The 144179-nt window shown below is 34.2% G+C and overlaps 3 protein-coding genes across 3 annotated transcripts in view; 1 reads left to right on the top strand and 2 right to left on the bottom strand.

Annotated features, from left to right (window-relative positions):
* The first annotated feature begins 38786 nt into the window (after positions 1–38786).
* Positions 38787–40199, top strand: LOC136026130 (uncharacterized). The gene has a single exon (XM_065702458.1). The coding sequence runs from the start codon at positions 38787–38789 to the stop codon at positions 40197–40199; it is 1413 nt and encodes a 470-aa protein (XP_065558530.1).
* Positions 40200–59504: 19305 nt separating this feature from the next.
* On the bottom strand, positions 59505–139401 carry LOC136027275 (chondroitin sulfate synthase 1-like). Its single transcript, XM_065704359.1, has 7 exons — positions 139257–139401; positions 134420–135035; positions 122969–123172; positions 107937–108077; positions 83920–84061; positions 70249–70406; positions 59505–65400 (listed from the first exon to the last, which is right to left on the bottom strand). Exons 2-7 carry the CDS (start codon positions 135017–135019, stop codon positions 63991–63993), a joined length of 2655 nt encoding a protein of 884 aa, XP_065560431.1. The 5' UTR covers positions 135020–135035; positions 139257–139401; the 3' UTR covers positions 59505–63990.
* Positions 139402–143174: 3773 nt separating this feature from the next.
* LOC136027268 (chondroitin sulfate synthase 1-like) overlaps positions 143175–144179 on the bottom strand; it is a 42936-nt gene continuing 41931 nt past the window's right edge. The window contains exon 7 of the mRNA XM_065704347.1: positions 143175–144179. This exon is cut by the window's right edge and continues 440 nt beyond it. Within this exon, the coding sequence (XP_065560419.1) occupies positions 143312–144179 (868 nt within the window). The 3' untranslated portion in view covers positions 143175–143311.

Below are 144179 nucleotides of genomic sequence, written 5' to 3'. Positions count from 1 at the left end.
CTACAGTTCGTTTCCACAAACTGTTTGAACAAGACACGATATTAGAATAGTCATAAATCAGCTCTCAATTATGTTCCAGAGCCTCAATAGCTAAGAAGAGAAATAAGATGACATGTTACTGCTGCCGATGTAAAAGAGAGATTTCCTTTTTCATATTGTTCAATTTTCGTGTATAAGATTTCAATAACGGCAATTTAGAGGGTGTATTTTTGATTTAGTAAGACCTTATTTTCAAATCTCATGCAATTAAATGCCACGGTGCGTGGGGCTGTTGGAATAGTACAGAGTTCAACTGCAAGATATAGTCTCCTAAGATTGGAGCGGGAGTGGGAAGGAAAGGGAAGGGATTACATTTTAATATTAAGGGTAAGGCTGTCAAAAACTGAGCTTATTCAATTCACCACCAGCCACACGAAAGTTTGTTTACATTCCGCAACTTTTACTGTCGTCTGCAGCAGCTCGTTGCTAACAGCCTTAGTAAAAGGTAAGCCTACTGCTTCATTTATATTTATTTGATGCATATTTGTTGTTTATTTATGTATTCCTTAATGCTTTTGAATTTAACAGAGTAACGTATTTACTAAATCGTAACTTTTCTTCGTTATCACTTGAAGTCTTATTGTAAACTTGAAGTCTTTTTCCTTTTAACCACTTGGCAACCACTTGTCAAGGTAAAATTTAAGACAAATTAAATACAGAGTCGCCATTTGGGCCAAATCCTGGGGTGGGCATGAACTCCATCTGCCCCCCCCCCCCCCGATTCACTTCGTGTCGCGTAAGAAAGATGCGGGTTTTGGCAGCACATCGATTGAATATTCTAAGTAAAAACGCATTTTCAGCACCCGTGTGTTGCTTGAAAATGTACTGTAACCGAATGAGGAACTCAGCCACACTGACCTCTAAGATTAATTGCAACAACGAAGAATACATGCAACGAGGTTAAGTGATTAGTGGAAAATTCAACCAGACTACAGGCTGGCATACCTCAGCGAGAAACTTTCTTATTTAAGTAAACAATACATCGGTGAAAGTAATCTTCATTTACATGCTGAAGGTTGTAACCAAAATCTCGGTTTTCCTTCAGCAGAAATCTTCCAGATCAAATGTATTTATAAAAAGGAAAAACATAGCAAGATTATAAAATATTACAACACTCAAGGTAACAAGGGGAACCGCCGAGGTTTCATCTTTGCAAAATCGTCAACAAGCTAGTCGTAGACCAAATTTTTTATTAAATCCTTCTCTGCAAATATCAAAAGGAGGGGACTGGGACGATCATCTCCTGCTGTAGACCGCAGGTAGTTTTTCACTATTTCTAGGCTAGAAAACAAACGCTCATTGCTCCCTGTTGTCACACGAAGCTTGGCAGCCATACGAAGTAGTTTAATTACTTCTGAGTAAGCCACTGGTAATACCTGAAGATGGTCGACATTGTCTAGGAAGTTTTCCGGCTTTTTCTCCTCATCGAGCAAGAAACGTTTAGCAATGCCAGCTTGAGATTCGAGAGGAATGTCGTCGATATCCAGCTCGCCATAAAGAGCAGTGAAATGCTTGAGCAGCTCTGTGTCCATAAACTTGGTTGAGCTTGGATCCAAGGCTTCAAGTGTACTCAGCACTGGCAAGTTATCTGTGAACCTTCTGTAAAATTCTAATTCGCTTCATTTCATCTGCCACAGTAGTAGTCCGATTTCCATATTCGATGAAATTCTTTCCTAGCGTCAAAGTTGTCACAAATTATTTCATATGCTGGGAGATCTTTTGAGTTCTTCGAGGTCGTCCTTTCTGACCAACAGAGGAGGGTCTAGCCGCAGATTCATTCACAGCAGGTGCTTCGATTTCGTGTTCTGTCGCAAACTCTTTAGCCTTCTCGAAAAGCGATACGAATGAAGCGTCTGAACGCAGGTCGGTGAGCTCGCTTCTTGTGGCCTGAATCATGGTGCGCGATCGAGAAATAACCAAGTCGACAGCCTGGAGCTGCTGAGACAGCGAGTTCGTCGCTCACATAATTGCTTCTATGTAGTGCGATTGTAAGATAACAAGGAACGATTCCATCTTTTTCAGGGGCCCAGCTGCCTCTGCCCATACTTTGCCGTCAGCTCCATCGCTTACAGCCGACAGTACAGCTAAAATGCATTCATATCAGAGTTTAGCCTTTGATATAGATCAATACCAGTAAGACAATCATGTGGCAGCACTTCTTTCCAGCTCCAGAATTTTCAGTTCGGCAGCTTTCTGGACCTCAAGAAACAACTGATGCCGAGTGTTGCTGTTGGAAATGGATGTGTATAGAGTCTGGACCAGTGAGAAAAAAGAACCAACAGTGCCGACAGATTCAACGCAGCTCGCAATGACCAAATTTAGCTTATGTGCGTGGCAATGAATATAGAATGCCTGTGGTGATTTCGGTCTCAAAAGAGCTTGAACACCGGAGAATGGTCCGCTCATTACGCTTGCTCCGTCGTAGCACTGCGCGACACAGTAATTCCAATCGACTCAAATTCTTGTCACTGTGTCATGAATGAAATTTGCTAAACTTTCAGCATCCAGGCTCTTCATGTGATAGCATCCGATCGGTCTTTCTTTTACTTTTCATTCGTCGAAGTACCTAAGAAGAATGGTGAGCTGCTCTTTCTTCGAGTTGTCCTTTGTTTCGTCGACCAGAACGACAAAGTATTTGGCGCTTTTTAATTCTTACACTATCGTACGCTGAAGCCAACACATGATATTCCTCAAAACATCAAATTTCATTAAGATCCGGTCACTCCTTCGTAAGTTAAAAATACCTCATTTTTAATTTTTCAAAATTAACCCCCCCAACTCCCCCAAAGAGAGTGAATCCGTTCCGGTTACGTCAATCACATATCTATCCTGATATCTATAATCGGGTGTGGTTCCTCTGCCAAATTTTATCGTCCTAGCTGACCTAGAAGTACCTAAAGTAGCAAAACCAGGATAGACAGACAAACCGACAGACTGACAGAATTTGCGATTGCTATATTTCACTTGGTAGATATCAAGTGCCATAAAAACACGGAAAACCCTTTTCCGCCCAAATTCAGTTCTTTTAGTCCGCAAAACTGTGAGTGGCACAGAAAATTGAAACTTGCACTTACTCGCTGAACCAGTTCACATGGTGACAGTTTCTGTTTCTTAATCCATCTACTCAGAGAAGACTGCCTCTTTCTCCTTCTCCAGGGCTTCCAATTTCCGCTTTTGAGCTCCTGACAAACTCATGATAACAAACAAATAAGATATTGAATCAACAAGATCACAAATAATTCTGTCGCTCCAATCCCAATCCTTTGGATGACTTTATACTAACTAATGCTAATTTCTATTAATACCTTAGGTCAATAGGCTTAATGGTGTAAAGTCTTCTACTCCTCTCCGTAAAGTGTGACTTTCTCTGTGATGTTCTTTAGAGTCTTATGGTAGCGCTGGCCTTATGGTAGCGCTGGTAGAGGATATCAAGCGTCTCTAAATTTCATAAGGTTTATGTGTCGAGTATAAAAATGTTTATTTACACATGATACAGTAAATGTACATAAAACGAGGACAGAAACAGAATAAGAACTGACTCGAGTAATCTAAAACGGTGGCTCATATTCACTAAAACATGGAAATCAACATTGAAATATTTGCCAGGAACTGACCTAGTTTAATCTGTCAACTTACAGGAATTACTGCAAATATTCAGAATTTATAATATTAATATAATCATCTAGAAAATGGGCATTTGACAGAACTTGAGAATTTAATTATGTATCTAACCTACTTTCAAAGTTTACAATGGTTAATAGCAAATAGCGTAATTATTATGGCCGGCAAAGGGCCCTTTGTGGTGGACGCTTGGGCCCCCTGGAAAATCTGGGGTGGGCATTGGCCCCCCCCTGCCCCCCCCCAAATGGCGCCTCTGATTAAATAATAAAAAACGACTTTTTCGACTGAAAGTAAGGACAGCATTAAAACCTAAAGTAAAGAGAAACTATCCTGTATATGAGGGGGCTTCCCTTCGTCACCCCTTGCTCTGTACGCAAAGGTTTTATAGTTCTTTAAAAATGCTTCTTGTTCAAATTCAATAGACCTTGTGTTTCCGCAATCTTTTTTTAAAAAATGGTGAAAAAAAGCAAAACTTCAGCGTAAAGAGCAAGGAAAGAGTAGCTTCCCTCATAGGAAGAGTTTCTACTAGTTTCAAGTTTTAATCTTCCTCCTTATTCCTAGTTGCAAAAATTTATTTTCTTATTTAATTTCTAACCTTTTTTAAGCCATAGCAGGAAATGCTCCCCTCCCCCCATGTAAAAGCTCTGTTGGAAAAATACTCCCAGAAACTTTGCACACCAGGGAAATTTATATGCGAGGAAAATCCCCACACTGCAAAAATCCCGCCTCTCTTCAATAAAAAACCAAATATTTCCCAATAACAAAGGCTCCTATACTTAAACAATGTGCAAATTGCGTAACTTAAAGCACTTTCCCCGGGGATTATGAGGATCATGTCATCCCAAAGGCAAAGTTCTTTGACTTATTAAATAAAAAAAACTAGTTTTTTTAACTGAGAGTAAGGAGCGACATTAAAACTTAAAACGAACAGAAATTACTCCGTATATGAAAGGGGTTGTCCCCTCCTCAACGCCCCGCTCTTTATGCTAAAGCTTTTAATTGTTTTAAAAAGTAGAATTGTGGCAAAGAGTCAAACTTTAGCGTAAAGAGCGAGGGATTGCGGAGGGGACAACCCATTTCATATACGGAGTAATTTCTGTTCGTTTTAAGTTTTAATGTCACTCCTTACTTTCAGTTAAAAAAAACTAGTTTTTTTTATTTAATTTCTGAACGTTTTTTAATTAATGCATGTTTGATTTTGGCTCTCCGCACATAAATTATTTAAGTGACATCTGTATGATAATTTTTTTTTGGCTAAATGGCTTTCTCTTAGTTTTGATCAGACGATTTTGAGAAATAAGGGGTGGGGAAGAAGGCCTAGCTGCCCTACAATTTTTCGGTTACTTAAAAAGGCTACTAGAACTTTTAATTTATAACGAACGATTTTATTAGTAAAAAATATGCGTAGCTTAAGAATTAACTTACGTAACAAAGTTTTATATTCTTATATTTTTATTATGTGTACGAGGAGGTTTGTACCCTCGTTAATACCTCGCTCTTTACACTAAATCGTAAGTTTTGTCCCAATTCTTTAAGAATGACCCCTGAATCAAAAAGGCCGTAGAATAAATAGTTGAAATAACTAAAAACACTTTAGCATAAAGAGCGAGGTATTCATCTCCTCCTAAATACCTCGCTCTTTATACTTAAGTATTTTTAGAACCCCTCATATGCGTAATAATCTCTGTTCGTTTTAAATTTCAATGCTATTCCTTACTTTCAATTGAAAAAAACATTTTCATGTTTATATTTTCATTGTTTTTTTTATAGTAATGCTAGAATATCCTGCGCCCTTTTCATTGAATTTTTCTTCCCCCATGACAAATTCATCTAAGGAAAGATCCTCCCACAATGCCCCTTCCCATCAACCTCACCCCCCAAACCAAAAAAATCCCCCTGAAAACGTCTGTACACTTCCCAATAACCATTACTATATGTAAACACTGGTCAAAGTTTGTAACTTGCAGCCCCTCCCCCAAGGATTGTGGGGGAGTAAGTCATTCCCAAAGACATAGTTATTATGGCTTTCGACTATGCGGAATAAAATGGCTATCTTAATATTTTAATCCGTTGACTTTTGGAAAAAAAATGAGCGTGGGAGGGGGCTTAGGTGCCCTCCAATTTTTTTTTTCACTTAAAAAGGGCACTAGAACTTTTCATTTACGTAAGAATGGGCCCTCTTGTGACACTCTAGGACCACTTGGTCGATACGATGACCCCTGGGGAAAAAAACAAAAAAAAACAAACAAATAAACACGCACTCGTGATTTGTCTTCTGGCAAAAAATACGAAATTCCACATTTTTTTAGATAGGAGCTTGAAATTTTTGCTACAGGGTTCTCTGATACGCCGAATGCGATGGTGTGATTTTCGTTAAGATTCTATGACTTTTAGGGGATGTTTCCCCCTATTTTCCAAAATAAGGCAAATTTTCTCAGGCTCGTAACTTTTGATGACAAAGACTAAATTCATTGAAACTTACATATTTAGAATCAGCGTGAAAATTTGATTCTTTTGATATATCTTTTAGCATCAAAATTCCGTTTTTTAGAGTTTCGTTTACTATTGAGCCGGGTCGCTCCTTACTACAGTTCGTTACCACGAACTGTTTGATACCTGATCATACTATCTCGTAGGATCAATTGTTTGATTCAACCGCCCCTTGAGAAAACAAAAAGCTAGCAATCAAACAAAAACCAAATAAACAACTTATCCGTGATCTGCAAAAACTACAGAATCCCAAATTGTTGTAGATAGGAGCTTGACACCTATACAGGGGGGGGGGGTTATCTGATATGTTGACTGATTTTTACATGAATCGTATGACTTTTAAGGATTACCCCCTTTTAAAAAGAAATTAGAAATTGAAAATTAGCCATCCTTATTTTATTGGGCATGATTCATTTCCTGCCTCATGCAGGTTTTTACACTCTGTTTTAAAGATTAACTGCTCACCGAAAGAAAAGACAATACTTTTGGGTATAAACGTATTTTGAATTGTAACTGAACACGTAGTCAAAATTTTGGTGAAAATAAATTTTCTTATCAGTTTCAGACCTTATTGTAAGCAAAAAAATGAGAATAATACAAAAAATTAATTTTACTGATCTAACAAATAAATATTGATATGAACGATCTGAATAATGAATCAAATATTTATTTAAATTGATATACATTAACAATTCAGATAATATCCAAAAACTTTGGCTATGCAGATGTATCTGTCATAAGAAAGTGTTTCCGGAATAAAAGAATGTAGCCAACATTTTGATTGTGGAGGGTTTCATTGTGCTGATTTCCTAGGAAAATGTCTTTTTCAATCAGTTATATAAAAAGCAGTAAGCATTTATAAGTAATTTACAGGTTTCTAACATGGGGTGGTTAAAAACCTCCCCCTCAACCGGAACCCTTTTCAAAGTCACTGACTGTTCAATCGAAACTTTTCAAGTGCTATATTTTAAGTCATCTGAGCTATTAGTTAATGATAAACTTTTTTCCAAGGATAAACTTTTTCATTTGAATTACTCTTTATCGCAAGTTTTTTCTCTTTTTTATAGTTTAAAACGGACCCGTTTGCGAACGTAATCAAACCGTTCACGGCGATGAACGGTAGATAAAGGGGAAAAGCTAATGGTTTTTGTAGAAAAAACTCTGATAAAACTAGTGACGTCGTTTAGGGTTGTTCTGTTGCTTTGTTTAGGTTCGTTTGGGGTTTTCTATTGCTTGTAAGACTGGTGCCTGCTTAAGTTATTTACTTTGAACTTTGGTTTTAATTTATTCAGCCTCGTTTTTAATATAAAAAACGCAAAAATGGAGGTCCATTACACTTCCTAATATGCCCCGCATTAATATTTATAAAAATATACCGCTTTCAAAACCTTTTTCATTATGAAAATAGGTGACCCTAGTTAATGGTAAAATTGGGAAAATGTACTATACTTTCTGTTTCGCCACGTTTGCTCAGGGCAAATTATTTTCCTCCATAATTAAGAGTATTTTACTTTCTAAAATCTAACACTTCAAGATGAGTATTTCTTGTGTTATAACTTTCAAAATGGATATGACTACGGTTTCCAAATCTGCAAATAGGACAGAAATGGAATCACTGAAGTACAAGAAATCATTGCAAACAATTTTTTTTTTTCATTGAAAAAAATGAAAAAGAAATCATCAAAATAGAATAAGACAGTCTTTTTTATAATAATGTTGATACTGTAGCTGGACAGGACAAATCTGTTGTAGTTTAGTAATAGAAGTAAACAGTGGAGGGATTAGCTCCATGAATGATTTAATTATCTTCATTTTTACCTCCAGCATTAAGATCAAAACTCCAGTATAGCTCCAAATTCTCTTATTTGTAATTGAAACGCCTAATAAATACTGATAACGTCCTATTCTGTGCGTTTCGGATTCACATTCTAAGACATAAATGTAGAACTACCTCTATATACCACACTGACTTCTTGCTATTTTAGCTTTCCTAAAAATTTCTTATAGTCAGCTCCAAAACAAAAAATTGGCATAAATCTACTGAGGGTTATTACAGTTATTGGTCGCATTTCACGTAACGCCAGCGCTGCTTGTGTGACCTTTACCCCTACATCAGCATGCTTTACCAAATATCTGCTGCAAGTAGGATAAAGTGAATCCGAATATATATATATATATATATATATATATATATATATATATATATATATATATATATATATATATATATATATATATATATATATATATATATATATATATATATATTACTTATGAATATATATAAATAAGGCATATATAAATATATAATCGATATTTTCTTGATTAGAGCCGTGGTTAAATTATAAAATAATAGTTCCAGATTTAGTTAGTTTTGTCTTTTAATCGTTCTTGTTGAAAAGACCCATTAGTTGTTGTTGGTAAATAGCTTTTCGATGGGCTTTTGACAATAGTTGCACTACCCTTTTTCTTTTTCATTCGAATACTAAAAAATCTTCAACATACGGTATGAATATACCTGAGCTGTTCGAAGATTTCGTAATAAATTTCAGACTTGAAACTGATCGATTACTGGGTTGAAGTCCATAATGTTCCTTTTAGCCTTTTGCCTGACGGTTTCTTTAAGCTTATCTGGGCTTTCGTGTTTCTTGACTGTAGGAATTATCATGACACATAATGAATGGAATTTGTTATATTTAGGTCCTCTAGGGGGGAATCTTCTCCTTCTTCTTGTTTGATCGTCTGGAGACTATAATACACAATCCTCTGTAATTCCAGGCCCTATGACAGCTAGGATCAAACCCTGGGTACCGCTATGTCAAGTAGGGATCAGTCTAAGGCGCCACCACAAGATTCAAGTTGAAACATTTAAACATGATTTCAAAATGGACTAAAAAGTGGAATATAACTTTTTTCTCGAGAATCTATGAATATAAGGGAAAATGTGGGGGGGGGGCAAACGGATTAGACTTTACACAACATATATATCAAATTGATGTAAGACATAAATGCCTGAATTAAAAAATTCGGTGAGTTGGGGAAAACGAGTTAAAGAGGTCAAGTTATGTAGAGCCCAATCTGTTTTGTCCCTCAGTTTCACTTACATTCATAAATTTGAGAGGTATAACAATTTAACTCGTTAGACCTATGCTATTCTCGTCCACCCTAAAAGTTGTATCTGAGCCAAAGCCGTTTGTAGGATTTTTGTTCGAGAGGGTTAATTTTGCTTGGGGGGGGGGGGGGTACAAAACACTTCAGAGAACGTATCAAAATAATTTATATACATTTTCATTATTTATTTACGATTATGAAAAAGATTTCGGGGGGTGTTAAATGTAGTTAACCCTCCCCCGTATCGGATGTGGCCTTGATCTCAGCTATGTATACTTTTTTTTAATCTAGGATATATCGAAGTACTAGTCAGCCTTATTCATGATAGGCCACACCGCACTGAGAGATGATAAAAGTAATTAACTGCTGAAATCTTGTTTTCCTCCCACCTCCAAAGCAAACATCTGATAAAACAATCCATTTTTTGTTTGGTACCCAATTTGAAGATCCTGCGAGGACCCATGGGTAAATCAAAAGACGTTATACATATCCAGCTAATCAAAGTAGTATATTTTCCTTTTTCCAAGATTTGCATTATTGGCCTATTTTATGAATCTTATATTTTATGAATGAAAATAGCCCCAACAAAGCAACAAAATCGCCGTTAGTTTTATTCATTTTTATTTTGTAGTCCAAACTGGGCTGTTAAATAATTTCAACAAAACTTTTTTTTGCCAAATGCTAAAGATTTTAAAGGCTGCTCAGAGGCGTAAAAGAGTAGATGAAGTTCGAATCGCCCTAGTCAGTATTGCTCCAAAAGAAGAAATTTGTACTTGGATCTGATCAAAAATTACTACATAACATCCAATAAATTTAAAAACAGAATAGCCCAGCCTTTTTTGGGGGATGGGGGGGTTTATTAGCTATTTCTTATTTTTGCAAACACAATGCATGCAAAAAGTCTCTGGAATCTAAAACAAGCCTTAATAAAACCCCTTAATCTCTTATACCCCTCGCCCCCCCCCCAAAAAAGAACTTAAGGCCTCGTCGTGACACGTTTATGTGGCTTAAAAGTAGAAAATTGTAGTTAGCCAGCATAGAATATCTTGTCCCCGCTAATGTATATCAATTAAAAAAAAAGTTTTTGTTACGGAAGTAGGCCTAAAGAGCGGAGTTGGAACTTAAAATGAACAAAAATTATTGCGTTGATGATTACGCAAGATATGTCTACAATACTAGATCCTATAAACTAACTCGCAATATTTTTTTTTATCCGTAGAATTATAAAAAAATAATACTTAACCAAAAACATGAAAGACCATTAAGATCAGGATGTTCTCTTAGGAGCAGAAAATTTAATGACTAGACTGCACAAACAAAGACTAATTTGTGAGTTTGTCAGTACCCTTTCAGCAACCATGATATAAAGTGAGCTGGGTTTTCAGTAAAGCGCTAGGTTTAGTATTCCACAGATATTGAAAAATGTCATGAGTCAGTTTATTTGATATAGTTTTGTAGATATATCTTGCGTAATTGGCCGAATAACTGCTTTTGTTTTTTTAAGTTTCAACGCCGTTCTTTCCTTTCGTGCGAAAAAAGATTATATAAAAAATATAATTTTTACTTTTTTCAAATATACAAAATAGATTTTGCCAAAAAGTTTTTTAAGTTGGGTGATCAAATACTTCGTGGTAACGAACTGTAAGTAAAGAGCGACCCAGCTCAATAGTAACCGAAACTCTAAAAAATGAAAATTTTGATACAGATAGATACATCAAAAGAATGAGATTTTTATCCTGATTTCAAATGAAGAAGCTGCATCAAGTTTAATTTTACTCATCAAAAGTTATGAGCCTCGTAAGACTTGCCTTATTTTCGAAAAACGGTGGAAACACCCCCTAAAAGTCATAGAATCTTAATGAACACCAAATGTATTATGGTGTTAAAAAACATCATCAGATTTAGCGTATAAAATATCCCTACTGTTGAGGTTTCAAGCTCCTATCTGCAATTAAATAAAAAAAAACTAGTTTTTTTTTAACTGTAAGTAAGGAGCGACATTAAAACTTAAAACGAACAGAAATTACTCTGTAAATGAAATGGGTTGTCCCCTCCTCAACGCCTCGCTCTTTACGCTAAAGTTTGACGCTTTGCCACAATTCTACTTTTTAAAACAATTAAAAGCTTTAGCGTAAAGAGCGAGGCGTTGAGGAGGGGACAACCCATTTCATTTAGAGAGTAATTTCTGTTCGTTTTAAGTTTTAATGTCGCTCCTTACTTACAGTTAAAAAAACTAGTTTTTTATTTAATTTCTGAACATTTTTGAATTAATGCATGTTTGATTTTGGCTCTCCAAACATAAATTATTAAAATGAAATTTGCATATTAATTCCTTTTTTGGCTAAATGGCTTTCTCTTAGTTTTGATCAGACGATTTTGAGAAATAAGGGGTGGGGAAGGAGGCCTAGTTGCCCTCCAATTTTTCGGTTACATAAAAAGGCAACTATAGCTTTTAATTTTTAACGAACGTTTCTATAAGTAAAAAATGTACGTAACTTAAGAATTAACTTACGTAATAAACTTTTATATTCTTATATTTTTATTATGTATATAAGGGGGTTTGTACCCTCGTTACTGACTCGCTCTTTACACTAAATCGTAAGTTCTGTCTCAATTCTTTAAGAATGACCCCTGAATCAGAAAGGCCGTAGAGTAGATGTTAAAATTACTAAAAATATTTTAGCATAAAAAGCGAGGTATTTATCTCCTCATAAATACCTCGCTCTTTATGCTAAAGTATTTTTGTTACCCCTCATATGCGTAATAATCTCTGTTCGTTTTAAGTTTCAATGCTACTCCTTACATTCAATTGAAAAAAACTTTTTCATGTTTATTTTTTCATTGTTTTTTTTTATAGTAGTTTTAGAAAATCCTGCGCCCTTTTGATTGAATTTGTCTTCCTCCATGATATATTTCTCCAAGGAAAGATCCTCCCACATAGCCCCCTCCCGTCAGCCCCACCCCCAAAACCAAAAAAAATCCCCCTGAAAACGTCTGTACACTTCCCAATAACCATTATTATATGTAAACACTGGTCAAAGTTTGTAACTTGCAGCCCCTCCCGCAGGGACTGTGGGGGAGTAAGTCATTCCCAAAGACATAGTTATTATGGTTTTTGACTATGCGGAACAAAATGGCTGTCTCAAAATTTTGATCCGTCGTATTTGGAGAAAAAATGAGTGTGGGAGGGGGCCTAGGTGCCCTCCAATTTTTTTGGTCACTTAAAAAGGGCACTAGAACTTTTCATTTCCGTTAGAATGGGCCCTCTTGCGACATTCTAGGACCACTTGGTCGATACGACGACCCCTGGAAAAAAAAACAAAAACAAATAAACACGCACCCGTGATTTGTCTTCTGGCAAAAAATACGAAATTCCACATTTTGGTAGATAGGAGCTTGAAACTTTTTCTACAGGGTTCTATGATACGCCGAATGCGAAGGTGTGATTTTCGTTAAGATTCTATGACTTTTATCGGGTGTTTCCCCCTATTTTCCAAAATAAGGCAAATTTTCTCAGGCTCGTTACTTTTGATGACAAAGACTAAATTTGATGAAACTTATATATATAAAATCAGCATGAAAATCTGATTCCTCTGATGTATATTTTAGCATCAAAATTCCGTTTTTTAGAGTTTCGTTTACTATTGAGCCGGGTCGCTCCTTACTACAGTTCGTTACCACGAACTGTTTGAAAAATATACGTAACTTAAGAATTAACTTACGTAACAAACTTTCATAATCTTATATTTTTATTATGTATACGAGGGGGTTTGTACCCTCGTTAATACCTCGCTCTTTACACTAAATCGTATGTTTTGTCCCAATTCTTTAAGAATGACACCTGAATCAGAAAGGCCGTAGAATAAATAGTTAAAATTACTAAAAATACTTTAGCATAAAGAGCGAGGTATTTATCTCCTCCTAAATGCCTCGCTCTTTATGTTAAAGTATTTTTAGAACCCCTCATATGCGTAATAATCTCCGTTCGTTTTAAGTTTCAATGCTACTCCTTCCTTCCAATTGAAAAAACGTTTTCATGTTTATTTTTCATTGTTTTCTTATAGTAATGCTAGAAAATCCTGCGCCCTTTTTCTTTGAATTTTTCTTCCCCCATGACAGATTTCTCCAAGGAAAGATCCTCCAACATAGCCCCCTCCCCTCAGCCCCACCCCCAAACAAAATAAAATCCCTCTAAAAACGTCTGTACACTTGCCAATAACCATTACTATATGTAAACACTGGTCAAAGTTTGCAACTTGCAGCCCCTCCCCCAGGGATTGTGGGGGAGTAAGTCATCCCCAAAGACATAGCTATTATGGTTTTTGACTATGCAAAACAAAATGGCCATCTCAAAATTTTGATCCGTTGACTTTGGGGAAAAAATGAGCGTGGGAGGGGGCCTACATGCCCTCCAATTTTTTGGTCACTTAAAAAGGGCACTAGAACTTTTCATTTCCGTTAGAATGAGCCCTCTGGCGACATTCTAGGACCACTTAGTAGATACGATGACCCCTGGGGAAAAAAATAAATAAAAATAAAATAAAATAAAAAAATAAACACGCACCCGTGATTTGTCTTCTGGCAAAAAATACAAAATTCCACATTTTTGTAGATAGGAGATTGAAACTTCTACAGTAGGGTTCTCTGATACGCTGAATCTGATAGTGTCATTTTCGTTAAGATTCTACGGCTTTTAGGGGGTGTTTCTACCTATTTTCTTAAATGATGCAAATTTTCTCAGGCTCGTAGCTTTTGATTGGTAAGACTAAACTTGATGAAACTTTTATATTTAAAATCAGCATTGAAATGCAATTCTTTTGATGTAGCTATTGATATCAAAGTTTAATTTTTTAGAGTTTTGGTTTCTATAGAGCCGGGTCGCTCCTTACTACAGTTCGTTACCACGAACTGTTTGAAAATTTGGAATTCTGTATTTTTTCCCAGAAGAGAGATCACAGATGCGTGTTTATTTGTTGTTAGTTTTTTCCCAGGGGTGATTGCATTGACCCAGTGGTCCTAGAATATAGAGAGAGGGCTCATTCAAATGCAAATTAAAAGTTTTAGCGCTACTTATAAGTAACATAAAATTAGAAGGCAGTTAGGCCCCCTCCCAAGCTAATTTTTCCCAAAGTCATCCGATCAAAATTTTGAAATAACAATTTTATTCAACATAGTCGAAAAATTTAATGACTATGTCTTCGAGACTTAATCTCTCACAGTCCCTGGGGGAAGGGCGGCAAATTGTGAACTTTGCCCGTTGTTTACAGATAGTATTGGTTAATAGGAAGCCTACAGACGTTTCCAGGGGGATTTTTTTCTGGTGGGGAAGGGTATGGAAGAGGGGGTTACTTGGTAGGATTTTTCCATGGATGAATGTTTCATGGCGGAAGTGACTTTTCTATGAAGGGGGCGCCAGATTTCACAGTATTATTTTAAAAAAAACGATCAGAAATTAAAGTAGAAAACAAGTTTTTCGATTGAAAGTGAGGAGCAACATTAAAGCTTGAAACAAACAGAAATAATTACGTATATTAGAGGGTTTGCCCCCTTGTCAATACCTCGCTTTTTACGCTATAGTTCTTTAGTACTTTCAAAAGAGCTATCTATCCCAATTAAATGAACTTTGTGATTTAGAGGTCGTTCTTAAGGGATTGGAACAAAATTTGAACTTTAGCGTAAAGAGCGAAGTGTTGACAAGGGGACGAACCCCCTCATATGCGTAATAGTTTCTGTTCGTTTTAAGTTTTAATGTCGCTCCTTACTTTCAGCTGTAAAAACTTTGATTTTGTTTATTTAATGAAATTAAAGCAGTGAGCATGATTTTTTGTAAAGGGATTACATGTATATTTTAGTTCTGACAGTCCTTAAATTTTCGTATACAAGATCTTTGCCACGTGTCATCCATGTCACATCTTACGCGACTTTGTCTCGTGAAGAATAAGTCTGAGGGTTTGTCATTATTGTATTGTTTAAGAAAATTGCACAGTAAATATTAAACTGTTTCATGAAAATTGGAAATAAATATCGGCATTGTCACTATCATATTGAAGTTAATTATCCCTTGGTTTGTCATTATTTGGAAAGATTTTTGCCAATAAATAGAATGGCTCTCAACTGAAAACCGAAATTCGGCATTAGGGTTTGCTGTTATGTTTATTTGGTCGATGTTTCAGCATTTAGATCTCTGAAAATTCTCAAAAAAATGTTCGGTAAGTCTAGTTATTTTCCATGGGTTCAAGTTTCCATCATTGCAGCCTTCATGAGAGTAATTTTTCTAACTGTAATTGTCTGGGTAGTATTCTGCGGGCAACGCAAAAACCATATTCAATAGTCAGGTTTTTCGTGGGTGAAATTTTTTTTCTAATACTGCTGGTATTATCTCCCTCCTTTACCCCCTCTCTGTTTGAATCTATATTTATCACCTCCAATAAAGTGTTTCTAAATTATAAGTCATTTTATAAAATGTCATTCCAGTGTAGTCCCCTGTCTTTTTCTGATGTGATACTATTCAACGATTATCTACACACTGAAGCAAGTATTTCTCCATTATATTAAATTAAATTAAGATTTAATAATTAATTAAGATTAATAAATTAGTTAAGATTAATTAATAAATTAAGATTAATTAAGATTAGTTAAATTAAGTAAATTTTACTAAAAGCACGACAAATATTATACACTGTATAGGTAAATCAGCCTGTTCTGCCTCAGGGATGGAGGAGGCAACTTGAAACTTTCAGAGAATTTAATTTCGATTTTATTTTGGATCGAATTGTGTTGGGAAAAACAGGGTAAATTATTTTTTCTTCAGTTCTCACAAAACTATAAAAGAGTATAGGTTACTGTGTTTACTATTTGACAGTTTCTTTTGCTAGCTGGTTCAATATTTCAACCTATTTAAAATTGCAATAACTGATTTGCATTTGCAAGTAATTAGATAGGTTTAGATCTAGATTAAATAAAAAAAACAAGTTTTTTTAACTGAAAGTAAGGAGCGACATTAAAACTTAAAACGCACAGAAATTACTTCGTATATGAAAGAGGCTGCTTCCTCATCAACGCCCCGCTCTTTACGCTAAAGTTTGACTCTTTCTCTCCATTCTTCTTTTTAAAACAGTAAAAAACTTTAGCGTAAAGAGCGGGGCGTTGATGAGGAAGCAGCCTCTTTCATATACGAAGTAATTTCTGTGCGTTTTAAGTTTTAATGTCGCTCCTTACTTTCAGTTAAAAAAACTTGTTTTTTTTATTTAATTTCTGAACGTTTTTGAATCAATGCATGTTTTGATTTTGGCTCTCCGCAGAGGAATAATCAAAACGAAATTTACATATTTTTTTTTTTTTTGGCTTAATGGCTTTCTCATAATTTTGATCGAATGATTTTGAGAAAAAAAGAGCGGGGGACGAAACCTAGTTGCCCCCCGATTTTTTGGTTAATTAAAAAGGCAACTAGAACTTTTAATTTTTTACGAATCTTTTTATTGGTAAAAGATTTACGTAACTTATAAATTAGCTTACGTAAAGAACTTTTGTATTCTCATGTTTTTATTACATATATGAGGGGATTCGCCCCATCGTCAGTACCTCGCTCTTTACACTAAAGCTTAAATTTTATCCCAATTCATTAAGAATGACCCCCTGAATCACAAAAGCCGTAGAATAAGTAGTTGAAATTACTGAAAATACTTTAGCGTAAAGAGTGAGGTATTAGAAGGAGGTGAGCCCCTCATATGGGTAATAATTTCTGTTTGTTTTAAGTTTTATTGCTGTTCCTTACTTCCAGCTGAAAAAGCTTTTTCACTTTTATTTTTTAATTGTTTTTTTTTTTTTTAATAATGCTAGTAGCCTATATCCTGCTCTCCCTTCATGGAAATTTTCTTCTCCCATTACAAATTCTCTAAGGAAAGTTCCCCCAGCATATCCCCCTCTTCTCAACCCCTCCCCCAAACCAAAAAAATCCTCCTGAAAACGCCTGTATACTTCCCAATAACCATTACTATATGTAAGCACAGGTCAAAGTTTGTAACTTGTTGCCCCTCCCACGGGGACTGTGGGGGAGTAAGTCGTCCCCAAAGACATAGTTATAAGGTTTTTTGACTACGTTGAATAAAATGGCTATCTCAGAATTTTGATCCGTTGACTTTGGGAAAATAATTAGCGTGGGAGGGGGCCTAGTTGCCCTCCAATTTTTTGTTCACTTAAAAAGGGCACTAGAACTTTTCATTTCCGTTAGAATGAGCCCTCTTGCAACATTCTAGGACAACTGGGTCGATACGATCACCCCTGGGAAAAAGAAAAAAAAAAAACAAAAAAACAAATAAACACGCATCCGTGATCTGCCTTCTGGCAAAAAATGCAAAATTCCACATTTTTGTAGATAGGAGCTTGAAACTTCTACAGTAGGGTTCTCTGATACGCTGAATCTGATGGTGTGATTTTCGTTAAGATTCTATGACTTTTAGGGGGCGTTTCCCCCTATTTTCTAAAATAACGCAAATTTTCTCAGGCTCGTAACTTTTGATGGGTAAAACTAAACTTGATGAAACTTATATATTTAAAACCAGCATTAAAATGCGATTCTTTTGATGTAGGTATTGGTATCAAAATTCCATTTTTTAGAGTTTTGGTTACTATTGAGCCGGGTCGCTCCTTACTACAGTTCATTACCACGAACTGTTTGATTTAGATCTGCAAACGTTTTGCTGTCTTTTTATGTCTTTGAGCTTCTATTTTCCTAACCGGACTTAAGCAAGGTTTTCTAGAGGGCTTTATCAACTTTAAAGAATATGAAAAATAAAATAATACAATTTGCTCTAAACAAGGGCAGATCCAAAATTTTGTTGTGGTGGGGGAGGGGGGAAAAAAACTTTCAAAAACACGTCAAAATATGTTTATTTGCATTTTGGTTACGGTTTTACAATCTGGAGAAACATTCCTGATGGAGGGGGGTCAAACCCGGTACCCTAACTCCTAGATACAACCTTAGTGTATCTAGGAGTTAAAATATAATTCTTCTTTCTACAGGTAAAAAATCATTTTTATATTTTTGTTTTATTTATAATTTGGAAAATATCTATAAATATAAAAATAAGTTGTCTGTCTGTGGATGTGTGGATGGATGTGTGGATGGATGTGTCAGGTGACGTCACCTGAAAAAACTGGATTAGGTGACGTCAAAACTGAAAAAACTAAAAAAAGGCAAAAACTACAAAAAAAAACTAAAAACTAATAAAAAAAATAAAAAAGCTAAAAAACTAAAAAAACTATAAAGGTAAAAACCAATAAAAAACTAAAAAAAAAACTGAAAAAACTAAAAAAAGGCAAAAACTACAAAAAAAAACTAAAAACTAATAAAAAAAGTAAAAAAGCTAAAAAACTAAAAAAACTAAAAAAACTAAAAAAAGGTAAAAAAATAAAAAAAATAAAAAATAAAAAAAAACTAAAAAAAAGGAAAAAACTGAAAAATAAGCTAAAATAAAGGTAAAAACCAATAAAAAACTAAAAAAAAAAAAGGAAAAAACTAATAAATGACGACACTCAAAGAGAAAGCGACCAGGACAAAAGGAATGTTCGATTAGCAATCAACAAAGCACCGGGACACAGGGAGTATAAATGACGACCAGGACATAAGTAAAAAAAAAAAAACTATCTATATATATAAAAATAAGTTGTCTGTGGATCTGTGGATCGTGGATCAGGTGACGTCACCTGAAAAAACTGGATCAGGTGACGTCAAAACTGAAAAAACTAAAAAAAGGCAAAAACTACAAAAAAAACTAAAAACTAATAAAAAAAATAAAAAAGCTAAAAAACTAAAAAAACTAAAAAAAGGCAAAAACTACAAAAAAAACTAAAAACTAATAAAAAAGCTAAAAAACTAAAAAAACTAAAAAAAAGGCAAAAACTACAAAAAAACTAAAAACTAATAAAAAAAATAAAAAAGCTAAAAAACTAAAAAAACTAAAAAAAGGTAAAAAACTAAAAAATAAATAACGACCGGGACACAGGGACACAACTACAACGGGGACACCGGGGGAAACAGGGGGATATAAATGACGACCGGGACAAAAAAACTAAAAAGAAATAAAAACTAAAAACTAATAAAAAAAACTAAAAAATCTAAAAATCTAAATAAGCTAAAAAAGAAAAAAAAGGAAAAAAATAAAGGAGAAAAACAAAACTAAAAAACGAATGTATATACAGACCGGGACACCGGGATACAAATGATGACCGGGACCCGGGACACAGGGAATATAAATGACGACCGGGACACAGGGACACAACTACAACGGGGACACCGGGGGAAACAGGGGGATAACCTGACAATCTATTTATATGCAAAGACAATGGGACAGCAAAGAATGTTGTATATTCGCAAGTTTATATAACATAGGGACACAACTACAATGGCGCGTAACTATTATGGCGCGTAACGACTTACGCGCGCGGGGGGGCTTGGGGGGGGCGCGAAGCGCCCCCACCAACTAGGTGTTGGGGTGGCGCGAAGCGCCACCCCAACAGCTAGTATAAATATAAAAATATAATTTAAACTTTAAAAATAGAAACAATAGAATAAGAGACCTAAATAATAGTAAATATTTTGGTCGATGTTCAAGATCGTACTCACTGCTTAAAAATATAAATTAAAAAAAAGGCTGAAAACAGAGACCAAAAATCCAACAATCTAGAAGATGAAGAAATAGATCTTACAAAAAAAACGAAGACACGAAAACATTCATCCACAACTGGGCTCTGAAACTAACGTTAGAAGGACGTGGGCCATATGTTGAATTTAACAAAATCTAAAATGCGTTTGAGTCATCCACCAAATCTCTTACCTTTGGAGGGTGACTCGTTTGTGCATACCCCGACATAAGCCTGCAAATTCTCCTTCTAATGCTTAACTTACGCCTTACATGAATTTAATTTTTTTTTCAATTCGTAACAGAATTAAATATTTGAATAGCCCCGCTTTGAATAATAATTTCAATACTTGTGTTATAAAATAATCTTGTAAACAATTTGAAAGAAAATTCTCATTAAGAAGAAGCTTTTTGTGAGAATAATATTTTTGCAGATAAAAAAAAAGTGATTTAGTTAAAAAAATATGTGTAAAGTTAAAGGCACTAAAAATTTTAGGCGTATTTTAACAACTGAAAATGAGCGTATAACCTTCAATGTTTTATTTTACATTCGAGTTTTGGATATTCAGAGTGTGAAATAGAATATTCTTTGACACAATGTGTGGCTCTTGGAAGTAATGAGTTCCGTTTCCAACACCAATTAATCATTGATAGATCACTTGTGGTCACAACCCACCAGCAAAATATGAGGAAGCATGGGGGGAAGTAGACAATGATTGCCATCTTAAAGCATATGTTGTTTAATTAGGATCATCGAGTGACAGATTGACTTGTCGCATTCAGCCCAATACAGAAAGAGGGTATTTAAATGGCTCTTGGACTTCTGGAGAAGCCAAGGTTCCAGTAACATTGATTTTAATTTGCTTTTTTAATGAAATTAAAAAAAAATATTATGTATTATTTGGCTTCCGACTCCAGCTTCGAAATGACTTGGTAACGAGTTGAAAAAAAATTTTGGATTTTTTCCTGTTTTGATTTTTCTCTAGAAAACGCATAAATGAAATAAAGAAAATACATGGGAAATGCCCTTGTAAACAAAATCCTTCACGTGGAAATTTCTGTGCTGCTGTGAAAGTTTAATACAAGCGAGGCTGTATCCAGGGCGGTTAGGGGGCTTGACCCCCCCCCCGATATTTTTGTTTGAGTCTAAAAACGTAAAAAATGAAGATAAATAAATTTTTTATTCATTTTGTTAAGTTTTTTCTTCTAAGCATCCCCCCACCAAAAAAAAGTCCCGTATACGACCCTGATCACAAGGCTGCGTAAATATAAAATACAACGGAGATAATTGGAATACAGATACACAGTGGTCAAACCCTTTAAGGGAATGACCAGAAATTTTTAAGTGGGGGGGGTGAAACACGAAAAGAATAATTAAGAAAAGTATTTTCTATTTTTCTGGGAGGGGGTTCTTTACACCAATTTAGGATGAAACCACCAGGATCAAGGTTACGCCACGATATTCAACATGTGTGAGATATGACCGAACGCACGTTTCAAATTTCTATGTATACTATTAGAAAATTTAGTATTCTTTCTAAGAAGGATTTGCCCCATCCCCAATTTTACCTGGGAAATTTACAGTGGCACTCTCAGATAGTCCCTATTTCTGTCTATTTTTAGTCTTTATCGTCGCTCTTCATTTTCAAAAGCTTTGCTTTTTTATTTACTATCATGAAAGTTATGTCCAGAGGCACCAGTTCACGAAAATATAGGGGGGGGGGCAATATATTTTTTCATCAGCCCCCCCCCCCCACCTTCCAGGTATGTGCCATACGTTGAGGTACACCAATAAATTACATATGAAGTAAGTACAAATCTTTGTGTATATTTAAGTTGTTTCCAAACCCCAGTTTTATGATAAAATTGTAACTTGATCAGAAACTAAGATGGTTTGGCACGGGGTAATTAAAAATAAATAAAGTTAGCTATAAAAGTTAAAAATATCCGAGTATAAAGAAATCTATATAGAATATTAATTTTTAAGCACATGTTAATAATTGAAATATACCTTCTATGGTAAGAGAAGGCAACGGGGAGCCGATACTGTGTTCTATGGGCAGGGCTATTCTAAATATACTACCCAAATTCATCTTGTCTCTTCCAGTTTTTTCCTCTTTTTACTCTGTAAATTATGAGATTCAACGCTTAAAACACCACAAAAAAGTGTAACTTATAGATTATTTGAAGTCTAGGATCAAATTTCAGTCTTTGACCACTCACCTCCCACCATATCTTATAGAATATGTAAGGTCAGATGTGCACATACTGGGCCTTTAAGCCACTAACTCTTCCCCAATTCTGTCCGCAAAGTCGAAATTTTTGCAATTTATCCTTTAATTTCCATGATATTTGTTAATATTTGGCTATATTTTTCTCAAAATATCCTCCCTTTCTCCCAGAGATTTAAAATAATATATAGGTACCTGTAGGAGCGCACTTCTATTATGCTTTTTAGGTCAATATCATTCTTTCTTAATTTGTTGAAGCAATAATATTTTCATTTCTAAAGTCTTTCTGTTTTCTTAGAACAAAAAGGATTCATTTATAACACTCGAAAATCCATAAAATAGTATTTTCAAAAATCAACATTTAGCCTCGATCGGACCCTATTTTGTCCAGGTAATCGCTTTTTCACTCTTTCCCTCCCCTGTCTTTTCTGAACTGTGCACTACGTCTTAGACAGTATCAGTCTGTAGCTGAGGATTTCTTCTTTTTACGGATGATTTTGATTTTGAAGTGATTAGTTTCCCATTCCCTGAAAGTAATATACACTCAAATATCACATATTCAGCGTTTTTCTCACAGTTACTTCGTTATGCAAGGATTTGTAGTAATTATATTGATTTTAAAAATAGATGTAAAATCTTAAGCCAAAAATTGATATCAAGAGGTTTTTCTGCAAATAGATTAACTTGGCAATTTAAAAAATTTAGTTTTCATTATAACGAACTTTTAAATAAATATCAAAAGAATTATCTAGAAATACTTAAAGAAATTTTCAGCTAATTTCGGAGGTTCGAGAATTGTTGTTGCAGCGCCATTTATTTTGAATTGTGTTTCTAATTGAGCGGATTTTTTTTAAAATTAGCCACATGGTAAAGATTAATTCTATAATTGTTTAGTTCATTCAGGTTTTTCTGCAATGTTTTAATATTTGTGATTTGGTAAAATTTATTATATTTAGTTTATCTATTGTTGCTAAAAAGAGGGATATATTAACAGGATAAGTTTGTCTTGGTGTTACTTGGTTGTTTTACATTTGCTGTTTTTTTTTCTTTCATAGGCATGTATTTTGGGGGTGATACCTGACACGGGGATGCCTTGGATATTCTGTGGTAGCCACAACACATGGCTGGGTAGAGAATTTAAAGTGGCGAAACCCTATATAGGCCAGTGTATTCTCCTGATGAGCCCTTGTGTTGGGTTGTTGCATCTGAATTATTTGTCTTTATTATTTTTTCTATTTTTTGGTAAATGACGACTTATACTTATTGACGACATGACTGCCTGTCCATGGATTATTCTTTATGGTTGATTGCGTATGGCTATGCTGTTTGACCTATGTGATTGTATGGATGAGTAGGGTTAAGGCCTCATTCAACTGCTGGTCTATATTAATCACTAATTTAGGAAAACAGTCTTCCTTTTCTCCTTCTGTCTCTCTCTTTTTTTTCTTTTTTTTGTGCTGTTGCATTGGTGATTTCTCTTTTCATGATATATATATATATATATATATATATATATATATATATATATATATATATATATATATATATATATATATATATATAAGACTAAACGGCAATCTGCTTGACAATTGCTTTCCTTTTCTTTTACAAAACATTTCCTCCTGTTGGCACCCTGTTGCCCCCTGACGATCTTGCATAAGCAACATGTCCACAATCGACAGTTGACTTGGCGTCACATTCATTGTCTGCTCTCAAAAATTACTGGCTCAACAGTCGCTCACGATTTCAATATCATTATTAGTTAAGACTCATTTTTCAGTGATGAAAGGAATTCATGGACCCCCCAAACGCGTTTTCTTATGCTATCCCCTGGATTTGTCTCATTCATGTTTTGTAAAATAGAGCCCTCTTTTTTATTGAGTGAAAGCTCTAGCACCTTGCTGACAAGATTTCTCAGCACCTGGACATTAATGGGAGCGCTAGACGAGTTTCAAAAGTGGCAGGCATGCACAAACGAAAGGGGGGGGCAAGGGCTGTTTTCCTTCAAATTTAGAGATTCTTACAATATTTTCACAATTTCAGGTAATTTTCAAATACCAGTCTCTTTGTTTTGTATAATCCACTTCAAAACACTTTCCTGGTCCCCCTTATTGGAATAAACACCTGCGTACATGCTTATAAGCGGCCTTATATTTAGCTTATATCTTGATTTGATTATAAGAGGCTTTTTGTCACATCTTTTTATAGTTAACTTTGGAGCAACATTGACCTGTGTTCTGACTTTTAGCTACTATTTCAGATTAGTACCCACTTCACGTTATATTCCAATTCAAACCAAGATTTATAATTTTGGAGATTGCCAAAATTTTAGATATTCCATTCGCCATGAAACGAGATTCCATTAAACAAATTACTCCATATATGAAAGGGGCTTTTCCTCCTCAACGCCCCGCTCTTTACGCTAAAGTTTGACTCTTTCTCTTAACTCTACTTTTTAAAACAGTAAAAACTGATACGCTGATTCTGATGGTGCTGGCACGTACGCAGGGGGGGGAAGGGCTTCGGGCCCGGACCCTTCCCCGGGGAATTTTGCGAAATGTTTAATTTCCCCATGGTTTCTTGGATTTTTGGCAAAATTAGGACATTTATTTAAGAATCTAGATACATGTGCGAACCTTTTTTGGGATTTTACAGCGTGCAATTATCCAGTCAAGTCACTGCCCAATTATTAACCCACTTTCTGTCCAACTTTTTACCCTCTTTGAAGTAATTAGTGATTGTACTGTTATTTTTTTTTTTTAAAGAGAGTCTGCTTTCCACATCGAAACAGAATTATCTTGATATTAAGGCGTTTATCCCCCCCCCTTTTTTCAGGATAAAGTACAGCTTTTAATGGATTAATTTTGGAAACTATCATTTTTCATTAAAATCAATGTTTTTGCAATAGAAGAACTACCCCCCCCCCACCACCCATATTTCACTGTTAACGCTAAAATTTTCCTTTCAGTGGGATATAATAGATTAATCATTGGTTCTAAATCGCTATGAACACAACCTGAGCCTAAAACGTACTTTTGAGGCTTCAGTCTTCTTCCCCCCCTCCTTCCGCTACAATGCTGCAGATTAAAGTTAATCTGTATTTTCCGATATACGTGCTTTTTGTATTTATTTAGTTACTAAATAAAAAAAATTGCTACTTCATATCTGCTGTTTCGAAGGTTTTGTCCCCCCCCCTCCCAAAAAAATTCATGTGTACGTGCCTGTGATGGTATGATTTTGTTAAGATTGTATGACTTTTAGGGGGTGTTTCCCCCTATTTTCTAAAATGAGGCGAATTTTCTCAGGCTCATAACTTTTGATGGGTATGACTAATCTTGATGAAACTTATATATTTAAAATCTTTATATATTTAAGTTACATCTTTTGATGTAACTGTAGGTATGAAAATATCAATTTTTTAGATTTTCGGTTACTATTGAGCTGGGTCGCTTCTTACTACAGTTCGTTACCACGAACTGTTTGATTCTAAAAACAGAGCTTAAGAAGCCATTCAAAATTTAATTATAGCAAAAACGTTGAATACGACCATATTTATAAAGTCGGATCCAAATCCTTCACCAAAAACTACTCTCAAAATTATGTTAGATGAAAATATTTTTTTTTTCTTCCTTAAACTTAAGAGAAAAAAATTCTCTAAAAATATTTATATATTTTACAATTTCATTTTTATTTTATAGCCGTTCGCCTTGAAACGAGATTCCAAAAACAGTGCTTAAGAAGCCATACAAAATTTTGTTATAGAAAAAAGTATTGAATGGAACTATATTTATTAAGTCGGATTCAAATTTTTCACCAAAAACTAGTCTCATAATTATGTTAGATAAAAATGAAAAATGTTAGATAATATATGTTAGATAAATAAAAATGGAAAAATTCCAAATGGAAAAACTCAAGAAAAAAATTATTTCTATATAGATTTTACATATTTTAAATTCCATTTTTATTTATTTGCCTGCCGTTTTCCATGAAACGAGATTCCAAAAAAAAAGCTTAAGAAGTGCATTAATGGTTTAGTTATGAAAAAAAAACGTGAATGGAACTATATTTATAAAGTCGGATTCAAATTCTTCACCCAAAATTATCCTCAAAACTTTTCTAGATCCAAATCATTTTTTCTTCCTCGAACGAAAATATATCAGTTCAAAATATGGATGAACTGTTTTAATTGACAGTGAAACAAATATAATTTTTTTTAACTGAATATTTCGCACACATATACAGTGTTTACTGCTGATGATGGACACTGTATATGCGTTCGAAATATTCAGTTTGAAAATATATATTTGTTTCACTGTCAATTAAAAGGTTTCATCCCTATTTTGAACTGTTATATTTTCGTCATGAAAATGCAGTGTGGTCTTCGAAGTTATCTACTTCCTGAAACTTGAAGAACTGTTTTTGTAATAACTGAACATATTTTTGTGCTATTTTAATCCAAAGACGCAAACTTATTATGATTAAATTAGCAGATTTAACAGAACCAGAAACGAAATTTAAAGTATTCATAGTCCCTATTATTGGTTTTTGCTAAACAGTAACTTTCTGAATTTCAAACTAAACTTCGAAAAATAATAAGATCCCATGGACGAGAACTATTTTAGATAGGCATAGAAGTTTTTTTCTGTCGAAATAAAACCTTGATTATACATTTTAGACTTTTGAAAAACTTCAAAACATAGAGGAAATGAATGATTAAGAAGTTTTAAAATACATATACCATCAAATGCATGCTTAATAAACTCATTTTTCCGACCAAAATAAGCAATATACTTGAGCTATGTGAGTGCATTTTTGCTATGTTCCATTTTTTTTAGATGAAAATTTTAGATTTTGATAATATCAAGTTACATTAAAAAAAAAATATTTTTTTTAGGTTCTTAAGCATAAAAAAAAATCTTTTCAAGTTCAACTAAACCCATCCGGGCCCAAATCCTGAGTATATGCACTGCCTATATCCGGTGTCATTAAACCCAGTGAGAACCATATACCACAGCCATATTCCATTTTCAGACTAGAATCTTACCAATATATCATGATATCGAATCCATAAATTTAAAACTCTATCATCTTTGAAAATTAATCTAAACCTGCCCCTTTGTCCTCACTTTCCGCCTTGCTACTTGTGAACCTGTCTCAGTTTGAAGTTGGGGAGGATGCTTTACGACTTCAAGGATCAGATACCTTGTCAAAAATAAGATACTTTGTGCTTGTTTTCTAATTTCATGCTCGAATTCGAATCTTGACGCATTTATTTGGTCTGTTCATTTTCATTTGCTGGATATATGATAGCAGCAATCTGTTTCTAGCTAAAAGAGAAGATTATTTAAATTGAAGGTATCCGGAATAACATTTTACCTTATTTTTCATACACTTTTAGTAAACAGAAGTGATGATTCTGATGCAGATATGAAATTTACGATTTTTATTTTTGAGTTTAAACGCTATTTTTGAAACTACCCTTAAAGGTAGGTTCTATTTCTTAAAATAGAACGTTACCTTAATTGTTTCCCTCTTGAAATCATTTGGAGTCAAAAATGACTTAGGCCAAGTTCAGAGGCGCCATTTGGGGGGGGGGGGGGGTCAGGGGTGGGCAAATGCCCACCCCAGATTTTCCAGGGGACCCAAGCTTCCACCACAAAGGGCCCTTTGCCGGCAATAATAATCCATGATGTCCAACATAATCCATTCTGTCCAATTGATTTGAAATTACTGCACGCCTATTAACCAAAGAGCGTAATTACTTGACGACCCTTGGGGTAATTACGGTATTTGCTATTAATTATTGTAAACTTTTAAAGTAGGTAAGATACATAATAAAATTCTCGAGTTCTCTCAAATGCCCATTTCCAAGATGATTACGCGACACGAAGTGAGTCGGGGGGGGAGGGGGCAAGATGAAGTTTATGTCCACCCCAAGATTTGGTCCAAATGGCGCCTTTGGCCAAGTTTAGAAACTTTATTATTCTTGCGCTTTTTCGGAGACCTTTCTAACATCAAAGATTAAGAGGTAAAAAGATTCCATGTGAACATTAAAACTAAAAAACATTTTTGAAACTCAATTATATAATTACCATACAGTACTATCTAGAGTTAGTCTAAAAGGAAAGGTGACTAATTTCTATATACCCCATATGCTGATAGACTCGAACCATAGTAAATGAGGGGTTATCGGTTTTAGTGACTGAAATGACCAGAGGAAGGTCCTTTGAGGCTACATTTACGAGCCCTAAGGCCTAAGCCCGTTATTTGCGAGAGCTGAAGGCCCAAACCCAAAGAGCTAAAGGACTAAACAAGTGGAACGGGGTCATTAAAAGCCAATACTTTACTACCCATGAGCAACATCGGGCCATTTTTCTGGTTAAATTCAAGTTCCATTTATTTCCATAAAATAACAATAACAAAAACAATATCCCAAAGGGCTCAATGGCCCGTTTTTTGGAAAGTACGCATAATAAATAAAGAATGATTAAAACTTGGCATAAACATACTAAACAATATCTAAATATAAATCTATAAGGAAAAGGAATTAACTCACCGGCAGTCCCTGCGAAACAGTGATTATAAGAAATCTACCAAATTCAAAGGCTTGAATATACTAGGTTTATAATTACCCATCTTTCTCGAAAAATGATTTTACAGTCTTTGTTATAGTGTCTGTTCTTTAAAGAGTTAAATCCCTCTACAAAATAAAACTTTTACAGATCTTTTAGCATAAAGTCTGTAACACATCGTTAATTAAAGAACTTTCTTTGAAATATAACTTTATATAATTTAAATTAATTAATAACATAAAATCTAATATTCTAACTTTAAAGTAATCAAATATAACTAAATAATGTCAATTAAAGATTCCCGTACCATCTTAAATTTCTAACTGTAAATTCAGACATTACCAGTGAAACCTTTAAGAGGGACATAAAATTGTTTGTATGGGGAATGGCTGAAAATATCCCTGTATTTGTTTTTGTAAAGAATCTGCGTTCTTATTGTTCAAGTTCCTTTTATTATCAATATACATCCATTATAAGCAAAAATATCCCAAAGGGCTCAATGGCCCGTTATTTGGAAAAAAACAACAATAAAACAAAATATAAATAACTATTATATATATTCACACTTAAAATATAATTAGATTCTACTCACCAATCCTACCAGAGTACAACTGGTCTCCGCACCACCTACTTAAGAAAAAAAAATATACATCGAGGATCCAACACTCACACCACCAAAATCTTAATAATTAAATTAAATCTAAATAATTGCTTAAATTAATTAAATCTAAAAAATTGAATAACGCATTATTACGCGGCAGCTTCAAGGACATTCTACTGAAGCTCTATTCCTTGAAAATCTACTCCTCCCTGCAGTCGATTTGTTCCAAACAACCCCAACCTTTCTATACCCATTAAAAAGGATGATAAAAGGCACTGCCTAATATAAAATACTACTACTACTACTAATAATAACTCACTGCAGCACCAAGCCGCTTGAGGCCAACACAGCTACGCAAGCTCCTTCTCCAACCTAATCTATTTAAAGCCTCCCTCTTTACACTCTCCCAGGAAGTTCCCATTTCCTTTAAATCTTTATTTATGACATCCTCCCAACCCAGACAAGGACGACCTGCTTTCCGTGTAGCCCCAGACGGTTGGCCAAAAAGGACAATCTTCGATAATCTGTCATCCTTCATCCGTAGAACGTGGCCTTGCCATCTCAACCTTTCTTTCATTATTGCCCCAGAAAGCGGGATTGAACAACACTTTTCGTACAACCTACTGTTTGAAATATGGTCAGTCAGCCGGGTACCCAGAACAATCCGTAGGCAATTTCACTGGAAAACATCTAGTAAATTTTCATCTACTTTTCGGAGTGCCCATGCTTCAGAGCCATATTTGACCATTGTCATCACTGTAGCTTCCAATATTCTAATCTTGGTTTGTAGACTTATCTTTCTATTCTTCCAAACTTTTTTTAACTGTGAAAAAACACCCTGAGCGTTAGCTATTCTACTTTTAACATCTTCCCTGCTCCCACCATCTTTACTAATAATACTACCAAGGTAACTGAAGCTCCCAACCTGATCAACCTTTTCGTTACCTAATGTCACCTGTTCATCTTTACTTATTCCTAGCCTTAGTGACTCAGTCTTCTTAACGTTAATTTTCAAGCCTATTTTAGTACCCTGAACCCGTAAAACCTCTAAAAATTCATCCTTCATAATTACAGTTTATTAATATAATTACTTTGCTATTATCAAAAGTTGAGTCTTTCATTTCAAAATGTAATAAAAGTCAGCGATGCAAAGTTACAAAAAAAATTACACAGATTATTCTAAAACCTGATTTTTTCGTCAGTTTCATATATATACGGTTTCGACCATCATAAACTATTTTCTTTTAGCGTTGCTTTAAAATTGTGTTTATGGTAATTAAAAGCCTGGAATCAGAAGCATGATAGTCGGAAACGCTACATGAGGTCAGATAAACCTCCTAAGACCGATAAAGCCTCCTGCTGATATAATTAGGCGCTATAGGAGTTTAGAAAAGGAATAGTACCATGCTGAGATTCAGTTTGAAAACCCCAACTCACAAAGATGCTCATAGCGACCAGCTACTGAAATTATTTATAGAAAAACCAAAGCAGTACTAAATAGCATATGCAAAATGATTTCTGACACTACGTTTGGATCAAAGAGAAAAACAGAGATGCTTTAATTCTATTGGCTAGTATCTGCGACGTATTTCCTTACATCCATTTCATAAGGGTATGTTAGAAACGGTGTGTCAAAAAGAAGGGTATGTCATAAGGATATGTAAAAAAAATCGACTTTTTACCCATTTTGAGCCAGTATCAAATTTTGAGCCAGTAAATAGGGAGCTAAACCTGATTGTATCTTTTTTTAATAATATTATGAAAATTTGCTTTTTTTTTGCCCATTTTGAGCTACTATCAAATTTTGAGCCAGTGAAAAGACGCAAAACCTATAAAGGGAAGTCAAAGAATGCCTTTTTACCCGTTTTGAGCCAGTAAAAAGAAAGCAAAGCCTATAAACAGAAGCCGAAACATTTTCATTTTTACACATTCTTAGCCAGTATCAAAATTTGAGCCAGTAAAAAGGACCCAAAGCCTGATTTTTTTTTTTTTTTGCATCTATATATATATAAATAAGTTGTTTGTTTGTGTGTCTGTCTGTCTGTCCGCATATGACGTCTTAATTATTTCATCATATACCAATTCAAAAACGAATGTATTCAAGCAGAAGTAGCTGAGTTGGTAAAGCGTTATGTTCCAGGTTCTAGGTCTGAGAGGTTCCAGGTTCGAACCTTGGTTTTAGCATTAATACAAAAGAAGAAGAAAACTAAATAAGTTAAAAACTACTAAAAAAAACTAAAAATAAAATACTAAAAAAACTAAAAAAGCTAAAAAACTAAAAAAGACTAAAAAAAGGTAAAAAACTAAAAACTAAAAAAGAAAAAAACTAAAAAAAAACTAAAAAAAAGGTAGAAACTACAAAAAAAACTGAAAAGAAAGAAAAACTAAAAACTAATAAAAAAACTAAAACTGAAAAAGAAAAAAAAACTAAAAAAAGGAAAAAAACTGAAAAATAAAGGAGAAAAAGAAAACTAAAAAAATAAAACTAAAAATAAAAAAAAAATAAAAAAGGTAAATGTATTCAAGCCGAAGTAGCTGAGTTGGTAAAGCGTTATGTTCCAGATTCTAGGTCCGAGAGGTTCCAGGTTCGAACCTTGGCTTTAGCATTAACACAAAAGAAGAAAAAAAACTAAAAAAGGTAAAAACTACAAAAAAAAATAAAAATAAAAAATAAAAATAAATAAAAAAGGTAAAAACTACAAAAAAAAACTAAAAAGAAAAAAGAAAAAAAAAACTAAAAAAGCTAAAAAAAAGGTAAAAACCAACTAAAAAAGGAAAAAAACTGAAAAATAAAGGAGAAAAAGAAAACTAAAAAAAATAAAAATAAATAAAAAAAAACTAAAAAAGGTAAAAACTACAAAAAAAACTAAAAAGAAAAAAGAAAAAAACTAAAAAAGCTAAAAAAAAGGTAAAAACCAAAAAAAAAAACTAAAAAGAAAAAAAGGAAAAAAAAACAAAAATTTATTTAATCATATACCAATTCAAAAACGAATGTATATACAGACCGGGACACAGGGAATATAAATGAAGACCGGGACACTCAACGAGAAATTACAGACTGGGACACCGGGACACAAATGACGACTGAGACGTGTGTGTCGACTGACGTCATATTTGTGTGTCGACTGACTTCATGTTTGTCGACTATAAATGACGACTGGGACACAGGGACACAATTACAACGAAGAGCCCCCACCAACTAGGGCTAGTTTTTTCATAAAATTTTAAACGAGTAAAAAGGATAATAAATTTTTGAGAGACAACATCTTTTTCGGGTAAATTCGTTATTTCTCTGCCGTTTAAATAATTCAACAGTCGCACCATTTTCTACAAAAGCGACATTCAGTTAGCAATGCACTTTTCTGTCATGGAGCCTTCTTGAATTTTGTCTCCTAGTATGCAGTGGTATCAATTTACGAAAATTTAGATGAGGGGGAGAAATGGGTTTTTCAAATTTTATAAGGAAATTTTGTCTTTTTTTCAATTATTTCAACGAAAATATAAAAAAGACGTTATTAACAAAAATACCTCCCAAGAAGGTATTTTCGAATCTAGGAGGAGCAAAGATTCCAGGGGACACATGTCCCACCTGCCCCTCCCTTAATCGACACCATCGATAGTGTAGGAAATATAATCACTCTCACAGTTTTCACTTTCTTTGGGAATATATAGGGGAACAAAGGTGTTGTGTTAAGGTCGACAGAAATTTTAACTTGCGTCAGTATTCAAGATATAATTCAATTATAGAAGTAAAAAGAATTTGTTTTAATACTTCAGAAAATTCCGTTATTTTGATGCAAGTTTAATCAATTTTTAATCAATTAAAGATGAATTTATTTTTAATTACTTTTTAATTTAATATTTAAATTTTATTTTAATAAAAAAAAATTCAAAATAAACAAAAATGACATTTTATTCTTATATTCTGAAGAGTATGAAACTACTTTAGCAAAAAAAAAACAATGATATTTATTTAAGCACTTGACACCATTAGAACAGTTTTTGCAGAATTTCATTAATTCAAAAAAATATACAGGCACTGAATCGGAGTGATAATATCCCCCTCCCTTACACACACACACTTATACAGTAATTGAAACTCAGTGTGCGCATTTTCCTTTAAAAAAACATTGAATTTGAAGTCGAAATCTTGAAGCCCCTATAAGTATCCAATCATTACGTTGATTGACTGATCACAAGTAGCTCGGTTTCCAACTTACAAGTAGAAACCTCATCACAAAGATTCCATATTCATAAGCCACCTTTCTTCGCCACAGAACACATAAATTTGCTAACAAAAGAATAAACTTTTCATTTGTAATAGTCCCATCAAAGAAAATAAACAAACTGACTCATAAACCAATAAATTACAACGCATTTTAAATTTAGATTTTATTTTGTTACTGTGCTCAGAAAGGTAGTTGTTAACATACAAATTAAAATGGGGGTAGTCTTCATCCGGAAAGTATACCTTTGCTAATAAAGAAAGGTATCTATATGATGATTAGTAACGCCCCCTTGCTAAAAACCTCCAAAATATGATGTTTTAGAGCAATAAATTAAAGATTTTAGGAAATGAATGGGATATTCCAACCAAATTTATTTGGTGGCATTTACAGAATGTTTTTGGTTCGTCCCACGTATAATAAGATTCCTACTAATGCATTTTTGCTTACAGACCACAGGGTTTGAGAGGATATGGTGATGCCTGATCACCCAATTGCGGCAGATTTGTGTAAGTAAATTGTCTTCGCTGCTACTCATTAAGGGTGTATTAGGAATTTTTTAACTTCTGAAATAGTTTTCAAAAACTGTTTCTGAGTTTCATCCAAAGGAAGATCCGCGTTGCATTCAAAGAAGGATCAAGGTAATTCTGATTCAATCGTACTCTGATCCTTCTGATCTAGATTATCCTGCTGGTTCTTCCTTTGAGAACGGCTTAACAAACAATTTTTGGCAATTATTTAAGACATTCGAAAATTTCAGATTCAACCCTTAGGCGTAACAGCGACTACATATTTATTTACGCCCTTTTATCTTTCTGTCAATATGACCAATTTACTTTTTTGGAAAAACAAATTAAATCCAACTCTATAAATAATCCAATTTAAAAAAATGTGTATCTCTTGTGCGGTTTTCTTTCCAGTGGGGACACAGCCATTTGAAAACATATAAACCAAGTACTTACAGTTTCTAGAAGAATACAAGTATAAATTACATTTGAAGGAGGGAGGTATCTCTTGAATGTTAAGCGGTCATCAGCAGAGAAAGCCAAAGCCAAATTTGGAGAGGGTAAGGTATGTGACGATAATTTTTCTGATCCTCAAAATGTACATTTTCAATTTTGATTAACCAAAATGTTTGAAATTATATCAGTTTTTTTGGAAAGTCATCCCGAAGAGGGGAAAGAGTCTTGTTCTGGCTGCGCCTCTATTAAGATGTTTCCATCATTCTTCTGTGTGTAGATATGGAAATTGCTGAAATAGATATTATGTAAAGATACATGATTTATTTGTAAAGATATATTGTATATTTGTAAGATATATTCGTAAATATATTGTATGAGAAATTATATTAAGCGCTTTTGTTCCTTCTTTGGCAAAATGTATTAAAGGTGAATACTCGACTAAACATATATTTGATTATTTTCCACTTCAGAAGAATATTACCAAGTAGCAACATAAAAAGTGACATAACACATTGGATATTGTTATTGTTTTTGCATAGAGACAATATTTCATAAAAGCTTTGGAGGAGGAAGTTTTAGGCTAAGCATGTTTAAAAAATTGTGTATTTATACTTGAAATATAAACTTTCCAGGGCAGTCTGGTTGTTTTCTAAGACCAAGGTAGAAAGTCATCCATCGCATGGGCGACAAATAATAATGAGCCTGTTTTTTTTAGAACGGAATATTTAAGTTATACCTTCTTTTGTTTCACAGCCAGCAGTTGATCAAAACCAAAGAATAACTAAAAACACATTTTTAATCGAAGACATGAAATCAAACAGTTCGTGGTAACGAACTGTAGTAAGGAGCGACCCGGCTCAATAGTAACCAAAACTCTAAAAAATGGAATTTTGATACCAATACCTACATCAAAAGAATCGCATTCTAATGCTGATTTTAAATTTATAAGTTTCATCAAGTTTAGTCTTACTGATCAAAAGTTACGAGCCTGAGAAAATTTGCGTTATTTTAGAAAATAGGGGGAAACGCCCCCTAGAAGTCATAGAATCTTAACGAAAATTACACCATCAGATTCAGCGTATCAGAGAACCCTACTGTAGAAGTTTCAAGCTCCTATCTACAAAAATGTGGAATTTTGTATTTTTTGCCAGAAGGCAGATCACGGATGCGTGTTTATTTGTTTTTTTGTTTTTTTTTTGTTTTTTTTTCCCAGGGGTGATCGTATCGATCCAGTTGTCCTAGAATGTTGCAAGAGGGCTCATTCTAACGGAAATGAAAAGTTCTAGTGCCCTTTTTAAGTGACCAAAAAAATTGGAGGGCACCTAGGCCCCTTCCCACGCTAATTATTTTACCAAAGTTAACGGATCAAAATTCTGAGCCATTTTATTCAGCGTAGTCGAAAAACCTTATAACTATGTCTTTGGGGACGACTTACCCCCCCCCACAGTCCCCATGGGAGGGGCAACAAGTTACAAACTTTGACCCTTCTTATATATAGTAATGGTTATTGGGAAGTGTACAGGCGTTTTCAGGAGGATTTTTTTGGTTGGGAGAGGGGTTGAGAAGAGGGGGATAACTGGGGGAACTTTGCATCGATAATTTTTTATGGGGGAAGAAAATCTCCATGAAGGGAGCGCAGGATTTACTAGCATTATTTAAAAAAAAATAAAACAATGAAAAAATAAATACGAAAAAGTTCTTTCAGCTGGAAGGAAGGAACAGCATTAAAACTTAAAACAAACAGAAATTATTACCCATTTGAGGGGCTAACCTCCTCCTAATACCTCGCTCTCTACGCTAAAGTATTTTTGTAATTTCAACTATTTATTCTACGGTTTATTTATTCTGGGGTCATTCTTAATGAATTGGGACAAAATTTAGGCTTTAGTGTAAAGAGCGAGCATCTGAAAAGGGGGGCGAATCTCCTCATATATGTAATAAAAATATGAGAATACAAAAGTTCTTTACGTAAGCTAATTTATAAGTTATGTAAATCTTTTACTAATAAAAATATTCTTAAAGAATTAAAAGTTCTAGTTGCCTTTTTAATTAACCAAATAATCGGAGGGCAAATAGGCTTCCTCCCCCGCTCTTTTTTTCTCAAAATCATTCGATCAATCAAAAAATGCAAATTTCGTTTTAATTATTCCTCTGCGGAGAGCCAAAATCAAAACATGCATTGATTCAAAAACGTTCAGAAACTAAATAAAATAAACAAGTTTTTTTAACTGAAAGTAAGGAGCGACATTAAAACTTAAAACGAACAGAAATTACTTCTTATATGAAAGAGGCTGCTTCCTCATCAGCACCCCGCTCTTTACGCTAAAGTTTTTTACTGTTTTAAAAAGAAGAATTGAGAGACCGAGTCAAACTTTAGCGTAAAGAGCGGGGTGCTGATGAGGAAGTAGCCTCTTTCATATACGAAGTAATTTCTGTGCGTTTTAAGTTTTAATGTCGCTCCTTACTTTCAGTTAAAAAAACTTGTTTTTTTAATTTAATAGTTATTAAAGACAGTGGGAACAGTGAATATGTTAGAAGTAGAATAGCCAAGGCTCAGGGTGTTTCTTTTCACAGTTGAAAAAAGTTTGGAAGAATAGGAAGATAATTATGCGAACAAAGATTAGAATATTGGAAGTTACAATGACGACGGTGGTCAATATGGTTCAGAAGCATGGACGCTCCGAAAAACGGAGGAAGGTTTGCTAAAAATTTTCCAGAGAAATTGCCTATGGATTGTTTCGGGTACTCGGTCGACTGCCCGTATTTCAGATGCAAACTGTACGAAAATTGTGATTCAATCTCACTGTCTATGACTAGTGAGAGTAAGGTTTTGATGGCTATGGCACTTCCGTGGATGAAGGATGATAGATTGCTAAAGATTGTCCTTTTTGGCCAACCTGGGGCTAAACGAAAAGCAGGTCTTCCGCGGTTTGAGTGGGAGGATGTTGCAAAGAAAGATTTAAGAGACATAGGAACTTCCTGGGAGGGTCTAAAAGAGAGGCTTTGAATTGATCGGGATGCAGGAGGAGTGTACGTAGCTATGTTGGCCTTAGGTGGCCTTATTCTACGGTGAATTGTTATTAGTAGTAGCAGTATTGATCTTGTCCCTTTTCCCTGAAAAAATAAACTTCCACGGCGCAACGATTTTGATAGATTAGATTTTACTGAATAGAAGGTTATCGTGTTTCTCGTTCAGCACTTCGTATCTGATAAGGTAAAAAAAAGCTTCTGAAAAAAGGGTTTTAAAGGGAAACTAAAGAGCCACATTGAACTTCCGACCCGCAGAAATAAAGTTGTATAATAATTCAAACTCAAAACGACCGGAAATTACTATTAAAGAATAAATAAAACCCAAAGCGAACAGAAATTAAAATAGATGATTATATCAAACATAAAGATAAAAGGTACTAATATAAATAAATAGATGAACTTTAAAACAACTAAAAATTAAATTGAATATTCATAGATCACTATAACAATCAAGATGACCTCAAAGAACTAATGAAAACAAAGTGAATATTTCATTTATGTTGAAATTAATTCCTAGAAAATAAGCCATTCATAGTTTTGTTTATTGTAATATTTTTTTTTCTGCGTTATAGATATAAAAGTAAATATTTGTAACATAATCTGTTTTATAACCAGGTAGTTCCTAAGATATTGCAGATCCCCTATCGTTAGCCTGGACGCATAGTATCTTTAAATTTAGTTCAGTACCCCCTTGAAACTTCTTTAAGTTCCACCTTAATACCCGGAGTTTTTTTTTTTTTTTTTTTTTGACATGCCCAAGATCAGACAATCCCCTATTCGCAATTATAAATTCTCTATGTTAACAATGGCATAACAAATTGCATAACTTAGAACCCTTTTCCCTAAGGTGACGGGTGGCTTGGTATCACCAAAGTCACAGTTGTTGGTCCTTTCGACTATTTTGAACACAACTTTTTTTTCTAATTTCTATCGTTTTGAGGAAAAGATGTCTTAATATGGTAAGATGGAGAAGCCAGATACCCTAAGGAATTTTGATAATCCCCCTGAACATTCCTTGAAATTCCTAGTTTAATACAGTGAGCCATCCTTGAGATTTTGCTGATACGCCCTTTTGTTTTTTTTTATTTTGCGCATTGTATGGTTTGATTTTGTTCAATATCCCCCTCAGAAATTTCTAAAAGTAATCGCTAGTAAAAGTAATGGCAGTCACAAACAGTTGCAGTCAGAGTCGCAAATACTCGTAGTTGCAATTGCAGTCACGGTACTAGTTGCAGCATTAGTGGCCCTGAAAGTTCCAAGTTAATGCCTTTACGCGTTCTGAAGATATTGCAGATTCACATTTATAATGTCACTTACGAGAAGTCTAGGCGTAAACTTATAAGAGATCTTCGGCCGGCAAATTTACATGAGTTCCGTGAACAAATAAGTGTAATATCGTGGGAGAAAGTGTATGAAGAACCGGATCCCTCGCGTGCCCTCGACAACTTTCTTGGTATAATTAATCCGATATTTGAGTCTGCTTGCCCCTTGAAACTTACTAGGAAAAAAGAACGAGATATCCCCCGAAAACCCTGGATTGATGATGAAGTTGTTGAAGCTATAAATGCTCGTAACGCTTGCTTCTTTAAAAGTTTAAATGACTCATCTGAAGAAAGTAAAAATGAATATATTCGTCAACGAAATTTAGTGAATAAGTTAAGACGTTCAAAAAAAAAAATTGCATCGAAAAATTTAATGAACAAAAAGGGCACTTGGCAGACCATTAACGGCGTGATTAAAGGCACAGGTAAACATTATGGCCTCATAAATGCTATCACTGACGAGGGTGTTACAGTCACTGATAAGCAGCAGATTGCTGACGAGTTTGGTAAATTCTTCTCTGGTATTGGAAGCAGAATCAGGGAAGACACTTCTCACGGAGACCCAGCGAAAAGTGACACGCTCTTTGAAGATAATCGAGGTGAACATCATAAATTTCAATTTGAAAAAGCGTCAATTGAAGAATTAACAAAAATTGTGAAGAATTTAAAGTCAAATAATGCTGGTATTGACGGTTTGAATCTGAAACCATTCAAAGTAGTTTCAGTGTATCTACTACCATGTCTTCTCTACCTCGTTAACCTGTCACTTGAAGTTGGCCAATTCCCTGAAGCGCTTAAGCAAGCAAAGGTCCTACCACTGTTCAAATCAGGCAATAAGCAAGATATGACGAACTATCGACCTATAAGCTTGTTAACACTATTCTCAAAGATATACGAGAAAATAGTACATCGACAGCTGTATGAATATTTAGACAAGCTCAGAATATTAAGTGAGTCACAGTTCGGTTTCAGAACTAAACATTCAACTGTTCATGTGGCATACCATCTAATGCAGTGCGTTAATAGTGCCCTAGAAAGGAATCTTATCCCTCTTACTGTGTTCATAGATTTTAAAAAAGCATTTGATACCGTTGATTTTAATCTTTTATTAAGTAGGCTAGCTTGTTTGGGAGTCCGTGAGAAGTGTTTGGATTGGTTTAGGTCTTACTTGCATGGTATGTCCATCAAAGTTATGATAGATGATGTGGTAAGGAAACCCTTCAATGTGAATTGTGGAGTACCCCAAGGTTCGGTATTAGGACCTTTACTGTTTCTTATATACGTGGATACAATGTGTTTTTACATTCCTGGTGCCGTAGTTACATCTTCGCAGATGGCGCAGCGCTTACAGTGATTGGGGAATCTGTCGAAGATCTTATAGAGATAACTAATGTAACTTTGGAGAATTTATCTCAGTTCACAAAGCATAGTTTTCTTGCAGTGAATACTGAGAAGACTAATTATATGATGCTTAGTCGTATTGGTAAAGTTGTAAATAACTGTTATAATATTCTTTTAGAAGGTGTTTCCATAAGTCAGGTTTTTCAATGTAGATATCTAGGATTTTATTTTGATGTAAATTTTAGCTTGATTCCTGAAAGCAATTTATTATTGAATTGTCCATCCTTATTTAGTGTATGGTTGTTCATTGTATGCAAGCAATTTTTCTAGTCATGTAAAAAGGGTCCAGATTATGCAGAATAAGGCAATTAGAAGTTTGGGTGAGTATCTTGCGTGTGGCAGTACTAGAGATTATTTTAGAGATTTAGATATTTTGAATATTTATTTTATTAAATCTCAACAGATTTTAATTTTTGTATACCAGGTTTTAAATGGATTGTCTCCTCAATATTTTAGAAGTTTTTATCGATATAATTCAAATTATCACGATTATTATACTAGGAGCTCTGATCAGCTGACTAGTGAAATCAGGCATACAACGCGATCTGGGTTTATGATTAAATTTGTAGGTGTTGTTATTTGGAACTCAATTCCAGAGAGTGTTAGGTGTTCTGAAAACCTTATGTTATTTAAAGTAAGAACAAAAAATTATTTTTCGAATAAGTTATAAATTATATTGGTTAAATATTTATCCCTTTTTTTTCTTTCTTTTTTTTATGATGAGAGATGGCTGTTTAGAGATTGTATAGTGTTTCGTCTGTTTTTTTTGTTTTTTTTTTTGCGTATTTCTTTGATTTTGAATGAATAGTTATCATTTATTTGTTGTAGTTTTGCTGCTGAACTGGGACATTTTAGGTCCCTAAATTGAGCAGCATATTATTGATTGTAAGTGCAATTTTAGTAATTTTTATTTGATAAAATAAACGCATACCTACCTACCTACCTATGATAACTTAGATAAACTTATTGTTTTTTTTTTATTTAGCCTAACATACCCCTCACCATCCCCTGAGATTTCACCTCAAGATCCTTAACCAACAAAAGTTTTAGGCCTTATAATCTGGGTGGGGGGGGGGGGGGGTAAAATATACCAAAGTTGTTTGAAAATATGAAATAAAAGGGATTTAATTTCAGAAATGAGAATAACTAGGGCGAAGGGGCAGCTGCCCCCTGCCCAGGCTTAGAAGTGCCAATGCCCCTAGCCTTTTCGAACACACTCCGGATCAAATATTTCTCTTCTCAATGATAAATCCCGCATATAAAAAATAGATAAATTGCATAATTTATATTCCTTGATCTGGGGGATATGGGAGGCCTGGTATCCCTGGAGGCTTAATTGTTAGACCTTTTAACAGTTTTAGATAAAATGGATTTTTAAAATTTCTATCTGCGTTAAGAGGGCAACTAAAATAGCAAGAATGGGAGAGGGACTGGTTGAACTTCGATATCTTTCAACATATCTCTCAACATACCTTGAGAATTTCAACTTAAGACCTTCAGCCGTTCCTTAGATATTGTTGTTTCGCCCTTTTGACAACCATCTCACATACAGTGTGCATCGACTTTATTCGGTATCCCCTTAACATTTTCTGAAAGTTTCACCTTAATACCCTCAGTTTTTTGCAGATCCAGGATCAAACATGCCCCTTTTCTCAATTACCAACCCTATTTATAAACAGTGGGCATCCTACATAACTTAGAAACCCTATCCAGAGATTGTGGGGATGGGGGGGGGGTTGTCACCCCCAAAGGAATAGCTATTTAATCTTTAGACTATTTTGAACAATATGGATGTTTAAAAATTTTGATCGAATGTCTTTGGGGGAGGGCAGACAAAAAGGGCAGTTGAGGGGGGCTGGTTACCCTCCTACCGCTTTTCAACATTCCCCTCAACATGTCCTGAAAGTTTCAACTTAATACCATCTAATGTTTTGAAGATACAGCAGGTCTGCCTTTCTGGTAAATAGAGGCACATAGTGTCTTTTAATTTAGTTTAACATACAACTCGACATTCCCCAAAACTTCACCTCAATACCCTTGGCCTGTTCAGACACGCTAAGAAAGAAACATTCCCCCTTTTCCTAACGATAAATCCAGCAAAATGTACAATCTTTATCCGGGGGCCATGAGGCACATGGCATCCCCAGGCTCGGAGACCCAGTATCAAGCACATGCCCTAGTCTCAATAAATAACCTTATATATTAACAATTCGATGCTTGCATAAATTACAGTCCTTGCCCCAGGGGCTATGGGGAGGGGGTTTATGCCAGTCCCAGAGGCACAGTTATTTGACCTTTAGACTATTTTTAACGAAAAGGCTATGTAAAAATCAACTGTTTTTGGAGAAAAAGAGTGTGGAAGGGGGATGGTTTCCCTTTTGATTCTGAAAAAGTGCCTAGAACTTTCAATTTCCAATCGAACGAGCCCCATCCGAAGTTTATGTAATCACCCCTTTCATATGAAGTGGGTCTGGGTAAAAAGTAAATAATAAATAAATAAGAATATATTGAACCTTGTAGCTCTTTACTATAAGCAACGCTAGAGTGTTGTCTCTCATAATGATTGGCCACCCTTATATTGGCACTGCCTCGTATCTATCTAATATCGTATCTAAAATAGTTTATTTATTTGTCATTTGATAAATGATCCTTAAAAAAGCTGTTGTAGGAACTTGATCTTGGATGCAAGTAACTCAATAAATAATCCTCGGGTGCCTTAAATTCTTTTAATGGCGTGCTTCTGTTTTCTTAATGCACGCGTTAATAAATAATTCCCCCATAGTCCAACATATATGACACCCAACTCCTATAATTAGACTTTAATAGGTATAGAAAGCTGGAATGTTCTCCAGCGAAAGTCACCCACCTGGAACAGCTAAGCAAGGCTTATCTCACCGGGAACTGAAAGGCGTTTCCAGGGCAGCCTTAGAAACAACCAAATGCAAAGAGAGCAAACGAAGGCAATTTAACATCTGCTTCTCTACAAAAGTACTTGCAACAAACGTGTCCTCTTACAAAACATGACTCACTCATTTTTATTTGCCTTTGTTTAAAATTAAATTGATAGTTTTTAAAACACGTCTAAACAAAATAAAAAAAATGAACGGTTTTAAGAGGAGTAGATGTACTGAATTTGAGTCTTTCGGAAAATATCAGAACATGGCAGGAGTAATGTTACACCGCTTCTTATTGGTATAGGCTATAATTTCCTCAAAGGGCGCCACTCCTTAAGTGGGAATAGAGTTGACCGCAAGGTCCCCAGTGTTGCAGGTACCTCGAAGGGGTCAAGACAGCTCTTTGCAGAGGCCGTTGTCCTAATTAAATTATCACTCCTCTTTGCATAGCTGCAGGATTGCAAAATTAAGAATCATAGTAGCAATATCGTGCATCTTTGTAAAATAAAAAAAAAAATGCTTGGAAACACTAGGGAGTTCATATCTCCTTATACTTGTCGATATCTGTTTTTTTTTTTTTTTTTTAATTCTTCTCCCTACCTAAGAGTACCAGCAAAGTTTTCAAGGTATTCAAGAACTAATTTTAATTTGCATGCTTGTGGTCACAAATTGGTATGAGCATTAGTTACTTTCAAGGATACCGCCCAAGGCAAATTTCATTTTTGTATTCACAAAAATGAAAATATTTGGACTAAGCTCTGCTCGTTTAAAGTTTTAATGTCGCTCTTTACTTTCATTCAAAAAAAAGATCTGTTTTTTAGCTTAAATTTTGTTCATTTTTATTTAATAGGATATCCTAGATTGCCCTAAATGTGAGGAGGGCTACTACCCCCTCAAACAGGATTCTTTAAATTAAAATTTGTCTTTTGGACAGTATCAATTCGAGAAACAGAACTGAGCTACTTGCAGTTTATTATTGCGAGCTGTTAATTGCGACGAAGACCACACTGCATTTCTATAACAAACAGACGAACCTTAAAAACGATAGGAAAAACTTTCTCAAGACAGTGGAATTCAATTCAGCGAATATTTCGGTCCTTTGTCCAAAGGCCATCTTCAGCACAGCAGCCAAAAAAATATATACATTTATATAAAAACTTATATTAAAATACAAAGTTTAAAACTAGGAATGTTTAAAAAAAACAGTCCTATCATCCTTACTTCAACAAAGTTCAACCAGGACTGATAAATAAAATGATGCAAGATGATAAATTCATTCAGACGAAATAAAATAAAATAGTTAAATGCAAGCTTTCAAAGCTAATCTTGCTTTTTTTAAAGTTAGCCTTAACAGGCCTTTTTGTAACGGGTTCAGTGCTGTTGTAAATTGATTTAGTAAAATATTTTGTTAGATCATTTTTGATTAAATTAAGTGAATATTCCCACAAGTCCCTATTTAAAGAAATGTAGCGCCAATAACGTAGTAGGTTTTATACTTTTACTGTGAAAGAAGGGGATAAGACCCAAACTCTTCTTTGTGGAGATTTTTATTCGTTTGAAGCTGGATTTGCATATTCAATTTAAGTTTTACTCGTTTTAAGATTTATTTACCCATTTATATTAGTAACTATTGTTTGTTTGTTTGATTTATTTATATTAGTACCTGTTGTATTTTTTCTATGATTGTTTATTTCATTTCTGTTTGTTTTGAGTTTCATTTATTCTTTAATAGTAATTTTTGGTTATTTTGAGTTTGAGTTATTGTAGGTTTCTATTTCTTCTGATCTTAAGTTTCATACGGCCTTTACTTTTCTCTAGAAAAATTTTTTTTCTGAAAGTTTTTTGAATTAATTTCTGTTCTTTTTTATTGCCAAAATTTCATGTTTTTCGAAATTTTCTATTTCATAATATTTTTCATTCCAAAATAAATCAACAGTTTTGGTAGGAACTAATAAATTAAACTGAATATTGGATATATAATAATATTAATTGCTTAAAGCTCACCAGCTCAAGATTTTGTCTCACCCAGGCTGGATTTAAGCCTGTGACGCCTCTAGGCTCAAGCATTTTAGTCGCTCCGCTTCCCCAAAACTTCGGGATTAGTGAAAGCCGCAGGGCCTATTGGGCCTATTGGTAAATCCTGGTCGGGTTTCACCACAATTTTCATTTTATTTTCAATTGTTGTAATAAGAACAAAGAAAATATTTGTAATATAATTCCTTATAGTAAAGCGCCAAATACGCAGTAGACCTTATATTTTTACAGTTAGAGAAACAGGCAGTAACCATACTCTTGTCTGTAGTGAAAACGCTATTCAGTAGAAGTACATAACCCCTACTCCCTGAAAATGACCATGGTCTAACAACCAATACTTAATCCAATTCTCACTTGTGTTTGAATTGTGTTCTCCAAGGTATAATAATAAATGAAAAGATAAACTAATTTGCAGAGCTTTATAGCCACTTAAGTAAGAAAATGATAGTTCTAAGTAAGAGAATTGGTTATTTAAGTAAGAGAATGATACTTTTACCGTTTGGGAAACGGGCAGTAGCCATACCTTGTTCGTAGTGAAGGCACCATTCATTAGAAGTACATAACCCCATTTCTTTCCGAAAAAATTTGAGAAAATCTTTCAGAAAGTTTCTTATTAATTTTTGTTTGTTTTTTTATTGCAAAAAGTTTGAAGTTTTTAAAAAACTCCTTATTTCAAAATAAGATTTTTTTTTTCAACATCAAACTTTCATCAAAGTATCAAAACTAATATCAAAGTAACAATATGAAAGTACCAAAATATCAAAGTAAAGAAAGGATCAAAGTTAACAAGGTATCAAAGTAAAATAAAAAAGTATCAAAGTAACAATAATCAACTTGCACAACTTACAGCCCTTACACCGTAAGTCGAAGTTACCACGTAAATCACTAAATCCAAATATCAAAGTAATCAAAGTATCAAAATAACAATAATTAAGCTCCGTAGCTCTGAGCCATTTCCACGGGGCTGGGGGGGAGTCAACCTTGGGAGCATAGTTGTTTGACCTTTGAACTATTTTGAACAAAACGACCATTTCCAAATTATGACTGACTGCCTTTTGGGGAAGTGGGGCGTGGGCTAGTTGGCCATTGATCACTTTTGACTCTTAAAAAAGAACTAGAAGTTTCAATTTCCGATTGAATGAACCCCTTCCAAAGTTAATACGATCACCCCTTCCACAGAACCTTATATTCTTAGAATGTGGCTACTTACAAAAGTTACAATCCTTACCCCAGGGGCTTGGGAAGATTCCTCAGCCCCTAAGTTATAGTAATTTGAATTTTGGAATATTTTGAACGAAATGGCTATCTCAAAACTCCAATTGCTTTTTATGACTCTTAAAAAGTTACCTGGAACATTGAATTCCCAATCAAACAAGCCGTCTCTGATGAAGTTTATACAATCATCCCTTGCATATAACCTTATATGCCCTCGGGGCATAGCTTACGACACTTGCCCCTGGTCTCTGAGGGGATGTTTTGACCTTGGAATATTTGTTAATTTGATCTTTAAACTATTTTGAACGAAATAGCCAACTCAGAATTTTAATTGGATGCATTTGAGGATAAGGGGCCTTTGGAGGGGGCTTAGTTGTCCTCGGATCTCTTTTGACTCTTCAGAAAGACACTAGAAATTATGATTTGTAATCGAATAAGCCCCTTCGAAGTTTATACGACCATCCCTTCCATAAAAACCTCATATGCCCCCAGGGCACATTTTTACAAAACTTGCTTCCAGATTCTGGTGGGGGGGCTGTTTTATCCCTGGAGTTTGGTTATATTATCTTTGTTCTATTTTGAACATAATGGCTACATAAATGATTCGATTGGACACATTTGGGGAAATTAAGGTTGGGAGGGAAGGGGGATTAGTTGCCATCAGATCGCTTTTGACTCTTAAAAGGGGAATTAGAGCTTTCAATTTCTAATCATTACAGTCCTTTACAATGTTTATACGACCATCTCTTCCATAAAAACCTTATATGCCCACCTCAGCATAAGTTACAACCCTTCCCCTGGCTGTGCGGGGGAGGGGGTATGTTGACAACGAAGTTTTGTTATCTTATTGTTGGAGTATTTCGAAAAAACTGGCTATCTCAAAGTTTTCATTTGATGCACTTGGGAAAAAGAGGGTGTTTGTGTCAGGAGGGAGTAGATGCTTTTGTCTCATATAAAGGTAACTAGAACTTTCAATTTCGAATTAATTAAGCCACCTTCGAAGTTGATATGACCACCCCTTGCATAAAAACCTTATACGGCTCTGGGGCAAAACTTAAAACACTTGCCCCCGGGCTCTGGGGGGCTGTGTTGACCCTGGAGTTTTTCATGATTGTAATTTCATGATTGAGAATTTATTCATGATTGATTTGGGAAAAAAACAGCTAGGGGGGGGGGGGGTAGTTGCCCTCGATTCTCTTTTGACTCTAGATGTCCTCCGCTTACTTTTGTCTCATAAAAAGGTAACTAGAACTTGCAATTTCTAATCAAATGAGCCACCTTCGAAGTTCATGCGACCACCCCTTATATAACAACATTATACGCCTCCGGTGCATAGCTTAAAACACTTACCCTCGGGCTCTGAGGTTTGTTTCAACCTGCCCCTGGGCCCTGGGGGGGGGTCGTGTTGACACCGAAGTCTTTCTTATCTGGCCTTTGAACTACTTTTAACAAAATGGCTATCTCAAAATTTTTATCGGATGGGTTTGGAGAAAAAAGGGCGTAGAGGAGCTAGTTAGCCTCGGATCTCTTTTGACTCTTAAAAAGTGAACTAGAGTTTTCAGTTTCCAATCAAATGAGCCCTCTCTTAAGTTTATGCGAGCACCTTTTTCATAAGAAGCATATATGACACATGGACATAACTTACAATGCCTGCCCCCTGGGCCCTGGGAGGGTGCGTCGACACCAGAGCTTTTGTTATCTAACCTTTGAACCATTAAAAAAATTGCTATCTCAAAATTCTTATCGGATAGGTTTTGGGGAAAAAGGGCGGGGAAGGAATAGTTGCCCTCCGATCTCTTTTGACTCTTAAAAACTAAACTAGAACTTTCAATTTCCATTCAAATGAGCCCTCTCTGAGGTTTATACGAGCATCCCTTCGATAAAACCATTTCTACCCAAAAGGCATAACCCCGGACCTTTCGATCCCGGAGCTTTCGTTATATGATCTTTGAACCATTTTAAAATAAAATGGCCATCTCAAAGTTCTTATCGGATACGTTTCAGGAAAATAGGGCATGGAGGGGGTAGGACTAGTTGCCTGTCGATCTCTTTTGACTCTTAAAAAGCAAACACTAACTTTCAATTTCCAATCAAGTGAGCACTCACCGAAGTTTATACGAACATCCCTTCTATAAGAACCATATATGGCCCGATGACATAACTTACAACGCCTGTCTCCCGGTTCGGGGGGTTGTTTTGACCCCAGAGTTTTCTTTCAATGATCTTTGAAATATTTTTAATAAAATTGCTATCTCAAAATTTTGATCAGATGCATTTGGGAAAAAGGGCGTGGGAAGGAGGGGCTATTTGCCCTTTGATTACTTTGACTCTTAAAAAAGGCACTAGAATTCTCGATTTCCAATTGAATGAGCCCCTTCCGAATATTATGCGACGACCCTTTCCATATGAAGTGTCTCTGGGGGAAAAAAATAATAAAACATTGGAGCCGTATGGCCTTTACTATAGGCAACGCAATAGCATTGCCTATGATATTTCTTTGTTCTTCATTTTCGTGTATCATTGCTTCAGACATTTTGTCAATGCCCTTTGCCTTAGCTGCTTGGATTGGTATTGTCACTTTTATTGGTCTAGGTTGTTCATTTTAGTCCCGACATTTACATTTCTCAGGTCGTTATCTTTAACTAGTCTCATTTAAAAGTCCAGTTTGTTCATTTTGAGCTTAAGTTTTTGTCTTGTTTTTTCCTTTTTACTCCTGATTTTGACTTTACGCTAATTTAAGTTTTTGTCCTCTAGATATTATGAAACTGCTGAAAATTACATTTTAAATTTACATCACTAAATATGAATACATGAATTTACACATTTCGTTTTGTTCTATAAATTCTTATGTTCAAAAAATTTAAACTTAAAAAGTTTTGTTCAATAAATTCTTCAAAACTGTTCTAAAATTTAATTTCCTTGTGTCTTCACTTTCAATCAACATAATTGCTTATCTTTCATGATTCATTGTTGATATCAAATAGTTTTTTATAAGTTTCAGCCTGAAAAATGAACTCTCTCCAGAAACAACGCTTACTGTAACTGTTAGGAATATTTCACAAATTCGAAAAAAAATCATTTTCATGGCAGCATTGGGCCTTTTCAAACGCGGAGCCTATTTGGCCCAATCGTTCTAATCACTCTTTTTTCGGGCCTGTTACTACCTCTGAAAATGGGAATCTCAATTTCTAGTTATTTTATAATTTCAAATTATAATTATAATTTTAAATTTAAATATAAATTAAATAAATTTATGCCACAATGGCATAAAAAGCCGCCCTGCTGCGGCAAAATCTCTTAGGCTACTTAAGCATGGCATTAAAACTTTACCTTTTGTTTGAATGAACCATCTTCCGATTTTCTAAGACTATTGATTGAATACAATCTAGCCTTCCATTTCCAAACAAATGTAAGATACTACAATTTTGTACACGGGAGCTTAAAACCTAGTAAAACCTCTGCAATAGAGTTGAGTGATATGCTGAATTTAAAAAATATTTTCATCAAGATCCTTTGCCCCCGTTTTCAGGAATCATACAAATTTTCTCAGGCTCGTAATTTCTGATGATTAACCTTAAACCTTATGAACTTTATATATCTGAAATCACCCTATAAAAATGATTTTTACCCAAAAACTAACATACAGGTTGGTGGAAGTTTTTAGATCCACGCCTTCTCTTCCCTGTAGTAGTTGTTCATATCATCCTATATTTTCGTATCAATTGCACGTTTCTTTTTGTATTTGATTCCCCCTTCTTTCCCTGAAAAAGACTTCATTTGTTTTAAATTTTTCATGATTTAATTTATTTTCTTGAATTATTTAAATCATCTCATTTTCACCCTTTGAAGACTAAGTAAATCCTAATTTTTCGTCTAAAAAGCATATTAAACATAGAAACAACATAAAATTTAGGCGTTATACGTTAAATGTCAATTTTGGACTCCTAAAAGCATTCTGCTAACCGAGCATAAAGTCTTGGGCTAAAATAATATTTTGAAAAATTATCATCATGAACATTATATTAATGAAAGATTATGTGAGAAAGAACAACTATCCTGTTTTCAAACATCCTCGTGGAATTTTCGATAAATGTGTGCTCAATAGAAGTAGTTTTTCTTTCGACAGATGGAACAAATTATTATTAAAAATAAATTTGTGGAATCAATCAAACTTAGCCATCTTAATAAGAAAAAAAAAACAAAATTTCCGCTATTATTTTCTTCTTTTCAAATCGTTTTCCTTTTAAATTTCCATAATGAAAACAGGAAAATTAAACAACAATTATAAGAAGATATGAAAAAAACTAGTATCTTGGCCTTTACGGGAAGGGGTCTGAAGACTGCTCCCCATTCTTAGATAATGGCATTCACTATCATCACTTACTTTAACACCCCTCGTGATGCCTGAATATGGCCGAAGGCAATATTAAAACTTTGCTCATTTAACACAAAAAACTAAAGGCTAAAATATTTCATGCTTAAGCGACATCTATTTTAACTTAAAAATTAAAATTATAGATGACACTACTTCTAAGCCACCAAAACAACTAAAAGCAAAACTAATGCCGTTGAAACAAAGTACCTTGAAAACTAGAAATGAAATCTGATTCTTGAAATTGCTTGAGCAGAAAGTGACAACGATACGTGTCTTACAAAAAAACCCTAGGAATAAGCTTTTAATGTACACAACGTTCGATGTAGACATGCAGTTTTAACACTTAGCGGGTGCCAAGTTCAAAAATAAAGAACTTGCGTGACAAATCAGCAGAAAAAGAGCGAAAAATAATTATCATGGAGCTCATGAATATTTAACTTTATTTATTGCTGTAGCAAAATGCAAACGTTGCCATTAAAGTGGGTTTTAAAGTGGTAAAAAAAAAGAATGGTCAAAATTACTTATTCCCACTAGCTTATATTTGTTCAATTGCAAAACGGTTGCCACATGATACATTTGGCGGTAAAATTGTTTAGTTCAGCGAACTTACAATGGTAAGTTCGGTAAGTTGTGGTTTATGAGAACCACAATAAAATTCTGAGAAAATCCGGTTTTCTAGTATGAATGGACCGAAGATAGAGCCAGGGGGCAAAATGTTTTTATTTTCATATCCTTAGTACTTTGAGAACGAAAAAAAACAACGTATACAAAGTGAAAACTTATATTGTGTCATCATCTATACGCAAAAGAAAAAGACAAACAGAAGAAGGAATTGAGGTATGACACCATGAATGTGAATGTGTATTTGCATTTGCTTAGTGTAGTAGAATCAAACTGTGAACATGTAAAAAAAAGCAGATTTCTATAGAAAAATTAATGATTCAGAAAGTACATATTCTATAGAAAATATCTAGCCTACAACTTTATGATAGTGGCATATATAGAGAGAAGGAAAATCAGAGCCATTATAACGAGGGTGGGCGTATAAACACCTTCCCTCCACCAACCCTTTTAGTATTTCATAATTGACGGCAATTATTTATCAAAACGAGATAAAAGCATGATTAATAGAAAGATAAACATTAGTTGCAAAAAATTGAAGATTTTTTCCAGAAAATTTGTCTGATTTTTTTTAAAAAGGGAAAACATCTCCAAAAAAAGCAAAAAAAAATTCGTTTTTTTCAGAAGAAACATCGTCGATGCATGTATATATGTTTCGTTTTTTTCCAAGAGGTGATTGTATCAAACTAAGGGTCCAAGATAATTGGGAGGGAGCTCATTCAAACGTAAATCTAAAGTTCTTTTTCAAGTAACCATAGATTTGGTCGGGGGGAAGACTTGTTTTCTACCATTTTAGGGCATCAAACTACGACTTTCTCCCAAAAAGGACAAATTTGCAATCAATCTAAAATTCTGAGACGCTAATTGGTTTGAAATTATCAATAACTATGTTTTAGTCTTCCCAGTTGCAAAAGAAGTAATGCCACACGGTGGCAGGGTTGGATTCAACCAAGTTGATTCGCTTTATTTGTAATGAAATTAGGCTACGTTTGGTGATCTGTAATTACGTATCTGCTATAATAAGGAGGGAAGGGTGGGGTATTAATTAAGTGGCAGTAGGGTAGATTCCTAAAAAAACTAAATTTTAATGGACAAACTTCTAACTCTTCATGAGGCTTCTAATAAATGTTTAAAGAGGTAGAGGGAGTATGAACTAACTAAAATATTTCTTTATAAAGCTAAATTGTTATATTCCCATATCTACTAGCACAGAGGTAGAAAAGGCGAGGCAGGCCATCATAAGCCCCGGCAGGATATTTGTTTGGGGTGGCAAACACTGCTAGGAACTTAGTTTTCAGCAAATTTGATGGTAATATTTTTTTTCTTTTTCTCGCTGTATGAAGTACTTCAGTCTATTTAAAAAAAATATATGTAATGTATTTACCGATAAAAAAGATTTGAGAGTACTAAAAAAAACTTTTGTTTAATCAGCAAAGGGATGGGAAAAGGGCAGTCCCCCTTATATAAAGAGTAATTTCAATTTATTTTATGTTTTAAGCTTGCTTCTTACTTTAATTGAAAAACTTTTTCTATTTGTGTAATTAAATTTTAAGAAACTGTAAAGTTTTATGAATATAATACTTTTGGTAACGAAGAAAAAAACGATCAATATTTCAGTGATCTCTGTTGGGATTTTGATGGGTAATCGAACAATTCGTGGTAACGAACTGTAAGTAAAGAGCGCCCCAGCTCAATAGCATTTGAAACTCTAAAAGACGAAATTTTGATACCAATAGATATATCATAACAATAGGCTTATTATGCTGATTCCAAATATATAAGTTTCATTTAGCTTAGTTTTACCCATCAAAAGCTACGAACCTGATAAAAATTTGTCTGACTTTTGGAATAAGGTTTGAAGACCCCAAAAAGTCATAAACTTTTATTAAAAATCGCACCATCCGATTCAGTGTATCAAAAAATCCTTCTGTAGAGGTTTGAAGCTCATATCTACAAAAATGTGGAATCTTGTAATTTTTGCCAGAAGAAAGATCACGGATGCGTGTTAATTAGTTTTTTCTTTTTCCCAGGGGTGATCGTATCGACCCAGTGTGTCTAGAACGTCGGGAGAGGGCTTATTCTAAACGAAATTAAAAGTTCTAGTGCCTTTTTAAGTTACCAAAAAGTAGAGCACAACTATGTACCCTCTCGTGTCAATTTTTTCCCAAATCATTCGATCAAAATTTTGAGATAGCCATTTGCTGAAAGGCCTAAGAAATATGTCTTTGGAGATAAAATGACTCCCTGTAGCCCCTGGGGAAAGGTCCCTAAGTTATAAAATTGACCCATTGCTTACATATAGTAGTTGTTGTAGGGAAGTATACAGACATTTTTCGGGAGGGAGAGGGGAAGGACGATTATTTCACTGGGAGTGGGAGAGGTTTTCATGAAAAGGGAAGTTTCCAGAGGTTGAACTTTTCAGGGGAAATTTTACGCTGGGTGAATTTGCTTACACTGGGTGAAAAAAAAGAAAACAATAATAAAACACAAAAGAACTTGTCCGTTAAGGAGAAAATATTCATATATCAGCTCATGGGTACTCTTGCAATGCAAGCAAAAGTTGCCGGGGTATATTTTTTTTTTTACCGAAATATCCCCTCATCAAGTTTTTTCCTTGTGTTTTCTACAATTGTACTAGCTTTCCTGTGTAATAATAACTGTACTAATTACTAACAAATAAATATATATTTAGGATCACCATAAGAAGCTGATCCTTTGACTAAATATTATCAATAGTTAGGCTCTTATACTTTTGTTATTGACAAGGATCGTTATTTACTTACCTTTCCTTACAATTACTTCATAGTCCCAAATTTACAGGGAAGGGCCATACCACCCTTCTGGTGCCCATTCCCTCCGCTTCCTCTAGTCCCCAGGATAGGAAGCTTAATCTCATAATTGAGCCAAACTCTTTTCTAATAGCCCTTATTATCGTGCTATTCATTTGCTCGTAATTTTGAATGGATTTTGACTCTTTAAGATTTAATTTGTTGTACTAAACTTTTAATATACGTGATTTAATTAAATAGAATTTATATTTTTTTCATTCAATTTATTTGTTTGTGGAGTCACCGATTTATATTGATAAACAGAATTGATATCAGCGGGCCACATAAAGCCGAAACAAAAATCATAGGCAGCGCAATAGCGCTGTCTAAGTAAAGATACAAAGTAAGTCAAAGTATTGCCACAGATTACGTATCATTATATTGTGGCATAAATCCCATGTTTAAATAGCGCCAGTATTCTAAATTTGAAAGTATTCAAAAATAAAGTTAGAATTATTAACTTATCCGTTGGGCATTCTTTGACAAAGAATATCTAGAAAATCTGGCGTCATTGCGGCAAGAACCTTAAATTACTTAGAAATTGCCAGGGATGCCGATTGGAAGGAAAAATGACTCCTAAACATTGAAAATTACGTTCCCCTTTGTATATCTGTTAAAAAAAAACGAATTCAATAAAAATTGCACAAAAGTTTTTCTTGTATAAATCAGGCTATGGGGGTATACATTCCTGGGGGAGGGGGTGCACTGAACATTGTTATTATGTCTATGATTCCCTTCACAAGCAAATCTAGGTCTCCCATTGTTGCGCGATAAAACTGATAACAGTAGAAAAACTGAATGGGTTCGTAACACTTATACGTTTACACAAAATTTCTGAATTGTGAGAAAAATATACATAGTTTCTTTAAATTCATTTTGTTCTATTCTCAGCAGACATTTTGAACAGAATCCTGACGGAGATATTAATGTCCCACAAGTATCCCAGGCGTTGTGTGGAATGTGCCTAATTTCAGTCATAATTCTTAGCACATTTATGCTAATTATTTTTTGGTTCTTGTTAAAAAAAATATTTAGAAAAACGAAAATAGCACGGAGTTAGCACGGTTTTATACATAGAAACAGTTCTACATTTATAGGGTAGTATGCGAACCTGAAACGTAAGGAAAAGGACGTTATCAGCGCTTATTTGGTATTTCAATGACAAACAAGAGAACTGGAGTTTCAATTTAATACTGGAAATAAAAAATAAAGCAATTAAATAATTCCTGGAGCTGGTCCCCTCTACCAAATTCCGTGACCAAACTAAAACCAATTTGTCCTATCTAGTTATAATACGAATATCATTATAAAATGCCATAAGTCTTATTCGCTTTTTCAATGATTTTTTTTTATTCAGGAAATTATATTCACTGTACATCTACCTTCTTATTTTTCAATGATTCCTTTTTTGCCCTATTTACAAATGTTGAGGGTGTACTCATTTCCCCCTTTGAAAGTTTTAAAACAAGTGAATCTAATCTTGGACTGGTAGATCTTAGGAAGTAAAAGTGCCTTAAATATCAGGGGGAAAAAAAGGTTTCAAGGGCAGTCAAGGGCATTTGCTCAGCGTAAAAAGCAAATTTGACACTTAAAACTAGCAACAGTTTTAAAGCTACTTAATAAAATCATATTTTTTTTCCGTTTCATTGGTAGGAGGGCCACTACCCCTCCCCTGAAACACGCCACTGCTTTAGAGCCATATTGGTCAGAGCAGAATCTATCTGCCTTCGTTTGTCCTTAGTCTAAGCAACTTAGTCTTCCTAATATTAAGTTTTAACAGATTCTTTTACCCTGAACTCTAAAAAATCCAAGAATTTATTCAGTTTGGTTGCTTTTTTTTTGTAGGAGCATCAAATAATATGCGTATCCAAGGGAGCTTTCAAGTGAGCTTTAGCTTCCAATGGTCTGTTACTCAGAATATTCTTTACAAGCCACTTCTCTCTTCTACCAGGGTTAAAGCAGCTCCGTGAACACTCGTAGCTGCGCCTCTATCTTTCCTTCCTAAGACATCTTCTGCTGTTTCAAAAACTCTTTTCATAAAATAACTCCATCCGTCGTGAAATTGTGAGCTCCCCAGGTTCATATTCAACAGTTCTTTGAAGTTTCATCTCAAATTCTAATCCTGGAGTCTATAACATCATAACTACACAAAAGGCACTTGTGCTAATTGACGGAGGGGGCATATCTTTTTCTTCAGTTGCTCATTGAAAATGCGTTTTTGGGAGACTGAAATTGAAAAAAACTGGAAAAAATAAACAAAATCAACCCCCCTCCTAGATTTTGGAAAATTAATTTTGTGTCCACTCCCCAAAAGGTTGTTATTTGACAAAACCGATAGATGGTTTTTATCCTTCCTAAGTTTCAGCTTTATTTTAGCTGTAGGCACTGCTAGATGGTACTGTAATCTTTAATTTCTACATCAACAATAGCATTCCTAAATACCCTAATGTGTTGCATGAATAGTTTGTTGCCACTCTTTACTTTACAATAAAATAATAATTAGAAAGGCTATTTTACCATCATGCTATGTAAACGCTGTGCATTAGTCATTGTGTATTATGGATATTAGATAATGAATATTTTTTTTTTATCATATGTGTATTTTTTTTAATGCATTTTTAATGTATATTATTTTTGTTAATGCATAAGTTTTTGATAATTAAAAAAGAAAAAAATATTTACTTATTTTCTATTATTAGTTCATTAATTTTCAAATTATTAGTTAATTTGTGACAAGATTGTGCAATTCCTTTTAATCCACTTGCTATGTTTTAGAAATTATTATTATTGTGTAAGCTTTGAGGGTTAAGGTTCATGCTAATTTCATAAACAGAGGGAACTGGAGCTAAAACTGTGTGGGAAGTGAAGTAGAATATCAATCTTTTCAATATTATATATAGATGGTAGCTTCACCATATCCGAGCATTTTAAGATCAGAAATATGTGGGAGTTTTCCTTCAGTTTTTTAGGAGCGTCCACGTGCAAACAATAAGCTGCCTTTTTCTATAGATTAAATAAAAACAACAAATTTTTCAGCTGAAAATAAGGAGCAAAATTAAAAAAAAAACACATTCGTGATCATTCTTTTGGCAACAGCAGCGAAAGTAAACATTCCTGTATATGGAAATTTGAAAATTCTGTAGAAGGGTTCCTTGATAAACCGAATCTAACGACGCAATTTTCACTAGGATTACTTGAATTTTCGGGAGTGTTTCCACCTTTTTGAAAATTGGGCAAATCTTATCAGATTCGGGATTTTTGATGGGTAACATTAAAACTTAATAAACCTAGATCCCAGGTAAATACACATCTTTGAATAGAGTAAATTGATGCTTTTAATCACTATCAGTTCGGTCAGTTATTTTTCATCTACAACCCCTAGATTAAAGAAAAGACTCGTGCTATTTTTTATTGAAAATCGTGTTTTTTTTTGTATTTTCGTTAAAGAAATTGAAAAAAAAAATTTCTCCCGTAGATTTTGAAAGTTGGCTTGTTGGGGTGATTTAATTCAAAATGCTTTATTTTTATTTGAATTTAAAAACGACAAGGTGGGTCCCCTCCTTGACGTCAAAAAAAATTTTCATCCCCTCTTCAATTTTAGTAAATTAACATCAATGGCCGTATGTTATTACATGAATCGTTGTTTAGCTTTAGCTTACAGCATGAGTGGTGAATAGTAAAGGTGGTTGCACTTATCCCCGAAGATATACGATCAAAATCGTGGGATAGCCATTTAATTCAGCATAATTGAAAGGTCCAATAACTATAAACTAATTTAAAGGAATGTTTTTGCTTGTCACTCTTTAACTCCCTGTATGAAATGCCAGTGATTAACACGAATATGGCAGCGAAAAATTTATCCCAAGGCCCTGTCCAGTTTAATGTGTGTCATATATTACATGCTAATTCTAAGCGGTTTCGTTTCTAATCCTCTACCTGGGGTACCTTATTTTACAATTATTCGTTGATTATATTTGTATTATTGAATCATAGTGTACGATATTTAAACTAGAAAGTGAACGATTTAGAAAGCAATGCTCAAGAAATCTGGACATATACTAGCACAAGTCAATTGAGATTAATAATCTATAAAGTACGGTCTTGGAGTGCGACTTCCCTCGTACTACCTTTTTTCCATTAAATATGTATGACTCGAGTCTTTAAACACTTTTGTGTCGTTTTCAATTGCTTTTCTAGAGTTCAAAGCTTAAGATGCTTTGATAAGTTTATGCTCAAGCTCTACAGCAATCACTGAAATTATACTTGAAGGCCATCTATTCTTCAATACTGTCTTCTGCCTAAGCTTTTAGTAACAACGTGAAAATAGAAAATTTTTCAAGCAAACGAAGAATGAAAAGGACAAATACTGATACAATTAAAGCAAGTAATCCTCCAGTTTTTGTTCCTTTTCTTTGAATGAATTTATTATCATTATGATTTAATTAGCTTTTTAAGCAATTGTCAAAATAATTAATTTTTGTTAAGCATCACTATTGCTGGGCATTTAGCATTACTTCTTGATGTTCCCGGCCCAAATATTACGTTCCCGTGAATTGTAAGCAAACATTTTTTTTTTTAACCAAAAACCTTATTTCCACCGTCCTAACACAACCGTGAGCTAACAACTGGAGGGCGCAAAAAAGCCTATAGACTCTTCTAGAAACAGTGTTTACTAAAACCAAAATTCAGCTAAACCAATTTTTGGAATCCGTCAAATTCCTACACGTCCAAAAAATTTTTTATCTCGAGTTAGATTTAGTCAGCGTCAGAGTTTTTTTTTATTTATTTCAACTTGGATAATTCTAACCAAAACGACAGGAAATTCTGGCAGAGTTTGATTAGAAATTCAAGCAAATGCTGAAGCCTGGTCCCCAGCATTAGGTACTATAAGGTTCATGAGTTTGTTAATAATTTTTTCCGTATAATCTGATTATTGATAACAGCTTTTACTAGTCAGCACTCGTGCAGTAACCTAAAAAATAATTCTGATAATCAAAGACGGCCAGTTGAGTCAATTTACTAAAACTGGGGGGGGGGGGGTCAAAATGTATTTTCAATGTCAAGAAGGGGGCACATTTTTTTTTTTTTTCAGTTTTTAAATTCAAATATAAAAGGAATTTTTGATGAAAACACCATAAAAGTTACTTTTAAAAATCTACCTCTCATTTCCAAAATTTTGAATTTCCCAGGAATCATGAGGCTCATTAGAATTGTTGATTTCATGAATACGTGGATACGTTACTGCCTTTCAAGGAAGTATTAAATGAAATGGTAAAAAAAAGTCACAAGAATTTCTTCCCTTTTGCATATTTATTTCTCAAACTTCTAACAAAAGGAATCCAACTGAAAAAAACTTCATTATCCATACTTTAGTTTAACATTACAGCACACTGACGTTTAAACGTAACGTAACGTAAAACGTAACTTACATAACGTAAAAACGTAAATCCAAACTTTAGTTGAACATTACTGCACACTGACGTTTAATTAAAAAGGAAAAATTATATCAGTAAACGTAACAAATCAAGCATATGATACATTGAGCAAAACACATACATTGTTCCTTAAAAAGGCACGAACAACAAAATAATTAAGTCAATACGTTCATTTATTTAATTTGGCCACACTACTTCGAATACGGGCACGTACACACAATTTTTTTTTCGGGTGTGTCCGGGTGAGCAAATCCCAAAGAAAAAAAAACTATAGAAAATTGTTATCTTTCTCAAGGATTTTGTTTCGAGGAAAATGTTATCAAAAAGGGGCTCTTTATCTAAGTACGGTCTAAGAACCAAGTTCTTGTCGGACGACTATGCTATTTTCACCCAAAAACTCCTGGATGTTTCCCAAATTAGTCTTTTATGGTTTATTTTGAAAATACTTATTGAGATATAAAATTCAACAGTAATGACTTATAACTACTTTTTTTTATAGAAGGGTTATCTTTAAACAGAAACGAAAAATGATATCCAAAAGCCGAGATAACCGGCTCCACAACAAAATTTGAATAGGGTTAATATCAAAGAGTTTAGGTAACTTACAAGAGAAGGGACTGGTGCTAGTGTCGGAAATTCACCAATTCCATCTAACCTAGGGCATCTTTTGGTTAAGAAACATAAGACAGTCGTTGGTGATTTTTGTTCTTCGACATTAACTTCGTCTTCCACAAAGTTTTAGGCTAAATTTTAACAAAATTATTTTAATTTATTATTTCAATTATTTAATTATTATATTTTTTAATTTAGTTATTTTAATTACTTAATTAATAATTTTCACTTCTTAACTGCGCCCTCTACCTTATTTTACTAACAAAAATTTTTGCACCCGGGGCAAGTACCCCCTCTGACCCTCCTCTAAAACCGCCTCTGAGGAAAAATTACTGTCCAACACTCTAAAATTCCAGTATTTTCTATAATTTTACAACCCCCTTTTTAATGTGACTCGTTTGTCTATTACATTTTCAAATTTATAACTTGCCCCTCCCTCCCTGGAATGTTGGATACCCTGAAATAATGTCGCGCGCGCATGCCTGCTTTATATACTTCAGATAAAAAAAATACTTGCTTCGTAAAAAAGAAGAAAAAGGAAAAATATCTTGAGAACAAAATCGTATAAAACCTTCTAAAAGATATGTTGAAGGTGGCTTGAGAATGAGCATTGTACAGGATACAACGGGGAAGGAATATTCTACATATCTACTGCGGTAAATCAAAACTCGTTATGTTACACGACACAAAATTTTACAACGGTGACAAAAAAAAAAGCCTTTCAAATTTTTGGTTCGTTATGACCAAGAAAATATTTGCCTAAAGAAGTTTTTTTTGGATTAAAGGTACAACAGAAGAATTTTGATAATAAAAGCTATATTCCATAATAAGCCAGAAAAAGGCATAAGATATATTTTTTGTAAAAAAAAAAAAAAAAAATCAAAATATTTTGAGAACAAAATAAATTCTGGCAATACAGATGGAACTACTCAATAAAACGTTATAATCAGGGGCATAATTTTGTCAAAATCCTGGGGAGGGGGAGGTGGGTCAAATCTTCTCAGGTCAAGTGAAAATGACAGTGAAAACTAAAAAATGAGCCAAATAGTACCATAAACGCAAAGAAATATTGATTAAAACTGACCAATTTCTCTGAATTATGCAGGCTCATCATAAAACAATATTTTTAAAGAAGCTAAATCTTAGCTGGGGGGTTAAACTGAGGTCTAGAGGGGGCAGTCGCCCCTCCTCCCTAGACAAAGCTAGCTATGCCCTTGATGCTAAGGTTAAGAACGCAGAATACAAATATACAATTAAAAAAATAAAATGAATCATAATGCCTTTAGACTTACCGCAGGCTATGCGTGTCAGCCTCAGGCAGTTTGATACTGCAGCAAGGTTATGTAACAGCTTCTTGAAAACATTTCAACTAGCACATCCCGTCTCAAAGGGTTTCAGATACTACTAGATTGTTCACCCTTCTACCCACCATGAAACATACGAATAAATGGATAAACAAAGACAATATGAATGTTAACTAAAAAATTTCCTTCCTTTCAAATAAAGCAACAACTAGTAGAAACACTATAAAAACAATAGCCGGAATTTGAGGAATCTAATATTTTCGGGAAGTTCAAAATATATCTATTGAATGAGCAAAACAAAATTCGGTTTGCAGGAGGTTGCTGCTGTAAGCATGTAATATTGCAGGTGTAATCTCACCCCAAGTGCTTAAAGGCAATGGTATCAATTAAAAAAGGCATTGGGGGAGGGGGATGAATATTTTCGAAATATATAGGTGAACAACTGTGTTTTTTTTTTCAATTGAAATATTAAAAAAGGGTATCTTAATGAAAATACCAAAAGAAAGTATTTTTCCAAAGTCTAAGGAGGATAGGACAAAAACCTAGAGACAAATGCACCACCAAAAGAGGGGGGAACTACATATGGTACGGCAATGGGACGTTTGTCCGCTTGATTAATCTAAATCACATATAAAGTGAAAAATATCCCCAAAAAGTGGAATCAACTTGGTAAATCACCTTCTTATGCATCTGTCCTCCGTAACTACAGCTACCCTAAAAAAAACTTCCTGGGACACCATTAGAGAAAAAATATTCACTTTTTTCAAAACCCAAACAACCCTGGACACTGGTTTAAAAACACCTTTTTTTGAAACACTAGGGAGATAACCCCATAAAGGTATGGCCAGCATGGACCAAATAGACAATAGGCACGAGTGTTTGGCATGAGACAAAGACAGACTTATTTTTACTTATTATATCGATTACGTTTGAAATTTTATCAGTAGCCATACTAAAAAAAATTAAATAAAATTTACTGATAAGATTAAATTAATAATTCGACACACAGTGATGGCTTCTAGAGGCACGAGTGTTTGGCATGAGACAAAGACAGACTTATTTTACTTATTATATCGATTACGTTTGAAATTTTATCAGTAGCCATACTAAAAAAATTTTAAATAAAACTTACTGATAAGATTAAATTAATAACTCGACACACAGTGATGGGCTTCTAGAGGCACGAGTGTTTGGCATGAGACAAAGACGAACTTATTTTACTTATTATATCGATTACGTTTGAAATTTTATCAGTAGCCTTGTTAAAAATAATTAAATAAAATTTACTGATTAGATAAAAGCTTTATTTAAACAGCCTTATTAAAAAAAATACTGACAGGGAGAAAAGAAAAATATCAACGGAATAGCATAGATAGTAGAATAACAAAATCAGAAAAAAAATTTCTCATTCTAGGAGCATGCGGGAGAGCCAAAGGCTTCAATCACGGTTATGGTCGAAACTTGACGTATTCGAGATGATAACAATGAGGACAGCCAACAGCAGCGCTGGATAATTATCACTAAAAAATTGAGAAAAAGAGATGATAGAAATTTTCCAGAGAAAAATTCAGGAGTAGTACATTTTATGCGCACATGTTTCGTGATGAGCAACATAAAGAGCAATTTGGATGGACCCCACTCAGTCAGTGTAGTACAAAAAAGTAGGTTTTATTTGATTGTGACGAATTCTTTGGATGGGCAATAACGGCGTCCTTAGGATAATTCTACTAAACAGTCAACAAAAAAGTAAGATTGGGCTTGGACGAGAGTTTCAAAAGCTGAAAATTTCTTTGGAGATGTTTTGAAAGGTGACACCACCCCTTAAAATCTTTTTGAAGTATCGGTCCCCTTCGCTACAAATTATTACAAAAATACCTACAGTATTTGGCCATGGACACTAAAGAATTGAAACTTGAGCAGAATCGCACTTTAAATTATAATCGCGCTTTTTTTTAATATTGAAACTACATTGACTTTATTCAATCTTTAAAAAACTATTCAAGCACCATCTATAACACTAAAACCTGCTCCCCTTCCTTCTCAAAAAGGAATTCTGTTCATAGATCTAGATAACTGTTTTTAATATACAAATAGACCATTTTTTCCATTTGAGTAGATGTAAACTTGGTAAAAACCCTCTGAGCTACCGTTAACAATCTATACAGGGCAATCAGTCACCTTCCAGATAACTTCATTTAATATTCAAAGATTGGTAGGTGACCTAGCTTAATAAAACTTTCAGAGATTTTCAGGATTTTATATTTGAGCTGATTCCTGAACGTTTCATTTACCTCATTCTACTGCTTTTCTGAAAATTTGAAAAAAAAACGGGAAGCAACTGTTTATCTTACGCATAAATGAAAAAATAAAATTGGCAACTCTGGTGCTGTTGCTAAAAGGAGGAGTGGGCTAACATTATCAATGAGTCATCTACCTTCTAAATGAGGTTTAGCTAGGAACTCTTTAAAATCATTATCGTTATTCAAGAACTGGGCAAGGACTCTTTGGCCTACGTAAGTATTAGCTTTCGAATTTAGGCACATTTCTCGTTGCTTAAGCTCTAATCCATTATCACATTCCACCTTATGAAAGACATGAGTCAACCCCGGATCTGCAGACCTGAATACAGTCAAATTACTCTTAACAGCTTTATCAAATAAATCAACATCCTCTTTACCCCATCCAGTGATAGATGTATCATAGCCCCCAATAAATTTCAAATCGCAACGATATAAACTAACTATTCCATAACCAAAAAACCGCCAGTAACCACTACTTTCAGATATTAAAAAATGATCAGGAGATTCTGATTTACGATAAACACTTGAAGGGTCAAACTCACTAAACACTATTGGAAAATAAATTTGCTTGTGTTTTATAGTGCTCAAACGAATTCTTTCTAAAGATTCAGTAGTAAAACTCATATCAACATCAACTAGAAAGAGAAGAGCATCATCTGGGCAATCACTAGCCCCCCGTTCGAGGGCAACACCCCTAGAGAAAGCGCCTTCTGGTTCAATAACTTTCACTTTAAAATTTGTGTATTTGTCTTTCATAGTTTGAACAAGGTCAAATACAAAACTTTTTGACTGCGGATCCTTGGGATCGGTATATAATATCAACACTAAGTGAACGGGTTCATTAGTAACAAGACAAACAGTTTCATAATTTTTCAAAAATCTTTCAAAAACACGATTTCGACCACTCAAAGGCACAACAAAATATATTTCTTCATTAGCAGTAAAGTGTAACGGTTCATCATCATATTCATCATCGCCAATATGGTTGTCATCCTCTTTTTTCTCTTCTTTATGTTCCGGATATTCTTGTTTTTCCTCTAATTTATGCTCTTGATACTCTTTCCTGGCTTCTTGTTCCTGCTGAATATCAATCTGTTTAAGCACCAGCTTATTTTCAGGGTATTCTTTTTCCAAATCCGCATAGTAATCCATACTCTCTCCTCTAAGCTTTTGTATTTTTCCAACTTCTGCATTTTCATCATCAAGTAGTTTTCTACCCTGCTTTCTTGAGTTTATATGACCCGCCAATAAAAGGTCTGAGTTGTAAACAAGTTTATCACATGAATTTAATCGACCAGAACCGGGCTGACACGTAATTTCTCTTGTTTCCAGCTTATAAAAGGATCGTTGAAGATAAGAGTGGCGACGTACAGGCACGGTCATTTTACGTCCACGATACTTTTTGTAAACCAAGAGGAGATCTAATACATAATCACTTCCGTAGAGAGGAGTAACACGATGGTATCCATACAAATAATCCTTGAAATCTATGATTCGACCTCGCTCTTTTGAAACTTTATTTATTGATTCCATTACCTGAAAAGAAAGAAAGAATAATCAATGAGTTATTCAATAATCAATAATCAATAATATCTATAATCAATGAGTTATAAGAATAATCTCAGAAAATTAGGTATTTCGTGCAAAGCGCTAGCAATTTTCAAAAAATCCACAAAATATTATTATTTTTTAAGTTCTGAAGAAGATCCATCAATCTCTTTCTTCATGTTCAGAAAATTAAAATACTATTAAAATTATACAAATACAAATTAAATACAACATACACTCTATCAAACAGCTCGTGGTAGCAAAGTGTAAGTAAAGAACGACTCGTGCCAATAATGAGTAAAACTCTTAAAAAGGACTTTCGGTAGCGATATATATGACAAGAGAATCTATTTTTTACGATAATTCTGAATATATGTTAGGTGTCTACGTTGAAGTCTCGCGGGCCAGAACTACTGGTCTACATATTAGGAAGCTATTTCAGTAAAATTAAACACAGCTTGTGAAATAAATATTCGACTTAATTTGACCTAGATTGCTGTATTGTAATACTAGTAATCAATAGCCATAAAATCCTTAAATAAAAGGTTAAAAAAAAACTAACACTAGTTCTGAGATATTTATCTAATAAATTTGGATTTTGGACTTCTATATAACAATATTGAACTTTGGATTCCTCATGGACTCACCACGATTTCGGACTTCTATATTACAATAGTGAACTTTGGACTGCTCACGGACTCATCACGATTTTGGACTTCTATATTACATGACTCCTCATGACTCATCACGATTTTGAACTTCAGTATATTAAAATATTGAACTTTGGACTTATCACGGACTCATCACGATTTCGGACTTCTATATTACAATAGTGAACTTTGGACTGCTCACGGACTCATCACGATTTTGGACCTCTATATTACACTATTGGACTTTGGACTTCTCACGAACTCATCACGAGTTTGGACTTATTGCAATATAAGACTATATTGCAATATAAGTGTAAAAATTGTGACCAACAACCACAAAATCCTTGATACCAGCTTTGGCGAAAATCAATCAATATTTACGAAATAATTACTTGATGCATTTTGATCTTAAACTTCTACATGGCATTAGTAGCCTTATATAGCCCAAATAAGAGTATACTCTCCAAATGAAGGCAGGCATTCATGGTCGATTTCTAAGGAAGTAAGGAAAGGAAAGGTTTAAGAAAGAAAATATCTTTAACTTTTTGTCTTGCATCAAAATAAAGGAATAAGAATAAGAGAAACCGGATTATCAATACATTTTTTTATTAGAAGGCGAAATATCAAATAACTAAACAGTATTTATTCGTAATTTTTGGAGCAAAAGAAACAGTTTATAGGTGGCCTACTAGGAAGAAAAGAAGAATAAAAACCCATTAAAAAATGACGACAGAAAAAGAATATATTTCCCGGCAAAAAGTGCCGGAAAAAAAAATGAATGCTTACAGTACAGATGCACTACTGTGAAGAAAAAGACACATTCTGCAGGTATTCAGATGATTTATGATGAAATAAATATAGCAATTAAGCTTAAAAATCGATATTTTATTTGTTTATTTGCCCATTTGATATTGCATGCTATTTTTGCAGATGGGAGATTAAAAGCTATTTGACCTTCAAAGTAGATCATAACTCCTGTAAACAGAGTTTTATTTTCTGTATGTGCATTAGATGTTTTATCTATTTCTTTATTCAAGATGTAATGATTTAATGCAATTAACTTGATTTACGATTTAAATGTAATATAATAGTAAATATAATGTTTTAAATGAGTTAATTTGCTTGACTTAAGCACGATTTGATTAACGAAAGAGATGACGAAGCCGTTTTATTATATGTTAATTCTAAAAAGTGAGGTTTCCTATCAAGACGCCCACTGTCATCATGGGATTAAATTTTCCATTTTTAATTTAACCAATTAAAGGTCTTCATTTATTTGTTACTGCATTCATTTATAACTATGATTTTGTTCTTGGGAAAAATACCCCAGCTAGGTAGCTTCTATCTTCGAAGCTATAGATGGAATAGCGTATACTTATTTGAACATGCAGCACGGATCAACAAGAAACAATATCAGCCAACAAAATCAGAAACATAGAAGGGAAGAAAAAAGATCAATAAACATTAAAAATGGTAAGCAAATAATTTGGTTCTCGTAAATTTCAAGAAATACTACCACTAATACAACTACCAACAATAGCTCACTGCAGCACCAGGCCGCTTGAGATCAACACAGCTACGTACACTCCTCCTCCACATCGATCCGTTCAAAGTCTCCCTCTTTACACCCTCCCAAAGTTCCTATTTACCACTAATCCTTGTAAACTAAAAGTTAATTATATTTCATATAAAATATATAAACAGGATACACTTTTTTCTTATTTCAATATTGTTTGGCGCAGAAATAGGCTAAGAGCAATCCTCTTAGTGAGAAAACAATGAATATAACTGTTTCAAACTTATAAATATAGCTTACACAATTCAGCTTATCCAGATGAAGGGTGCCTTTTTGAAATTGGCAATGCTGCATGGCGTGCAGATTTGGAAAAGGCTGAACATTTTACAAACAGAAAGGCTGAACATTTTACAAACAGTGATTATTTTATGCAATTACTACGCACAAAATAACTTTATTATATACATAATACAATTTTACCAAATTTTATGCAATTATAGAAATCATTTGATTTGGTTTGTAATTCATTCAATAGAAAAAAAATGCCCCAAAATTTTTTTTCACAGGAAAGTAAAGACCCAGTATTATTTAAAACGAGCAAAAATGTAGAATAGGAAGGAAAGAATATAATAAATGAATCCAAAATGAATATACATTGAAGTAAATTTTTACGTTAAACACAAAGATAACAAATTTTGGTATCAGCAACCTAAACGAACAGAAAATAAAATGAACAATTAAGTCAAACTCAAAACAAACAGAAATTATCACAAATAAGAGTAGAGCTACCACCCTCACCGCCCTCTGAAGTCATCTAAAGTCCATAGCTTGATTTTGGCTTTACTCCAAAACTTTTTTCCCGATTCACTCGAAACACTATCCTTAAGCCTCTGGGCTAATGGAACCCAAATGCAGAAATAAATAGGAAAAAAAAACATATTTTCTCCAAACGTGGCTCGACAAAGGACAAAAAATTGTGATTGCTTGTACTGCTTAAAACTTGAATTCCCTTCGCAAAGGAGACCCTTGTATACACTAAAATCTTAGTTTGGGAACACGGCCCCCCCCCAAAACACAGAGCCCAAAAAAGATCTAAAATTTTCCCCCGAAAATAGTCTAAGAAACCCCTTTTCTCGGTTGGCTTGAAGTTTTAAAGAGTTATTGTCTAGAATAAAAAGACCAAAACTTTGCTGGGGAATGCTAGAAGGATGCTAGAGGGCCCAGAAATAAGGAAAATACTTTTTTTTCTCTGATAAGTTTGAAGCTTATGTCAATTAGTCCATGGGCTAAGGAAGATTTAGTGTAAAAAAGAAAAAAAATAGAGAAATAGGAGGGTTCTATTTATCTCTAAAATAGAACCCTCCTGTAAAAAATACTTTTTAGATTGGAGGCACAGGCCACCAAAAATTGTAGCGATAATTTTTTTTTTGAAATTTATTACGGAAAGTCCATTCATGGGGGCCCTCAAATATTTTTGTTTTGTGTTCATTAGGCTACTTAGGGCAAAAAAAAACCTAGGATTGTAAGGTTTAAACTGATCAAGGCCAAAAATCGTGTCGGCACACTTCCTCGCCCCCTCACACCCACTCCGCCGTTCCAGAAAAATGAGTGTTCCTCTCGGTTTAGGGAACAGTCGGGTGACTAAGTTCGGTCAACTTGTAAAAATGAATCGAGTCACCCGATTGATCGTTTTAAATCGAACAATGTAGGCCGTGAATATCAGTTTGGTAGAAAATTTCACATAACGCCTTTTGACTTGCGACAGCCAAGCAATAGATTTATTACGCTTGTAACAGTAAATTAATGGTAACAGATCCACTGTTTGGTCCATTTTTCAATGTGTAATACCAAGCCCAGTATCACTAGTCCATTCAGAACATGGAACCATTCACCACTGACTATCTTGCCTCCTTTATCAGTGGCTGTGGCTGTAAACAGTTTCTTTTTTTAAATAAAAGGAAAAGAGTTTTAAAAGTCTTCGACTGTAAAATCTGAACAAAATTCCTAGATATAGATCCCTGCATGTAGAACTTCCTTTTGACATTGGTTCATTGTATTGCAATATGTTTTATAAAAATATCCATTTTTAATTTACTTTGAATAAAATTGGGTTAAACTTAACGTGGGTTGAACAAACTGGCTCTCCACATTTGCTTTCAAATAAAAGTAAAGCTATGTCTTCATTATGACTTTTATTAAACACCGTTTTGTTAACTTCATTTGACTTTTCCTGGGAAAAGACGACTTCAAATGGGCCTTATTTGCCTTTTTAGCCATAAAAAGCCTCTATGGAGATTGGAGCCTTCAGAGAGATCACGAGCAAATTTGCATGAAAAAGTCATATGACTTTTTCCTAAGCTCCATTTGACATTTCCTAAAGTCATATGACATTTCTTAAGCTCCATTTTACAATAAGGTTCATCTTAAAACCCATTCACACCGATATTTCACCAATACCGAGTTGCAGCTAGTGCTAATTTGGCCCAATCAGATTTTTCATAGAATTTCCTGATAGGCTGCAAAAGTCTACGGAGCATTCTAACCCACTAAAATTAGCGCTAGCTAATTTTAGTGGGTCCTTAATTTATGATAATTTAAGGATAATTTTAGTAATCCTTAATTACCTTAATCCTTAATTAATTGCTTTACTGGTTTAAAATCCTTAATTACCTCTCTCACGATATCGTCCATAGATTCCTTTAAAGCACCTTCTAGCTTCCTTCTAGGGTTAAGTTGAGCAACAGAAAATAATGTACGGGAAGTAAAGTCCCAGGGGATCATCATAGTTTCGTTGATCGGTTTGAACTTAGTAAGAGACGGATCAAAACCTAAGGAAAAACACAGTAAATTTATATCAATATATATCTATAATATTAACTATGTATCGTCTATAACTGTATAGATCTATTTTATTTATAAACATTTTTTCTATCTATACTCATCAAGGTATAGAGAACCTAGATTAGAATACTGGAAACTACAGTGATGAACTATGATTCTGAAACATGGTTGCTTTGGAAGACGGAGGAGGATTTCTTACATGTTTTCCAGAGGAATTGGAGGATGATAGATTTGAGTACCCGTTTGACTGCCTGTCTATCAACCCACAAACTGCGGTAAATAACTGCGGTTATATCTTACTTTCTAGGGCTATAATGAAAGAAAGGGTGTGAGTTTTCCGGATGAAGGATGACAGATTGTTAAAGATCGCTCATTTTGGCCTTCCATCTAGGGCCAAATGAAAAGCAGGTCATCCCCAAACGGGGTGGTAAGAGATCGTAAGGAAGGATTTTAAAAAAAATTGGAACTTCCAAGGAGGGGCTAAAGAGGGGTGCTTCGAATATATTAGGATGTAGAAGGAGCTTGCGCAGCTGTGTTCAAGGGGCTTGGTACGGCACTGAAGTTGTTAGCAGTAGTAGAGAGAAAAAAACATGGCTTTTCCATATTGGTTGACCCTTTGATAAATATCTATAGCCTAAGAATGAAAATTCGATATTAGTATCATGAGGTACACTAGTTTTTGCAAGTTTTTTTTTTCCTTGATTAGCCAAGTAACTCTAGAGTTTTCTGCGACTACGCATTTATCAATCAAAGGGGGGAAACTATTTGCTTTCATTCGCTGCATCAATGCATAGTGACGCCCTAGTAGATAGTGCTAAAGATTTGCTAGAAAAATACGACTTGCATACGGCAGTATTTTTTTCCATATTTCTTACAAACCTAAGAAGGACCTATTAGAGCTTTGGCATGGTTGGATATACGAAATAAAAACTAATTGTTTTTCCGTTCATTGATGCATGCCGTCAATGAGCGCTCTCAAGTTACTTCGTTGGTATAAAATGGTTGTAATAAAAGAACAAAAGAATTTCGGAATCTGTTCGTGCAACATGCAACTCGCTTCAGCTTATTTCTCATGCATGTGCTCGGACGGGCTGCCATACCAGGTGGTAGTAATTAAAAAAAAAAAAATAAGTAAAAATAAACACAAGTTCAATATTACTCAACCACCAAACAAAAAATAATTATGTACAAATAGACGGGGCTTTCCATAAAGCGCTTTTCATAAGTTTTAATGAAGGTTTTACTATTTAATAGATACATCTTGCTGCTCCATAATTCCGTTTTAGATCGATTAAACACTTCCTTTCGAAAATATATTAGAAAGCGAGAAAAATTTTTCCAGTGAGTCTATATCAAAATGGCCACATTTTCAGAGACACATTTAATTCACAGGTGGCAAGGGGAAAAAACCACGATTGGGACAAAAAAAAAAACCAACCACGACAAAAAAAAGTTCTCACAATAAGCTTAAATACCTTATTTTCGCTTCCCAGTAATATTATAAAAAGTGGGACACACCTTTTGATTTGGGCATTTTTAGTTGGGTAAATCATAATAATAATAATAATAATTATTGAAGCAGTGGAATTATCCACTTGAAACAGCGGAGTAGAAAACAAACAAACAGAAAAAAAAACTTCTTACAACACATTAAATTATTGTAGAAAACATTTTAGAAGACCATGAAAAGGGTTAATAGTAAAATGTATCGAGTCGGATAGTTTCTGGTGTAGCACTTTAAGTTTATTTAACAAATCTGGAGCCCCGAAATTTGTTACCATATCACTGTTCTTGTACCAGGGAGGAAGATACAACAAAAATCGGAGGAAATGAAAATAAGATGACTTGAGAGCATTAAAATCTTTTATTTTAAAACAGGATACAATCCAGAAAGATATAAAACCGAGTGATCACAAAAGCAAGAATAAATTTGTGAAAGGGCTTTGCGGTTGTATTTCCCCCTTTTCGCAAGAATTTTAGAATAGCCCACTTGAAGTTTAACCTTAGCATCAGAAACAATTTTATTACGAAAAGAGACTAAATTGCTAGTAAGGGTAATGCCCAACCAACTGAAAGAAGTCACGCACGGAATGCTAAATTCAGAACAATTAAGTCTAGAAGATTGTTTAGGAGAAGGACCAAAATGAAGGAATTCACATTTATCAAGGTTAAGGGTTAGACCTGCATTCGAGAAAGCAGTAGAGATAGAACGAACAGAAGCCGAAAGCCCAGATCTAGTTCTACTAATGAGAAGAATATCGCCTGCATAAGCAAGATATGAGACATTTGAACTACCTAAAAGGTAAGTTGTTGGAAGACTATTTAAAATATCAGCAATACACATTTTGAAAATTGATGGAGATAAAACTCCACCTTGTCTCACACCTTGTCTTACGGAGATCTTTAATATAGAAGGATCAGAAGGAGAAGATTTAATATGAAGGAAAGAATGACCGTACCAAAATTTTAATAAATAAACAATAGAAGCATTCACTCCACATTTAAGCAAAGAAAACGGGGCTTGGGAGTGAACTACAGAATCAAAAGCCTCAATAGAGCATAGCCCTTCCCGGAAGCATCAGAAAGCAGAGTAGAAAGAACTTTATGGGCATCCTGACATCCCAGACCACGCTGAAAACCAAACTGGTTAACTCCAAAATTTATATTATCTGTTATAGAAAGGAGAGGTAAATACTCAAGGACCTTGCTTAAGGTACAAGAAACAATGATAGGACGATAAGATGAACATGAAAATGGATCTTTCCCTCTTTTTAAAATAGAAGTAACTGTGCCACACAAGAAACTGTCCGGCACGACAGAACAACACAAACACATTTGAAAAAGTAGTTGTAAATGCGATATTAAAGGGGGGCAATCAGGTTTCAAATGATTCACTGATATTCCATCGGTGTCAACTGACTTAGACTTAAGCCTTTTAATAGCCAGGTAAATTGAATCAGCAGATATCGGTAATATATCCTGCTGAGATAGAGCAGACGGTAGCATACGTTTCAAGACAGCTGAAAAACGTGAATGAACTGCATAATTAATCCGAGAAAAAATAGCAGTATAATGCGATTCCCAAGCTGACTTAGAAATATAATTGCCAGGACCATCACTAATAATTTTACTAGAATTTAAAACTTTCTTCCAATCACTTGGATTTGATGGAAAATCATGACCCCGAAATCGGACTGCACGAAGGTATTTTTTATAAGCAGATTTAGTGCGATTTTTAATACTGAAAACAATACCAGAAGCAGAACTTCCGCATTCTTACACTTTTATTATGCAAGTTACAACCTAAATAAATATAGTTACAACCTAAATAATGCAAGTTACAGCTTTTTATTTTCAACAACGATACAATACCTTAAACTTTTAAATAGCAGCCACCAAATTTTTGTCATGTATTAGCCTATTTAAAAGTTAAACTTGACTTTTCAATTTTAAAAAACAAAACAAAAAAGAAGTAACGAAGCCCTGTTGATAATTAGGGGCTTCTTTAATTTCCAGTTGATTAGAACAACGTTTTAAATTATCCTGAAGCCCACTCAATTGTGTCCAATATCTTGAACAAATTTTGGAAAGGATAAGAGCTGACTTATGCTTAAGGTAAGTGAAGATAATAGTGGTAAGATAATAAGGGTAAGTAAAGATTAGGGAATGTTTTGCGGATGAAGCATGATAGATTGCCAAAGATCATCTTCTTTGGCCTTCCATCTAGCTGAAAAGCAGGTCGTCCCCGAACGGGCTGGGGATTCTTTTAATCCTTAAGGAAGGATTAAAAGAAAATTGGAACTTCCAGGGAGGAGGTAAAGAGAACGGAGGAGAGAATAGAGGGGACTTTGAGCGGATTGGAATGGAGGAGCAGCGTTCGCAACTGTGCACAGGCAGCTTAGTGCTGCAGTAAATTTGTTAGCAGTAGCAGCAGTAGAGAAAAAGAACACAGCTTCTCCATATTGGTTTACCCTTTGATAACTACTTATAGCAGTGAAATGAAAATCCGATATTACCATCATGAGGTACACTGGCTTATGCAATTTTTTTTCTTGATTTGCCAAGTAACTGTAGAATTTTCTGCGACTGCGCACATATTAATCAAAGGGGGGGGGGAACTATTGGCTAAACCTGCTTTTCATTTGGCCCTAGATGGAAGGCCAAAAAGAACGATCTTTGGCAATCTGTCGTCCTTCATCCGCAAAAGATACCCTTGTCTTTACTTACCCTTAGTTTCTTACCACTAGTGTCTTCACTCGCAATAAGTATAAGTCAGCTTCCCAGAATTGGCATCTTTAATCTTCAATTGATTGGAGGAGCGTTTCAAATCATTCTGAAGCTCACTAGTTGTATCCAATATTTTGTGCAAATTTTGGCAAGGATAAGAGCTGACTTATACTTATGGTAAGTGAAGATACTAGTGGTAAGACACTAAGGATACGTAAAGACATAGTTGATACTGAGGTAACACGGAAAAACTTATTTTCTAAACTGTGGACCCATAGACGAAATAATCTACAGTAGACCACTGCGAGTGCATGTCTTTGCGAGCTCTGCAGTTTTTCTCCCGTGTCATCAGCGCTTTTCCACTAAAGCGGTTGAAGTAGGGAACATGGGTTATTTGGGTCTGCCTCTCCATTACCATCATTGATTGCTACCATTCTTGTTAGGTGCCTGGTGACTGTTTATCTGCTTGCGTATTGCAGTGCTTCTTCTATAGCACCTGGCAACACATGGACAATAAACGTATCTGTGAGCCCAATAATGTATCCTGGGTTTTAGTTCGGAGGGAGGTCACATTTTTTATAAACGTATCAGTAATTCGTATATTTGTTTATTTTTACGATTTTCCTAGTCAGACGAAATTTCAGGGGGGGGGTGAAACCCCCCGACCCCCTTCTCCCTGAATACAGCCTTGTGCGGACCTGGTCAAAATTAATCAAGAAGCGAAATAAACAAAGTAATTAAAATATTTTTAAGACGAATAGCCTTTTTTCTTACAGTTCTTTTTTTATGAGTTCTCAAAAAGAGAACTGTTCACTTACAATGAAATTGTTATTAATAGCCAAATAAATGATGCTTAGATAACTGCGTATTTAGCAGAAATAGAATTTATTCTTAATGCATGTACCATCGTTTACAAAGACTTATGTACATAACTCTATTTTTGAATTTTTTTTTTTTTTTTTAGTCTGCTCTTGAGCCAGCACAGACTCTCCGAGTCTAGCTTTTAACTCACTCTGCATGCTCCAGTCTGTCACCAAATAAAACGAAAAACAATACAGACATCACCCCAAAGTAGTCGGTAGAATTTTGTGGTTGAATTCAAACGAAAAAATTTAAGAATAAGCTGATAATGACACAATTCTTATATACTTTTATAGAGCAAAATTAAAATTTTCACTGCAGAGAACATTAATATGTAACAGAACTACTTAATAAAAGAGAAGCCAAGATACGTTTAAATGCCGCTTTGATGCTCCCCTGGAATATTAGATTTAGCCACTAATCTTATTCAATTCTTCTCATAAACATTAAACGGTTAAAATTATTCATGACAGAAACTAGTATGCTTCCATCTATAAAAGCAACTGCTTTCCAGAACCACTTTTATTACTTTCTTTTCTTAAACAGTTAAGGCTACTTTGATGGAAGCTGCTGTGCTTCTCTTCGCGAGAATCAACCCCTTCCCTCAATCACCTTGATTATTACCTTCTTCTCTTAAAAACTAAACGGCTGAATTAGTTATGAGAGAGCCTAGTATACTTTTCTCCACAAGAAGCAATTACTTTCCCGAACCACTTTTATTAAGTTCTTCTCTTAAACATTGAACGGTTAAGGCTACAATGATAGAAGCTGTTGTGCTTCTCTCCATGAAAATCAACCATTTTCCTCACCCACTTTGATTATAACCTTCTTCTTTAATAACACTAAACAGCTGAATTATTTATGAGAGAGCCTTGTATACTTCTCTCTATAAGAAGCAAATACTTTCCAGAACCATTTTTATTGCGTTCTTCATTTAAACACTAAATGGTTGAGGTTAATATGAGAGAAGGTAGTGTGCTTCTCTTCATGAGAAGTAGCCATTTTTCTCAACCACTTTGATTATTGAACGGCTAAAATTATTTTTGAGAAGCTAGTATACTTCTACCTATAAGAGGCGACCATTTTCCACCACCATTTTTATTACCTTCTTCTCTTAAACAGTAAAGACCAAAATTATTTTTTAAGAGAAGCTAGTATGCTTCTTTTTATGAGAAGCAATCACTTATCATCTTCTTCTCCTAAACACAAAGCGGCTAAAATTATTTATTAGAGCAACTAGTATGCTTCTCTTATTGAGAAGCAACCCCTTTCTGCGACTACTTTTATTACCTTCTTCTCATATACAGGTAAATACCTAAAATAATTAATGAGGGAGGTTGTTGTGTTTCTCTTCATGGGAAGCAACGAGTTTAAAATGTAACCCCCCTTTCTGGTTTAATGACAATATAAAAGCAGCAAAAATGCGCTTATTCTCAACTCGAAACTAATTTTTGAGAAAGTTGATCATAAAAAATTTGATCATTTTAAACTAAATTTGATCATTAGCCAAAGTTTGTAGTATGCTTTTGCTTTCCAATAATTCCAGTACACATAGGCTCGGGTAATACAGACCTCAATTGGGTTTTCCCCCTAAGGAGAGCGGTTTTTCGCCCGCGGAAGCGATTTTTCGCCTGCGGATTGGAAACAAGCAACGACTAACGTAACGTGTCTAACTTTTTCCTAGGACATTGACTTCCGTAAAGAAACCTTTTTCATTCATAAATCAGACGTATTTCAAGTTGGTCAAAAGGTATATCTTGCCCACCCCATAGTATAAGGGGTTCGTCTCAGGGCAGGACGGACGCAACTGCTCAAAAAGATTAATTGTTTCGAAACAATTCTGTTTCGAATACTTAAAATAATAGTAGCAAGTAAAAAGACAAATAGAAGTTAGTAAATAACTACGAAACTCGTCTTTTCAGAAGCCACGAATTTGCTCGATGGAACTAATCGCTTCCAAAACTGAACTTGGAAACCATCAGATTTACAGTTACAAACAATTCTAACGTAATTCCTGAAGCTCTTCTTGGTCGGCATTTTCACAACCAAGAAATCGCCAGCTTTATAGGCCTTTGAAAAAAACCCATTCATATATATCCATACATTACACAATGCTGAGTTATACACGATGCATTATATATATATATATATATATATATATATATATATATATATATATATATATATATATATATATATATATATATATATGTATATATATATATATATATATATATATATATATATATATATATATATATATATATATATATATATATATATATATATATATATATATGTGTGTGTGTGTGTGTGTGTGTGTGTGTCCTGGCTGAGTGGTTGGCGCGCTGGCGTGGGAATTCTGTGTCCAAGGGGCACGGGTTCAATCCCAGTTATGACCAGTTATTTAGTTTGGGACGGGGTCAGTGGCGTGACTCTGTAAGCTCAGCCAGAGTCGACCCAGCTCTAAATGGGTACCTGGAGAAATCTGGGGGAGGTAAGCGGGAAGGGTGTGCGAAAGCACAGGATGGTTGGCCCCCAGCCCCCCATTGCGTTTCCTGGCTGAAGGGCCATGAAACGGAGATCAGCACCGCCGGTTTGGACCTTAAGGGTCTAGTGCCGTCTTACTTACTTACTTACATTCATATATATCCACACATTACACGATGCTGATTATATATAAATGAGCAGCTAGAGCTCCAGGAAATATGTTCCAGTGAAAAATTCTAAGGAATTACTGAGTACAATTGTTTCAATTATATGTCAAAAATTAATTTTTGGTTTAATATTAGCCTTTCTATCGAAATGAGATACGTACTTCAGGTCTAACAAAGACAACCTACTTAAGCTTTTAATTTTTGACCAAAAAAGCTCAATTTTTAGAAACATACTATTTGAATGCGTGTACAGAAAAGTATTGAGGACCAGTAGAGAACATTAACTTAAGCAAACTCTTATGGTTGTTTCGGGATTTAAAATCACATGCACAACAGGTAGCACGTCAGGAATATTTTACATATTACGCATATGTAACATGTAATTATACATATGTAATATTTAATTATATATTTCAGAGATTACGAAACCTCTTAGGACCTTGTCACTGACTTTTGTTGGCTTTTTAATCGTATTTAGCTTGAACCCAAGGAGATATTAGATTTGTACAGAGTTAATAATCTTTTTTTTAGCGATATTCAGGATTCGAATTCGTCTTTTCTAGCCACAAAGAAAAGCTACGACTGATATTTATAAAACTATATTAATGTGGATCACAATAATATCTTGGTGTCAGAAAAGCTCGCCCAAAAACTTACCCAATTACAAATTGTCTTTTCCTAAAAACAAGAAACAGTGGATTACCTGTTTCACTGCGATAATTTTAAATTACCAAGTTATTGTCGTCTTTTTCTTCAGCAAAATAATCTACAGATTTTCCTTTACATAGTAGAATCTACAAATAAGTTTCACACCTAATACAAAACATCATATCCACTCCTATAATCCACCAAAAAACTCTGAAAGACAGTCTTTCTAAATCAACACCTTCCTAGAACCCAGCTTAGAGGTTCAAAAAAAAAGATCCCTGACTATTTTTAAATAATAAAAAGCAATGTTAAAAGCAAAAGAATGACATTGGTTACTTTTGATTCACTGTATTATTTCTCATTAGTGATCATTCATTTCGCTGTATCATAAAAAAACAGTCAATGAGACGATAAGAATCAATAAAATCACAAGAAATTGATTAAAGAGATGATAACACTAAGACACTAAAAGACACTAAGACACTAAGAACACTAAGACACTAAACATTCAAGTGCGTGATATAGTAATAAATACATAGTTTGAAATGAATTGGCTTTTTCCTATTTCATTAAGTTGCACAAATATGTGTTACTAACTGGAAACTGAAACTAACAATCCAAAAAGAACTCAAAAATAGCTTTTCTAAAGAAAAAAAATCGAAAAACGTGCTATAGTACGAGCAATTTCCGCTATTTGGGCTTAAAAGTGAACTTTTAAAGCATCCACCCTCCCCGTCCCAACCTCCCCAAATACCAGCATAAAGATCTCATCATCTCTAAAACTTGGATCAACGCACCAAAGCTAAAACTATTTTTTTTTTAGAATGACTCACACTTTGAACCTTTAAATTCGTACCCGAGAAATCCCATAAAACCATTTAATTCTTATCTCAGGAACTCCATAAAGTGACTACAAATATTATTTATGATGTTAGCTTGATCGTATTTACTTAATATATTGTTGAAAAAGTTCTTAAAACATTTGATATGTTTCTTTACGTTTTTGCCCATTAAGAATGTGTTTAAGTATATCAGAGTACGGAATAAGTCAAAGGTCTGAGACATACTTGGCGTTTTACCAAGCGTTTGTTCTACCGAGCGTTTCTTAGACGTGCACAGGTTAGTATTGCGACGGACACATTGGGCGGTAAAAAAAGCGCTCGGTAAATCAAACGTCGACGGCAGCAATGCAGTGGTCTACTCTCACTAAAACAAACGAAGGGGAAAATAAACCAGCATTTATTTTAACGCCTACGCCGGGATGGTGGCCTATGGAACTAAAAGGTAGCGGACGCGTTCTTTTTTTCTTTTATAAGAACAAAAAATGGCGTATGGCACTTGTGAAGAGGTCGGAGGAGTCAAGAGCTCATAAGGCATGAGCTCTAGCAAAATTCTAAGAATCAATAGATTGATTTAAAAGCATAATCAGAGGCTTAATGCCGGTCGGGATTTAAAATAAAATCTCTGAGACACGAGGTCCTTCTTAATATTAAAATTCATTGAGATCCACCATTGAGATCAACCATTCTTAAGTTAAAAATAACTCATTTTTTCTAATTTTTCCTCTCCCTTCAGCCCCCTAGAGGCTAGAGTAGGGAAAACGACAGTTATCAAGTCAATTTGTGCAGGTCCCTGACACGCCTACCAATTTTCACCGTACCAGCACGACCAAAGAACTGGAAATCCCCCCAGCTCCTCCAAGGAGAGTGGATCCAGTGCAGCTATGCCAATCACGTATCTAGAACTTCTGCTTATTCTTCCCATCAAGTTTCATCCGATCTCTCCACTCTAAGCGTTTTCCAAGATTTCTGGTTTCTAAGATTTCCGTTTCCCCCATTCGCACGATTTCCCATTCCTTCAGCCCCCCCCCCCCCCCGATGGTCAAATCGACGAAAATACTGTTATAAAGTCAATTTGTGCAAGTTTCTGACACGCTGACCAATTTTCATCGTCCTAGCACGTTCAGAAGCGCCAAACTCACCAAAGCACTAAAAATACCCCCCCCCCCGAACTCCCCCAAAGAGAGCGGATCCGGTCCAGTTGTTTAAATCATGTATCTAGGACTTGTGCTTATTCTTCCCACCAAGTTTACTCCCGATCTCACCACTCTACGCGTTTTCCAAGATTTCTGGTTTTCCCCTTCAACTCCCCCCAATGTCACCGGATTTGGTTGGGATTTCAAATGAGGGCCCTAAAGCACGATATCCTCCTAAATGTCAAATTCCATTAAGATACGATCACCCGTCCCAAGCTAAAAATACTAATTTTTCAATTTTTTCCGAATTAACTGTCCCTCTCCCCCCTAGATGATTGAATAGGGGAAGAGACTATTTATAATTTAATCTGGTCTGGTCCCTGATACGCCTGCCAACTTTAATTGTCCTAGCTTATCTGGAAGTGCCCGAACAAGCAAATCCGGGACCTACAGACCGACAGAAATTGCGATCACTATATGTCACTTGGTAAATACCAAGTACCATAAAAAAATAAATTAGAAATCATAATGAATTTCTTTTCCTGGGAAAGGAAAGGACAATAAAGTACAAAAACAAGTTCCGTGACTTCTTTTAAATTGTAAAAAATAATGATAATAGTAAATGAATGGCAATTGTTGCTCCTTGTTTTACCGTAATGTCTCTCATTAGTAATCATTCATTTTGCTGTACCATAAAAACAACAGTCAATGAGATGATAGACTAAGAACTGACAAAACCAAAGAAATTGATTAAAGAGATAATATTTCTATGGAGGTTCAATGAACCTATTGAGAAATACTCAATTTTACAAGAACAATCAGACACTAAATGTTCAAGTGAGTGATAAAGCAACGAAAATACAGTCTGAAATGAATTGGCTTTTACATATTCCACTAAGTTGTCCAAACAGACATTATCAACTTGAAACTGAAAACAACGATCCAAACAGAACACACAGATACCTTTTTCTTTAAAAAAAAAATCGAAAAAATGGGCTATATTACAAGCAGTTTCCGCTTTTTGGGCTTAAAAGTGCGTTTTAAAGTATCCGAACCCGCCCCCCCCCCAAATATCAGTATAAAGCTATTATCTTCTTTAAAAATTGGAGCAAGGCATGCAAGCTAAAACTAAATGTTTAAAGAATAAATTCACAGTTCGAGCCATTAAATTTGCACCTGAGGAACTCCATAAAATAATTAAATTCGTGCCCAAGGAACTCCATAAAGTGACTAAGAATATGAGTTATAGTGTTAACTTGATCATGTCTGCCTAATATATTGTTGAAAAAGGTCTTAAATATTTTTATATGTTTCTTTATGTGTTTGCCACTTGAGAATGTGCTTAAGTACAATAGAGTACGGATTAGACAAGCGATCTTCTAAAACTATTGAATTTTTCAATATTTCAAAATATTAAATACAAATATATTTAAATGATTTTTAAATTTTGTGACAATTTTAATAATCAAGAAACCTAAATTTGGATACAAAAATTAAAGAGGAAACGTAGTGATTTGACACTAAATAAAAAAGGAACCAAGTGAAGTTAATTCACCTTTTAATTCACTTAAAAGGAACCAGAGCGTCCGAGCGCACAGATAGGGGGTATACTATTTGGGCTACTAGCTCCTGAAGACGTTGTTACGCGCACCTGGGTCTTATGCAATACTATAGCACACATATTTGTTATGCAACAGGGGCTGTTTATTTACTTACCAAATATATTCTTCAAAATGCAGGTGCTTGTTACGCAATCTTGCATGACTTGTTAGAGCTAAGGTAGTCAAGTGGGGAGCCCCCATTTTTAAATGAGTGACGTAATTTCGCGTGTCTAGCTAAAGCTCGGGGCCCGCTGAAAATTTGAAAATAAATTTTCAGTGCTTTTACATTTTTCTCTCCTTATAAGCAAATGAAGTCGTTTATAGATATGAGGTGCGTCTGAGGTTTTTAAAAATCAAAATAATAAAGAGTTACTAGTAAACATGTTGATAGATGTGTGAGTGAAGGGGGGGGGGATACGGTGATTCATAAAAAATGGTTTTAATTCTAAATTAAACAACACAAGGTGTTTTATATTACGTTTATATTAATTATAAACGTACTATTACGTTTTATATTACGTCTCTATTTTTTGAGGTGGACATTTTTTCTTATAATACGAGAACATAAAAATAACATTTTACTTAATTCTGTTCCTACTACCAGTAGGAATATATAGGTGCAGAAAAGAGCATTGCCCGTTCCTGAACTCTTAAAGGCCCAAAAATAGAAGCAAAAAATTTCGTAGTATTAGAAAAGGCGACATTGTTCAACCCAAATTTTTTGTCACATCCTTTACCCCCCCCCCTCACCCCCTTCATCTACAATTTTATGGCTTACCCCATTTTTGGAAATTCTTATGTCCGTCCATGAGCGAAACTACGCAAAATATGCAATTTCTTAACTTAAAAACAAAGACCTTAAACTGAAATGGCAACTGTACGAATGCATAACGCTCATTATTTCTCTTACAAGGATAAAATTTAGATTTTAAAACTTAAGAACTTGCAATTTTCAAATGAGACAAGAATTTCATCTGAGAAAACTGTTTCAAAAAAATTCTCACAAAGCTCAGGTTTCATAGCTACATTTCAAGGCAAGTATAACGAATGATAACAGAGTAAGTATTATATCAAATTCCAAGTCTAATCTTGGTTTGAACAAGACTTTTCCATTTCAGTTTTTTCCCGAAGTTCATGATATTTTTTCTCAAAAATAATTTGATAATAATAATTTTTGATACTAATAATTTTTCAAAAATAATTTTATCAATAATAATTTGTATAAAATTAAATTTGGATTCCTTAAAGGAAATAGTTAAAAGTATATTTTGTCAGTTTTAAATCCACCATAAACAACGTTGGTCGTAATTCCAAATTAAATATAAACAAATTTTAATTCAAAATTTAATAAACAAAATTTAATAAAATAATTCCAAATTTTATATGCATGATATAAACAGATGATGCATGTGAATCACACTTAAATAATTGAAGAGCCATTAAAATAGAGAATATCTAAGTCATATAAAGAACAAAAATGGCCGGCAACAGCCGTAACCGACAGTAGCCTACTAACAAAAAAATGACTTACTCAATCTTTTAAGCTCCAGGTTGTCAATATAATTTTCATCGTTTATATTTATCTTGTACTTTTTCCACAGTTCGTCTTCAATGAACCGAACTTCTCGCCTTAACTTCAGCGAATCGAGCATTGCATCTTCAATTTTTAGACCCTATAAGTAAAACCAAATTAGTTTTGGGGTCAGTTAAAGGCTGTCAGTATTTTGGACAATATTTTGAAAGTGAGCAAAAACAAGCCCCGATTATTTAGGTAAAAGCTTAGAAACAGTATTTATAGATATTTAAATATAGAAATATTTAGTACCCCCGTGAACGGTATACGTTAAGACCACTATCCAGCATCCTTCACCCCAAGGTTTAAGCGTTTTGAAACATGTATTTAACAGTAATTTAACTTCTTTTTTTTTAACAGTATTTAACTTTTACACGAAGTATGCTTAATAGACTGGTAGTGGGCTTAGTTAGTGGCCCTGAAGACAATTATGATTTTACATCTTTTCTCAAATGCAGAAATAGTTGGCGTTTAAAGCTTCTGATCCCAAAATTACGTTTGTCTTAATTTTAAGGGCAGACAAACACTTTTTTTTTTATAAAAACAACTAGCGATTAATAAAAAAGAACAAAGTTTATCCGCAAAACATACATTATAATATCGTCATTATTACGTCTAAAGGTGTATCTGACATTTTCACACTTCTGACGCCCCCAAACATTGCTTCCTTAGCTGTTCTCCAAAGTATGATCAGCATGATAATGCAGATCAGGGGATCAAGACACGATTAAACACATGATGCCCAGCTGATCATCCCTTTGAGTACAGCTGAGCAAACGGTTTTTGGTAATTATTTCAGGAGTTCTGAATCGAGTACGATCTTTAGGAGTAACAGTGACATTATAGCCTTGAATTATTACAGTCAGGTTACAGAATACCTAAGAAGAACAGTCTTTCGAATGTAAATTATTAAAATAGTTCAAGCTTTATATACCATAAATCAAATTTTAGGAATATTATTCTGCTACACATTGTAAATCATATGTGACAAGAACCACTGGGTCTCAGGAGGGGGGTAAAACTCGCCTTCAATTAGCAAAAGCATTTTTTTGGCTATCCTGACTTGTTGTGAGCAAAGATCTGATTAAATATCAATATATAGGAAGGCTCAGAAATTTTCTTTTCCTAACGCGACGTTCTGATGCCTGTCTAGTAACAACAAGCTAAGCTTCTTGGACTGACCGTTTCACATTTGTAGCATTGCTTTAGTACGAATAGAATGACTGATTAATTGACTAGTCATGACATCAGTCACGAGACATCGGCATCCAGGCAGGTCCTGTTCACATGTAAGATCTTTACTTAGCTGCATTAAATTGCAGCTAAGCATCCATTTCTAGAGGCTAGAACTCGGTATATAGGATATACCAACCCAGAACTCTTTTGCGCTGTATTTATCATCTGAGCTTAAGAGTGGCGTTCACATTAATTTCTGGCTGAACTTGCATGCTCAAGCAAGTGAATGGCAAGACATACATGCCTAGGCATGGGAGTCTTGCTGTATTTGCATGTGAACGCCCTGATTCATAGGCAAATTTATGATTTATTTTACAAAGAAATGGTTTGAATGGACTGTAAGCAGAGATAAGATATATCAAACAGTTCGTGGTAACGAACTGTAGTAAGGAGCGACCCGGCTCAATAGTAAACGAAACTCTAAAAAACGGAATTTCAATGCTAAAAGATTTATCAAAAGAATCAGATTTTTATGCTGATTTTAAATATATAAGTTTCATCAAATTTAGTCTTTGTCATCAGAAGTTACGAGCCTAAGAAAATTTGCCTTATTTTAGAAAATAGGGGGTAACACCCCCAAAAAGTCATAGGTTCTTGCACCATCGAATTCAGCGTATCAGAGAACCCTGAAGAAAAAATTTCAAGGTCCAATCTATTTTCGTATTTCGTATTTTTTGCCAGAAGACGAATCACGGGTGCGTGTTTATTTGTTTTGTTTTTTTCCCAGGGGACATCGTATCGACCAAGTGGTCCTAGAATGTCGCAAGAGGGCTCATTCTAACGGAAATGAAAAGTTCTAGTGCCCTTTTTAAGTGACCAAAAAAATTGGAGGGCACCTAGGCCCCCTCCCACGATCATTTTTTTACGAAAGTCAACGAATCAAAATTTTGAGATAGCCATTTTGTTCCGCATAGTCTAAAACCATAATAACTATGTCCTTGGGGATTACGTACCCCCCACAGTCCCTGGGAGAGGGGCTGCAAGTTACAAACTTTGGCCAATGTTTACATACAGTAATGGTTACTGGGAAATATACCGACGTAATCAGGGGGATTTTTTTGGTTTGGGTGTGGGGTTCAGGGGAGGGGGCTATATGGGAGGATCTTTTCTTGGAGGAATATTTCATGGGGGAAGAGAAATTCAATCAAAAGGGCGAAGGACTTTCTAGCATTACTATAAAAAAACAAACAATGAAAATATAAACATGAAAAAGTTTTTTTCAATTGAAAGCAACGAGAAGCATCAAAACTTAAAACGAACAGAGATTATTACGCATATGAAGGGTTCTAAAAATACTTTAGCATAAAGAGCGAGGTATTTAGGAGGAGATAAATACTTCACTCTTTATGCTAAAAATTTTTTAAGTAATTTCAACTATTTATTCAACGGCCTTTCTGATTCAGGGATCATTCTTAAAGAATTGGGACAAAACAAGATTTAGTGTGAAGAGCGAGGTTTTAACGAGGGGACCAACCCCCTCATATATATAATCAAAAATATAAGAATATAAAAGTTTGTTACGTAAGTTAATTCTTAAGTTGCGTATTTTTTTACTAATAAAAACGTTCGTTAAAAATTAAAAGTTCTAGTTGCCTTTTTAAGTAACCGAAAAATTGGAGGACAACTAGGCCTCCTTCCCCACCCCTTACTTCTCAAAATCGTCTGATCAAAACTAAGAGAAAGCCATATAGCCAAAAAAAGAATTAATATGCAAATTTCTTTTTATAATTTATGTACGGAGAGCCAAAAATCAGACATGCATTAATTCATAAACTTTCAGAAATTAAATAAAAAAAAAACAAGTTTTTTGAAATGAAAGTAAGGAGCGACATTAAAACTTAAAACGAACAGAAAATACTCCTTATATGAAAGGGGTTTTTCCTCCTCGACGCCCCGCTCCTTGCGCTAAAGTTTTATTCTTTCTCGCAACTCTACTTTTTAAAACATAAAAAACTTTAGCGTAAAGAGCGGGGGCGTCGAGGAGGAAAAACCCCTTTCATATAAGGAGTAATTTCTGTTCGTTTTAAGTTTTAATGTCGCTCCTTACTTTCATTTCAAAAAACTTGTTTTTTTATATTTAATTATCATTAAAATGTGGTATTGTTGCTTTGCCTGGGGAAAATAGTAGAAACAGTGCGTTCTCTTGAAGTATTAGTCTGTCTTTCATTAGCCTGTTTTCTGAATTAGTTAAATAAAAAAAAAACGAGTTTTTTTTACTGAAAGTAAGGAGCAGCATCAAAACTTAAAAAGAACAGAAATTATTACTTATATGAGAGGGTTGCCCTCTCCTCAATGACTCGTTTTTTACGCTAAAGTTTTATTTTATGTCCCAAATCTTTAAGAACAACTCCTGAAACACACCTGAAACAGACTTTTTTGTTTAATTAAAAAAAAAAATGATAAATCTTCTAAATAAATATCCCCCCCCCTTCGGAAATATATTCTAGACAACTCTACCCCTGTGTCCGGGTTTCCCCCTGGCAATTCCCCTTGACACCTTCACTTGTAAAAGTGAATCAGCAAAGAGAAATCGAGACTAATAAAAAGAAATTCGTATAGGAATTCTGGAAAATTCCCGCAGTGTAAAACTTTTCCTGGAAAATTCAACCCCCAGACACTTCCCTCTCCATAGAAAATTCTCCTTGTGGAAAATTTCCCAGAAAAAGAATTAACAATCACCACCACCCCCACACCCGAGAAACATATGCATACTTCCCAATAATAGATACTGTGCGTAAACCATGGGCAAATTTTATAACTTAAAAGACCTTTTCCCAGGGGCTGTGGGGGGTCAAGTTATCACTAAAAGCATAGTTATTAGACCTTTCAACTGTGCTGAACAAAATGGCTACATCAAGCTTTTGGTCGGATTACTTTGAGAAAAAGGGGATGGGAGGGGGCTAGTTGCTCTCTATCTTTTTGGTCACTTAAAAAGGGTACTAAAAATTTAAGTTCCGTTCAAATGAGCCCTTTTCCGACATTCTAGGACTATTGGTTCGATACTATCACCCCTGGGGAAAAAAATTAATACGCTTCAGTGATTTTAATTTTGATTTTAAAAAATCCATATTTTTGTAGATAGGAGCTTGAAACTTATACAACAAGGTTCTCGGATACGCCGAGACTGACGATGTGATTTTTATTAAGATCCATTGACTTTTATGGGGTGTTTCCTCCTTTTTTTGAAAATCAGGCAAACTTCATAAGGCGCGTAGCTTTTGATGAGTAACACTAAACTTAGTGAGTCTTATATATATGGAATCACATAACAAGCCAATTCTTTTGATATATCTATTGATATCAAAATTCTGTTTTTTATAGTTTCGGTTACTATTGAGCTGTGTCGCTCCTTACTTATAGTTCGTTACCACGAACTGTTCGATAGCCTGTCTTTCATTTACTTCAATCACTTCTTTTGAGAGCGTTAGTTTATTGACTGTGTTATTTATTTCAACTCAACCATCCATTTTTTAACATAATTATATTCATCATCGAAAAAACCACTAACTATGTAAATTAATCAAATAAACCATATCAAAATTTGTAGAGGTACTCCGATTTTCGATTTTTATTCCATTTTAAAACATTGAAGTTCAGAAGGGACCCCCCCCCCTGTATTCCCCTCAAGTCCTGGAGATGTTATTGTCAAGATACATCATCCAGAAGTGTGACAGCATCTTATAGACATACGTTATTTATTTGTACAATGCTATTTTGGGTGATTCTTTAGTTGAACCCTAACCGCTCTAGGTAGTTTGCTGCACAACCTCTGATGTGGAGTCTTGGAAAGGCTTCTATATGCTCCAATTAGTATTTATCTTCTTCTTCTTTCAACAAGAAGTTTCTTTTCTTTTTTTTCTTCTTCTGCTCTTTTCAAACATAAAGCCTTAGCTCAATAATGTATAACTACGTATCGAAAGTTCAATACACTAGCTTTATGAGTCTGGTAATTGCAGATATCGTAAATAGCTAAGACAATTGTCTACAGGTAGCTATCTGGAAGGTTTAATGAAGAAAAACAGCTGTGACTTTGTGACATTAATTGTGCTCACTTAAACTGGAATACTGTTATAATAGCAACTTATTCAGTACCAATTGCTCATCTTTACAATCTCTAATGGTTCAATTACTGCTTCAAGTCTGTAAATTGGGTACGGTAAATGTATTCTATGAACTAAGGATGTATAAAATACAAAGGCGCTAACTACTTATCCTTGATTTTCGAGGAGTAGCAATAAACATAAATAAAGAGCCGTTTCATGTGACTCATTGCCAGCGTCAAATTAAGTAATATCCAGTCGTTTATTTGAGGCACTGGTCTTCACAGAGGGGGTTCTTGGAGAAAATTTGATTAATAGAATTCAAGAAATTCGCCCTTTTTTAAGATTTTTCCTTCCGTCTCGAATAAATCATTCCCCCCCCCCCAAAAAAAGGAACATTTCAGCCATACCGCCAAACAAGTCAGTCTAATATATATATATATATACTATATATATATATATATATATATATATATATATATATACATATATATATATATATATATATATATATATATATATATATATATATATATATATATATATATATATATATATATATATATATATATATATATATATATCCAATAGAAACAACAACAACCCAATAGAAAAACATAGGCTTTATAAAAAATTGCTGATCTTGTAATTTCTTGTTGTTTTTTTCAATTGACATTATGAGCCTACTGTTGATGAGAAATATTTAAACTGGAAGCAACTCTGAACATCTGGAAAACGCAGATTTCTTGGATGTAACGAAGCAAGGGTTAGGTTATTGCAGTATTTAGTTCAAAAGAGGGGATAAACTACGCAGCTACAAACAGAATATACCGAATCATGAAATGTTGGATTTCAAAAATACAAGATTTACGTCAAATATATCAGAAATTATCCACTGGGGGCCCGCTAGACGCGGAACTACATGTTTGCACATAAAAGAAGTCACATTTAGTTCGAAAGTTATTTATAATACTTGATTATGTCTAATTCTATTTGACAAACAAATCGGAATACTATTGAATATAGCATTAACAGGACTCTTTACTCTCCAACCATGAGCCCCAAAAAGAACCATATTTCTGGATTTTAGTCCTTTTTACACATCTTATTATATCATCTGCTGCCATTATGTATTTTAACAAAACTGTGCACCAAGAAAAAACGCAGAAATTTCTTTTAAAGGTTTCAAGTTTGGAATAGGATAAGGAAAAAAGCAAAAAATAGGACACAGATCTTGCAAACTGCAGGAAAACATAAAAAAAACAGGACATCTTAGCATTTTAGATTCAGAGGGGTGGTGAGGACCTCTCTGCACATACTTGATCAAACATGAGTGCAGCAATTTTTCTTAAGGAGGACGGCATCCCGGGGTAAAACAACTTTGAAAGCAAACTATGATTAAATTATTTGTAAATATTATACAGAGAAGGAATAAGGCAAATTAATAAATTTCCGGTGAAATAACATTGCAGGAAATATGAAGACACACAAATAACATTAGCCTGACAATGCTTAATAGCAGTTGAAACAATAGCCATAACCTAGTAAAAAGCGCGCCACTGTTCATATTAATCGGAATTTTAAAACAAACTTTGTAAAAAAAAGCGGTCTAGTAGAGAAATTTTTCATTTAAAGTTAATTCAGGAATGGTAAATTTATACATAGGTTTAACTTAACAGTAAAAGTTTATCGCGAAAACATTTTTCGGTGATTTTGAAAAAGAGCTTAAACCCATGAAAAACAAGGGTGGTCTTAACTGAAAAGTGAATAAGTGGAATCATAGAAAACCCTGATATCGAGACTTTCAGATCCACAGCTTGAATAGCAAGAAAAATTGTATCAAGTATAGCACAAATACATCCTCTCGTTTTTTTAGGCTGATTGTATCAATCCAGTGGTCATAGAATAGCGAGAGAGGGCTTATTTAGCGAAAATCGCAATAACTAATGCCAATTTTAAGCAACAAAAGAGATCGTACCACAGAAAAGCGGCAATTGGTCATAAGATCATATTTGTAGCATTAAAGCATCTAGTTGAATCCAGTTATGCTAATGTTACTGTTATGAAATATGCATTTTAACTGTTGTACTTATCAGGCATACATGCAAGAATTTATTTTAGGCAGCTGACATTTTGACAGTGGGGTGGTTAAAATCTAAAACAACAAAAGACTAATTGCATGAGAAATCAAGAAAATCTTGGAAAATTGTATTATTTTTAGAATTTGAAGGGAAACAATAGCTCCTTTTGTGCAACCTTCTTCGTACATGAACACTTGAAGCCTTTTGAAGGGGGTGACACTTTAATGAGGGCCCTTTGTTTCAAAGCACATAATAGTCAAATTGTGTAAAGAATACAAGATAAGTTAAGAAAAGGCTAGGAAAATTCCGAGATTTCAGATAGGCCGGAGAACTGAGGGGCGGATCCAAAGGCTTCCTCTTTCTTAAATGCCTAACCTGAACTTTTTCGTGATAAATGTTCAAATTTTCTTTGTAATATTAGCGTACTTCTTCAGGACAAAACTAAGAGTGCAACTGTACAATTTTTCCGATTTGTGGCGGCACATGCCACTCTTAATTGGTTTATGTTTTTCACTCGGATTTCACCATGAAAAAAGCTAAAACCTGCCGGAGTATCAACCCGCGCCCCTGATCTTACCCACCTCCTTTCTGTCTCCGTCTGTTCAGATATATATATATATCATGAAAAGAGAAATCACCAATGCTACAGCACAAACACACACACAAAAAAAAAAAAAAAAAAAAAAAAAAAAAAAAAAAAAAAAAAAAAAAAAAAAAAAAAAAAAGACAGAAGGAGAAAAGGAAGACTGTTTTCCTAAATTAGTGATTAATATAGACCAGCACTTGAATGAGGCCTTAACCCTACTCATCCATACAATCACATAGGTCAAACAGCATAGCCACACACAATCAACCATAAAGAATAATCCATGGACAGGCAGTCATGTCGTCAATAAGTATAAGTCGTCATTTACCGAACAATAGAAAAAATAATATAGACAAATAATTCAGAGGCAACACCCAACATAAGGGCTCATCAGGAGAATACACTGGCCTATATAGGGTTTCGCCACTCTAAATTCTCTACCCAGCACAGTGTTGTGGCTACCACAGAATATCCATGGCATGAGCATATATATATATATATATATATATATATATATATATATATATATATATATATATATATATATATATATATATATATATATACATATATATATATATATATATATATATATATATATATATATATATATATATATATATATATATATATATATATATATATATATATATATATATATGTGCTCAAAATGTAAATATTTTATGTACTATCTTACTAAGGACCGTGAATGGGTCTTTACTAGGTTGTTCATTGTAGTGAGAAAAATAAAAAGACATGGCTGTTTTGAATAATGTTTAGTAATAACATTTTGTAGTGTTTTAATTGTATTTGCGCTTCGTTATTAACATAAAACAAAAAAAGTAATATATTTCCTCGATATTTGCCGCTGAAAAATTTTCTGTTTCATTAGTTCTATCCCACATTTTACAGCTGAATGAGTTTTTCTCTAAAGATTTTTCAGGTGTTAAAACACAACAATAGCAGCACCAAAGACCAATTAAAAATGCAGGTGGTTTACAACCTAAGTAATAATGCATTCTTGTATATGTGTTATACAAGCAAGTATGTGTTTTACATACTCTTTTGTCTAGTGGCTATAAATAAAAGTAATAGGTATTAGACAAGTACTGGTGGGCAAAAAAGAATTAAAAGCGAGATTAAAGGACGACAAGAAGAAAAGTCTACTATTTTAGTTCGCCAAAAAATGAGTTAATGAAATGAAAAGTCAATGGAATTTTGGGAGTTTTTTTTTTATTGACATTATAAGAAAGACAGAGTACCGACTCTGCTAATGTAACAAAATGGTAGTTTTGCAAGCCACAACAACTTTAAACTTCCTATGATAATTGAAAAAAATTGGTGCACAAATTTTTCCAGCTATGGAAGGGCATTGAGAATAAGGATTATACACGTACAGTTTTTTTTTTGCGTAAGCCTGAACGGTCCTTAAGGTACGCCGTATATTTTCTGAGCTTTATCTCCCTTTATTACTGTTTTTTTTCTTTGTTTCTTACAGGACTCGCGGTGCGGGGCGAGTAGCAACGTTGATTTACGTTATTCTTGGCAATTATGATCTTTTAAACGAATGGTGTTATATTCAAATAAGTTTATATATAGCATCCTAAGGATTATTACTTCCGCTCGGAAATTGTTTGACATTAGAAATGATCGCCCGATGAATATTTGTTTTAGTCATGCCTGAGAGTCTCGGTGAAGGTAATCGGCGCAAGCGAGGTTTCGAGCTGTTGTATTTTTGTTGACTCAGGCAGGGGTCAATTGAAAAAAAGTGGGGTAAAACATATACATGCAGCAAAAAAAGCACAGCTGCCTAGTCGAAACATTTCTGATCAAAACAGCCATCAAAACAGAGAGGGGCACAACGGTGGCCCATCAGTCTCACGGTAAGTTTAAAAAAACAAAACACACTAATCTCAATATTTTTAACTCCGAATCCCCCATAAATGGTCCCCGAAACACCTGTTTCAGAAACTGGACCAGGGAGTCTCAGATTTGAACTATGAGTCTCATGGAATTTTGATTTTTTAGGGCACATTTCTTACTTTGCTCTGTCAATTCTCCATCATCAAGTGTCACCTTCAGCCTGGAATGATGGACCTTCACCTGGAGGATACACGATACCCAACATTTTGTAGCTTTTCATGATTATCTGTCAAAATCTTCATCTATCAGGATTTACGAAAGGCCCCATGAAATTGATTTTAAAAGATCATATGGACTGCGAAAGAATTTTAAAATACCATTAATTCGTTATGTTTTTTAACTTGATGTTATCGCATGGTTATTTTCCAATGAATCGCCTTCCTTCTAGAATAACTGAACATTCTGCTACTCTTATTGATAATGTGTTTCTCCCTTCAAATTTAGTTCCTGATTCTTATTGTGATATCATGATCCATCCGGGATCTGATCATCTTCCTGTTTCATGTACGATAAAGCAACGGAGCCCGACTTACGAAAAGTCTAGGCGTAAACTTATAAGAGATCTTCGGCCGGCAAATTTACATGAGTTCCGTGAACAAATAAGTGTAATATCGTGGGAGAAAGTGTATGAAGAACCGGATCCCTCGCGTGCCCTCAACAACTTTCTTGGGATAATTACTCCGATATTTGAGTCTGCTTGTCCCTTGAAACTTACTAGGAAAAATGAACGAGATATCCCCCGAAAACACTGGATTGATGATGAAGTTGTGGAAGATATAAATGCTCGTAACGCTTGCTTCTTTAAAAGTTTAAATGACTCATCTGAAGAAAGTAAAAATGAATATATTCGTCAACGAAATTTAGTGAATAAGTTAAGACGTTCAAAAAAAAAAAAATATTACATCGAAAAATTCAACAAAAAGGTGATATGCGGGGCACTTGGCAGACCATTAACGGCGTAATTAAAGGCACAGGTAAACATTATGGCCTCATAAATGCTATCACTGTCGAGGGTGTTACAGTGACTGATAAGCAGCAGATTGCTGACGAGTTTGGTAAATTCTTCTCTGGTATTGGAAGTAGAATCAGGGAAGACACTTCTCACGGAGACCCGGCGAAAAGTGACCATGTCTACTACCATGTCTTCTCTACCTCGTTAACCTGTCACTTGAAGTCGGCCAATTCCCTGAAGCGCTTAAGCAAGCAAAGGTCCTACCACTGTTCAAATCAGGCAATAAGCAAGATATGACGAACTATCGACCTATAAGCTTGTTACCACTATTCTCAAAGATATACGAGAAAATAGTACATCGACAGATGTATGAATATTTAGACAAGCTCGGAATATTAAGTGAGTCACAGTTCGGTTTCAGAACTAAACATTCAACTGTTCATGCGGCATACCATCTAATGGAGTGCGTTAATAGTGCCCTAGAAAGGAATCTTATCCCTCTTACTGTGTTCATAGATTTTAAAAAAGCATTTGATACCGTTGATTTTAATCTTTTATTAAGTAGGCTAGCTTGTTTGGGAGTCCGTGAGAAGTGTTTGGATTGGTTTAGGTCTTACTTGCATGGTAGTTCCATCAAAGTTATGATAGATGGTGTGGTAGGGAAACCCTTCAATGTGAATTGTGGAGTGCCCCAAGGTTCGGTATTAGGACCTTTACTGTTTCTTATATACGTGGATACAATGCGTTTTTACATTCCTGGTGCCGTAGTTACATCATTCACAGATGACACAGCGCTTACAGTGATTGGGGAATCTGTCGAAGATCTTATAGAGATAACTAATGTAGCTTTGGAGAATTTATCTCAGTTCACAAAGCATAGTTTTCTTGCAGTGAATAATGAGAAGACTAATTATATGATATTTAGTCGTATTGGTAAAGTTGTAAATAACTGTCATAATATTCTTTTACAAGGTGTTTCCATAAGTCAGGTTTTTCAATGTAGATATCTAGGATTTTATTTTGATGTAAATTTTAGTTGGATTCATCATTGCAAAGTTTTATGTTCAAAATTGGCTCGCGGAGTCGGTATTTTAAGAAGATTTCATAATTTTTTTCCTCTACATGTCCTGAAAGCAATTTATTATTCAATTGTCCATCCTTATTTAGTGTTTGGTTGTTCATTGTATGCAAGCAATTTTTCTAGTCATGTAAAAAGGGTCCAGATTATGCAGAATAAGGCAATTAGAAGTTTGGGTGAGTATCTTGCGTGTGGTAGTACTAGAGATAGTTTTAGAGATTTAGATATTTTGAATATTGATTTTATTAAATCTCAACAGATTTTAATTTTTGTATACCAGGTTTTAAATGGATTGTCTCCTCAATATTTTAGAAGTTTTTATCGATATAATTCAAATTATCACGATTATTCTACTAGGAGCTCTGATCAGCTGACTAGTGAAATCAGGCATACAACGCGATCTGGGTTTATGATTAAACATGTAGATGTTGTTATTTGGAACTCAATTCCAGAGAGTGTTAGGTGTTCTGAAAATCTTATGTCATTTAAAGTAAGAATAAAAAATTATTTTTTGAATAAATTATAAATTATATTGTTTAAATTTTTATCCTTTTTTTCTTTTTTTATGATGAGAGATGGCTGTTTAGAGATTGTATAGTGTTTCGTCTTTTTTTTTTTTTTTGCGTATTTCTTTGATTTTGAATGAATAGTTATCATTTATTTGTTGTAGTTTTGCTGCTGAACAGGGACATTTTAGGTCCCTAAATTGAGCAGTATATTATTGATTGTAAGTGCAATTTTAGTAATTTTTATTTGATGAAATAAACGCATACCTACCTACCTACCTACCTACCTACCTTCATACAATTTTACATAGTCGGTAACTGTCTGTATCACCCAGCCTATGACTAACCTGAAAACAATGACATGGTCCTAAACAAACGGCCAACGGTTTCAACGGAGGATTTTTACAATTAGATGGGGTTGGTTTTCGGATGTTTACAAGACAGTATCGATTTTTCTTAAAGGCAAACAAGGGTATCTCATTAAAGAGATTGCACATGGTCAGCAGGTTTCATTAAAAGCAGTCGAATTCTATATATAATTTTGCACGTAAACCTGTTTTATCTCGGGGGGTGGGGTCGGATTGAAAATTTCAGGAAAACATTTTTTGGGAAAGAAGAGTGAGAGGATTTGAATTTTTTTGTTTAGGGGAAGGGGGTAAACTATTTTTTTCTCCAGACCTCAAAAAGGAGTACGCGTTTCTGTTTTTTTCTTTTATTGTTTATTGTCCGATAAGCTTTTTGATAAGCTTGGAAAAAAAGAATAAATATTTTTCAGACAAAAACGAGGGGTTGCCCACTCTTCGTCTCCCGTATAGACGACTTTGTCTGATCTTGTCCCCAGGTACATAAAACAAGCTAGTTCGTAACTCCTTGGATCAGACAAATCAAATTTTGGTCTGTGAATTCTTTACCACGACACCAATAATTAACTAAAGTTAATAATGTAAAAGACGATCTTTGCCAATGGCAAGGTTGTGGCACAAGCAAATGATTTTCATAGCTGGATGCGCTATAAAAAAGAATATATAGATTCCAAACTGGGAACAGTTCAATGTACTTCTATGTCCTATAACTTTTAGAGAGAGAAAAAAAAAACATATGTCAAAATCGGTTTGATAAGTTACAAGCTAAATAGCCAATAGCGCCAAAGATAAACACGTGTTTGAAGACAGAAAATATACAGATTTTGAACTTTTTTCTTAATGTTTGTAATGTAAGGTATATAAAATAGTTCAAGAAATATTGGTACTTATCGGTTATATAATAGACACTATAAAATTTCGACACAAGAAACTGGTCTAGTGACTACTTTATACTGTCGGTCATTTGGATGGCAAAGATCTATCATAGGGCTATATATTTGCATATTAGGGGGTGGGGTAAAGTATAGCATATATTAAATACAGCAATAGTTAGTTTACACATTTAATATATGCTATGCTTTACCCCCCCCCCCTAATGTGATTGTTTCTAAACTATTATATATTCATCATATTTTGTTTCATTTCATTAGCATTAACCGAACTTCACTTTCCGAGTGTCTATTATATAACCGATAAGTACCGAAAGATTAAAAACTTTTAGGGAGTGAATTCTTGGAATAAATGAGTTCTTCTTTTTTGCTTTTTCGGGGTTTTAGGAACAGCTTAGATGTTCCAACTTTAAAGAATCAACGTAAGTTATATACATTGAGAAAACTACTTATGTGTTTAACAATGATCATTAAAAAGTTAGGTAAGCAAGAGAGCCTTGCATATTATTTTCTATTGTGCTCCATTTTATATACAACCTTTATATTTTATTTTATATTTTATTTTATATTATCAATCTATGTTCTTTTGAGTTTCTAATACTTTATATATTTTGCCTCTAAAGTTAATAATGCTAAAGACGAACTTTGCCAATGGCAAGGCAGCGCTACAAGCAAATGATTTTCATAGCTGGATGCGCTATAAAAAAGAATAGAGATTCCAAACTGAGAATAGTTCAACGTACTTCAATGTCCTATAGCTTTTAAATAAGAGAGAAAAAAAAACATAGGTCAAAGTAAATCAGTTTGATAAGTTATATGCTGAATAGCCAATAGCGCCAAAGATAAACAAGTGTTTGAGGAGAGAAAATATACAGATTTTTAAGTTTTTTTTCTTAACATATGTAAGGGGTTGACATAAAATAATTCAGGAAAAAAAAAAAAAATTAGGAAGTGAATTCTTGGAATAAATAAGTTCTTCTTTTTTGCTTTTTTGAGGTTTTAGGAACAACTTAGATGTTCCAACTTTAAAGAATCAACATGAGTTACATACATTGAGAAAACTACTCATATGTTTAATAATAATCATTAAAAATTAGGTAAGCATGCTAAAGCATCATAAGCCTTGCATATTATTTTCTATTGTGCTCCATTTTATATACAACCTTTTTATTTTGTTTATATTTATATATATATATATATATATATATATATATATATATATATATATATATATATATATATATATACTAGCTGTTGGGGTGGCGCTTCGCGCCACCCCAACACCTAGTTGGTGGGGGCACTTCGCGCCCCCCCAAGCCCCCCCGCGCGCGTAAGTCGTTACGCGCCATATTAGTTACGCGCCATTGTAGTTGTGTCCCTATGTCCCACCTGTGAATATAAATAGATATATATATATATATATATATATATATATATATATATATATATATATATATATATATATATATATATATATATATATATGTTTTTAACTACGTAAAACTTGCGAATATACAACATTCTTTGCTGTCCCATTGTCTGTGCATATAAATAGATTGTCAGGTTTACCGACTCTTGAACATGCAACATATAATGGTCCATGGGAAAACAATCCGTATTCAGATCTATACCTCATGATTCTAATGATTGCCCTTGAGCTTTGTTGATGGTGATTGCTAATCGACCATTCCCTGAGTCGCCATCGTCATTTATATATCCCCCTGTGCACCCCGGCGTCCCCTTTGTAGTTATTATTAATATTTTTTTAGTTTTCTTTTTCTCTTATTTTTCAGTTTTTTCCTTTTTTTTAGTTTTTTCTTTTTTAGTTTTTAGTTTTTTTTTTGTTTTTTACCTTTTTTTAGTTTTTTTAGTTTTTTTAGTTTTTTACCTTTTTTAGTTTTTTTATTAGTTTTTAGTTTTTTTTTAGTTTTTGCCTTTTTTTAGTTTTTTCAGTTTTTTTTAGTTTTTAGTTTTTTACCTTTTTTTAGTTTTTTTTAGTTTTTTAGCTTTTTTAGTTTTTTTTCTTTTTAGTTTTTTTTGTAGTTTTTACCTTTTTTAGTTTTTTTTCTTCTTTTGTATTAGTGTGAAATAATTCAGACGTCATATGCGGACAAACACGACGTCACTCGACAGACAGACAGACAGACATAACCCACAAACAACTTATTTTTATATATATTTATTCATATTTTTTTAGTTTTCTTTTTCTCTTTTATTTTTCAGTCTTTTCCTTTTTTTAGTTTTTTTCTTTTTTAGTTTTTAGTTTTTTTTTTTAGTTTTTTTACCTTTTTTTAGTTTTTTTAGTTTTTTTAGTTTTTTAGATTTTTTAGTTTTTTTATTAGTTTTTAGTTTTTTTTGTAGTTTTTGCCTTTTTTTAGTTTTTTCAGTTTTTTTTAGTTTTTAGTTTTTTACCTTTTTTTAGTTTTTTTTAGTTTTTTAGCTTTTTTAGTTTTTTTTTCTTTTTAGTTTTTTTTGTAGTTTTTACCTTTTTTAGTTTTTTTTCTTATTTTGTATTAGTGTGAAATAATTCAGACGTCATATGCGGACAAACATGACGTCACCTGATCCATCCACAGATCCACACACAGACAACTTATTTTTATATATATAGATATATATATATATATATATATATATATATATATATATATATATATATATATATATATATATATATATATATATATATATATATATATATATATATATATATATATATATATATATATATATCAAATGCTATGGATCATCAGATAGGTAAACTTGTACATAAATTAAAAATAAAAAAGTTCAAAGTACCAAAGGCATTTCTTGGATACTAATTCACATCACCGAATATGAATACATGAATTTAAATATTTCTAAGTTTTTTTCTGTAAATTCTTCAAAAACTACTTGAAAATCTTTCACTGTCAATCGACATAATTGCTCAACTATTTAATCTATCCTGATTCATTGTCGATCTCAGATAGATTTTTATTAGTTTTAGCCTAGAAAGTGATCTCTCTCGATAAGCAATGCTTACTGGAATTGTTAATAATATTCTGAGAGCAAAAAACAAATTTGGAAATGCTATTGCTCTACATTATCCGACAAAAAATTAAACATTTTAAACAGATTTTCAAAAATTCTGAAGGAAAAAGAGATTTCAAAGCCGCTGTTTCTTCATCTAATATTTTTGTATCATAATTATCCACTGTCCCTAAAAACAATTTGCTTTCAATTTCGATTTTTTTCTTCTGTTCATTTTGATGGTAACGTGGGGTCTTTCCAGTGCGTCGCTCGATTGGGCCTAATCACTCCAAGCGCCCTTTACCCGGCATTGTCCTCGAATTAGGGCCTAACTTTTCTTGCCTCATTACCTCGGATTCCCTTAAAATACTAATTTGTGCGTATCAAGTTTGGTTTCACTGTTCTGTGTAACTTCTGTTTCTTGTAGGTTTCATTCCTTCGTTCAGATTAATTCTTATTTTCTTTTATATTGGATACCTTGGCTTCTTTCCAGATATATATCTATTATTTTACATACCCTGGGAGAACCCACTATTTGTGACTCCGGTATGGTAGCTGCTTGCCTGCCCCCAAGCTGGATTTGTTCGCCTTGTTTCTCTTTAAACTTTTATCAATTGAAACCACTAAAGATAAATCAAAAGTGATATTTTCCAGGCCTTGCAGTTGTTTTTAAGGCTGGGAGGCCATTTTAACGCTATGTTTCAACTTAGCATCAATTGTAGACTACCAGGTAAGCTTCATAAGATGCATCAGCCAAAATATACTTGTATTGCATAATAGATTCACTTTAAATAGTGAACACCCCGGAAACGTAAACAGCATGTTTAATAGTATTTTAAATGGGACGAAAAAAAGAAACCACCTCATTTGTGTTACTCTCATTTTCGTTAGCGTGCAGTTAATTTGTCTACCCCAGTTTCTAGTTGTTTGAAATTGCATGATAGTAATACATTAGTTCTATTTAATTCACTACAATAAACATAATGAGGCTTTCATTACTATAAAATTACCCAATTTAAAAACATTAACAACGACCATACCCGAATAAAAAGTAGGACATGGAGGGTTACAGAGAGGAACTACATGCCCCAGAACTGGACCAGGAGAAGCCTCCTTGTATAAAACACTTGGGATAAGCAAACTTATCTTAACCTTCATGTGGTAGAAAATAAACACTGTTTTGTGTTAAGCAGCCCTTGATATAGCAAATAGAAGGGCCAAAAGCTTCGTAAAGCAACAGTTATTTCACCTCGCTAAGTATTAGTAATTTTTTCTTTTTTGTTCGGCCTCCTCCAAGTAATTACTGTCGGCGTCAAGCACATCCGATCGCGCTCCAAAATTTAGCAATATCTTAGCGCCTTAAGAGGCTTCACTCTAAAAAATAATTTGTTTCATGTAAAGATGAAATAATTGTCAAATGCTGCAAACTACTCACTGCTTCAACCATTAATTTAAGAATATGGCATATCTCAAAGCCTTATCGGTACCAATACCTGCGGAGATCAAAAAAACATATCAGTTGCCTAAATTGACTGATTGTGAGCGTAACTTTAACTCCGTGAACTCATCTCCGTTCAATTTTATCCCTTTAACTCAACCCTCGGCAACTCAAAACATATTCAAAACAGCCCCCGTTTAAATTAATTCCCGCTAAATCCGATCCCCATTCAACTCAACCCCACGCAATTCCCCCCCCCATGCGACCCAATTCCATTTAATTCAACCTCCATTCAAGTCAGGCCCCTGCAACTAAAGCCCCGTTTGTAGGTGTAACTGGTTACACACTAATTTATTCTAAGTTAGGTTGAATTGAATGAGGACTGAGATAAATGGGGTTGAGTTAAATGATGGTTGAATTGCATGGTATTGCGTTAAATGAGGGCAAAGATGAATGAGGTTGAGCAACATGCGGGTTGAGATACACAAGGGTTGACTTGAAAAATGAGGCTGAGCTACATGGGGGTTTAGAATGATGTACAAGGGTTGAGTTGAATGAAGTTTAGTTGCACAGAGGCTGAATTACATGGGGGTTGAGATAACAAATATCAGGTTGAATAGGGTTGAGTTGAACTAGGTTTGGCTACATGGGAACCATTGACTGGTATATGAGACAATATCCTAACCCAGTTATGAAGGAAGAAAGCTTCAACTGAATTATATATTTTCTACGTTTCTGTTGTGTTCTAAATTAAAAATTCCTCGCGATGACAGCAAGAAGCTTAAGCGATTAAGTTGAAGATTAGCGGCATCACTGAAAATTTCAAACTAATTTACTGCTCTTGCGCAAAGCCCTGGCTTAAGAATCATTGTCCTGCGTAGCATCCCGTTTTGAATAAACATCACTGCTCAAAACTTTAAAACCTCAAGAAATAGACCGTTCTAATCATGCCCACATATACTCAATGTTTTTCAAGACCACTTCACTTCACCACTTGACACAAGTCCTCGTCATTAGACTACGAGATTTAGAGTTAAAATACTGACTTTCACCGACATCTCTCTCTCCTTTTACGGACAATCTCTTCCTTGGCCCTTCCCAAAAAAAGTTAGGAGCCAGATAGTTGTAACTGAGGCTAGAATCTTACCCCGTTATAAGGACTAGGGGGTAAAAAACCTGTTTGTACTAAATTTATTATCTATTCAAATAATGACTGATACGTTCCATTGCTACATAATTTTTTTTTTTTTACTTAGTTGATTAGCTTTCAGGATAGGTCAATTTTTTTTAGGTTATTTGTCATCTAATGCAGGAACTGGAATCAGTTCAAAAACGGGCAACCAGGATCATCCTGAGTAATAGAGATATTTCCTACCACGATCCCCTTGCAACCCTTGAACTCCAAAGTTTGGAACTCCGTTTAGGTGACCTTATCCTGAGGTTTGGCAAAATGCTGCTGTCTATCCCTGCTCATCATGACATTTTACCACCAGAAGCCCTGACAGTCAACCGTACGAGACAGAAGCTAAAACTTGTACCTGTGCGTGCTCGGATAAACCGGTACCAGAACTCTTTCGTCCCTTTTTTTACTTCAATATATAATTGTGCATAATAACATGTTTTGTATTTAAACATCAAATTAACCATTTTAGCTACGACTGTTGTTTAAATAAACCTTTCTCTCTCTCTCACCCTGACTTTTTTCAACTTGCTTTTTAATTGTTTTGCACGCGTATATGCATTTGACCTGCCTATTTTAGTGAATAAAGTGTATACTCAACTCACTAACATGCTAAGTTTTCAAAAAGCGACAATTGTGTAAAGTTTTACTTAAGCAGAAAAGTATATGAACCAACATTGACAAATTAACAGATAACAAAGGTTTATTGAATTGAGTTTCGACTTACTAAGATCACTCAAATTCTTGCTGCATAGTCTGTGATATTGCTCAGCCTGTTTTCATTTTGAGCTTCAACACTTTCATATAATCTCTATTCAACAAGATACCACTCTTTCTCAATAGTTAAACATCCTGAATGCTTATAACTTTTCTTCTCTGAAGAGTAAATAGAGCTATTTAGCATGGCAGTAAATATTTGTAAGACAAAGCATTAAAGGCAGGAAAAGTTTCAAGAAAGTCCATTTAATTTTTTTGCCTAAGAATTAATAAGCAATAAATCATTCCTTATCATTCAGTAAATCAGACTGTTTAAGGTTATGAAATGTTGATCCCTGGTAATAAAATAAGAATTTTATACTCATTTCCCTTTTTAACTGAAGGATAACGTTATAAAAAGCAAGATATAGGCTTATTTACTCGCACATTAGGGCAAACGCTCGCTTTCTGGACGAAAGTTCGTTAATTTTTTAAAATTTCGTTAATTCGTTCGTTAATTTTAATAGTTCGTTAATTTTTAATTTTTCGTTAATAGTTAATTTTTCGTTAATAGTTCGTTAATTTTTGTTCGTTAATTTAAGGTAGGTAAAATAAAAACAAATCTTAGTTGATATCAAGATTGTAGTGAAGCTGGAAGCATCAAAAAAAAGAAATAAAAAAAAAACTTTTAAGAAGCAAAATCAAAACTTGAAACGAACAGAAAATATCAAGTATATGAGATGGGTTGCCTCTCATCACTAGCTCGCTCTTACGCTAAAGTTTCTTTCTTTTTTTACTTTTAAAAGAGGCTATTACTCTAATTACATAGTCACTTAATTAAATTCTAATCAATTATTCTAATTAAATATTCTCATTAAAATTCAAAACCTGCCTTGATTCATAAACGTTCAGAAATTAAATAAAAAAACAAGTTTTTTTTAACTGTGTGTAAGGAGTAACATTAAAATTTAAAACGAACAGAAATTATTCCGTACACGAAAGGGGCTGACCCCTTCTCAGCGCCCCACTCTTTACGCTAAAGCTTATATTGTTTATAAAGTAGAGTTGTAAGAAAGAGTCAAACTTTCAAACAGTTCGTGGAAACGAACTGCAAGTATGGAGTGACCCGGCTCAATAGTAATCAAAACTAAACAACAGAATTTTGATACCAAAACATACATCAAAAGAATCAGATTTTATGCAGATTTAAATATATATGTTTTATCAAGTTTAGTCTTACCCATCAAAAGTTAAGATCCTGTGAAAATATGCCTTGTTTCCGAAAAAGAGGTAAACACACCCTAAAATTCATAGAATCTTAATAAAAATCACACCAGCAGATTCAGCGTATCAGAGAACCCTACTGTAGAGATTTCAAGGTTCAAAAATCTGAGCCGGGAGAGATCCGGCTCAATAGTAACTGAAACTCTAAAAAAGGAATTTTGATGCCAATAGTTACATCAAAATAATCGCATTTTAATGCTGATTTTAAATATATAAGTTTCATCAAGTTTAGTCTTACCCATCAGAAGTTAGGAGCCTGAGAAAATTTGCCGTATTTTAGAAAATAGGGGGAAAACACCCCTTAAAAGTCACAGAATCTTAATGAAAATCACACTGTCAGATTCAGCGTATCAGAGAACCCTAGAGTAGAAGTTTTAAGCTCCTATCGACAAAAATGTGAAAAATCGTATTTTTTGCCACAAGACAGATCAAGGATGCGTGTTTATTTGTTTTTTTTTTTTCAGGGGTGATCATATCGACCCAGTGGTCCTAGAATGTCGCGAGAGGGCTCATTCTAACGAAACTTCAAAGTTCTAATGCCCTTTTTAAGTGACCAAAAAAAATAAAGTCACTAGGCCCCTTCCCATGCTCAGTTTTTTCCCAAAGTCACCGGATCAAAATTCTGAGATAGCCATTTTATTCAGCATAGTCAAAAAACCGAAAAACTCTGTCTTTAGGGACGACGACTTGCTTCCCCAGAGTCCCCGTGAGAGGGGCTGCAAGTTACAAACTTTGACCAGTGTTTACACATAGTAATGGTTATTGGGAAGTGTACAGACACTTTTAGGGGGATTTTTTTGGCTGGGGGAGAATGGCTGAGGGGAGGGGTTTATGCGGGGGGAGCTTTCCATGGAGGAATTTGTCATGAGGGAAGAGAATTTCCATGAAGGGGGCGCAGGATTTTTTAGCTTTTTTAAAGAGAAATGAAAAAATAAATATGGAACAGTTTCTTCAACTGAAAGTAAGGAACAGCATTAAAACTTAAAACAAACAGAAATTATTACGCATGTGAGGGGTTCACCTCCTCCTAATACCTTGCTCTTTAATCTAAAGTAATTTTATTAATTTCAATTATTTATTCTACGGCTTTTGTGATTCAGGGATCATTCGTTAAGAATTGGGACACAATTTAAGCTTTAGTGTAAAGAGCGAGGTAATGACGAGGGGGCAAACCCCCTCATATACGTAATAAAAACGTACGAATTTAGAAGTTCGTTACGTTAGTTACGTATATTTTTATTAATAAAGATGTTCGTGAATTTAAAAATTCTAGTTGCCTTTTCAAGTAGCCAAAAAATTAAAGGGTAACTAGGCCTAATCCCCCGCTCTTTTTTGTCAAAATCGCCCAATTAAAACTATGAGACGGCCAAATAAATCAATTAATATGCAATTTCATTTTAATTATTCATGTACAGTGAGCCAAAATCAAAATCTGCATTAATTCTAAAACATTCATAAATTAAGTAAAATTTAAGTTATTTTAACTTAAAGCAAGGAGCGACAAATACTTGTGAATTTTGACTGAAGCAGAGTATTTTTCAAAAAATTAAAAAAAGAGATATTTCATGTTCCGCGAAAATATCTAAATATGCACCAATTCCCAGAGGTCGGCTTTTGAAATTTTGAAGTTCCCCTTGTGCGCTTACAAACCCCTGAACTGATTATTAAGCCTGCCCCAAGGGTTAATGAAGAACTGAGTCAGTAAAATAAACTAATAACACACACACATATATATATATATATATATATATATATATATATATATATATAAATATATATATATATATATATATATATATATATATATATATATATATATATATATATATATATATATATATATATATATATATATATTACCATGAATGTCCGAAATCTGGTTAATGCCGACAGTCACCGGTTTATGTCGAATATTTTCTCTTCTTGGGTTCAATTGGCATTGCGAGTCAGCTTTTTCAGTCTTATGGAAGCAATTGTGGTAAAAGTCAAAGTCGGGTTAGGTTAGTTTATGTTATATTTGATTAGGTTGAATTTGGTTATAAATATCAGAAATGAGTTAAAAACCTCAGCTAACAAAACCTAATCTTATCAAAAATAACCTGTCATCATCAAACAATGCATTAAATTGAAAAAGTTGACTGGCAGCGATGACTAGATCTAAGGAGGAAAAAAAGGTATTCCTTAAATTTACTGGTGAATGTCGACACTTACCAATTTCGGAAATTCACGGTAACATATATATACATATATATATATATATATATATATATATATATATATATATATATATATATATATATATATATATATATATATATATATATATTCCTATTTTCTTACATTCCTATTCTTATAACTTGCAATCCAAGCCAAACAGAAATAAATTCCTTCATACATATCTGCCCAGGTTTCTGGCCCAACAGAAGACTCAATAGTGCTAAAATATTTATTTTTATTGACATTACGACATCATTCTCAAAAAATAGTTTATTATTAAAGTTATTATTTTAATTTATATAATTTATATCAAAGTTATAGTTATTAATAATTGTTAAAATTATTAGTAAATAATTACTAATTATTAAAGCTACAGGAGCAGTACTTACATTCATGTAATTATGTAGTCTACATACATACTACATAATCACATACTACATACATACTACATACTATATATTACACAATCTACATAGTACAGGAGCAGTACTTACATTCATGTAATTATGTAGTCTGTAAAGATAGGCGTGTTGTTTAATGGGATGAAGAGAAATAGCTCTGTGCACTTCTTTTGACTTGAGCTTTTTCGTGAACGCCTCTCGACCGCTTGAGTTATGGTACATAATTAGCTGCATCTGTAATTGAAAAGAAACAATCAAGTACATGCAGACATTTTATAAACGACCGGGTTTAAAGCTTTGACGCTTCTAGGCCCGAGCGTTTTTGCCACTCCGTTTTTGCTATATTTTCGAGGAAATCCCGAAAATTAGAGGATAGTGGAAACGCTGAACAGAACGCAACTGATGAGCCAAAAAGTAATGAAAGCGATAGATGATAGAGAACTATCAGCTGCCAGTCTTGGAGACATCTGACAGTTTTTAAGTGGACACGGAATTCCTGTGTTGTTTTAAAATTACTTTTCTGTGAATAGGCGGCAAGACGACGGTTGCATTTGGCACTTGGATGATAAAGCACACCAGTGCAGGTTTTTCTATGAAAAAATCACTCGGTGATAATTTATTGCGCCCACTGGCATTGTGAGCCCCTAGGCCCGGGCCTAGTGGGGTAAACCCAGGCCTGATGCTATAAAATTAAAACAAGAAATACAAAACAAGAGAGGATAACTAGGAAACTTGTGAAGACAGTGAATACAAACTAGGTGGGATGTTTCGGCTATATATATACAACAGCCGTCATCAGTGAAATTACAATATAAAACAAATGAAAAGAAAACAAACTTACGCAAATCGCATCCATAAAAAATTTTTTTAACTAAAGTCACAACATAAATTTAAAAGAATCTAACGTTTCATGTTGTATTTCGCTTATGACGGTTGTTGCAGATATAGCCGAAGTATCCCCTTAGCTTGTATTCACTGTCTTCACAAATTTCTCATTATCTTCTCTTTTTTTGTATGATAGAAAGGAAGTGTGGCCTTCCTCTGTATTTATTAAAAGATGACGCTGGGTGCAATATTAAACAAAAAAACAAGATGAAAGATGTCAGCTTCAGAGGGAGGCGGAGGGATCAGAGCCACCCCGACACGCTGATTGACATGCTACATCCTCGTAGCAATACCCAGGAGCCTACCTCCAGCAGTTTTATTAGGGGGAATTTTTCTCTAAATTATTGGGGGGAGGAACTGTCCCCTTGCCCATACTTCCTCCGAAAAACACCACTGGCAATATCTTGAAAGGAGCCAGTCGTTTTTAGTCTTGTGGAATGTTCTTGAATTCGAAATATTCAACGCTAGATCCAATGGAAGCACAAAAAATAGAACCTGTGCATGGGATGGATTGTGAAACAACTAAAAAGGGAACTTTTCCGTCAAAAGACTACCACTACATTTTTGACTTGTAATTCCGTTAAAGCACTATGTTCTAGTTCTGCTAGTTCTGGATATAGTTTATCTGACAAATAAATAGACATAAATTTTTTATTCAAATAAAAAAGATTTACAAATAAAAAAATAAGATTTATGAAATTCTTAACCTGACCTAAAATTACACTCATTAGCGCATATACGAATATTCATCACGGTTAAGTAAGGAGTTAACAGAATGCAGCTACGAATGCGGCCGCGAATACGAATGCGGCCCTGTACTGGCCTATAAGTACCAGAGACAGTAAAATGAAACATGATTTTTTTTAAATGGTACAACGGAAAACTTGTACAGCCAAACACGTCTTAAAAATTAAGAAAACCGGGGAACCAAAATTTTAGCGAAAAAGACCTTCATATACAGTTCCGGAGCTTTAATACTAGCGGACGCCATTTAAAGATAAGGAAGGTGTGAAAAAAATCAGCCGAAAAGTGAACGTAAAAATATATCATCAAGGAGCTCAAGAGATAATATATTTCCTGATCGCTGTGGCAAAATACAACTATCACCACTAATAGGGAGTAGTCTAATCTAGGTGAAAAAGTAAATAGTTTCTGAACGACTAAAATTGTATGGACACAACTCTACAATTTTGCTACCAGAGAGGAATAAAAAAGAAATGTATGTATCATTGAATAGGATTATTATTTTTATTATCAAACATGTTTTAAGATTAAAACTTAAGATTATTAGTTAACTGATTTACCTACAAGAATCTCTTTTTACAAAAAAACCTATTATATTGTTTTGTTATTTTTATCCCTTGAATATTTCGACTTCAATTACAAAACAACAGAATCCTTATTTTTTCTAATTTCTTAAATATTGCTTTTATTACTTAATTTTTATTATGTAAAGCACAAATATTAAAAAAAAAAAATTTTCGCTTCAGACACTGGAAGAAAAAGTCTGATCAGATATGATGCATTCAAATATTATTCCAAACTGAAAGATCAACTATTTGTTTTATGGGTGAACCACCCGGTTTGGCATTAAATTAGTCTGGTGTTTAAACAGGAAAAGCCATGCAAAGTTATCGAACTAGTTTCTGCTCTTTTGTTCAACAGTTCAATGTGGCAACAATGGTGAAACTTAGCACAAAGCAAAAAACTTCGAAATCTTGAAACAAAAATCGTTAAAAAAAACTTGAATTTCAGATATGAATAGGCCTAAGATGGAGCCGTGGCGAAAAAATGTTTTACTTTGATGTCCTAAGTACTACAAGAAAAGTTTACGGGTGCCAAGTGTTAGTGGTGGTCCTTTAACATAAAAGTTTTCAGAGACGGATCATGACAACAAATCTACATTTTTACAGAAAATTTAATTTTTCTCACTGAAAACTGAAATTCTAGGGTAGTGTTCCCTTTCTGTATTTAGACAAATTTAAAAGGAAAGAAATAAAGAGTTGAGAAATAGGAGACAAAAAATGCTCCATTGTTCAGTCGGATCCCCCTCCCCAAATTTCTGAAACGAAATTTCCCGATCAAAAATCTATTTTGTTATTGACTGTTTAACTTCAATTCTAAAACAAACAGAGATAAATTAAACAGACTACTTTTGAAAGGTCTCGCAGAAAAGCAAGTTCTTTCAGCAAGACTTGCCGCAGATGAAGCTATTCATACAGTCATTTTTACAAGAGCTAGATTAATAATTGCACATTTAACCTTTCACCAATAAAATTTGGCCCTAGGCTGATGTTTCAAACTGTCCAAAAATAACTGACCCATAGGAAACTCGGCCCAATTAAAAGAAATCGGCAAAAGCCGAAGTTTAGAAGAAAACTTACCCATAGTTAATTAGCTGTCTAATTTTACATAGTCTCCCAGCATAGCTAAAAGCTATAAAAAAAAAAAAAACGTCCTTCGAGGCAATAAAAACCAAACACCGTTAAGATAGTCCATAACCAGTCGCCCGAAACTTAATTACCTTAATAGAGGACCCTTGGAAGTTTGATTGCACGGAGCGACAACATTCCATGATTATTTTTTTTCCAGAAGCGTTGAATCATGACCAAATAATACTTGTAAAACAAAATGGCGTTTCGCAATTTAGCAAAAGAGTCAAAGAACTCAATTGTTTCGCTGAAAGTTTATTCTGTGGTTGTATAGATCAAATGCCTTCCTGGCAAACAATGACTATGTTTGATCATACAATTCATATCACGGAGCGGTACATCCCACATCCGTATAAATCCAGATAAACTACAGGGTGTCCACAAAGTCCAACAAACTTAGAAGTTCCACAACAAGATTTAACAGCGGTAAAACAAACAACTGTCTTAACTAATTCTTGAGTTATGACTTAAAAAGAAGTTGTAGTACGATTTTTTTGTTTTTGATGTAAAATGTTCTTCAAGCGACAATCTCAATATATATCGACCATTCCAAAAGAAGAGACCAGATTTTCCATAGTAGGCCCTTTCTCCTTCCAACGCGAAATCATAGCAAACCCACTGGAGTATTCATGCGGACAAGTAAAGTTACAATGCAAATAAGAATGATGCTCTTTCAGGTTTTTTTAGTAGGATAAGTCCCATAGTGGATATTTGAAGGAGCTCTGGCTCCCAGACATCCAAGATTAACTATGAACAACAATCTTATTCAGCCGAAACAGAGGAACAGCCTGTCCGTTCCCCCATGAGACGGATACCAGGGCAGTTATTTTAAAGAAATGAAATAAAATCACCATTGTATAAATTCACACAGCAGTTGCTATGGTCAAGGCCGTATCATTGGCCATAGACTTGTGAAAAACGTGACAAAATGAATATAAACAAATTTTGCATGCGTTTTTAAGGAATTTTTTTATTATCCCCCCTGGAAAAAAATCTTCTGTAAATGCCTAGAAATTGGACCCAAATATAAATTGAATGTTTCATTTGAACTTGGATATAAGAAAACATCGGTTTAAAAAAAATAGCGAAAAAAGAAGTATTTTGGCAACAAGTTTTCGTCTAAGAATTGACCTTTTTTCCTGGAAAGTTTCTCTCAAATTCTCATCCTGGAGTTTATCAACATCATAACGCTGTGGAGTTTATCAACATCATAAGGGAAACGACTATTTCTAATTTAATCTTGTATGGTCCCTGATACGCCTGCCAAATTTCATCGTCCTAGCTTATCTGGAAGTGCCTAAACTACCGGGCACAACCGGGCAAAACCGGGACAGACAGACAGACCGACCGACAGAATATGCGATAGATATGTTTCACTTGGTTAATAGCAAGTGCCATAAAAAAGGGAATTTTTGCAAAATACATATAATTTTCGTTTGAAGCACGACAAACTCGAGTCCCCCTCCAAAAACTCATAGATCCAGAATTCAACTGAAAATAAGTAATTACAAAAAAAGAGAGCTTTTTTGCTAAGTTATTTAGAATATTCACAAATTTCCATCCATTTTTCTTAGTCTTTTTTTTTTGCAACGATAAGAAAATTTTCTCACAAATGTTTCAGATGAATAAAAAAATGAACCTCAATCCATTTTTAATCGACTAAATAAAAGACAGAGTTTAAAGCGCTTTCATTTCATACGCTGACATGAATTAGGGGGGCAGGGGAAAGGGTCTGTGTCCCCTTCCCCAGATCTTGAAAAATATCTTTTTGGAGTATTTTCATTGAAGAATATCTTTGTTGGTATTGGCATTAAGGAAATTGAAACAAAAACAGCAAATTTGCCCTCTTCCCTTCTAAATACTAAAACATACATTTTGCCCTCCCGCGAAGTTTCCTAGAATTCACACTACCGCTTTCACAAAAACATTAAATGGAGTTATTATAATAAATAAGATAGGAATTTGTGTTTTTCTCTCTCTTTTTTTAACTGAGTGAATCTGTGAATTTACAGGGCATAAAAATAATTTGCAAGCTACACTTGATACATATGGCAATTCTTTTCCTTTATTTTTTCTCAAACAAGTCATAACTAACAAAGTCAAATTACCTGACACTAATCAAAATATGCAAACTAATAAACCACCTCTTCAAATAAGTGTGGAAAACAAAGCCATCACAATTATCCATACAACGAATTTGTATGTAGAAACAATAAGAGACATGTATAGATGAAGATAACGAGGAAACCACCCATATTTTTGGCAAGTAGTATTCCAAAACGTCAATATGAGCACCCAAGACTTTAATGGAAAATGAAACCTAATCAAAAATGCGGTTATTACTTTAACATCCCTTACCTCAGAGACGTACGTAGGTGGAAGGCCTTGAGGCCAAGCCCACCCCTCGAAATGCTAAATTTAACGAACTTTTTGGGCACTTCTTATTCAAACCATTATTAATTTTTTACATTTTTTTAAAGGGTCCCCTCTAAAAAAAAAATCATGCGTATGCGCAAGCCTGCCTTGACACTGATTTTGTAATTCAATCATAAATACCATACAAGTATCCTAAATATTGGAAGTATCATAAATACCAGGTAAAATCTGAAGATTACCAAATCAAAACAAACCAAGTGCGTTTGTTTCACTGTTACTGTGGTAGGAAATCAGGTATATCTTATTAAAGCAAGAATGTTGACTCGCTCAACTTACGCATTAAAATTCAGTTCATGCAAGACTGAATATTGTTGACGTGCAGCTGTTAGTGTGTGTACACAACCCCGTTAATTTCAACCCCCATCGAGCGCAACCCCATTCAACCTAACCTATCCTTTGAATTCCATGCAGAGAATTGAGCTGAACAAGGATTGAGATGAACGGGGGCTGAGTTGCGTGGGAACCGCAGCTATGTATAGGTGCTTTGAGAATGTAACACAAAAAAACCTGGTCGCTTTTAATCTCAACCCCTTTATGCCACTAAAGAAATATGGTCTATATGTTGAACTAAAGAAATATGGTAGAAATATGTTGTACCCAATGATGAAGCTGCAACCCCATTGAAATTGCCTTACGCTCTAAGCGTTATGTAAACACTACCGAAAGTTATTTATTCCAAATGAGATTACGACAGGACAAGACGGCAGTAAAAGACGAAAGGATGATAGTACGACAAAAAATTATTAAACAAAACTAGACAATGATGTCCTCGCCGTGACCATGAAAATAATTTATTACCATTTCACAAGACAAAACTATGACATAATCCCAGCCTTTACCTCCGCATTACTTGCTTTTTTCCAGTTACTTAAATGGTAATAAAAAACACATCAAAACGAAACAAAAATGTGTTTGTATTCAGGTACTTGAATGGCATTAGACAATCAGCGCTTGTCTTATTGTAATTGGTAACTTGAAAACATGCTATTCAAAAAAGTAGAACCCAGAAACAGTGTATCTTTATTGTATAAATGACATAAAAAAAGCACATATAATTGAACAACCTCGTAACCAGCCACTAAAATTGTCCCCTTTCAGTCATCCAGCCAATTCGTTCGAATTGGTACTGAGTTTTGATATTTTATATTGGTAGCAGTGTTTTAACGCCACCGCAGTTTTCTGCCACCTTTTAATTCAGGTAGGTAAGAATAGACATAGACATAGATATAAGAACAGACATAGATATAAGAACAGACATAAACATAGACATAGACATAAACATAGACACAGATATAGACAAAACATAGACATAGACAAACATAACCTGTCTATTCTGATCCAACTAATCGTCTTGATGATGCAAGATTTCCTGGGTGGTGGAAAAGTGCGGTGACGTTAAAACATTCTTAATATTTATTTAATTATTTATTTTTATTTAATTCTTAATATTTAGTGACGCTAGCATTTGAGCGACTTTGGTTGCGGAATCGATTATCTCCGTAAAACAAATTAAACGGAAAGAAATAAAGAAGATAAATACCAGTTTTTCCACCTACAGTTCATTTTCACTACTTTCGAAATTCTACACTGACAATAGGCTACATACAAAAGTAATAGAATCTATCGTGAAGACTACTGTCAACCAGCTTCTTAGTACGGCATGAAATTCTTTTCACGAATTTCAAAACGCACTAAAATTTGCGTTCCCTGTACAAACTTTGACGTAATATATCTCTGCAGTCCTACGTTTTCTACAATTGCATTTTTTATAATTATTTTTTATATTTTTATAATATTTTAATGTATATATATTTACATTTTATGCTTTTTATATATTTATATATTTGTGTTTTTACATATTTTTTATAAATCTTTTTTTATAATTTGTCTTTAATTTATATGTATTTATATTTTATGTGTATTTTATACATTTATGTTTTTATATATTTTTTTATGATTCATTTTTTTGTGTCTATAATTCGATAGTTGAAATTCAGCACTATCCATCTATCAAGTCAAATTTCTAAAATTTGTTTCGTATTTTAGTTTTTACTGAAAATACGTAATAGGCAAAAACATACAAAACTTGGAAACTTTATTTTTTTACAACAAGTTTAAATCGTTATCTAAGAAAAATTATAAGCACATTTCCAGCTTGGTGAATAGATAGAGGGGAAAGTAATTAATCACAAGATATAGATTTGGTACATTGACCCATCGGTACGAGTAAGAGCTTAGGATTATCAAAAAATAGGATGTTTTAGAGGGAACTAAAGCCATAAATATATCAGATAATAAATAAAGGGATTATAGTTTAAAAGAATAGAAAGACAGTTTGGAGGAAAAACGTTCTGAAGATCAGTTGTGACTATCAGTTACACTGATTATTTGAAGCCAATATGTAATTGAACAGTAAAAGCGTGTTTTGCTTATGATTTCATACTGTACATGCCTGTGTTGTAAAAGAAAGTTTCTGCCATGAAAACCGCAAAGTTACCATGTTACCATACCGCAATTCTCAGTCTACTCAATTGCATGCTTATGCAACAATGCACCCCAACCTTTCCAATTAGGAAATCTCCCTGACTGTGTTGAAATAATTTAAAATTGAAAGCATTAAAAAGGATAAAAAGGTTTCATTTCAGTGAAACCAGTTTAAAGAAGGAGGTGAAAAATTTTCACAGTCAAGCGGCAAGAAATTTGAAACCTTTGGTTGTGAGCAAGACCGTGGCCTGGATTTTTTTTTCGGGGCGGGGGGGGGTAAAAATATAAAATCTTAAAAACATATCAAAATTTGTTTATTGGCATTTTTGTTACATTTCAACGAATCAGACAATCTTTTCGGGGAGGGGTGGGGGTTCAAGCCTCCCTAGCCCTTCCCACTGGATATGGCCTTGGTTATGAAAAAAAAACATTGTCTCTTATATTTGACATACCTATTTCATCAAAGAAAATTAACACCAAGACCTGAGGCAGTCAAAATTTTCAAATCTAGCAGTAAAAATATTATGAATACAGCGTCAAAACAATGGCCTGGGGGCTACCACCCTAATTAATTATGCCTTACATAATTGATCATAAATAATTATGATTAAGTGAGAGGACCCTTACATAGAGGAAGGGAATTTTCTATGAACGGGCGCCAGATTTCCCAGCATTATTTAAAAAGCGATCAGAAACTAAATTTAAAAAAAAATTCAACTGAAAGTAAGGAGAAACATCAAAACTTAAAACGAGCAGAAATTATAACGTATATGAAGGGGTTGGCCCCCTAGTCAATGCCTCACTCTTTATGCTAATTTTTTTTAGTACTTTCAAAAGACCTATTTATTCTAATTAAACGGCCTTTGTGATTTAGGGGTCATTCTTAACGAACTGGAATAAAATTCGAACTTTAGCGTAAAGAGCGAGGTATTGACTAGGGAGCGAACCCCAAGTCTTTCAGTTGAAAAAAACTTGGTTTTTGTTTAATCATTCTAAAGAGTCAAATACTTCAGAGGATATTCTCTACTGAGAAGTGAGAACACTACTACACTATACCGTCTATACGACGTTGCCCGTGTCAAGCGTAGCAAAACCGCAATTGTAACAGTGTTTGTAATGTAGCCAAATCTGATACGAAATATGATGAAAAAACGGTTCAAGGTTTTTTAGACAAAAAAAAAGTGTTTAAGAATATTTAAGAAAGAATTAGTTACTGACTGGCTTAAAAAAATAAGTTAACGCAAATTGTTTAGTAGTCTCATTTTTGGCACTAATCTATATTTTAGGAAGCTTCCTCCTGAAAAAAAAAGGTGGACAGCGAATCAATTAATTCGACGCTATAATCTAAAAGCATTCAGAAAGTGAAGCTCAGCGATTTGAAGCCTTTGAAAAGCTCTAAAATAGAAAAGAGGGAGTAGGCCGAATACTTTGCAATTGACTCATATACCAGTAAAAAAAAAATAAAAAAAAACAGGTAGGTCTATATTTTAATATTTAGCCAACACTCGCGTTTCTTACAGAGCAAAGTGAAAAATTACCGGCACTAATGTACTATACAGAACACACTCGAGAAGTTAAGTTAGGTTAATCATAATGGAATATACCAAAACATGATAGAAATATAATACTTTAGTTTACACAATAATATAATTTGGGCTATATATTTGCATATTAGGGGTGGGGGTAAAGTATCCTAACCTAACCCAACCTAACCTTATTCTCACCCCAAATGAGCAAATACATCGTCCAAATTATACAAATCCAATGCATTCTGTCGTCCGTCAAATGTCTTTGTCGCTATGAAACCGGTTTTTTGAGATCTTACATTCAGCAGACTTCTCGACTGTGTTTGGTATAATACATACGTACCAATTTATCTTCTTGTAAAATGCTTAAGCCCATTTTGTTAACGAGCTGAACAAAACTTAAGACTGAAAAAAATTCGGAAAACGGTTGGCTATAAATTTATTTTTAAGCGATGTTGCCTAAATTTGCAATATAGATTTACTCAATAATAAAGACTAAAACACACTTTATTCACTTTACAAATCTAGCCCAGTCTATTATAAGATCGTTACATAAATAATCTAGAAATTTGACAAATAAAAATAAATATTTACAAATAAAAATAAAATATTTGAAAAATAAATAGTATTTTTTGCAGCCTGCATATTTCCTTATTCGAATCAATGCAGTCCTATTTTCGAGTAGCGTGGCAATCTTCGATCGCCACGCGTTCCGCACAGTCCCGTCACACGCCACATGGCGTACATGATTTATGAAAGTTGGCAACCCCTCACCCATTGTCCGACATAAGATGTGTCATGGATAGACATCATTTCCACCGTTTCTTACTTTGACACTTTTCGACTGAAAAATTCCTCCACGGAAAATTTTTCTTTTTCAATTAAAAAAATATAGATAATGGTATATTTAAGCTTGTTTGAATCTGTAATAACGATCAACTATTACACGATAAAATACATTTTCTGTTTTAGTGTCCACACATTATAAATTTAAAATAACTGCCAAAAAATGCCCGGCTACTTTAAAAAGAAAAAGTCCCAAGTACCTCCTCTTCGTAGAGTGGGAAAAAGAAGCTCCTCTGTTGGGCAATTATACAATACTTGAAATGTAATCGGCCACATTGGCCCCATATCCAAAACAGATGACAGCAAGGCCGTATTCAGGGAAGGGGTCAGGGAGATGTTTGTCTGACTCGTAAAGACAATAAAAATACATAAAAGCCCATTTTTGATACATTTTTAAGAACCCATATTTTTTTAATTAAAAAGAATACACCCCATCCCCGAAAAGAAAATCCTGGATACGGCTCTGCATTACAGTAAAATGAAATACAATCTACGTAACAGATATAAATCACCCCATAATACCCAAAAAATTATGAAGTTATGTCTGACATAACAGCTTTGTCATATAGTAATATTTTAGATATATCTTCGACGAAAGACACATCTTTAGGTGTTTTTGAAAAAATACCTAGAGAATCTTGAAAATTTAATAGTCATTAACGGGTTTCTTATTTGCGTCAGGATGCTTTTGGGTCTTTAATAAGCTAAGCCTATCAAAAAGTCCACTTTTAAAATGCATAGTTTCTATTGCCGCAACCAAAAGCAGTTAGACACAACATGTCAAACGATTAATTCTGAACGCGCTGTGTAATTTGGAATTTGTCTAGGAATCTAGACGTCTGGATTTTTTTTAAATGGAAATCCCTTAAACTAAAAAGCTAGAGGCATGGAACGGAGGCAACCAGTGGCGGTTCTGGCCTCTCTTGTGCCGAGGGCAAAATCTTGATTAGCACCCCCGCCCACTATTTCCCACGAAACTTTTAGGCCAAATTTTAACAAAATTTTCATTTGTTAACAAATTTGTTTTGAATTCGTTAATTAATTAATAATTTATTTTTTAACTATTTTCAGTTTATTATTTGAATTATTTAATTATTATTGATTATTTTAATTATTATTATTTAATTTTCATTATTTAATTATTTTTTGTTTATTTTTATTAATTATTTAGTAATTTATTAATTTTTTCATTTATTAACTGCGCCCTCTACTTTTACAATGTTAATAAAAATCAAATTTCAAAAATTACAAATGATTATTACCGTTAGATTAATTATTTCAAATTTTGCACCGTTAAGATTTCTGTGCTTTGGGCAAGTGCCCCCTCTGCCCCTCCCCTAAAACCGCCTCTGGAGTCAAAAACTAGAAGAATAGACAAAATTAGATTGACCATCTAGTTTAGGGGAAGTGGCACCTACAACACTCATGGCTGTTCAAAAATTTCCAGAAATTACAAAATGATCATAACCGTTAAAATAATTATTTAAATTTTGCACCTTTAAAATTTCTGTGCCCCGGTCAAGTGTCCCTCCCCCCCCCAAAAAAACACCTCTGGATGCAATAACTAGAGGCTGAACCAGAAAATTGGATTTCAACACCTAATTTAGGGGAAAGTGGCACCTAAAACACTTTGTTTGTGCAAAACAGTTTATTGACATATTAAACAACATAAATGAGTATGTAAACTTGGGGCCTATTTTCACAAAGTTGGGAGTTGAACTCGTATTCGCCTTCCTTCCCCGTGAAAACAGCCGTTTATCCAGCAAAAAGGTGGATTTTTATTCCGGCCTCAAGGCAGAGTTGAACTAGAGTTCTTTGTCAAGTTCAACAGGAGATGGATAAGAGAAGGAGGGAAAATTGAATAATTCTAGCAAGAAAATACAGGTGCGCCTGGATGGATGACTCATCCAGCTCGCATGTTCGTGAAAATGGCCCCTCAGTCAGCAATAGGTCAGAATTTACTACAAGAATATACTCAAGCAGTATTTGAATTTGATGTATAAGACTTGTTTTAAAGTAGCGCTTTAAGTAAATCTCAAGTGCTGACAAAAAAGCTTCTCAATTAGGTTTTAATACTCACTGTTTAAAACCTAATTTGGCTACTCTTGCCCCCAGAAGGCTGGTAAAAACTTCAACAAAAAAATACTTTTATTTTCACGTGTTTAAAAATAAAATTGTTTCTTTGGCTTTTAAACACATTGTTTATCTTTGTTTTTAGAATTAACAAGTGTTGACAGCCTTCTTAAAGACCTGTCTTAAGCTCAAAGTTTTGTTTTGCCACTAAACTGCGTCTTAGATGTCAGGGCTATCTTAAGAGGGGCTTCATTTGGAGGGAGAGGCAAGGGGGCAGTTGCCTCCCCTCCCCCAATATTGTGGAGAAAAATAAATTATGTATCCCATGCCCCTTGATCATAAGGATATTGTCCCCTCTTGCCCCCCCCCAATAAAAATGCTAGAGATTCACCCCTGTGTCTTAGCATACCTATTTTGCGGGCGCTTGCCCCGTGGCCCAACAAGTATAAAGGCGCATGCTAGGTTGATGATGCTCAAATTACAACACCTTAAATGGAGCCTCCGCGTTGCTTTGCTCCAAGAACCCGAGTACCAGAAAGATGGCCTTGCCATTCAAGGATCTTTTTAGTGCAGAATTCGTGGGCGTTGGTAGACAACTATTGGGTCAAGGGGAGAGTGTGATTATCAAGCTTAGACTTATTTATATTTGTATATATACGAACATTCTATAAAGCGTGAAGTAAGTTATATCTTTAAAATCCTTAATATATTAACTTATATTTTAAACGAATCTCGAATTTGAACAAATTTCGCGTACTTATTCAGATCCTTTAACATTTAACATCCGAATAATAAAATACCGAACACATTAAAGACAAAATTTTTGTAAATTTAGATTATTACGGTAGTATACAGACTGGAGCTCAATTCAATGTTTACGAAGCTTCACTTAAAGTTTTGTGACTTAAATTCCACTTCACACACTTTTAGATGCTTTACCGCCAGGTCACTTAATTAACCGCAACTAATTAGGGCATATACAAGGATTTTCGCTCAAAATAGGGATTAATACCTAGATATGAAGAAGCATGTTTGCCGTCTAGCACTAAATAAAATTTAGATAAATTTTTCTGTACTAACTTCCTTTTTTTTTTTTTTTTGATTAGTTACAGTTTGATTTCTATTGATATAGCTGTAGTATTGTTTAATATTAGGAGTACTTTTAAAGTGTTTTTCAGTTTTTCTACTTAAGAATTAAGATGTTGGATTGTAACCGAAATTTTGGACAAAATTTTAATATTCAAAGTTTTCGAAGGACAATAGTTTTTTTCAATAAATATTTAACAATAATTTTGCTATAAAATTTCACAGGAATTGTTATTCATGTTAATTATAATTCCATGACATCTTGAATTCATTTCAATTTTCATTGTCTTCACCCTGTACACACCCCTTAACATTCACGTTCCTTAGTCCGCCGTTTTAATAAAAGAATCTTTCAATACAACAAAATAATAAAACATTTCAATACAATAAAAATAATAAAATCTCGATACGTAAAAATAGGATGTTACGAACCAACGCAACCAGATTTGTTTCTCAGCTTGTTACCGAATTAAATCGATGAATAATGTTGAATTTCGCCACGTCTCTTTCAGTCATCGGATTCGGATTTAGAACTACAGTATAGCTATAGGGTGCTTTGTTTAAGAAAGCTTCTACCCGATTATGACAGCATAACCCGATTGAAAATACCCCTGCAATGACTCTTGAACCTGTGTTGATTTGCAAAACAAATCTTTCTTTAAATTTAAAATTTCTTTAAATTTAAATACAAATCTTTCTTTAAATTTAAAATAAATATATATGCAAAACAAATAAAATTTAAAATAGCAATTCGTTTTGGGGGCCTTTGTGACACTAACTGGGTTGGACAAAGCTGATTTTGGAGTGAACTCGCACCCACTAATAAAATCAACTATCCAGACTTTTTCTTATGAATGAAATAAACTCGGTTTAAAAATACAACTTTCGTATTTTTGCGCATACACTAATTAGGCATGGTTAAAGTTGAAAACCAGCTACTGATCAGTCTAATTAGGCATATAGATAAAGCTGAGAATCAGCTACTGAATGACAACGATATTGTCGTCTTGCCAAGGGACGTCAATTCACGAAAATGTAGGGGAGGGAGGAGGGCCAAATGTAAGTTATAAAAATCTTGGGGGGCAACTTTGTTTTTTGTTGATTTTTCTCTATTAAAATACCAAAAAAGGTATGTTCATTGAAAGTTTTTTTAAAGTCTAGGGGCGGGAGGGCAAAAATATCAAGGGTCAATCACCCCCTCGAAGAAAATTGACGTATCTGGTCTTACGTCAAAATATTAAAACCGTAGGACTGTAGAACAATAACATACGAAAAAGTTACACACTGATTATAAGTCATAAAACAATTTTTTTTAAGTACAGTTATACGGCTCTGTAAGCACAAGAAAAGCAATTACCTCGTAGGACCAGGTACATGGAATTCCCGCAAATCTTTGCACACATCTTCCAATCTCAACATCTTCGTGAGTTGTATATAAATTATGCAAACAATCTTTGACATTCGGTGCTATCTTAGCTAGGGTTACATGACTCATAATTATGCCAGGACCGCCCATGCAATAATTCTCATCATATTCAAGGCTGAGTAAACCAAATTCCTCCTGAAAACGAGATCCTAAATTAATTAAAAATAATAAAATTTATTAAATAGTTTAATAACAATTAATAAAAAATAAATACAGGGAATATTCAAGAGATTATTAGCTAATTGATATGACAGAAAATTATTTGAAGACATGTTATGAATAACCTCTAGTGGTAATCGCCCGGAACCAGAAAGAATAAAGCATGACAACGAAATATGCAAAACGCCAGAGAAGTCTTAATTAGCTTAATAGCTAATCAAGTTAACATTCATATATTAGATCTTAGAAAAAAGAGGTACCCTTGGCTGACCGCATGTCAAACAATAGGCAGTAGGAAAAATGTTGTTCTATTTTACGTTCCAGGGTTGTAGCGAATAAAGGTAGAGATGGCTAGGAAAGGTTTAACGGATGATATATCGCCAAAAGATTGCTTTTTTGGCTAAACAAAAAGCAGGCTGTTCTCAAATGAGACTGAGAAGAGATCATAGGGAACCATTTAAAGGAAATTATAACTTCAAGGGAGTGAACATTTAGGCATCATATGCCCCCTGCCCACCCCGAAATGACGCCATTGAGGGGAATTTCAATAGAAGGACTATTTCATAGAAAAATATGCCTAAATACACATTTTTTGGCAATACCCCACCTCTCCAACTATCAAACCTCCGTGTACCAGTACCTATAAAAAATATATCCATATGTAAAAAAAACTGAGCGAACTATTTCTAAATGAAAACTTTCCTTTTCTAAATCTTATGGATTATTATAGATTTCGCATCATGGCTTTCAATGTACCGCAAAATGCATTGATGTTACTGTTCAAAATGTTCAAAATACCGCATAAGTTTAAAATTGTCCCTTGACACAAAATGATAATGTCTTATTACAAATCTAAAAAAAAATCAATCATCCCCCCCTCCAATTCAAAGAACTAGTTCTTATGCCTCATCCGCAAGTGTCAATTTGATAATACTTAAAATACAATAGAGAGAATGCTTCCTTTCTTATTACAATGTTCTACATTTCTCTCCCTAATAAGATTCTTTCTAATGAGGACACAGTTCTAGTTTGACAATAGGGTAATTCATCCCTATTGTATTTTAATTTACGGGACTTTAAATATCTTTTTTTATGTTCTTAATATATTATTCAAAGTACAAGACACTAATCGAGAAAAGTCTACTTTTTTGCCACTTAGACAATCACAGAGACTCTGGTTATATTCTGTTGGGGCACCAGATAAATACTCACATGGGCGTTTGGGCTTTCCATTAAAAAACGAAAACATTTTTAAAATCGAGAAATACCAGGTTTTTTTGTTTTGTTTTTTACTGGGTGCTGTTAAAACTGCAAGTAAATGCGATTTTGTAGTTGAAGAGCAACTAAACAACGTTATCTTTTTTATCATGGGGATAGGCTTCAATACTTCTTCAAACTCAAAAGTCATCATGGTACGGGCATATTTTCTTCTTCTTTTTTTTTGGGGGGGAGGCGTGGGTTAAAAATCTGAAAGCTGTCACTGCGAGAAAAAAAAGCTAAAAAGGGTTTAATCATTATATGGAGTTCAAAGGAAATTAGAAGACAAATAAAAGTCATTTGTGGTAAGATGAACTGGTCCTAAGACCCGAACCTGTAGAAGCGATTATTTCAACCTTTTGCTACTCATATATACATGGAACAACAACCAAACAGAACTGATCTATTACTAAGCTAGGAGAAAGCATGACGAGAGTAATTCTTGGTACTTTAGCCTTCAATAAATGTCTTCGAATGCATATCTACACGCATAAGAATTTCAGATTTACAATCGTAATCTAGCTATGACAGAGGTGGTCCATTAGGCCTCGAAACGGGATAAACCTGACTGACCGGTGGAAAAATATAGCTAATGCTACACTTTACGAACTGTGCTTTTTCACAGCGGCGTCAATTGAAGGTGCTCCCTTAATTTAAAAAATACCTATTCTTTGATTTCCACAAAGAAATCCTTTTAATTGGTATTTTTATCGAAAAAATAGCAAAATTACCTCCATCAGTTAAAAAAAAACCCTTTGGCCCTTCCCCCTACATTTTTGTGAATTGACGCCAGTACTGTTAGAATTGATGCGATGCCGTTTTTTTTTACGTTTTCAAAGCAGACTAGCTAGTTCGCGTTGAACTAAATGAAGTGCGATAGGTCGGCCAATACGTGTACAAAGGGCGATTCACTCCTCTAAACTGTCCGAAAACCACCCATTCCCAAGAAAATCGGAGGGAGCCGACTGGTCAGATTCCCACGCAAACAAAAAATCATCCTGAACTTTCCCCGGGGTCCAGAATTCCCTAATTGGAAATTATTTCTAGCAATACTACACAGACTAGTGGGACCTTCAAGCACCTACCCTTTCTTGGAGGGGCAGAATATGCAAAACCACCAAGTTGTGTAATGACCGAGAAAAAATCTGACACTATTCTGTGAAAAAAATTAGATGTATGTAGTGGTGGGTATCTACGGTCAGAACTTACGCATAAGGATCGAAAGATTATGGCCTGAACCTCACTGCATTTACCCTATAGGTCATTAGCATTACTTAGTAAACAGTAATCCATGACAATACAACAACAAAATAAAATTTTTTAATACATTTTTTAGGCGTCTTAAATTGAATTTACATTTTTGTCACATATTTTATAGGATTCTTACATGAAGCAAATATAAAGCGAAATTTTAGACACATTTTATGAACCGAGTTTTAATATATTAAAAAGCATATGTCTGATAAATCTTTTTTCTTATAACACGTGCTTGGGTAAAGTAAACCAAGGAACTTATGTTCCCCAATGAATTAATTGATATGGCATTTTTTTAGACAACTTATGGTCATCAATGTCCGACCTCCAAGAGGCCACCAATACCCCTCCCCAATCCCCCTTTTCTGGACTTGGAATCTTTTTTGTGACGTAGAATTTTTTGGGACACTCAAAACTTACCTACTAGCTGAATTTGTTTTATGCAAAATGGTTTTTTATTAATTTTTCAATACTCAGTCATCAATTAAAAGACTCAGAATTTACTAAGTAGCCGAGTTTGTTGTAGTCAAAAGTGATATTTCTTTGTATTCAGCCATCAACTAAAGCAGTCAGGATTTATCAACTCCCTCATTTTATTTCAAATGAGTTTTTATTAAAAAGTTTTTATTAAATTTTGATGCTCAGTCAGCAACTAAGACACTCGGACTTTACCAACTAGCTGAGTTTGTTCTACAAACTCAGTGCTTTTTTATTAATTATTTGATACTCAGTAACCAATTGAAAGACTTGGAATTTACCAAAGAGCTGAGTTTGTTGTAGCCAAAAGTGGTTTTGTTAATGTTTTTGTACTAAGCCAGCAACTGAAACAATCAGAATTTATCAATTACTTGAGTTTATTGTAGTCAAAAGTACTTCAATTAAACTTTTGATATTCATTCAGCAACTAAGACACTCGGAGTTTACCTACTACCTGAGTTTATTGTATGCAAAAGTGCCTTTATTAAATTTTTGATACTCAGTCAGAAAATGAGACACTCGGAATTGGCCAACTAGCAGAGTTTGTTGCGTGCAAAAGTACTTTTACTTAGATTTTATATGCTCAGTCACCAATTAAAAGACTCGGAATTTACCAAGTAGCTGAATTTGCTGTGCTCTAAAGTGCTTCTATTAATTTTTTTCTACGCAATCAGTAACTAAATAACTTGGAATTTACCAGCTATCTGAGTTTGTTATAGTTAAAAGTACTTTAATCTATTTTCTTAGTACTCTGTCAGCAACTTAAACTCGGAATTTATCAACTCTCTCAGTTTATTATAGTCAAAACTGTTTTTATTAGATTTTTGATCCTCAATAAGGAACTAAGACATTCAAAATTTACCAAGTAGCTGAGTTTGTTGAAGTCAAAAGTACTTTAATTAATTTTTTGGTATTCAGCTTGAAACCAAAACACTCGGAATTTATCAAGAACCTGAGTTAATTGCAGTCAAAAGTGCTTCTATCAAACTTTTGATAAAAGTGCTTCTACTAAATTTTTGATACTCAGTCAGCAAATAAGACACTCGGATTTTACAAACTAGCTGAGTTTGTTGTATGAAAAAATGCTTCATTTAGTTATTTATGCTCAGTCACCAATTAAAAGACTCAGAATTTAACAAGTAGCTGAGTTCGCTATACTCGAAAGTGGTATTATAAAAAAAAAATGAGACGCAATCGGTAACTAAAACACTCGGAATTTACCAGCTAGTTGAGATTGTTGTAGTCAAAAGTACTTTTGTTTATTTGTTGGTACTCTGTCAGCAACTTAAACCCGGAATTTATCAACTCCCTCAGTTTATTGTAGTCAAAAATGTTTTTATTAAATTTTTGATTCTAAGTCACCAACTAAGAAATCCGAAACGTACCTATTAGATGAGTTTGTCCTATACAGTAGTGCTTTTAATTAACTTTTTGATACTCAGTCACCAATTAAAAGACTAAAAATTTACCAAGTAGCTAAGTTTGTTGAAATCAAAAAGTGTTTTTTTTTGGTACTCAGCCCAAACTAAAACACTCGGAATTTATCAACTACCTGAGTTTATTGTAGTCAAAAATGCTTTTACAAAATTTTTATACTCAGTCAGCAACAAAAACACTCGGAATTCATCTACTCGCTAAGTTTGTTCTATGCAAAAGTGCTTTTTATTAATTTTTTGATACTCAGTCACAAATTACGACTCAGAATTGACCAGGCCAAACTTTTGACGTTGTTGTACTCAAAAGTGCTATTACTAAAGTTTGTGATAGACTGTCGGTAACTTAAACGCTCAGAATTTACCAGCTAGCAGAGTTTGTTGTAGGCGAAAGTACTTTTATTAATTTTTTCCTATTCTATCAAAAGCTAAGACACTTAGAATTTATCAACTCCCTTAGGTAGTCAAAAGAGCCTTTGATACTCAGTCAGCAATTAAGACATTCCATATTTACCCACTGGTTGAGTTTGTTCCATGCAAAACTTGGTTTTTTATTAATTTTTTTATACTCAGTCACCAACCAAAAGACTTGGAATTTACCAAGTAGCTGAGTTTTTTAAGTAAAAAGTGCTTTTATTAAATTTTTGATGGTCAGTCACCAACTAAGACACTTGGATTTTACCTTCTACCTTAGTTTATTGTAGTCAAAAGTACTTCTATTAAACTTTTGATACTCAGTCACCTACTAAGACACTCGGTGTTTACCTACTACCTGAGTTTATTGTGTGCAAAAGTGCTTTTATTACATTTTTGATACCCAGTCACCAAATGCTCCAGACTTGCCAACTGGCTGAGTTTGCTGCATGCAAAAGTGCTTTTATTTAATTTTCATATGCTTTTAATTAGTCAACAATTAAAAGACTCAGAATTGACCAAGTAGCTGAATTTGATGTACTCTAAAGTGCAATTATTAAATTTTAGATATGCAATCGGTAACTAAATAACTCGGAATTTACCAGCTACCTAAATTTGTTGAAGTCAAACGTACTTTTATTTATTTTTTTGTAGTCTGTCAGCAACTTAAACTCGGAATTTATAAACTCCCTCAGTTTATTGTGGTCAAAAGTCTTTTTATTAAATTTTGGATCCTCAGTCAGGAATTTAGACATTCGAAATTTACCTACTAGTTGAGTTTGTTTTACGCAATATTGTTTTTTATTAACTTTTTGATACTCAGTCACCAATTAAGACTTGAAATTTACCAAGTAGCTTAGTTTGTTGACGTCAAAAGTGCTTTTTTGGTACTAAGCTTGAAACTAAAACAATCGGAACTTATCAAGAACCCGAGTTTATTGCAGTCAAAAGTACTTCTATTAAACTTTTGATAAAAGTGCTTTAATTAAATTTTCAATACTCAGTCAGCAAATAAGAAACTCACAAATTACAAACTAGCTGAGTTTGTTGTATACAAAAGTGCTTTATTTAGTTTTTTATGCTCAGTCACCAATTAAAAGACTCGGAATTTACCAAGTAGCTGCGTTAAGTGTACTCAAAAGTGCATTTATTAAAAAAAAAATGAGACGCAATCGGTAACTAAAACACTCGGAATTTACCAGCTTACTGAGTTTGCTGTAGTCAAAAGTACTTTTATTTAGTTTGTTAGTACTCTTTCAGCAACTTAAACATGGAATTTATGAACTTTCTCAGTCTATTGTAGTCAAAAGTGTTTTTATTAAATTTTTGATGCTCAGTCAGCAGCCAAGACATTCGAAATTTACCTACTGGCTGAGTTTGTTCTATTCAATAGTGCTTTTTTATTAACTTTTTGATACTCAGTAACCAATTAAAAGACAGAACTTACCAAGTAGCCGAGTTTGTTTAAATCAAGTGCTTTTATTAATTTTTTTGGTACTCATCCCAAACTATAACACTCAGAATATATCAGCTACCTGAGTTTATTGTAGTCATAAGTGCTTTTATAAAATTTTTGACACTCTGTCAGCAACTAAAAACTCGGAATTCACTTACTCGCTGAGTTTGTTCTATGCAAAAGTGCTTTTATTAATTTCTTGGTACCCAGTTGCAAATTGAAAGACCCAGTCCCAGGTTATGGCCAAAGACCATAGTCCCATTTCTTGGTACCCAGCCGCAAGTGTCTAAGGTGTTTGTACTCGAAAGTGCTATTACTAAATTTTTTTATACACCGTCGGTAACTAAAACGCTCAGAATTTACCAGCTAGCTGAGTTTGTTGTAGCCAAAAGTGCTTTAATTATTTTTTTTGCTACTCTTTCAGTAGCTAAAACACTCAGAATCTATCAACTCCCTTAGTTTAATGCTAAGTCTGCAATGAAGACATTCGAAATTTACCCACTAGCTGAGTTTGTTCCATACAAAAAAGTGCTTTTTGATTATTTTTTTTATACTTAGTCACCAATTAAAAGACTTGGAATTTATCAAGTAGCTGAGTTTGTTGGAGTCAAAAGTGCTTTTATTAATTTTTTGAGACTCAGCCAACAACCAAAACACTTGGAATTTATCAACTACCTTAGCTTATTGTATACAAAGTGTATTTATTAAATTTTTGATACAAGTCACCAATTAAAAGCCTTGGAATTTACCAAGCAGCTAAGTTTATTGTAGTCACGAGTGCTATTTTTATTTTTTTATTTTTTGTATTCAGCCAGCAACTATAGCACTCGGAATTTGTCAATTCCCTCAGTTTATTGTATTCAAAGAGTTTTTATTAATTCTTTGATGCTCAGTCAGCAACTAAGACATTCAGACTTTACCTACTAGCTGAACCTGTTCTATCGAAAAGAGCTTTTTGATTAATATTTCGATACTCAATCACCAATTACAAGACTTGGAATTTACCAAGGAGCAAAGTTTGTTGTAGTCAAAAGTGGTTTTATTAATTTTTCCGGTACACAGCAAGCAACTAAAACATACGGAATTTATCAAGTACCTAAGTTTATTGTAGTAAAAAGTGCTACTATTAAACTTTTGATACTCAGTCAGCAACTAAGACACTCGGAGTTTACTTAATATCTGAGTTTATTGTATGCAAAAGTAATTTTATTTAATTTTTGATGTTTTACCAACTGGCTGAGTTTGTTGTATGCGAAAGTGCATTTATTTAGTTTTGTATGCTCAGTCACAAATTAAAAGACTCGGAATTTACCAAGTAGCAGGGTTTGCTCTGCTCAAAAGTGCTATTAATAAATGTTTGGTACGCTATTGGTAACTAAAACACTCGGAATTTACCAGCTTGCTGAGATTTTTTTGTGGCCAAAAGTACTTTTATTTAATTTTTTGGTACTCTGTCAGCAACTTAAACTCGGAATTTATCAACTCCCTCAGTTTATTGTAGTCAAAAGGTTTTTTGTTAAATTTTTGATGCTCAGTCAGCAACTAAGACATTCAAAATTTACCTTCTAGCTGAGTTTATTCTATGCAATAGTGCTTTTTTATTAACCTTTTGATACTTAGTCACCAATTAAAAGACTTAGAATTTACCAAGTAGCTGAGTTTGTTGAAATCAAAAATGCTTTTATTAATTTTTTTGGCACTCAGCCCGCAGCTAAAACACTCGCAATTTATCAACTACCTGAGTTTATTGTAGTCAAAAGTGCTTTTATAAAATTTTTAATAATCAGTCAGCAAATAAAACACTCGGAATTCACCTACTAGCTGAGTTTGTTCTATGCAAAAGGGCTTTTTATTCATTTGTTCATATTCAGTCACCAATTAAAAAAAACAGAATTTACAAAGTAGCTGAGGTTGTTGTACTCTAAAGTGCTCTTTCTAAATTTTTGATACAGTGTCGGCAATTAAAACACTCAGGATTTACCAGTTAGCCGAGTTTTTTTTGTAGTCAATAGTGCGCTTATTAATTTTTTTGCTAATCTCTCAGCAGCTAAAACACACACAATTAATTAACTCCCTCAGTATATTGTAGCCAAAATTACTTTTATTAAATTTTTCAATCTCATTCAGCAATTAAGACATTCAGAATTTACACACTAGCTGACTGTGTTTCATGCAAAAAGTGCTTTTTTATTACTTTTTTATCCTTATTCAGCAATTAAAAGACTTAGAATTTACCAAGTAGCTGAGTTTTTTGTAGTCAAAAGTGCTTTTACTAATTTTTGGTACTCAACCGGCAACCAAAACACTCGGAATTTATTAAATACCTTAGTTTATTGTAGTCAAAAGTGTTTAATTAAATTTTTGATAATATCCCCATTGTTATATTTTCTGCCAATGTCCTCTTTATTTCACTGGTGATTTCAATGTCTATTACCAAATTATTTTAACATAGTTTGCAATTTTGGCACAGGGACAAGATATCCATTATGACATTGGTGCAGCAGTACGCATTTCTTTTTCCCTTAACTTTGATTTGAATGCTAATACCAGAACGGTGGTGATAGGATCTATCAAAAGGTAACGTGTTACCGAGACCATAAACATGAAATTGATCTTCGTCATCGACAAATAGTTTTATGTTTGCTTTCTCTTTAAGTGCTATCATCTCTGGAAAGTTACTCTCGAATATCCATCATCAATAAAGGTGTTATTTTTTTCTGTAATACAAAGGAATCTAATCAGTCACTGTCATGACAACGCACGCATACATTTCCGATGTTGGACATGGATGACCGTAAGTTCCTCTAAAAAATGCCATAGCAATTGATTCACTGGGGAATATAAGTTCGCTGGTTTACTATACCCAGGCGCGTGTCATAGGAAAAAAAGGAATAGCAGACATGTCACTTTTGATTCACTAAAATTCGGCTCATATTATAAAATGCGTTTAGAATTCCGCTTTACTGCGCTCCGTGTAAGCTTATAAAAATGTAAGCCGGTTTCATTCAGCCTGAATGAAAATTTACGAATTGAATTTTCATGGGATTACTGAATATTAAGTAATGCTAATGACCTTTAGGGTATATACAACGAGGTTTAGAGTATAATCTTTAGAGTATAATCCCTCCACTACTGATGTATTTCATTTGGATTTGAGAACGATACGTTGAAATAAATCAATTTCGGAATATTGGACAACAGAGGAAAAACTATATAGAAATATACTGTACTGGCAACTTTTTTAGAGCAAACTTATTGTTTGCTTCTCGCTGAGCATAAAATGATTTATTGGTTCTTTTTTTTTGTTAAATAGTCTACTTTACAATTGCTACTCAAGCATGGTGGCTGGGTATTCAGAACTAAATTCGGCTCAAACTGACAATGGTTCAATGGCTATTTAAATGGATATGCATAAAAAAGTATATCTTTGGTTTTCAAATCTAAAAGACAATGAGCTGTAATAAGTGGTTGGATCACCAATGGAGATTTAATAGACTTGTAGCCTAAGCTAAAACTCTTGATTCAACCTAAGGCGGCAGCAATGCAGCGTTGACAAAGCTTTGAAAAAATACTGTACTAGTTTTCTACCTAAAATTGTACCACAAGAAACTAATCTGAACAGCATGTTAAAAGTTTACCATAACAAGACGAAAATTTTCGATAAACTAAAACTTGAACAGACATCCGAGTCAGAAAGGAGGAAGTAAAACCCTAATGTACAGAAAATTTTGTATTGTACCACAAATTTTCCAATTGTACCGCGTTGCAAAACGATCTCTAAGCTAAACCAAATACGGCACGATTGTACCGCGTTGGCAACGCTGCATCAACTAGTCTTATAAAAAAAAATTCCATTCCTATCATCTAAAGCAAACAATTCCTAAGTAGGTCGTTAACTTGATATACCTATTGTTGTCCAATTTTCTGCATAAAATAAAGAAACAGGAAACTCCTAATGTAATGTATATTTTAGAGTTTGACAATTACAATACAAATGACCATGTTAATTATTGTGTGTTCCGGTAAAACATGACAATAATTATTTCGAGTGACCTCAAGGCCGCTACATATAGCCTAGACTAAGGTGAAAACGATTATTTTTGCTGGTTTACAATCTGTTTTCCAAAATAGGGGGGGGGGTGATGCCAGTGATACCCCAAAAACTAAATTTTGTATTAAAGTTTTTCCGAGTCTTAGTGAAGAAGCACCCGATCCCCCTCATGTCCAGGTATGATTTTAGAAACAGTAGTGAATAATGGCATAAACTGCACACCAATATTGGTTTAGGGGACATTATAAAATTTCGCAAGTAGCTTTTCAAAAAATCACGAAACTGCTATTTTTTCATGAGGTTTGCACAAAAAAGAAAAATTAATGGTAAAATTCACAGGAAAAAAACACATCGAGAATGGAGGAGCTTACGGGGTTTGACCCCCTCCCTAGAAAAATTCAACTTGTAAAAACTTAACAAAAATACATAAAAGCAGATCTTTAATTTTTTAAAGTTTTTGTACAGCCTCCATCCGGGAAAAATATCCCCCCCCCTTCGAACGAAAACTCTTGATACACCCATGTTCAGCGGATATTTTACCTTAACATAGGCCTTGGAACATTAAAGAGTACCTTACAACATTTTGAAGAGTCTCCCTAATTGATACAAAAGAAAATCCCTAAAATAAAGTTCAAGACTTTTCTACGCAGCAGTCACGATGAATGCTATAGCTTTTATCCTTGGTATAGATTCATAGCAAAATCATTTTTCCTACCTTTTTTGTATTTACCTTTTACTACCTTGTAATTTTTCCTACCGTTGTGTATGTACGGACCTTGATCCACCTTCTTTAACCAAAGTTTGTATAATCACAGGTTATCGCACATATTGAAAACAAAGCCAGCAACAACCAAATACCAAATTAAAAATGAACAAAATACCTGAATTCCCCTGCCAGCTTGACCAATAAATAGATTTTTGGATGAATTTACTTTTCTTAGGAATGATTCTAATTTGTCTGTTCTAAGATAGACATCATCATCAGCTCTCATAAACCATTCAAACTTGTCCCCATAATTCTCGTACATGTACTTTAGCATCAAAAACGACTTTTTCTGAGGTGGATACGAGTCATCCACTGTGGGAAGAGCAACTATTGGAAGAGGAAGGGAGAGATTAGAGCTCTCAGATGTAAAAAATAATATTCTACCAGGCACGTATTTACCCCAAGTATTGTACACAGCAATTGCTCGGTTATCTAAGTACTTATCAGCAGTCATAATTCCGACTAGTAAAAGTTCCTTTTTAGGAATATCATACTTGATATTCTCAACCCTTGTCTCAGTTGGTGGCTGTTGCTTGGATGGCGATGGATGGCTCCCTGATGATAGAGAGCCAAATTTACACTGGAAAAGCTCTTTATATCCAGGAACTATTAACCATCGAATTTCGGTGCTCATTAATATTCCAAAAATAATTCCTATTAATAGTTTCCAGAAGGCATTTCTTCCGAGAAAAGTGTGTCGCAGCATTCTTCTCATTGTTAAGGTGAACTACCTACAAATAAATGGTAAAATTATAAAATAGAAAAAGGTAAAAATACAAAAAGCATAGTAAATAAATAGCAAATGTGTAAAAAATATACAACCAAAACAAGTTTCATATAGTTGTTAAAGGTTTCAAAAACATTTTTTTTATTGGATAATAATGGTTTGCTTGAAGACAAAAAAAAAATTACAAAACATCAGATTGACTTTTTTCCCACACTAAATCACTATTTCGACTTTCAATGTTAATTGTGCGGTCATTCTTTGTCTTTTTCTAAACCCAGGGCTTTGACGTTATTAGGTAATTCTTTGACGCTTACAGGCCAAAGCATTTTCGCTGCTCCGTTTTTGCGATATTTTCAAGGAAATCCCTGCAAATTTGGGGAGAGTGGAAGCACTGAACACAATTCAACTGATGAGCCAAAAGCAATAAAAGATGCGATACCGAAGTTTCAGCTGTCATTCTTGGTTAGGCCTACAGTGCAGAGTAGCAAACTCAAAACTAAATTTATGTTGTTTTTTTTTTTAATTCAAAGTTGAGATGGATGTTTATAGAATCTGTCAAGTCTTATAAATACAGAAGAGCTGGATACTTCTCTAATACAAATTCCTTATCATAGGAGGCCTTGCTTATCTTACAACAAAATCTCTGAAATTAATTATCAAGCTCTCTGGCAAGAATTCAAAATTTCCTGGCATGAACTGTAATCTTGCTATTCAGGAAAAACTGAACAGCAAGGGAAACTTAAAATGGAAATGGAGCTAGTCTATCTTTCCATTAATAGTTGTCTCAACGGTTATATTCAGATTTGTTATATTAAACATTACCTTTTTAGTATTGTTATTAATCAATTTCACCATTATTGACCCCCCAGAATATGGGGAAGGGAAAATGAGCAGAAGAACAGGGGGCCTCATCTTCTCTACAAAATAAAACCTTTGATTCTGAATCAAGTTCTTTTGTTGGACAGAGTTCCTCTTTATTTTTATTTGAAATATTGCCTTACTGGTGACCACTCAGATGTTCCAAGATGATTCTTCTCTTCTGATACTGGAACTTTGCTTTAAGCACCATGTCAAATTCAGCAATGTGTCATGCTAGGGACATAAACAGCAGAAGGGAGCTCCATGCTGCTTGGAGAATAATGAAGACTTTTGTTCTAAAGCTCAAGAAGAAACAAATCTAACAAAGTTACAAAACACCTTGGAATTAATGTGTCAAATATAAGGTTGTAACATTAGTTTTTAGTCAATAGAAGATTACCGATAAAAGATATAACCAAAGGATTTTTGTTTGTAGCAGCAAGATACACTGACTTCTTTAGTAATTTTCTAGTCGTCTTAGTTCACAGAATTCTCATAAATGAGCCCATAGCTCCCTCTCATAAATTAGATCCCTGTGAATATGATTTTAAGCTCTTTCCTCCACCCCTTGCATACTTGCAAGGATTAAAAGATTTGGTAGATATAGGCCTATTGCTAGTCTTAGCAAAAAAAAAAATCAAGTTTGTCTTGTTCTGAATCAAATACTGAGGACTACTTTGCATAGGTCTACAGTCCCAACATACCAGATTCTAAGTCGAACTTCAATTTCTTTTACAAACTAAATAACTTAATTTCTTTTTTTTTCAAAAGTGGATAAAGGTTTACATGTGTGGCATCTCTAGATGAAAAAAGGTCACCGTCATCAGACAATTGGAAACCAGGCAGCCAAAGAAGATGAGGCCATCCAAAGAACCCCCTGTAGCAAACTTTTGAACATTGAGGATAACTATTAGCAAGGTCAGATCCCCCCCCCCAAGATTTTTCTGGCACTTTCATTTGTCTTCTTTGCTTTTTAAAATAAACTTGTCAATTATTGGTACCCACTTTACATTACCCTCCTCCTAGATTTTGCTCTAGATCTGCCTTTGGTTATAAGTACCTGAATGGAAAGACATCACTGCTGAAGCACTGCTTTGTGATGAGTAGAGAGGCTTTGTTGATGCCATATGCACCCCCATTGGCTCTGGAGGAACTAATAGGGGTGGGTTGAATAATCATCTTTACAGAATCCTTGCAAGTAGAAGGATGGTATGCATTAGAACTTAAAAACACATTCTAGAGCCATAATTTGAGCTTTTTTATATTACTCATAATTGTATTGATCCAGGAAAGCTTGAACATATTTTCAGAAGAAGCCAAAATCACTGACTAGATCCAATCGTTGTTGTAAGATTTTCTTCAACTGGCATAGCCTCCTTGGCTCTTGCAACACCATGAAAAAATGTGGACTTCACCAAAATTATGCTACTGGTCCCCTATACTACATACAATACTACATGTAATATTATATTACACATGTCATATATAATCAGAGCCCTTTCAGGGGGGAGGGCGATTGGGACAGTTTCCCTGGGCACCAGGGGTTTCATAAGGCTGTAAAATGCCCCCCCCCAAAAAAAAAAAATTTTGACATTGGTTAAAAAAAATCATGGTGCAAAGCGCCATGATTTTTTCTCTGTCCAAATTATGTATGGTTAAATAAAGACCACAAAAATACTGACATGTTATTTAAAGAAATCTCAGTAAAATTCTAGTTAATTGACTTCTTGTTATCTCAGAAAGGGTTTAGGTTAGGAAAATGAAACTTTCAGGGATAAATCTACTGATTAAAGTACGTCCCAACAAGGTGTTATGAAGCAACTACCTCCACTACTTCTCCCTCTAGAGGGCCCTGACTTTTGATGATCTTTAAAAATATGTTTGTTATAAAAGTGAAACCTTGCAAAATAGATCTTCTGCTTACTCAAAGTACAACAAAATTGTTTTCAGCTACATAACTTAGCTCAATTCTATTCTATAAGGTTTTAAAGATATGCAAATACATTTCCTAAATTAAAAAAACAAAAACAAAAACATTGATATGGTTCAAAATTCTACTTAAATAACAGGAATTGTATTTTCAGAACTAAAGGCAGAGAAAAAGCAACTAGTAGATGAAAAATAAGGTAAAATGTTGTTTTGTCAAAATTTCAATGGGTATAGACCTGTCATGTTGGCACATTTCAGGGCCCTCTAGAGGGAGAAGGAAGGGAGGTGGATACTTTAAAATACCTTTCAGGGACATACTTTAGCCTGTACACCCATCCCTGAAAGTTTCATTTTCCTAACCTAAATCCTTTCTGAGATAGCAAGAAGTCAATTAACTAGAATTTTACCGAAATCTCAAACTTGGTCAATAAAAACAGCATTTTTACATACTCCTGCCATGATTTTACAGATTGCTCCACAATTTTTCATTTGGTGAAATAAAGACCATGAAAATAGTGACAAGAAATATACCAAAATTTCAATCTTGGTTGGTAAATGTAGTGGTTTTAATGACTTAAGCAGTGATTTTAAGCATCATATTCAAAACAGGCATTATGCTAGTTATTGATAAAACAAAACAGTCAGTAAAAATGACAAGCAGGATGGTAAAATTCCTTGCTCCCCCCCCCCCCAAAAAAATATCTTGGCTACTAACAACCCTGCCAGGCACAGTGGCTTTGAGAAATGCTGCAGGAAGGGAACTGCCCATTTTCACTTTGATTTGTTCTTTTTTTTTACTTATATTTGAGTCAGCTGGGGGTGCTGTAATTAATTTATCCCTGAGTACCATCATCCCTAGATACCATACCAGGAACAGATATTGACAAAATTGACAAATTTATTCTAAAAAAAAGAGTAAAAAAAGGATAAAAAAAAGGGCAGTGCCATAAGAATCTTGGGGGGCTTGGGTTTGGATCCACCAGTGCTAATATCTTTGGCACCAGTCCCAACATATGGGACTATCAGAAAGGGGTGGGGGTGTATTGACAGAAAAATAACCTTGATATTGGTAAGAGGCTTAAAATAAGGAATCTAATAGTAAGGTCTGTTACTTTTGTTTTTTCAGCTTGTTTTCTTCAGAAGTCATCATCCACTAGGCCCATTCAGTCAATTTAAAACAATTATGTTAGTAAGGGTGGATCCAGGATGTGGTTTGGAGTCACATGCCCCCCCCCCCGCTCCCAAGAAGGACAAAAACTACATTTATTAAAGGATCAGAAAAGTGCCTTTTACGGGCCGGGTTTTTATCAGTATCACTCTCAAGTGGGATATTAATTCTATATCCGCCCCTGTAGGTCAGTAGAGCCCTAGGCCTGGACTAGTCTGTCCTTCTTTAGTAGCCTAAAATGAATTTAATTTTAGACAACAAGTTTAGTACCTCCATACATAATCTTCTCATACATTCCTTACTAATTGGAAGCGAAACCTGACTAAAACTACTAGTCTTTAAACCGTCTTTAGTTGCTCATTCAGTATTGCTATTGTACAGAATCTAACCAATCACATTTTTTTATTTCAAATCAAAAAACAGTTTCAGCGGGCTATCACGCCATCTATTCACACAAATGAACAGAATGCGAGTCAAATGGAATTTCTGATGGGAAAAATAAAATGGTTCTCAGAGTGGTTTCTTCGGGGACATATCTGAAACACTTCTACAGTTCTATGGGAAATTATAGTGCTTTGTTCCTAAATAATACTTATTTTAACTATTGGTTATTCTTAGTAACTGTTTTTGAACAACCACCTTGAATAACTACCTCAAAATATGCACTTGTTTTGAATCTGTCAACAGGTTTTCATCATACCATAATTTTATCTTGAAAAAGCATTTAATCTCATCCCCATAAAAGCAGCATTTTTTTTGCATCATCCATAGAACGGGTTATTATGTGCATCATCCATAGAACTGGTCAAGAAATCCAAAGTCTGACCGAAAGAAGGTGGTTCTTTTGGAAAGCGACTAGGTGCAATATACCTTTCTTGAACTGCGTTAGCTCATCATTTAGGATATAGAATTAGAGATATTGTATTTATCAAACAGATAACTATGATTTATGGTTCTTTTCTGTGCGGCAATTTCGGTCTTATTATTGTTTGAGCCACAGTCTTTCTTCAATCATTGTGATTTTACATGGGTATTATGACCTACGATGTGTGCATCATACATGATAACATCAGCAGTAGTTGTGACAAAGTAAAGAATCTACTCCAATTAAAAGAATGTAGCATACATCCTATTCTACTGCTTATAATTTCTGTCTTATATAAATTCCACGTAATTGTAGTTATTATCGTTTAGTTATTTATTATCATGAAAAGAGAAATCACCAATGCTACAGCACAAAAAAAAAAAAAAAAAAAAAAAAAAAAAAAAAAAAAAGACAGAAGGAGAAAAGGAAGACTGTTTTCCTAAATTAGTGATTAATATAGACCAGCACTTGAATGAGGCCTTAACCCTACTCATCCATACAATCACATAGGTCAAACAGCATAGCCACACACAATCAACCATAAAGAATAATCCATGGACAGGCAGTCATGTCGTCAATAAGTATAAGTCGTCATTTACCGAACAATAGAAAAAATAATATAGACAAATAATTCAGAGGCAACACCCAACATAAGGGCTCATCAGGAGAATACACTGGCCTATATAGGGTTTCGCCACTCTAAATTCTCTACCCAGCACAGTGTTGTGGCTACCATAGAATATCCATGGCATCCCCGCGTCAGGTATCACCCCCAAAATACATGCCTATGAAAAAAAACAGCAAATGTAAAACAACCAAGTAAAACCAAAACAAGCTTATCTTGTTAATATATCCCTCCCTTTAGCAACAATAGGTAAACTAAATATTATAAATTTTACCAAATCACAAATATTAACACATTGCAAAAAACCTGAATGAACTACACATTTTTCTGGGGAATTTTAAACATTATTTAACCAATTTTTCTTTTAGGGCACCTTTATTTTGTTATGAAATTCTTCTGCTAAATATGAGTAAAATATTATTAAGGCTAGCTGAGTTCATTTTTTATGTCTACAGATCAGGATTAAAATACAATTCTGAGAGACATTACAATTAAAACAAAGATATTATTCGGTCTGGGAGGGGGCTACCCCCCTCCTCAATTGTGAATTGCATTCCTGAAAAGAATTATGATTGCAAATAACATAATTATTGGGAGACTGAACTGTTTTATCCAATTGCCTTAAAGAGCTGGTGATCCATTTTTATAACTTGAAAGCAGATAGTGCCTTTAGATTGATTTTGTCACTTAACTGTGCATAGATTGTGTATTCAATAGGAGCTTTTGATACAAAATCATTCTTTGGTAGCATTTCAAGAAATCTTCATACCCATTTCCCCTTACCCTACCGAAAGATTCAAAGTTCCCCAGCTTCACCTATACCGCATCCATTCACCAACACTACCTGAAAGTTTCGACTGAATACCTCACGCCGTATCCATGATACAGTAAATATGTTACTTCGATCATATGGATGCACGTGGCGTCTTTTGATTTTTCTCTGCCCGCTTTCCCATATCAGTATTTAAGGTCTACTTGTCCCCTCCCTTTTCTTGTTGCTCCCGCTTTCAACTAGACAACCCCCGAGATATTACAATTACATCATGTTCCTAACCTAGCTACATATAGCGTTTCTTAATTTACATCGCTACTTAACTGTGCGTAGATTATGAGCCCCTTGAAACTTATAGTGCAAAAAAATTTTGAATAGCGAGATGCAAAATTGTTTCCCCCCTCTTCATAAAAGAAGATTTGAATACCCCTTGTCAAGCCCTACCCCGTGTTTTTTTCCTGTCTCTAACGGTACCTGTGCGTTTTAACATTTTCTCCCGAAATCGTTGCCAATATGTTGCAGATATGCAATTTCGATGGAAACTGGATACAAATATCAGCTTATGACCCACCTCTCCAAATCCCAAAGACGAAGCTTTATATCCACCTCAGCTTTCGAATGACCTTCATTCCAAGTTCCTATGAACGTAATTCCATGAGAAGCTGCGGGTGAGAAAAGATTTCTCTATGGCCCTTTGTCAGCCTGTCTGGGCGGAAACCAATTTTATTTTGTTTATTTTTCCCTCTGCATTGGCGTACCCTCAGCCCATGGAATTAAGAATATTAGCTTAAAGCCAACCGGGAAAGTTTTTTTGGTCCTTTTTATGATCCATTTTTGTTGGGGGAGGGGTATCACGGTTTTTTATATGAAGTTTCACTTAGCCCAAGGACTTACGGCTTCAAGGACTTTTCAGGGGCAACATATTTTTCACCCCATTTCCTAATTTCCGTCCCCTGATCCTCCTTTCCTCATTAAAATATTTAATAATTTTGTCTCAAAGAATGATTCCTGAAAGTTTTGAGTCTATCTCACTCCCAATAAAAAACAAGCCCCCTTTAGCGACCTTTGCCCCAGAGACTGTTGAGTCATGTCATCTGCGAAGGCATATATCTCCGAAGATCTTTTGACTATTTTAAGCAAAATGACTATCTCAACATCCTGATAAGATGTTTTCGGGGACCAGGCGGGGGTGGGTAGCAAAACAAGGTATTGTGAGACCTGTTTAAAAGTGAGACTAGAACTTTCAATTTCCCATCAAACAAGCACCCTCCAGAGTTTCTACTATCACCCATTCTATTTAAAGTGAACAGATGGAAAAAGTTATTAATCTAAGGCACATGGCTCTCAATTTGGACAGTGCTATTGCACAACCTCTGATTTGAATGCTCAGTGGGACACGGAAAACTTTAAGTAAGAAAATCTACCTCTTCCCACTCTAAAAAAAGATCCACTAGCTCTCCTCCTCAATTGCTGATGTAGAATTACGAGTCAGTGTACATTCTATGAAACATCAAATGAATAAGATCAACAAGCTGAAGATCAAACAACAGGTTAGAATATTTGTTTACTAGACTGCGTGTAGCTTTGGGAACGATTGTGCCACCGCATCACATTATAGTCACTTTTACTGGAAAGTTGATTATGTAGCTTTTTCATAATCTTAAATCGATTGGTTATCTTATTATTTTAACACAATTGCATTTTGGATCTCTGGAGGCCCAAAACTGTTATTTTGCATCAGGAATGGTAGTCTATACCCCTTTGCTGTCGCCCGGTATATTGTGCTATTTGAAATTGGCACCATATAGACTGTGAGACTGCCTTGCCTCATCTAGACCACTATATTAATAGAATTTTGAACTGCTGGTTTTTTTTTGTACAGAACAGGAGCCTCACAATCAATCTGTTTTGGGCCAGTTTCCATACTGAAATTTACGTCCATATCATCCTCCTAAAAATATAGAAGCGATAGCTATTTGAACGTTAGAAAAATTTACTAGAAAACTAACATATACAATTAGGGGCTAAAACAATCTCAGAAGAATACAACTCACAGAAAAATACTATGGACTTTGTGTAAGGCGTACGTTGAAAGCAAAAGATTTTAAAGTACTATTATGAAGAAAAAAATCAGCTAAGTATCTTGGACTATAAACAGTGTTTATTTTCGAACCTAGGCACATATTCATTTGACTGGCTTCAAGAGCCTCATCACATTCAATTTCATGGAAAACATGCACAAGACCTGGATCTGCTGCTCTGAAAATTGTCAAATTACTTGCCACCGATTTTTCGAAAAGATCCACATCTTCTTTTCCCCATCCAACAATATTTTTATCAAACCCTCCTATATTGGCCAAGTCAGATTTGTAAATGCTTACAATACCATACCCAAATGTTCTCCAGTAGCCAGTAGTTGCAGTGATACAGAAATTATCATACTCACTAGTTTCACCATGCCCATACTTTGGATTATATTCACTAAAAACAACTGGAAAGTATATTTGATAGTTTTGAACTGTATGCAATCGAATGCGTAATAATGCATCAGCGGTGAAAAGCACATCAACATCATTCAGAAAAAGGAGTGAATCATTTGAGTGAAGAGCAGCACCATATTCTAAGGCTTTTCCACGAGAAAATGATTCATTATATTTCGGCTCAGTCACGGTTACATCAAAGTTTTTGTATTTATTTTTATAATTTTCCAGTATACCTTTTGCTATAAGCTTACTATTCGGGTTCTTTGGATCATTGTATAAAACGAGCACAAGCTTGACATTCTGATGATTTTTCAGCACAACATCTTCATAGTTACTCAAAAATCTTTGAAAAGCCTTTACCCTTCCTGAGATTGGCACGATTATATTAATTATTTTTTCTGGTGCTTTTCCAGTATTGAAACTTTGGAACTCCTGAAATGCTTTATAT

This window comes from Artemia franciscana, chromosome 1, assembly GCF_032884065.1.
Source record: "Artemia franciscana chromosome 1, ASM3288406v1, whole genome shotgun sequence".
In the NCBI taxonomy this organism is placed as follows: domain Eukaryota; kingdom Metazoa; phylum Arthropoda; class Branchiopoda; order Anostraca; family Artemiidae; genus Artemia; species Artemia franciscana.
Note: the sequence above shows the minus strand (reverse complement) of the source record. Positions and strands in the feature narration are given on the sequence as shown.

Coding starts and splice junctions, on each gene's coding strand:
- LOC136026130 (XM_065702458.1), top strand. CDS start 38,787: ATGCCTTTACGCGTTCTGAAGATATTGCAGATTCACATTTATAATGTC.
- LOC136027275 (XM_065704359.1), bottom strand. CDS start 135,019: ATGAGAAGAATGCTGCGACACACTTTTCTCGGAAGAAATGCCTTCTGG. Junction 108,078..122,968: donor CATGTACCTGGTCCTACGAG/GTAATTGCTTTT, acceptor TTTCAATTACAG/ATGCAGCTAATTATGTACCA. Junction 70,407..83,919: donor CCTGGAGCTTAAAAGATTGA/GTAAGTCATTTT, acceptor GTTTTTCCTTAG/GTTTTGATCCGTCTCTTACT.